General features: G+C 44.1%; 1 protein-coding gene across 2 annotated transcripts; it reads left to right on the top strand.

Annotated features, from left to right (window-relative positions):
- Window positions 1-50882: 50882 nt before the first annotated feature.
- On the top strand, window positions 50883-143521 carry DHX36 (DEAH-box helicase 36). Of its 2 annotated transcripts, XM_044291037.1 has the most exons (26): window positions 50883-51188; window positions 52004-52137; window positions 54921-54971; window positions 55767-55986; window positions 58983-59021; window positions 60459-60629; window positions 61077-61156; window positions 62643-62717; window positions 62813-62979; window positions 69720-69801; window positions 71590-71730; window positions 72752-72854; window positions 74167-74254; window positions 74365-74420; window positions 75360-75424; window positions 78337-78480; window positions 79196-79313; window positions 86815-86913; window positions 88507-88680; window positions 93908-93994; window positions 112781-112864; window positions 112958-113057; window positions 113189-113279; window positions 114934-115054; window positions 115476-115628; window positions 142046-143521. In XM_044291037.1, the coding sequence occupies exons 1-26, from the start codon at window positions 50982-50984 to the stop codon at window positions 142226-142228; spliced, it is 3033 nt and encodes a 1010-aa protein (XP_044146972.1). In that variant the 5' UTR covers window positions 50883-50981; the 3' UTR covers window positions 142229-143521. The 2 variants fall into 2 exon arrangements, with proteins under 2 accessions (XP_044146972.1, XP_044146973.1); XM_044291038.1 differs by lacking the exon at window positions 54921-54971.
- The last annotated feature ends 658 nt before the right edge of the window (window positions 143522-144179 follow it).

The raw sequence follows: 144179 nt of genomic DNA, 5'->3' as shown, positions 1-144179 counted from the left end.
GATTGGTGCACTAAGTATTTTTGTGACATCACAGCACTATGTCTATAGCATGAAGCATTAAAGATGAAAGACAAAGACACTAATCCCTATCACAGCACAGTAATTCCTATCACAGCACAATAATCCCTAGCACAGCACAGTAATCCCTATCACAGCACAGTATAACAGACAGAAAATTACTTTTTTTTTTTCAAAGACGAAAGACAAAGACACTAATCCCTATCACAGCAGAGTAATTCCTATCACACTACCTAACACACTGCACTGGAACCTATCAGCTCCACTATATCAGGATCTAACCTACACTGACGATCTCCCACTAACTATCTGTATTATATATATATGAGCTAACTAACTATCTAATGTAATTGAATAATGATCCAGATGACTGAGCAAAGCACAGCAATGACACTGCTCTCTCTTTCTCAGAACTGCAAAAAACAGCAGAAAATGGCTGCTGGGGAGTTTCTTATATATTAAGGGGTAGGCAACTTTCCTATTGGTTGCTAGGGATGTTGCTAAGCTCAGACTAAAATATTGCAGCCTTTTCATTGGCCCACAAGCAAGAAGCACAGAGGGTACTGTTAAAAAAAAAATATAATCTAGAATATTCACGATTATAAAGATATAGCACTATATTCTAGATCTTAGCAAATTTTCAAAGTGCCGATATTTGCAATAAAAATTTGCGATCACCACTAAAAACAACCCCTATCACATTACAGGAATCTGATTGGACAGACTGTCGTAAAGAAGTCTGGAGGATATCTGAGTAAGGGGTAGAATTGTGAGTTTCTGTGGGTGTGAAAGTGGTTTCATTTCAGTTACATACAGGGCCAATTGTAATGTGCAAATGTAGATAAGATATATACTGTAAGTTCAAAAGGAATATATGTTGTAATATATTTATAATGTAGTTTGCTTTGTATTTTTCCCCAAGTATATAACATTGAGGGAATATTTGCTATCTGTCTTTCTGTCTTGTTATTGAAATACTTTGTTAATTTTTATTTTTGTTCTTTTTGCCCTTTTTCTTTTAAATGTAACAATGACAAATGTAAAGTTGTGCACATGGGAAGGAATAATGCAAGTCACCCGTACATACTAAATGGTAAAACACTCGGTAACACTGACATGGAAAAGGATCTAGGAATTTTAATAAACAGCAAACTAAGCTGCAAAAACCAGTGTCAGGCAGCTGCTGTCAAGGCCAATAAGATAATGGGTTGCATCAAAAGGGGCATAGATGCCTGTGATGAGAACATAGTCCTACCACTTTACAAATCATTAGTCAGACCACACATGGAGTACTGTGTACAGTTCTGGGCTCCTGTGAACAAGGCAGACATAGCAGAGCTGGAGAGGGTCCAGAGGAGGGCAACTAAAGTAATAACTGGAATGGGGCAAATTACAGTACCCTGAAAGATTATCAGAATTAGGGTTATTCACTTTAGAAAAAAGACGACTGAGGGGAGATCTAATTACTATGTATAAATATATCAGGGGTCAGTACAGAGATCTCTCCCATCAGCTATTTATCCCCAGGACTGTGACTGTGACAAGGAGACATCCTCTGCGTCTGGAGGAAAGAAGGTTTCTACACAAACATAGAAAAGGATTCTTTACGGTAAGAGCAGTGAGACTATGGAACTCTCTGCCTGAGGAGGTGGTGATGGTGAGTACAATGAAGGAAATGAAGGAGGGGCCTGGATGTATTTCTGGAGCGTAATAATATTACAGGCTAAAGCTACTAGAGAGGGGTCGTTGATCCAGGGAGTTATTCTGATTGCTTGATTGGAGTCGGGAACGAATTTTTTATTCCCCTAAAGTGGGGAAAATTGGCTTCTACCTCACAGTTTTTTTTTTGCCTTCCTCTGGATCAACGTGCAGGATAACAGGCTGAACTAGATGGCCAAATGTCTTTTTTCAGCCTTATGTACTATGTTACTAATTTGGACTTTGCTTTATTTGAAGATTATTCCAGTATAAGGTAGTTAGCGGAATCCCATTCTACAAACGTCGCTGAGAAAGGTGCTCATTGGACCCAAACATCAAGTAGAACTACTAAGTGGCTACTCTTACCTTATTAAGTGTTTACTAATCTGGACTTAACCTGGATTTTTGCGTTTTTCTTTTCCGGTACTGAGTTCCATCAAAAGGGCTCAATGCCGGAAAATAAATGATCAGGATTATCCCCATGCATTCTGAATGGAGAGCAATCTGTTCAGGATGCATCAGGATGTCTTCAGTTCAGTCTTTTTGACTGATCAGGCAAAAGATAAAACCGCAGCATGCTACGGTTTTATCTCCGGCCAAAAAAGCTGAACACTTGCCTATTTTTCCATAGGATCCGGCATTCAAAATACCGGAATGCCGGATACAGAAAAAAAAGGTGAAAAAAATAAATGCCGGATCCGTTTTGCCGGATGACAACGGAAACACAGATCCGGCATTTCAATGCATTTTTCTGACTGATCAGGCATTTTTAAGACTAATCAGGATCCTGATCAGTCTTACAAATGCCATCAGTTGACATAAGCTTTGCCGGTTCCGGCAGGCAGTTCCGGCGACGGAACTGCTTGCCGGATCACTCTGCCGCAAGTGTGAAAGTAGCCTAAAGTAGAACTGGCTTGGCCCAAAGCAACCAATTAGATTCTACCAATCATTTCTGACAGCTCCTTTGGAAAATGAAAGGTAGAATCTGATTGGTTGGTATGAGCAACTAAGGGTACTTTCAGACTAGCCTTTTTCTTTTCCGGCACTGAGTTCCGTCCTAGGGGCTCAATACCGGAAAATAACTGATCAGTTTTATCCTAATGCATTCTGAATGGAGAACAATCTGTTCAGGATGCATCAGGATGTCTTCAGTTCAGTCTTTTTGACACTTGCCGGATTTTTTTTTACATAGGAATGTATTAGTGCCAGATCTGGCATTCAAAATACCGGAATGCCGGATCCATCCTTACGACATAATGCCGACCCAAAAAAATTTGAAGAAAGTAAATGCCAGATCCGTTTTTCCAGATGACACCGGAAAGACGGATCTGGCATTTCAAAGCATTTGTAAGACGGATCAGTATCCTGATCAGTCTTAAAATGCCATCAGTTGGCATACATTTTGACGGATCTGGCAGACAGTTCCGGCTATGGAACTGCCTGCTGGATTCCTCTGCCGCAAGTGTGAAAGTATCCTAAACCAGTTCTACTTTACACCAGTTTGATAAATGATCCCATTAGCATTTCTAGCTAGATCTATACGATTGACGATCCCTCTACTAGCACCATACACCAATACCAGAGTGCAGGGGTCACTGCTGAGTTTACTCAAGAACCTGGACACATTGGCTCACATTTATTAATCCTAAAGACAGCCTAAGCTTACCTGGATAATAATTAAGCCAGCATCTCATCTGCAGACAGCTGTCTCAGGGCATTAGAGGCAGGGCTTGCCTCTTTAGCCGTTTTAGCCATTTCCGTCTGAGATCTATTATGTTAGTCAGAGGAAAAAGTACTTTGTGAAGGACATTTTCTCCTATCTAAAATAACTGATCTCAGATGGAAATGGCTAAAATGGATGCAAAGTGAGCCTAACAGATAGTCAAAATAATGGATCCATTATTTTTTTTTGTTTCTGTTCTTTTGACGGATAACAAGAATGGAAAACGAAACTGTGATGTGAACCTACCCTAAGGGGCTTTCCATAAGAAGGTATAGTATCCCACGAATCACATACATAGAGGTCAATGGCCCCTAGTCCCCAAGCCTCTGCACAAGTGGCACAGTAGACTGACTGCACTACATACAGATAGGCAGCGTACGGCATCTCAACCACCCTATGCATCCAAATATTTATCAAACTACCCAGTTAATTATTATAGGTGCATCAGGGGGATAAGATGACCTCTAGGTACAGAAGCAGACCAGGCTGTATCCTCTTTCATCAGGGACCTGCCTTCTCGAAGTCTCTGCAGGAATCCTCATCTAGTAGCGCCTTGCTACTGAAAAACAGTGCACTCCCAGAACTGCTCTACACTTTGTGAATGGTACAGTGACAAGCCCATACTACTTGAATAACATCATTAATCCAGTCATAGTGCCTCTGCACGTCACATCATTATGAAATAGCTGCTGGAGACTGGGAAACCTCAAATGGAGTGGCCTGCCCTTTTTCCAGACCTGAATCTCATTGAAAACCTATGGGATCAGCTGAGTCCCCGTGCAGAGGCTCGTAACTCTGTACCCTAGAATCTCAATGACCTGAGGGCTGCCCTTCAAGAAGAGTGGGATGTCATGCCTTAGCAGACAATAAGTCGACTTGTGAACAGCAGGAGATGTCATTGTCAAGCTGTAATTGATGCTCAAGGCCACATGACGAGTTATTTTGACATTGATATTTTTTAGGGCTATACCTACCACTGGCTTATGTTTCAATACATTGTTTGAGATGAGGAAATCACCATTGCTTGATTCAACTTAAATGCCCTACTTTCATGATATAATATCACTGGAGAGGGAACTTTTTAAGTTTTACATAAATTTCACCTAAAAGACAAATATCCCTAACTTTTTGTTAGTAGTGTATATTGACATACTGAAGGACTGAAAACCCACATTGCAGTTCAATTTCCACACAACCTCCAGGTGGACTTTTTCTGCATCTAGTGGATGAAATTTTGATAAAATCAAATTCACTTTGCTGCTACTGTAGTACTACATTTTTCATCACAAAAATCTGGATGGAATATCTGCAGCATATCAGCCCTTTGTGAACATATCCTATAATGGTGTTTTCTAATCACAAAAAGACATGTCATATCACTAGAATACACCATCACATTGTGATCGGCAAGGGCCCACATTAACTTGGGCAAAAATGATAACAGACAAGTTTGCTTTAGTGTATAGTATAATACAGTAGTGTACTGACGTGTGAAGTACGAGGTATAATAGATAGAATGGGTATATATAGTATATAGATAAGTGTACTGATATGTGAGGTACAAGGTATAATAGATGCTGTGTGTACAGATATATAATATATAGATAAGTGTACTGATATGTGAGGTATGAGGTATAATAGATGCAGTGTGTACAGATATATAGTATATACAGCAATGTACAGTTATGTGAGGTACAGGGTATAATATATGCAGTGTGTACAGGTATATAGTATATACAGCAGTGTACTAATGTGTGAGGTACGGGGTATAATAGATGCTGTGTGTACAGATATATAGTATATACAGCAGTGCACTGATATGTGAGGTATAATAGATACAGTGTGTACAGATATATAGTATATACAGCAGTGTACTGATATGTGAGGTACAAGGTATAATAGATGCTGTGTGTACAGATATATAGTATATACAGCAGTGTACTGACATGTGAGGTACAATGTATAATAGATGCAGTGTGTACAGATATATAGTATATACAGTAGTGTACTGACATGTGAGGTACAATGTATAATAGATGCAGTGTGTACAGATATATAGTATATACAGTAGTGTACTGACATGTGAGGTACAAGGTATAATAGATGCAGTGTGTACAGATATATAGTATATACAGCAGTGCACTGATATGTTAGGTATGAGGTATAATAGATGCAGTGTGTACAGATATATAGTATATACAGCAGTGTACTGACATGTGAGGTACAATGTATAATAGATGCAGTGTGTACAGATATATAGTATATACAGTAGTGTACTGACATGGGAGGTACAAGGTATAATAGATGCAGTGTGTACAGATATATAGTATATACAGCAGTGTACTGATATGTGAGGTATGAGGTATAATAGATGCAGTGTGTACAGATATATAGTATATACAGCAGTGTACTGATATGTGAGGTATGAGGTATAATAGATGCAGTGTGTACAGGTATATAGTATATACAGCAGTGTACTGACATGTGAGGTACAAGGTATAATAGATGCAGTGTGTACAGATATATAGTATATACAGCAGTGTACTGACATGTGAGGTACAAGGTATAATAGATGCAGTGTGTACAGATATATAGTATATACAGCAGTGTACTGATATGTTAGGTATGAAGTATAATAGATGCAGTGTGTACAGGTATATAGTATATACAGCAGTGTACTAATGTGTGAGGTACGGGGTATAATATATGCAGTGTGTACAGATATATAGTATATACAGCAGTGTACTGACATGTAAGGTATGAGGTATAATAGATGCTGTGTGTACAGATATATACAGACGTGGACAAAATTGTTGGTACCCTTTGGTCAATGAAAGAAAAAGTCACAATGGTCACAGAAATAACTTTAATCTGACAAAAGTAATAATAAATTAAAATTCTATAAATGTTAACCAATGAAAGTCAGACATTGTTTTTCAACCATGCTTCAACAGAATTATGTAAAAAAATAAACTCATGAAACAGGCATGGACAAAAATGATGGTACCCCTAGAAAACACAGAACATAATGTGACCAAAGGGACATGTTAATTCAAGGTGTGTCCACTAATTAGCATCACAGGTGTCTACAACCTTGTAATCAGCCATTGGGCCTATATATATGGCTCCAGGTAATCACTGTGTTGTTTGGTGATATGGTGTGTACCACACTCGACATGGACCAGAGGAAGCAAAGGAAAGAGCTGTCTCAAGAGATCAGAAAGAAAATTATAGACAAGCATGTTAAAGGTAAAGGCTATAAGACCATCTCCAAGCAACTAGATGTTCCTGTGAGTACAGTTGCACATATTATTCATAAGTTTAAGATCCATGGGACTGTAGCCAACCTCCCTGGACGTGGCCGCAGGAGGAAAATTGATGACAAATCTAAGAGACGGATAATCCGAATGGTAACAAAAGAGCCTAGAAAGACTTCTAAAGAGATTCAAGGTGAACTTCATGCTCAAGGAACATCAGTGTCAGATCGCACCATCCGTCGTTGTTTGAGCCAAAGTGGACTACATGGGAGACGACCAAGGAGGACACCATTGTTGAAAACGAATCATAAAAAAGCAAGACTGGAATATGCCAAACTACATGTTGACAAGCCACAAAGCTTCTGGGAGAATGTCCTGTGGACAGATGAGACAAAAATCGAAGTTTTTGCCAAGGCACATCAGCTGTATGTTCACAGACGAAAAAATGAAGCATATCAAGAAAAGAACACTGTCCCTACTGTGAAACATGGAGGAGGCTCTGTTATGTTCTGGGGCTGCTTTGCTGCGTCTGGCACAGGGTGTCTTGAATCTGTGCAGGGTACAATGAAATCTCAAGACTATCAAGGAATTCTAGAGAGAAATGTACTAGCCAGTGTCAGAAAGCTTGGTCTCAGTCGCAGGTCATGGGTCTTGCAACAGGACAATGACCCAAAACACACCGCTAAAAACACCCAAGAATGGCTAAGAGGAAAAAATTGGACTATTCTAAAGTGGCCTTCTATGAGCCCTGACCTCAATCCTATTGAGCATCTTTGGAAGGAGCTGAAACATGCAGTCTGGAAAAGGCACCCTTCAAACCGGACACAACTGGAGCAGTTTGCTCATGAGGAGTGGGCCAAAATACCTGCTGAGAGGTGCAGATGTCTCATTGACAGTTACAGGAAGCGTTTGATTGCAGTGATTGCCTCAAAAGGTTGCGCAACAAAATATTAAGTTAGGGGTACCATCATTTTTGTCCATGCCTGTTTCATGAGTTTATTTTTTTACATAATTCTGTTGAAGCATGGTTGAAAAACAATGTCTGACTTTCATTGGTTAACATTTATAGAATTTTAATTTATTATTACTTTTGTCAGATTAAAGTTATTTCTGTGACCATTGTGACTTTTTCTTTCATTGACCAAAGGGTACCAACAATTTTGTCCACGTCTGTAGTATATACAGCAGTGTACTGACATGTGAGGTACAAGGTATAATAGATGCAGTGTGTACAGATATATAGTGCAGATGCAGCAGAGTTAACAGTCACAGTCATAATGTGTTAACTACACATGATAACTCACTAAGATTGTGTGTTAACTCTGCTATATTCATATATACAGCAGTGTATTGTGAGTCCCACAACAGCCGCTACCCCTGCTACCATGGTAATTCCGCCTCTGATACAAGAGTGTAATTTCCCTTTAACAGCTATATTGGGGGACACTTATCATTGTTTCTACGGCATAAAAAAGTCGCAAATTAAGGTGCACGGCATTTGTGCACCATAATTTGCGACTTTTTGCAGTTCTCGACACTTTTCCGAAATGCCAGGAAAATGGGCGTGGCTAAGTTGAAGGGGGCATGGATATGCGCAGCCCGCCGCATTTACTGTAACTTTCGCCAGAAAGTGGCGGAAGTTATAGATGACGTCTACACCAGCCTGTAGCTGGCGTCGACTTTACTTTCTGGCGCACAGCAGGGCAGAGGTGCACTTGATTTGTTAAGAGGCACTGCCTCTTAACAAATCAGGCGAATCTCACATCAGTGCAGGGAGAACAAGGCAGGCGGAAGGATCCACCAGCCTTGATATATCTCCCCCATTGTGTTTTTACAGGGTCCTTGTTCAGGGTGGAACTTCTGTTGCATCACATTTTATTGACGTAGATTTCTTTCAAAGATTGTCATGCTCTGTGCAGTCCAATCCTGAAGTCCAGGACGCTGGTAAACAACTTTGGCCTTTAGGACATCTTTCGGATGTAGACATGATTGGTCTACAATCATGTGATTGCTTTGATGGCCAATGGCTCCCCCAACAAAGCATCATCCATCCATGTCTATCTGACTCACACTTGTTACATTGAGAAGAGATAGTTTGTATGGATCAGAAATGTGTTAATATTTCCTTAAAGAGATTGTGTCACTTCAGCAAATGGCATGTATCACGTAGAGAAAGTTAATATAAGGCACTTACTAATGTATAATAAATGAAGTGTAATGTCATAGACACAGACGAAGAAAGTCTTGCGTTATTTGCAGCAAGATTTGCCAGGCCTCAGTGGAGCCCGTACAATTTAGCGCGCTACGGAGGAGATACTGTAAATGAAGTTTTCAAACAAATTGGGTTCGGATAGAGCAATCCAAAATCGATTCGCTCAAGCTTATTTAAAACCATCCAGCGGCAGTGGTCATGCTTGTCGTCAGGAATAAGGACCGTCTTATCCTTAGGTATTGCAGCGATATTATATTTTATGGTTATATGTTGTAGTGTAACATATTCCGGTGTGATTTACATATATATACAGTGTGTATTTATATCTTCTGTATTACAAGACCAGCAGCCCTGTTGGGGGTAATTTATTTAAGGCTGCATAGAAAGAGTCAAGCTGTCTGCCTGGTACCTAGGAAACAGCCAAACTGCTCCCCGGGAGATAGTTAGCACAGAGATGCTAACGAGGATGGGCCCATTTGCTGGTCACACTTCAGGACAGGAGACTGCAGAATCTCTGGGCCCTTTTGCAGGAGGGGGGTTCCTAACTAGAGAATGAACAATAATTTGTAGTCTTTCATAACTTGTTCAGGAGGGGGCGGCTGTCTTCCAGCTCATCGCCTCTTGTATGATGGGGGCATCGCATGGACACCAGACCACGTGTATCAACTCGCCTTCATCTTCCTAAAAGAAGGCTCTTACCTTCCGAGTGTCCTGGACGTGTCTCGTTTCATATTCAAGACTCCTAACGGTGAGATATGAATTATGAAAAAGGGCTGGGGCCTGTATCTTCACCAGGTCAACTGGGAAATATCCTTTGGATATTTTCACACCTGTTCCCTAGTTGGCCAGGGGGCCGGCTGCATGGGTAATGTAGCTTGGCCCAGAGGGGCTGAGTCGGAGGTGTGACGGAGAATCCCCCTCAGGCTTGCCCCTGGAGGAGAAGATATTTGGGTGTCACAAAGTGGGAGATCCAATCAAATTGGTTTGTGCACCATTACTCTGCCCAAATCTCCTGGGAGGAAAGGACTTTTACCACACAACTGCTAAGTATCAGAACTTTCTATGTTTTCTCCTTTTTATTTTACAGCTGTTTGCCATTTATGTATGTCTCTTGTTAATCAATGCTGTCAAGTGCTGTCCATTTTTCATACATTAAACCTAAAAATTTGATGATTTGTCTTGTAACCCTAAGAACCTGCTAGCTCCATGAAGAGTGTGTGTGCGGTCTGAGGCTGTATGTTGTTTTTCCGTGAGGCTTACTATCGTGTGTGTGTGTCTGCTTGTGAGTGGAACACTCAGGGATGTCCTGTCGACCTTATAACGGACGGCTGGTGGCGGCAAAAGTTTTGTGTTATTGAGTGGGTGTGCTTGCAGGCTTCTGGTGGTGATTTATGCTCGAGTTACGGCTCGGCACAGGGTGTAACATAATGTGATGAAAAATGAATCAAGCCAACAAAGGTGACAATATGGGCAATCACAATACATTAGTAAGTGCCTTGTATTAACTTTCTCTACATGATAAATGCCATTTGCTGAAGTGAGACAACCTCTTTAACCTCTAACTTTCCTCTAACTAATGTACATAAAATGCATACAAATTTATTAAAAAGTAAAAACTTAAATTTCGCATAGACATAGGCAGTTAGACCCCTTACTATGACGCTTGAAATTTAGCTCTGGCTGCCTCCTACTTCTATTGATCATCTTTGAGATGTTTCTACACCTTCACTGGAGTTCACCAGGGCCGTCTTTACCAAGGGGCAAAAGGGGCAGCTGCCCCGGGTCCAGTTGCTACTGGAGGGCCCAAGGCAGCTGCCTCTTGAGCCCTGCTAGCCACTGCCCTGGGTATCAGGCGGTCAGCTACACAGGGGGTGCTGCCATGCCTGCCGGCACTGAGTCCAGGCATCGTACTGTTTTAGAGCTGTGATCTAGGACCTTAGATGACATCATCACCTTGTAACCAGTAACCTAGCAATATTACTGGTCACATGGCCACTGTATAGTGGGTTGCTGTATACTGTGTGGGGGGCCTGTATACCGTGTGGGGGCCTGTATACCGTGTGGGGGCCTGTATACTGTGGAGTGCTATACTGCTGTACTGTATACTGTGGGGGTCTGTATACTGTGGGTGCTGTATAGGGTGGAGTGCTATACTGCTGTACTGTATAGTTTGGGGTGCTGTATACGGTGAGGTGCTATACTGTGAGGTGTTGTATACTGTGGGCTGCTATACTGCTCTACTATATACTGTGGGGTACTGTATAGTGTGGGGTGCTATACTGCATACTGTGTGGTGCTGTATACTATAGGGTGCTATACTGCATAGTGTGGGGTGCTGGGATGCACTGTAACACTAGGGTGAGCAGAGCCCTGGTCTCCTTCCTGCAGAGCGGTGCCCACTTCCAGCCTGAGCCCAGCTGCCCAGAGCACTGGTCCTGAGCCGCTGGAGTCTTCAGAACTGGAAGTATTTACAGTCATTCACTGTACTCTACCAGATGTGTGGATTTTTTGTGTGTGTGTTGTGGTGGAGGGCGTGATTGCCTGCTAAGGTGTGGGAAGGCGGGATCCAGGGGGCCCAAGTAAATTTTTGCCCAGGGTCCAATCAATATTAAAGACGGCCCTGGAGTTCACCTGTGGTAAATTGAGTTGATTGGACATGCTTTGGAAAGACACATCCCTGTCTTTATAAGGTCTCATAGCTGACTAAAAACATATAGAAAACCAAGCCATGAGGAGGAAAGAACTGCCTGTAGAGCTCAGAGACAGAATTCTGTGGAGGCACAGATCTGGAGAACGGTACAAAAAATTTCCTGCTGCAGTGATATTTCCCAAGTGCACATACCTGCAATGTGTCTTCATCATCTGGTGTAGCACCTTAAGGCACAGCTGTAGCTGTTTGAGGTCTCCTACGATGATAGTTTAAGGCTGTTCTTTGGGATTTTAACCCTTTTATGACCAAGGGTCATTGATGCCCCAGTGTCCAGGTCAAAATTTACAAATCTGACATGCGTCACTTTATGTGGTAATAGCTTTGGAACACTTTTACTTTTCCACGCCATTCTGAGATTGTTTTCTCGTGACACATTGTACTTCATGATAGTCATATATTTGAGTCAATATATTTCATTTTTATTTATGAAAAAATCCCAAATTTACCAAAAATTTGGAAAAATTCACAATTTTCCAAATTTAAAGTTCTCTGCTTCTAAAACAGAAAGTCATACCTAATAAAATATTTATTACTTAACATTCCCCATATGTCTACTTTATGTTGGCATTATTTTGGAAATGTAATTTTATTTTTTTAGGACGTTAGAAGGCTTAGAAGTTTAGAAGCAATTCTTACAATTTTTAAGAAAATTTCCAAAACCCACTTTTTAAGGACCAGTTCAGGTCTGAAGTCACTTTGTGGGGCTTACATAGTGGAAACCCCCATAAATGACCCCATTGTAGAAACTACACCCCTCAAGTTACTCAAAACTGATTTTACAAACTTTGTTAACCCTTTAGGCGTTCCACAAGAATTAAAGGAAAATGGAGATGAAATTTAAAAATTTCACTTTTTGGGCAGATTTTCCATTTTTAACACATTGAGAGTTAACAGCCAAACAAAACTCAATATTTATTACCCTGATTCCGCGGTTTACATAAACACCCCACATGTGGTCGTAAACTGCTGTACGGGCACACGGCAGGGCGCAGAAGGAAAGGAATGCCATACGGTTTTTGGAAGGCAGATTGTGCTGAATTGGTTTTCTGAACGCCATATGTTTTTTATTTTTCTGCCGATCGTCTTGTGCAGAGGCTCTTTTTTTGCAAAAAGTGTTGAGGTTTTTATTGGTACAATTTTTGGGTACATAGGATTTTTTGATCATTCATTATTACACTTTATGGGGCAAAGTGACCCAAAAATTGGCTGTTTTGGAACAGTTTTCATTTATTTATTTTTACAGCGTTCATCTGAGGAGTTAGGTCATGTGATAGTTTTATAGAGAAGATCGTTATGGACGTGGCAATACCTAATATGTATACTTTTTTATTTAATTAAGTTTTACACAATAATAGCATTTCTGAAACCAAAAAAATAATGTTTTAGTGTCTCTATAGTCTGAGAGCCATAGCTTTTTTATTTTTTGGGCGATTGTCTTAAATAGGGTATCATTTTTTGCGGGACAATGTGACGGTTTGATTGGTACTATTTTGGGGGTCATAAGCCTTTTTGATCGCTTGCTGTTGCACTTTTTGTGATGTAAGGTGACAAAAATAGCTTTTTTGGCACTATTTTTATTTTTTTATTTTTATGGTGTTTATCGGACGGGGTCTATCATGTGATATATTTATAGAGACGGTCGTTACGGACGCGGTGACACCTAATATGTGTATTTTATTTTATTTTTTCACTTTTTTATAGGAAAAGGCAATTTGTTTTTTTAATTTACATTTTTATTTATTTATTTATTTTTACTTTTATTATTTATATTATATTTTTTTTTATCAGTTCCCTCTTGGATCTTGAAGATCCAGTGGGGCTGATAGTTGTACTATACTTTGCAATGCTCTTGCATTCCAAAGTATAATACTTCCAGATTGCCTGTAGGTGGCAGCACTGGACACCTTTGCCATGGCAACTGGACGCTTTTGCAAAGAGTACGGTTGACATGGCAACCATCGTGTGCTGCAATCACAGCGCTGCAGACCCGATGGTGGAGAGAGGGAGCTCCCTCCCTCTGTTAACCCCATGGATGCCGCAACCGCGGCATCTATGGGTTTACAGGAGAGTGTCAGCATAGAGCTGACACTCTCTGCTGATGGCGGCGGCTCAGTAATGGAGCCGCTGCCATCACACACAGAAGGGGGATCGGGGGCAGCGCTGGAAAAGGGGGGGGGGGGGTCGGGGGGGGTACTGCCGACAATATTGAGGGAGGCTGGGGCAGGAGGGGCGGCTAGAAAATGAATGCATAGGGCGGGGAGGGGGTGGACCGCATCAGTGCAGGAGATGAGCGCAGGAGGCAGGAGAGGGGCACAGATCGGGGGGGGGCACAGAGGGGCACCAAGGGCTTGGAGGGGCACAGATCGGGGGGCATGAGGAACACTCTCTGCTTTCAGGCTCTGATCTGCAGAGCGCAGATCAGAGCCTGAAACCGGCATTTTTTCACTGCCGCAATCCGATTGGTTAGTCTGCACAGACTAACCAATCGGATCGATTGCCGGCAAGGGGCCACTCTGATTGGTCCCTTGCTGGCATTACTGCACTGTATGCTGTCAGCATACAGGGCAGGGGCAGAAGCTTTAATCCAAGCGTTTTGCAGCGCTTGGATTAAAGAGCTGCCAGAAAGTTTATATACGTAGTAGCTGCACGGGGTATGTGCAGCTATCACGTATATATACAGATTGCGGTCAGGAAGGGGTTAAGGAATCTGGGCTCTCTTCTGTCCTGTGGAAAAAAGACAATTTAGTACTTACCTCTCCTTCGCGATTCTAATTCTGTTGCACTCACACAGGCGGCTGACTGTTCCACTTGGGGCCCAACCGACAGGATGCATGCCCTTTTCTTTCTGATCGGCTGCATTTACAAAATGGCCGGGAGAAAAAAGAATCAGTTTGCGTGGTCCCTCTCTCTTTTGAGAACATCCATAAGGGCAGGGCTGATGCAAGGATTTTTGCCACCCTATCGCAAAAGCTAATTTTGACGCCCCCTTGACTCCACCCATTGACCACACCCCTTTACCCGCCCCCTTTTCAGCCACCTATTGCATGTAACATTTAACTATGGTCGTGTACCCTGTGCCAGTCTATGGTCATGTACCCTGTGCCAGTCTGACTATGGTCGCGTACCCTGTGCCAGTCTGACTATGGTCATGTATATATAATATCCAGCCATTGTCTGACACCTAGTACCATCCCAGTGATGCCAATCACTCTGCGCTGTTCAGCAGGTTGGCACACCAAACACGAGCAGTGACACCTATTCACTGCCAGGCGCCATTCACCCACTGTCTGAAATCCTGTGCCACCAGGGCAACATAAAACAGTATGCTGCCTTGTGCCCTCTGCCAGTCTGGCACTGTCCTGCACCCTGTACCATTCATAGCCCTTTAGACAATCTGTGCCACCTATTAGGCTCCATGTGGGACTGCTAGGCACCCTGTGCCAGTCAGAATCTATGGCCCCTAGTCAAGCAGCAGGTGTGCCCTGTACACAAGTGTGTGCCACCCTGCTGCCAGTCACTGTCCTGCAGCCTCTGACACCCTAGTGCAGGTTGTCAGAGTGCGGTTGCCAGGGGTGCTCACCAGGTTCTGCTCCTCGCTGTGCTCCAGGTCCACATTGCCTTGGCTCTTGCCAAGATCATGTGTCTTCGGCGCTTGATCCCGCAAAACCCACCTCTGGAGGTCACTGGTCTCGCGGGATTTACATTTTGGCCCCCCTCCCATCATTTCACATTTCTGCCCCTCATGATTCATGTCCATTTTCTGCCCCTCATGATTCATGTCCATTTCTTGCCCCCCATCATTTCAAATTTCTGCCCCTCATGATTCATGTCCATTTCTTGCCCCCCCATGTGCTAATATCATAGTGCCATCCTCTCCCCCTGCCCCCTAATGTGCCAGGCTCAAGTGCCTCTCTCCTCCCCCCTCCATGTGCCAGTATCATGGCGCCAATAGCCCCCCTTCCCCGTGGCAGTAAAGTAACAGTCCAGTATTTTAGCAAGACAGCTTTCATAGCTGTGAGGGTAAATGCCTTGCCTCTGATGTGTAGAGGTTGTGAGTTCAAATCCCAGTACAAACTTTTCTGAAAGGCAGTCTAAATGAGATTTAAATACACCAGTGTCTTGTAGTTTGTGTGACTGAACAAACTCATACTCGCAGCGCATCTGGCCGGCAAGCTGGGATTCGGACTCCTGCCGGCGCCCCCAGGCATAGTGCGCTCTACGTGGTGGCCTACTCTGCTTATGGGTGGAGCTGGCCCTGCATAAGGGACAAATCAGGTAGCTCCCCATACACATTGGATTGTTGGCTGGTCCCTCCAAAGATGGTAGCTTCAGCCAACACAGTAATGTGTATGAGGGCTTTAGGGTCTGTTTCCACATTTTATAATTGCTGCAGATTTACTGTGGCAAATCCACAGCATTGCACAGTGCAAACAAAGCGCATGAGATTTTCAGAATTCTCATCCTGAACACTGCAGAAAAACATATAAAACATATAAAGTAGATTTGGCTAGCACTGCTGGTTATCAATCTTCACCGTGTAAACTTAAGCTGCATGCCCTCGGCTTTCAACCACTGCAATGCAAAAGTTAGAAGCAGAAGACCTGCATGGGCATGGCTGAGCTGTGTGGCGGCTTAATTTACTACAAACCGGATTCCAAAAAAGTTGGGACACTAAACAAATTGTGAATAAAAACAAAATGCAATGATGTGGACATGGCAAATGTCAATATTTTATTTGTAATAGAACGTTTATGACAGATCAAACGTTTAAGCCGAGTAAATGTATCATTTTAAAGGAAAAATACGTTGATTCAAAATTTCACGGTGTCAACAAATCCCCAAAAAGTTGGGACAAGTAGCAATAAGAGGCTGGAAAAAGTAAATTTGAGCATAACAAAGAGCTGGAAGACCAATTAACACTAATTAGGTCAATTGGCAACATGATTGGGTATAAAAAGAGCTTCTCAGAGTGGCAGTGTCTCTCAGAAGCCAAGATGGGTAGAGGATCACCAATTCCCACAATGTTGCGCAGAAAGATAGTGGAGCAATATCAGAAAGGTGTTACCCAGCGAAAAATTGCAAAGACTTTGCATCTATCATCATCAACTGTGCATAACATCATCCGAAGATTCAGAGAATCTGGAACAATCTCTGTGCGTAAGGGTCAAGGCCGTAAAACCATACTGGATGCCCGTGATCTCCGGGCCCTTAAACGACACTGCACCACAAACAGGAATGCTACTGTAAAGGAAATCACAGAATGGGCTCAGGAATACTTCCAGAAACCATTGTCAGTGAACACAATCCACCGTGCCATCCGCCGTTGCCAGCTGAAACTCTACAGTGCAAAGAAGAAGCCATTTCTAAGCAAGATCCACAAGCTCAGTCGTTTTCACTGGGCTAGTGATCATTTAAAATGGAGTGTGGCAAAATGGAAGACTGTTCTGTGGTCAGACGAGTCACGATTCAAAGTTCTTTTTGGAAATCTGGGACGCCATGTCATCCGGACCAAAGAGGACAAGGACAACCCAAGTTGTTATCAACGCTCAGTTCAGAAGCCTGCATCTCTGATGGTATGGGGTTGCATGAGTGCGTGTTGCATGGGCAGCTTGCATGTCTGGAAAGGCACCATCAATGCATAAAAATATATTCAGGTTCTAGAACAACATATGCTCCCATCCAGACGTCATCTCTTTCAGGGAAGACCCTGCATTTTTCAACAAGATAATGCCAGACCACATTCTGCATCAATCACAACATCGTGGCTGCGTAGGAGAAGGATCCGGGTACTGAAATGGCCAGATCTTTCACCTATAGAGAACATTTGGCGCATCATAAAGAGGAAGATGCAACAAAGACGATTGAACAGTTAGAGGCCTGTATTAGACAAGAATTGGAGAGCATTCCTATTTCTAAACTTGAGAAACTGGTCTCCTCGGTCCCCAGACGTCTGTTGAGTGTTGTAAGAAGAAGGGGAGATGCCACACAGTGGTGAAAATGGCCTTGTCCCAACTTTTTGGGGATTTGTTGACACCATGAAATTCTGATTCAACATATTTTTCCCTTAAAATGGTACATTTTCTCAGTTTAAACTTTTGTTCCGTGATTTATGTTCTATTCTGAATAAAATATTAGAAGTTGGCACCTCCACATCATTGCATTCAGTTTTTATTCACGATTTGTATAGTGTTCCAACTTTTTTGGAATCTGGTTTGTATCTCTGCACCTACCGAGGTGCAAACAGCGACTTCCACCTCACCCAAAACCCACTGAGACCTACACTGGGAAACACGCCCAGAAGAAAGACTTCAGGTCGCTAAACCAGGCAAAGTGCTTAACTTCTACTTTCCCCAGGGACCGGGCATGGCGCATGATGGTGCCAAGACGATATCACAAGCTGACTCCACTGCCTCAGATCCGTCCTGCACAACAATGAGGCATGGCAGCAGCTCTCCTATACACAGACAGAGTGCCTTCAAACCACCAAAGAAGACACAGCACTGACCTCCTCCCCATCTTCTTTGCCGACATCATAAAACCCTGAGCGAGACTCTCAGCTACGACACCATTGCGCACATGGATCAGGGGACGCTACGCCTTCCTCCTCTGCTTGAAGCAGCCCGGTTAAGCAAAGGCCTAGACTCCAATCATACCCAGACTATATATCTGAGGTGGGTGATGCATTGCCTACTCTATGCCAGAAACTTTTGATGATTTGCCAGCCTCTGAGGCTACAGTTACTGAAAGCTCACTTAAGAACATGCTCTAGGCCCTATGCCAGTCTTTGAATATAGGCTTTGCTCATCTCATAAACCCTGTCAACACCTCTATTTAAGAACTAGAGGGTCGTGCATAACATTTGCAAACAAAGATGGGGGAAGTGATGTTGTCCCATGATGATCTTAAACATACCTCCCAAATTTTTGAAAGGTCAAAGAGTAACAATTTTGGTTCACTGTGTGAAAGATCCATTTTCCAAGCATATTTATACACTTCAATATTTTCTTTTACATAATAGCACAAGAAATTTCTAAAATTTAGCAAATTGCATCTAATAATAAATGTATATACAAGGCGATCTCTAACATACAGAGAGGAAGCATTTTTTGGATCTTTAGTGTAAATATAATGATGCAAATATATACCTTCGATCAAAAAGAGGGACATTTAAAGAGCAAAGAAGAACTTGGGTCAAAAATAGGGACTGTCCTTCTAAAAGAAGGACACTTGAGAGTTCTGCTTATAGATGCCCACTACTGATGTTCAAAAACTATAAGCCAAGATGGCAGATATGGAAGACAGATCCCGCAGAAACAACAACAGGTTCGGAGAGATCCCTGAATATGTCCCTACTCAAGAATTAACTACCTTTTGAAGAACTTCTTAAAGCCCATGCTTAATGATTGTTCCCCCAAGATTTGGAAATAGACAGGGCTCATAGGGTACCTAAGCTCAAACACCTTGCTGAGCATGTACCCAGAGATGTGTTTGCACGCATCTATTTTTTCAAGTTAGGGCTCTTTCAAACTTGCGTTCTTGTCTTCCGGCATAGAGTTCCGTCGTCGGGGCTCTATGCCGGAAGAATCCTGATCAGGATTATCCCAATGTATTCTGAATGGAGTGAAATCCGTTCAGGATGCATCAGGATGTCTTCAGTTCCGGAACGGAACGTTTTTTGGCCGGAGAAAATACCGCAGCATGCTGCGCTTTTTGCTCCGGCCAAAAATCCTGATTCTTGATGCAAGGCCGGATCCGGAATTAATGCCCATTGAAAGGCATTGATCCGTATCCGGCCTTAAGCTAAACGTCGTTTCGGCGCATTGCCGGATCCGACGTTTAGCTTTTTTAGAGTGGTTACCATGGCTGCCGGGACGCTAAAGTCCTGGCAGCCATGGTAAAGTATAGCGGGGGAGCAGCATACTTACCGTCCGTGCGGCTCCCGGGGCGCTCCAGAGTGACGTCAGGGTGCCCCACGCACATGGATGACGTGATCGCATGGCACGTCATCCATGCGCATAAGGCGCTCTGACGTCATTCTGGAGCGCCCCGGGAGCCGCGCGGACTGTAAGTATACTGCTCCCCCGCTCCTACTATGGCAACCAGGACTTTAATAGCGTCCTGGGTGCCATAGTAACACTGAAAGCATTTTGAAGACGGATCCGTCTTCAAATGCTTTCAGTACACTTGCGTTTTTCTGGATCCGGTGTGTAATTCCGGCAAGTGGAGTACACGCCGGATCCGGACAACGCAAGTGTGAAAGAGGCTTTAAAGAAAGACTGTTGATGGTGACTAAAGCTTATATTACACCTGCAGATCTTAAAGGGAACCTGTCACCGGGATTTTGGGTATAGAGCTGAGGACATGGGTTGCTAGATGGCCGCTATCACATCCGCAATACCTATAACCCATAGCTCTGTGTGCTTTTATTGTGTAAAAAAACTATTTGATACATATGAAAATTAACATAAAAGAGTCATATCTTACTTGTGTGACCAGAGAAGAGTCATATTTTCAAGCTCTGGCTCATCTCAGGTTTATTTGCATATGTATCAAATCTGTTTTTTTACACAATAAAAGCACACAGAGCTATGGGGACTGGATATTGCAGATGTGCTAGTGGTCATCTAGGAACACATGTCCTCAGCTCTATACCCAAAATCCTGGTGACAGGTTCCCTTTAAAGGTGATTGTGGGGAAGGAAGTGTTACTTCCTGGTAATTGCCTGCTCATTGGTGGAGGAGACCGCTGCTGTTACATGCAGCAATCTCATCCAGAGTACGGGGAGTAGTGATCGCTAATGCCATCATTTTTCCCCATACTGAAATCACTATTTGCCGGCAGCAGATCGTGATTACACAGCACAATCTTCCGCTGGTAAATGAGGATTTTTTAATCTGCTTAAAGATTCCAAGCGTTTGCCCGTTCATCGGGTAATTGGCGGCAGTTTTACACTGCCAGATCATCACTAACGAGTGTTCATATGAACGTTTGATATAAGCTTAAGGAAGTCAACCAACTTCCTGTCACGGATGTAGTAGGGGAGAACACCAAAAGACAATCAAGAAGGAAGGGGAACGACACTAGGCCTCACCGCTAGGGAAGGAAAAGGGTCACCACCGATAAAACCCTGCTCCTGGCCCTAACTCCTATCCGTATGGGCACCTTTCAATGGTAGGGATACCCATACACGGGAACCTAGACAACCCTGGTGACCCTCAGATTCCCTAAAGATAATGACAGGGCAGAGACCACCTGTTCCTTCCCTGGTGAAGGAACTAGCGTCTCACTGAGGCCTAGTAAACAACCACATCATAATTCCTTTCAGCAGTAGAGTTTTTTCGAGAAAAATGCACATGGGCGCCATTTACTAGGGGAAGGACCTTGCGACAAGATTGCTCCTACCCCTACCTCGGACGCGTCAACCTCAACAATAAATGGCTGAGTCACGTCCGGTTGCATCAGAATAGGGACCGAAGCAAAACATTCTTTCACAGCAGAAAAGGCCTGTAATGCCGCATCAGACCAGACAGAAATATCCGCACCCTTCCTAGTCATGTCTGTTAAAGGTTTAACCACTGATGAATAGTTCAAGATAAATTTACGGTAGTAGTTGGTAAACCCCAAAAACCGCATAAGCGCTTTCAGAATTTTGGGTCGATCCCAGTCCAACACGGCACGGACCTTCTCGGGATCCATACGAAAACCTGTGGATGAGAGCAGGTAACCCAGAAATTGCACTTCCTGTACAGCAAATACACACTTTTTCATCTTAGCATACAACTTATTTTCTCTTAGGATCTGTAACACCTGTCTCACATGATCCTGATGAGTCTCCATATCAGGCGAATACATTAGTATGTCATCAAGGTATAGAACGACAAACCTCCCCACCAGATGATGAAAGATGTCATTGACAAAGTGTTGAAAAACCACAGGAGCATTGGTTAACCCAAAGGGCATGACCAGGTTTTCAAAATTACCCTCAGGGGTATTAAATGCGGTCTTCTACTAATCCCCCTCCTTGATCCTTACCAGATTATATGCCCCCCTCAGATCCAACTTAGAGAACACCTTTGCACCAACAATCTGACTAAACAAATCCGGAATCAAAGGAAGGGGGTAAGGATCACGGGCAGTAATACGATTGATCTCACGGAAGTCCAGGCATGGTCTCAGGGTACCATCTTTTTTTCTTTACAAAGAAAAACCCAGCAGCCACTGGGGACTTGGATGGTCTAATATGTCCCTTTGCCAAACTCTCGGTAATATACTCTCGCATGGCCTTCCTTTTGGGTTCCAAAAGGTTATACAACCGAGATTTGAGCAATTTAGCTCCGGGAATAAGATTGACGGGACAGTCATACTCCCGGTGCGGAGGCAACTCCTGATTACCACTCTCAGAGAAAACATCAGAAAATTCTGAAATGAACGAGGGTACAGTGTTAGTGGTCACCATAGAGAATGATGCATTAAGACAGTTGTCCATGCAAAAATCACTCCAATCGAGAATCTGTCTCGCTTGCCAGTCAATGTTAGGGTTATGTTTGCTTAACCATGGTAAGCCCAACACCAACGGAGCAGGCAGACCCTCCAATACATAACAGGAGATAGATTCCTGATGCAAATCACCCACTCTTAAATGAATGCCATTCACTACCTGCGACAGGCATTTTTGGGTAAGAGGTGCTGAGTCAATTGCAAAGACAGAAATACTTTTCTCGAATGCATTAGTAGTCAACCCATGAATGCGTACAAACTCTCCATCAATTAAGTTAACTCCTGCCCCACTGTCGATAAATACTTCGATTTTCACAGTTTTGGACTCTAGCGCCACCTCGGCAGACAGGAGAAAACGGGTACTACCAGTAAAAGACAAATGTAGGTTTTCTTGCTCCCCATCCACATTACTAATAGTAATTTGAGGATGAAAAGGTTTTTCCTTTTTGTTTACACCTTGATGCTGCAAGTACGGACAAATGTTCACAAAATGTCCCTTCTTGCCACAATAAAAGCAGACTCCTTTCACATGACCCAAGTTCTTGCCAGGAGTAGCTCCTCCTAACTGCATAGGCTCATCAAAAGGCGCAACTACCAGTTTCTCTCCACCATAAGTGTCAAAGGAAGCAGTACCCTTATTGGACAGTACGTCCTGAAGGTGAGGACCCCTAGATCTCTCCCTCAGGCGTCTATCTAGACGTACAGAAAGGGACATAGCTGCCTCCAATAACACAGGATTTTCATGAAAGGCCAACGCGTCCTGCAGTCTCTCAGAGAGACCCTGACAGAATTAGCTGCAGAGAGTAGGATTGTTCCACTCAGTATTGGTAGCCCATCTCCTAAATTCAGAGCAATAGGTCTCCGCGGAACGATCTTCCTGCCGCAAACTCCGTAACTTGGTCTCGGCCTGAGAGATACGATCCGGGTCATTGTAGATGAGACCCAAGGCTCTGAAGAATTTATCTACTTACCGGAGGGACAGTGATCCGGTCAGCAGAGAAAAAGCCCAAGATTGGGCGTCCTCTTTAAGCAATGAAATAATCATACCCACACGTTGACACTCATCCCTAGAAGAGTATGGACGCAGCTTAAAGTATAATTTACATGACTCCCTGAACCGGATGAAATTGTCACTACCCCCGGAAAACCTGTCCGGGAGAGCCACCTTCGGTTCAGGACAGGCCCGGGACCCAACACCGGAACCAGCAGTATGTGGACTCTGAATCTGCAAGACAGTTGCGCGGAGGTCTGCTACCTCCAAAGTCAGATTCTGCATCTGTTCAACCAGTGCAGACATAGTATCCATAGCTGCACAGATCAGAACAAAAATGGCGGTATTGGCTTAGGGTAATGTCACGGATGTAGTAGGGGAGAACACCAAAAGACAATCAAGAAGGAAGGGGAAAGACACTAGGCCTTACCGCTAGGGAGGGAAAAGGGTCACCACCTATTAAACCCTGCTCCTAGCCCTAACTCCTATCCGTATGGGCACCTCTCGATGGTAGAGATACCCATACACGGGAACCTAGAAAACCCTGGTGACCCTCAGATGACCTAAAGATAATGACAGGGCAGAGACCACCTGTTCCTACCCTGGTGAAGGAACTAGCGTCTCACTGAGGCCTAGTAAACAACCGGGGGAAGGGGGATACAAAACACGACAAGTGGAACATTTAACTTCAGAGGATGAACAGGACTTCAACATGAACCACACTCCAGCTCTTCCTAGACCAAATTAAGCTATCTCAAGCAAGGAGTAATGGGGAAAGTCAGACTAAATAGGGCGAGGTAAAGGTCACATGATCCACACCTGAACAGGAGGTGTGGACATACCAGCAACACACAGACAAAGTGAAACCAAAAGAGGCTGTCAGATCACTAATGCATAGATAATCTTTCAGACCTTCTGGGACCTGTCACAGATGTGACACTTCCATCTTCTTATTAATCAATATCATTGTTCTCAGATTTATCTGCAGTGTTTTCCCCCTCTTTACTGTATGTTTTGTTTTAACAGTTCTCTCAGGTTATGATTATTGTGCTCCTAGTGCAAATGGGTGTATCTGCTTCTATATGCACACTGTTAGGAGAGATCCCGAGGGCTGTAACCGGAAATTTGGTCCTGTAGCAGTATATTATTTAGCATCCTTATACCTTAATAGTCATGGAACTTAAACTAGGATTTGTAAATGTGAAAGGACTTAACAGCCCCCAATAGAGGGCACACCTAAGGATGGATGCAAGGCTTCTTCAGTGTGACATAATGTGTGCCCAGGAAACACATATTACGCAAAAGGATGCCTTTGTATAAAACATTTATACAACAATTTTCCGGACATATTTCACTTACATCACTTTTATTAAGGCCTCATGCACACGACCGTTCAGTTTTTTGCGGTCCACAGTCAAACCGCCCTTGACTGTGCACAAGGATATTGGATGATTAAAGTGGACGAAAAGGATCAGTACAAACTGGCCTTCACATTTGGAAAACAACAATATGCATGGACCCGACTACCCTTAGGGTACATAAATGCGGGCCATGAATTTGCTGTGTTCATGCATAAGGCAATGCCTGATGCCGCTGAATGAGGTACCTTATCCTATGTGGATGACATCCTAATCAAAAGCACGACATTTGAGGAACACATTGCAGAAGTGAGGCATGTACTAATCCAGCTGAGAAAAGCTGGTGTGAAACTTTCTTTGCAGAAGGCTCAATGGTTTTGTGCAAAGGTTAATTTCCTAGGTCCCAAAATCACAGCTGATGGAATCAAACCACAGAAGAAGTAGGTGGAGGCAGTGATCAACACCAAGTCACCTACAAATCTCAAGGAGTTGAGATCTTTCTTGGGCATGATGAACTATTCCCGTAAGTTCATAGATAATTATGCCGAAATTACAAAACCTCTTTTGCAGTTGCTGAAGAAAAGAGTGAAATGGGAATGGAGTGAACATCATGAGCAAGCTGTGAAGGAACTCAAGGCCAAGCTTGTCCAGGCCCCATGCTTGCCTATCCAGAGGGTGGAAAACCTTTCTTCGTGGAAACAGGTTTCACTGACAAAAGCGTGAGTGTAGTCCTTTTGCAGAAAAAGGAAAACCTGAACAAGATTATCGCCTATACTAGCAAATCCTTTTCACCGGTTAAGGTAAAATTAAATAATTGTGAGAAAGCATTATTGTCAACAGTATCGGCTTTGCAATATTTCAGGAGCTTTATTCAAGGCGAAAAGATCATTGTGGAAACTGGACATCAACCACTACAATACTTGCAAAGTGATAGGATCAAGGATGGAAATCTGCCAAACAGCAGGATAACCGCCTGGACGATGTCTTTAATGGGATGGCCATTAGAGATCAGGTATAAACAAAATAATAGGAACATAGTTGCTCAAGGATTAGCTGAACTTCATGATTGTTCCAATGCGGAACATAAAGATAAGTCACCAGAAAATGAGTTCCTGGAAGAGCAATCTTCATCTCCATATAAATCTTATGAAGAGGAGTACTGCAAATCATTACCATGTGTATATGTAGACGGCTGTTCTTCCATACGGATTTAGGAACTGAGCGTACACTGGTTGCAGGTGTCGGAATTGTATGGAATAATATATTCCCAGATATGTCCGTCGGATACAAAATCGGTCCCAAAAGTAGCCAGGTCGCAGAACATACAGCTGTGTACAAAGCCGTACAAATGGCTATCGAATATGATATTAAAGAGTTTGCCATAATCACAGATTCTGATTATATTCGTAATAGCTTTGTGGAGTATTTCCCCGGATGGAAAAGATCCAACATGGTGAGAAGCAATAACAAGCCAGTCAAGCATGGTAAGATGTTTTGTAAAATCGACAAGATGGTTATTACCCAAAGTCTTACCATTTACTGGAAAAAGGTAAGGGGTCATTCCAAATATTTAGGTATGGATAAAGAAGGAAATGATCTAGCAGACTCCCTTGCTAAAAAAGCAGCCATCAATGGAGAAGTTTTGGACGTGGATGACCTCATGGGAATTGTCCAAGTGGATGCAACAAGAAGTCAGGCCCAAAAGGGAACTGAAGCCAATGTGTTGCAATAGAGCTATGATTCCTCTAGTGAGGATCTCATTGCAAGCCAAAAGGAGGATCCAGTTATTGGTATCTTTGATAAACACATTGATCCACAGAATTGTCCCATAAATACGGAAGACTGCGATAGCAAAGAGGAGTTACGGATTTTGATGAAGGGTAAGTGGCAATTATCGTTACAGGATGGGTTGTTGATTAGGACCTTGAAGAATGGTGTCACGCAATGGGTAGTACCCGCAACATACCGAGGTTTGATGTTACAACATGCCCATGAGGCACCAACAGCTGGGCATCAAGGTGAAAAGTTGACGTACGAATTGTTACGGGACTGCGCTTATTGGCCACATATGTTGCAAGACGTTTGCACGTATTGTCAAGGATGTCTAATCTGCCCTCAATTCCAGCCACAGGCACCCACTCATCGGGTGCCACTTATGAAAAGGGGGATGTCCATGCTATGGTCGGGATCCAAATTGACTTCATCGGACCAGTAACAACCTCATCAAAAGGCAACGGATACATGCTAAAGTGGACCTTTCTCGGTCCAAACATTGTGAACTAAGTGTCATGATTTGTACAGTGGCGCCCCGGGATCTCACTGCACTTACTATTATCCCTGGGCGCCGCTCCGTTCTCCTAATATGCCCTCCGGTATGTTCGGTCACTGGCGTGAAACACAGTTAAGAATTATGCACAAGGCCCCATATGCATTTGATCTTTCCTTAAAGGATGCACCCGCTCACTAACTTAGACAGTGTCCTAAATGTGCTCCTCCAAAGGCAGATCTTATAAATGGAACTGTCCTAAATTGAAACCACTCTGGGAACAAGTGGTACAATATATAAAAGTAATATGGGAGGTAGAGATATCCCCCACTCCACAATGTATATTCCAAGAAACCAAGACAAGGACACCGGAATGGCGGTATCAGAGAGAGGTATCCACGTGCGACACTGGCTGTTGGCATCAGTTCCAACTTGGGAAGAAGTTGAAGGTTTAGTAAAACAGGTGTTATATATGGAGAGGTGAGATGTAGAAATAAAGAAAAGACAACAAACTAATTCATTAAAAAAATGGAGGAAGTTTATTGAGTTCGCTCTGTCAGTTGCTGAGATTCGAGAATTAATCTCCCCCTTCACACAAACCAAATGGTATTTGGAGGCCCAAGTGAGTTGGAGACTGGGTAAATTAGAAATGTAAATATTTCTACGCTGTATTAACATTCTGAGGTAAACTTAAAGGGGTTGTCCGGGATCAAACTCATTTTTTTTTAAAACATCTTACTCACCTTTAGTAGCCGAGTCTATGTTCCCAAGGTGGTTTGAAGTAGCTTTTACACTGGATCATAGCTCCTACAGTCCTGGACACATTGTTTACTTCCTGCCAAACTGCACTGTGGTTCCCAGGGCAGAGCGGCATCTCCTGGTTTCTCCTGTGTAAAATCGCGTCCCTGCACCCGCCCCCCCCCCATACATATTCATGCATCCAGGAAGAAGGTCCACTCCTCCTTTGATCCACCCCCTCATATTCATCCTTCAGCCTCATATTCCTCCCCCCATATGTACGCCAATAAACTTCTCCTTGCTCTATCTCTGGCATCTGTCATGTGCTCAGTGTTTGCAGAGCAGAGAGGCAACGGAGGCAGACAGTGAACTACCATACTGGGAGCGGCTGCATCTGTAATCCTGTGGTGAAAGTAATTCCTCCTTTCTAAAGCCTTCTGTCCCATTAGCAAGTAATTCACATGGGAGGAGTTTTCTATGCTAACAAGCATAGTAATCTGCCTCTATTCGGGGCTTAGCGCAATGTCAAGTTACCGACTCTCCGTCCTCTCTGCATAATTACCTTGGCTGCCAGTGAAGTCACCGAACTCCCTGAGAAGCGGAAGAGGAGGCTTTGCTCGCCTGCCAGGGACCCAGTACGTCACTGAAGAAAAGAAAATACTCACAAGAAGTGGCTTGAGAATTATGTTCTAAAGATACTACATGCATGTTTGTAATGTTTATGTTATTTGTCATATATCTTCTATATAAAAAGAATCTTTATATAAAAGAGAGGATAAAAAAAAAACATAAAAATTATATTATCCTTCGGGCGGACATAAACACGCCTCTAATTTCTTTTTATCAAGTATCTTAATTTGATTTGTGCAAGCAGTGAAACAAAGGGACAATTGTATATGCAAAAATATATAATCGTTTATTATAAAAACAAAGAATATAAAAATCAATACAATTGCAAAACAAATGATGAAGTTACAAAATAATACCCAAAATGTACCACACGGTGGTGCTAACACACCCCTATCTGATCAGCACAGTGTCATACTTTTAACAAACAGACTCATATACTGTACCAAGAGAAACTTAGGATCTTCTGTTTATCAAACAGGCTATAACAATAAAACACGGATTATGCAGGAAAATAACTGTTATCCCTTGACTCTGTTTTCCTATGACCAATCAAAAATATATGATATTAATATGATAAAATATTCAACTCGGCAATCAGACTAAGGAAAATAACTTTCCATGGGTTTTAGTCCTCTTTTCAAATAATGTCAGATCTTCCATTAACAATATGCATCTTTGCTAAGAGAATAATCAGCATTATGGAGGCGCCTAACACTATATATTCCCACAGTATGGGAACTCTTGGCTATATACCGAGAGAAATATCTTATTAATATCACAAGTAGTAAACACAAATATACGTTACCGGGTCAAAGGTAGACAGAGTTCAGATGGGACCAGTTCTCAAGAACTTTCCTAGTAATCCCCAAAAAATTATCCAAGTTTCTTCTGGTAAAGTTTTCTTTTTGATTGAATGAATGGATGGATGGATCAATGGATCTATTATGGATCTCCCTTGCTACTCTGTACACAAATAATTACCCCCCCCCCCCCTTATCTAAGAATCATACTCTTTAGATTAGGGATTCCCAATCAGGTAAGGTGGGTGTATTTGCATGCTAATAAAACAATGATGTCATGTTAACTCCTAATATGGCATAGAACAAATAATGAAATAATATAATATTGTCCATCTGCTTCCAGATGGCACTGTGGTACTGAAGATGAACATCACAACTTTTAAGCATTTAAAACGAAATATCTAATAATACGTTCACATGACCCTTTTGACCTTTTAATATACATAATTGAGGAAGGTCTTTTCCTGACACTTTTAATTACCTATATCCTGGACTTGTTGGAGTTGGCTGTCTTCTCCTATCTTTTTGAAATATAGGTTGACTTGATGAAAATTTTATATAACGGCTTGGATGCTTGGCATCGGAACTTGTACATTTCACTTATCTACATCCATGAATAACTATTGTTTTGAAAAAACATTTACTCTTCTCAGAAATCCAATTAACATAAACTTACTTCATTGTTTCTGTACCTTCTACAATACCTTCTAAATGATAAATACATGGTATAACATATATATAAATTGATACATTGTTACACATAGATAACACATATGAATTATTGATTAAAATATGTTGTAAACTAAATATACCATACAGAGATATATATATATAATATAATTATGAATATATAAATTTAACCTCATGCAGCAGGTGTGCCTCAAGGATATGAATCCTTATCACGTCATGGCTTATCCATGAAAAAACCTTGTTCCCTTCAGACAGACATGTCTGAGGAAGTTAGTTCACTCCCCATAGATAATCCCATATCTTTAGTAATTACTTTTAAATACAATGTCCGTTCATGTTCACAATTATTTTTATATAAACTGAACTTGCCATGAACTCATCTTGGCCTCTTCAGCCACATAATAGAACTTTGGTTCAGGCTGATTTTATTCTTAAAGGCAATGAGATGAGCATTCATTTTGGGTATAATGTCATTAGATAATATTGTATACGTATGAAAATTCACAACATATTAGATTACTATTAGACAAATATCCCCAATCCCGGACAACCCCTTTAACCATAGACAACCAGTAAGGAGCAATAGTTTTTTGGGGTGAGTTGGGTTAGGGTAAGGGAGGGAGATAAGGCTTTTAGGAATATGATTCAAAATTTAACATAAAAAATAATTAAGATCAATGTGTATATCCTGCTGAATTCATGATGTATAGAAACTGTTAATGTTACAAGAAATTATATTATGCACTTTCTTTTCTTGAATTTTCTAATAAAGAGAGTTTATAAAAAGAAAAAAAAAAAGAAGATCTATCACTCTTTGAGATATAGCTAACCAATTTAAATCTTACTATGAAGCCCTCGTGCTGTCTAAATAAGCGCTCTGCTGCCCAGAAACAATGTAGCTGTATGAGGCCAAGTGATAGCAATAGTGATCCCTCGTACTCATACTGTGGAGGTGATCGCTGCATGTAAATGCAGAGCTTCACCTCCACTGAACAAGCAGCTGACTGTCAGGAAGGACACATCCTTACTGGGAATCTGCTGTTCCTCAGCACATGTACCCTTAGGCAAGGCTCCAGGCACGATGGCCTCTCGAATGATTACTTTAAAACATTTATTACTCTCCTATCGTCTTATATGCTCTCTACTTATCAAAAGGCTATTGACAATGGGTCCTTGCCTAAGGAAAACCAATCAGCATTAAAAAAAAAATTCCCCAAACCTGGTAAATCCAATGATGCACCCCAAAATTTCCACCCCATAACCCTTTTAAATACTGGTCTTAAAGATCTTATCCCATGACTAATGTAAAAAATGAAAATCAAACATCATATAGTACATGACAACCTTTTTCTAACAAAGCTAGAACCAGCCCTGTACCTCAAATGGATCCAGAGATCTCCCCATTCGTTGCTCTGCTAGTTTTATATCAAGCTGACAGCTCAGGGGGAGTGTCTTCTATGCTGCAGCTAAGGAGGCATGTCCATGCTCTCCCTATCACAGCTCAGGAGACAGATGAAAGATAAAACTGAGCATGTGTGGCTGTCACGGACGGTGTACGGGAAACAAGACAATGCAACATGCATATATGACTCACTGGATCCAAAGCTAAGGAACCAAGGGGAGACCCCTGCACAAGACCTAGCACTTTCCCTGGCTGCTCAGCCTATGCAAAGATCCCAGAGGTGGATGGTTGCATAGCCACGTACCTCGACTATATAACCCCTGAACACCCTACAATAGTGAGGGGACACGACCACCGGCTCCCTACACCAGACACGGAGGGAGTCAGGGTCACCTGGGATCCAGCAAACAGAAAATAACAGATAAATGTACAGCACTTAACTTTGTAGCAGACAGGAAAACAGGATAAGCATGCACACACACTCCAGGAAGAAGTATAAGCCGCCCAGTAATGCATTATGGGGCGGAATTTAAAGGGATGCAATCAGTCCAACTACATGACAGCTGAGAGAGGCTAACGAGATGAGGAACTGAATACCACAACAAAGAGAACTCAAGGAGGAGGTTTTGAAAAGCTTCTGTCAGAGCTTCTCAGCTGTCTGGTTGTGACAGTACCCCTCCCTCTACGAGTGGACTCCGGACACTCAGAGCCCACCTTCTCAGGATGGGACCTATGGAAAGCCCTGATGAGACGAGAGGCCTTAATGTCCGTCACTGGGATCCACATCCTCTCCTCAGGACCATAACCCTCCCAATGAACAAGGTACTGGAGAGAACCGCGGACAAGACGAGAATCCACAATCCTAGAGACCTGAAATTCAAGATTCCCATCAACCATAATCGGAGAAGGAGGCAAAGGCGAGGGTACAATGGGTTAAACATAAGGTTTCAATAAGGACTTATGAAAAACATTATGGATCTTCCAAGTCTGAGGAAGATCAAGAAGGTAGGCAACAGGATTGATGACAGACAGGATTTTGTAAGGCCCAATAAACCTAGGACCCAACTTCCAGGAGGGAACCTTCAATTTGATATTCTTAGTAGACAACCATACCAGATCACCAACATTCAGGTCCGGACCAAGCACACGTCTCTTATCTGCCACACGCTTATATCTCTCACTCATGCTCTTTAGATTATCCTGAATCTTTTGCCAAATAGATGACAAAGACGAGGAGAATCTGTCCTCATCAGGTAAACCAGAAGACCCCTCTCCCGAGAAAGTCCCAAACTGCGGATGAAACCCATATGCACCAAAAAATGGTGACTTATCAGAAGACTCCTGACGACGGTTATTTAAAGCAAACTCAACAAGGGAAAAAAAAGAACACCAATCCTCTTGATTCTCCGCCACAAAACAGCGCAGATATGTCTCCAGATTCTGATTGACGAGCTCTGTCTGGCCATTCCACTGCGGGTGGAAAGCAGAAGAGAATGACAACCGAACCCCCAAGCAAGAACAGAAAGCCTTCCAGAATCTGGAAACAAACTGCGTGCCCCTATCAGAGACTATGTCTGAAGGAATACCGTGCAATTTGACAATGTGATCAATAAATGCCTGCGCCAGCGTCTTAGCATTGGGCAAACCAGGAAAAGGGATGAAATGTACCATTTTGCTAAAACGGTCCACCACCACCAGAATCACAGTCCTCCCCGAGGAACGAGGCAGGTCCGTTATGAAGTCCATGGACAGATGTGTCCAAGGACGGGAAGGAATGGGTAAGGGAAGGAGAGGACCTGATGGCCGTGAATGAGGGACTTTGGCACGAGCGCAAGTCTCGCAGGCTGCCTCAAAACCCTCAACCGACTTACGAAGCGCAGGCCACCAGAATCTCCGAGCGATGAGATCCACTGTGGCTCTTGCCTCCGGGTGCCCAGCAAGGACCGTATCGTGGTGTCCCTTAAAAATCTTGGGTCTTAAAGCGAGAGGCACAAACAACCTCCCAGGAGGACAAAGATCAGGAGCCTCTGACTGGGCTGCCTGCACCTCTGCCTCCAATTCAGAAAAAAAAACAGATACCACCACCCCTTTGGCCAAAATGGGACCCGGGTCTTCAAAATTCCCGCCTCCCGGAAAACAACGTGACAGGGCATCTGCCTTCACATTCTTAACCCCAGGGCGGAACGTGACAACAAAATTAAATCTTGAAAAGAACAAAGACCATCTGGCCTGTCTCGGGTTCAGACGCTTGGCTGACTCCAAGTAGGCCAGATTTTTAGGGTCAGTAAACACGGTAATAGGGTGTCTGGCTCCCTCTAGCCAATGGCGCCATTCCTCAAAAGCCAACTTGATGGCCAACAATTCCCTATCTCCCACATCGTAATTTCTCTCTGCGGAGGAGAGTTTTTTCGAGAAAAAGGCACACGGTCGCCATTTGGCAGGAGAGGAACCCTGAGACAAGACCGCACCCACACCCACCTCAGAAGCATCAACCTCAACTATGAAGGGTAAAGAAATATCAGGTTGCACCAAGATGGGAGCGGAAGCAAAACTCTCCTTGATATTAGAAAAAGCCTTACGCGCCTCTACCGACCAAGAAGAAAAATCTACCCCCTTTCTGGTCATATCAGTGAGTGGTTTAACAATAGAGGAATAATTCAAAATAAACTTCCTGTAATAATTGGCAAAGCCCAAAAAACGCATCAGCGCCTTCTGATTCTCAGGAAGCTCCCACTCAAGCACAGCGCAGGCCTTCTCGGGGTCCATGCGAAAACCAGAAGCGGAGAGAAGAAACCCCAGAAATTGAATTTCTGGAACCGCAAAGACACATTTTTCCAGTTTCGCATATAATTTATTCTCCCGCAGGATGAGCAAGACCTGACGTAAATGTTCCTTATGAGTTTTGAAATCAGGAGAAAAAAATCAAAATGTCATCCAAATACACTAATACAAATTTTCCCATCAAATGATAAAAAATGCTGTTCACGAAATGCTGAAAAACGGCTGGGGCATTCATCAAACCAAAAGGCATAACCAAATTTTCAAAATGGCCCTCAGGGGTATTAAAGGCCGTCTTCCATTCGTCTCCTTCTCTGACCCTGACCAGGCTGTATGCCCCTCTTAGATCTAATTTGGAAAAGACTTTAGCCCCAACAACCTGGTTAAACAGGTCCGGGATCAGAGGAAGCGGATAAGGGTCACGAATAGTGATACTGTTCAGCTCCCTGAAATCCAGACAAGGTCTTAAAGAACCATCTTTTTTCTTAACAAAGAAAAAACCAGTGGCAACAGGTGACTTCGAGGGTCGTATGTGTCCTTTTTTCAGACTCTCAGAGATATAAGCACGCATAGCGATCCTTTCAGGTTGGGAAAGATTGTATAAACGAGATTTAGGCAGCTTGGCGCCTGGGATGAGATTAATAGGGCAATCATACTCCCTGTGCGGAGGCAAATCCTGAACTCCACTCTCAGAGAAGACATCCGAAAATTCAGAGAGAAAAGATAGTACAGTCTTAGTAGCAACCTCAGAAACAGATGTCGTGAGGCAATTCTCTCTGCAAAAGTCACTCCAACCATTTATTTGCCTCGCTTGCCAATCAATGGTGGGGTTATGTTTAGTGAGCCAGGGTAGCCCCAACACTAGAGGAGTAGGCAAACCGCTAAGGACGAAACATGACACAACCTCTACATGAGCATCACTCACAATTAAACGGATATTGTGAACTATGCCCTTTAATGATTTCTGAGAAAGAGCGGAATCAATAGCAAAAACAGGTATATCCTTTCCCAAAGTGCACACCTGGAAACCATGAGTTATCGCAAATTGATTATTAATGAGATTGACAGCTGCTCCACTATCCACAAAAATCTCACAAAAAATGCAGGACAAAACGGGAACTACAAGCAAACGGAAAACCTTCAATTTCCGCCTCAACCCTGCCAATAGTAACAGACGGAACATTTTTAAAAGATTTTTTCCTGTTTGTTTCTTTATTACTCCCAGAGAACTGCCTGAATCTCCTAGAGGGACAAATATTTGCCAAATGATTTATACCTCCACAACAAAAACAAACCCTCCCATGCGAGCTGAATCTTCTATTGTCAGAAGCAATTAACCCCAGCTGCATGGGCTCTTGCTCAGAAGGGGCTGACAGCGACTGAGACCCCTGCGCACAGAATGGGACCGCTGCACTGTCCTGGGACTGAGTATGACAGGAAGGAGAGATCTCTCCTCTCTCTCTAAGACGCCTGTCAATACGAACGGCCTGAGACATAGTACAGTCCAAGGAAATACGCCTTTCATGAAAGGCAAATGCATCTTTCAATCCCTCTGAAAGACCATGGCAAAATTGACTTCGGAGCGCAGCATCATTCCAACCAGTATCAGCTGCCCATCTCCGAAATTCTGAGCAGTATATCTCTGCGGATTGTTTACCCTGGCATAATAGACGTAGTCTAGACTCAGCCAGAGCAATACGATCCGGATCATCATATATCTGACCCAGGGCTAAAAAGAATTCATCCACTGAACGGAGGGGCCATGCCCCCTCCCGCAGCGAAAAGGCCCAGGACTGAGCGTTACCCCTGAGCAGCGATATAATGATCCCCACCCTCCGTTCCTCATCACCAGAGGAATGGGGAAGAAGGCGAAAATGGAGTTTGCAAGCCTCTCTAAAACGCACAAAATTCTCACTACCCCCGGAAAACGTATCCGGGAGCGAGATCTTAGGCTCAGAACAAACTCCATGAACGCCAGCTGAACCGGTCACTTGAAGCGGGAAAAAGTCCTGCGGAGATCAGCTACCTCCAATGAAAGACCCTGAAGGCGTTCAGCCAAAAGTGAAACCGGATCCATGCTTGAGACGGTTTTGGCGGCTTATAATGTCATGGACGGTGTACGGGAAACAAGACAATGCAACATGCATATATGACTCACTGGATCCAAAGCTAAGGAACCAAGGGGAGACCCCTGCACAAGACCTAGCACTTTCCCTGGCTGCTCAGCCTATGCAAAGATCCCAGAGGTGGATGGTTGCATAGCCACATACCTCGACTATATAACCCCTGAACACCCTACAATAGTGAGGGGACACGACCACCGGCTCCCTACACCAGACACGGAGGGAGTCAGGGTCACCTGGGATCCAGCAAACAGAAAATAACAGATAAATGTACAGCACTTAACTTTGTAGCAGACAGGAAAACAGGATAAGCATGCACACACACTCCAGGAAGAAGTATAAGCCGCCCAGTAATGCATTATGGGGCGGAATTTAAAGGGATGCAATCAGTCCAACTACATGACAGCTTAGAGAGGCTAACGAGATGAGGAACTGAATACCACAACAAAGAGAACTCAAGGAGGAGGTTCTGAAAGGCTTCTGTCAGAGCTTCTCAGCTGTCTGGTTGTGACAGCGGCCTTCTCAGTGAGCAGGTCAAAGAAATAAAAAATTAAGTGGCGCTATACAGATAGATTTTATTGAATAACTCAAGTGTCTATACAACATTTTTAATGACATGCAATTACAAAAGTATTCAGATCCAGGGGCTGGTTTAAAAACTGTAGAATATTTTTAGTGGAACAACCCCTTTAAGGTCTATGCTAATTGATAGCAAACAGACTTGCCCACGTGTTAGCTTTATTAATCAATGCAGATCAAGTCGGTTTAGTACAAGGTCGCGAAGCCCAACACCAAGCGTGTCCTTAACATTTTACATTACAAAGAATCTCGAAAAATTCCTCCATATACTAATAGGTAAGGCTGTTACCAGCCTGCATTTGTGGGAGGGGCGTCTGGCCACATATACCCCTCGCTACCTTTCAGCCAGGCGCCCGAGCTTCACGCATTACTGCGGCATCGCGCTCCCTCCTCCGGTCAGTATCGTCACTTCCGGTGATATCTTGGTCACGTGCCGCCGACGTCAGCTTCGCCCCGGAGCATATTAAAAAGGATATCCTGGCGGGCAAGGACGTGAATCTGGCGTCCATTCTTATTGCCTCCCAGGATATTTCAGAGAATCGGGTCATTAACTGCGGTGAGGTTTCCGTAGTGTTGAAGGCTAAGGATGCTCGGCTTAATAGGAAGCTATCTATTTCCGAGTTTGTCCTGGCCTTCAGCCTCTACAGGGACGTGGTGTGTTCCGCTCAGCCAGATCGCAGGGAAGAGCTGGACACTTACTTGTACCGGATTACGGACTTAGGGCACAAATACGGCGGCACGGCTTTCTACCATTACCATCGTTCTTTTTCGGCTAAAGCCGCGGCCGCTCTGAATCAATTCCAGTTCGTGTCTAGCTGGGCGGATTTGGATATGGAATTGTTTTGCCCGCATTTTGCGGGTCTCAAGGCCCCCCTCTGTGCTACCTGCCAGTCTATTTTTCATTCCACTGAGTGGTGTCCTAATCCGGTGCAAGCCCCTCAGTCAGCCCCCTCGGCAGGTCCTTCCGGGTCCTCCAGGTCTTCCCCGTCTTTAGATAAGCTGGGCAGACCGATCGTGTACCTCGGTAGCAGCCAGGTATGCAATAATTTTAATGCCAAGGGATGTGCCTTTAATTCTTGCCGTGCGCTCCATATTTGTTCTCTTTGTTTTTGGGCCCATCCCCGTTCCTCCTGTCCCAGGAGGGCAGCCAAGGATTCCTGACTAGCCGACATTAATTTGGGGTTATTGGCTGCTCTTCTGCGGGACCACCCTGATCGGCCTTTTGTCTCCTTCTTGTTGGATGGGTTCAGAGAAGGTTTTCATACTGGCCTCATTACACTCCCCCAGGGCTGCTGGACGGGCCCTAATCTGTTATCTGCGGCCAGCGATCCCGAGGCAGTCACCTCTCTCATCCAACTGGAGGTCGACAAAGGGTTTGTCATTGGTCCTTTTTTGGAAATTCCTTTCTAATCATGGCGCATCAGTCCCATTGGACTTGTTACAAAGCAGTCGTCTAATAAAAAGCGTCTCATTTACGACCTCTCTGCGCCTCATATGTCGCCCATCCCTAGTCTCAATTCACTCATTCCTTCCGAGGAATATTCAATGCAATATTCTTCGGTCGATGAGGCCATTCAGTATATTCTGCAAGCAGGGGCCGGGGCTTGGTTGGCTAAGGTAGATATAGCTGATGCTTTCAAGCAGCTCCCTATCCACCCACAGCTTTGGAAGTATTATGGCTTCAAGTGGGCGGATAGTTACTACTTCGCCAACCGGCTCACCTTCGGGTCTAAAAGTAGCCCGTGGCTTTTCGATCAACTGGCCAAAGCCCTACACTGGATCCTCATCCATCATGGCGGGTTATCCATGGTCGTCCACTACCTGGACGACTTCCTTATGGTAGAAAGTCCTAGACAGGTCCCATCCATTCCCCACACTCTTTTGCATATTTTTGCCCGTCTTCAGGTCCCTGTCGCTGCCGCCAATACGGAGGGTCCGGCCACCAAGGTCACCTTCCTGGGCATCATTCTAGATACAGTCAAGATGGAGGCCAGCCTCCCCAGCGAGAAATTGCACAGGATTCGCTCAGCCATCACTCAAGCAGTCCGGTCCCACTCTTTGACCAGGGTCGAGTTGCAATCCTTGCTGGGGATGCTTAATTTCGCCACCAGAATCATGCCTCAAGGCAGGACCTTTCTTGCCAGATTGTTATGTCTGTTGCCCTCCGCTCCAGAGCAGGATTCTGTTGTCCATCTCGACGGTCAGGCCATCGCGGACCTGTGCATGTGGGACAGTTTCCTATGCAATTGGTATGGCATTTCGCTGTTCGTGCCACAGTGGGGTTCCTCCTCTCCCCTCGTCTTCTCTGATGCTGCGGGGTCCTTCGGGTTCGCTGCCATTTTTAGGTCCCATTGGCTGGCCGCCAGAATTGGCCTCAGATCCAGCTGCTCTCAAATCCTCTCCCCTTTTGGAACTGTATCCCGTCGTGGCGGCAGCTCAGGTTTGGGGCCACCATTGGTCTAATTCTTCTGTGTCCTTTGTTACGGATAGTCAGACCTTGGTGGACATCGTCAACAAAGGCAGGGCCCAGTCATTCAAGATCATGGCATTGTTGCGCAAGCTAGTCTGGCTGTCCCTCCGCCACAATTTTCATTTTCGGTGTATTCACATACCAGGCGAGCAGAATAGGGCCGCGGACGCTCTTTCCCGCTTTAATTTTCCGTTTTTTTTCCAGGAAGTGCCCGACGCGGATCGGTCAGGAGCGCCCGTGCCCCATTTCAGCACCCTCACCCTGGGCTAGATTTCCTCATAGACTAAGCCAAGGGTCTGGTCAGAAAGTCTCTGTCGCGTAATACGGCGAGGAATTATCAGGCCGGCTTGAGAGCGTTTGATAAATTCTCCAGGACTCACCCAAGGGATCATCATTCCGAAACTTCCCACATCATGGCCTTTCTAGCCCATTGTCATTACCAACTGTCTTTGTCACACAATACCATCAAACTCTATTTAGCCGGACTTCAACACCACTTCATGCTGGATGATCCTCACCGCGGGTCCTTTTTCTCTGTTCAGGCCATTAAGGCCACCCTTCGGGGTATTCAAAAGGAGGGTAAGGGGTCCCATAGCCGTAGGCAACCTGTGTCTAGCGAATTGTTTAGGGCTCTCTCCTCGTCGTTGGACGGTTATCCTTTTGGGCCCTCCACTAGCTTGATCCTGAAAGCGGCCATGTACCTCATTTTTTATGGGTTTCTTAGGCCTGGGGAAGTCTTAGCCGGGCCGAACCGTCAGGGTCACCCGTTGAAACAGCATCTGTCTTGGGGCCGAGGTTGCTACACTCTCCTCCTACCCTCCACCAAAACCAGTCAGACGGGTCCCCCCACTGCAATCAGATTTTATCCGACTACCAACATGTGGTGCCCAGTTCAGGTGCTGCACCAATTATTATTACACATCCAGGTCTCTTCTCCAGACAGTCCACTCCTGCCGCACGCAGGCAAACCCCTCACTGCCACACGGTTCATATCCTGCATCCGTGCTCTCGCCCAAGGCCTAGGATACGACCCCAAAGTAATATCAGGGCATTCTTTCCGCATAGGGGCGGCTTCAGCCGCATCACGGCATCAGGTGCCAGCTCACGTCATTCGGAGCATGGGGCGGTGGCGGTCCTCTTGCTACACTAGATATATCCCTGATCCTCAAGTAGAGATATCCCGTGCCTTTTGTTCTTTGGCTTTGTAATCCACGTAATAAAGTATTGTTCCTAATGGTTGCTTTTGCCCCCTTTCTTGGTGTACCCTCGCCGTGGCTCCCGTCATAATCCAGCCACCTTGCTCAGGGCGGGAGTCTCCGCGTACGCCGACGTTTCCTAGCCCTGACCATAAATAGGTAAGGCTGTTACCAGCCTGCATTTGTGGGAGGGGCGTCTGGCCACATATTCCCCTCGCTACCTTTCAGCCAGGCGCCCGAGCTTCACGCCCCTCCCCCCCGCCCCTTTTTTCAGGTTTCACTGGGTATGCCCCCTTTCTTGGTGTACCCTCGCCGTGGCTCCCGGCATAATCCAGCCACCTTGCTCAGGGCGGGAGTCTCCGCGTACGCCGACGTTTCCTAGCCCTGACCATAACTATCCTTAGATGCCAAAAAGGTGTTTGATCTCAAGTACTCTATTAGACGAATTTTCAATAACTAATGGTATTTGCCAAGGTTGCTACAGTTCTCCCCCTTATTCATGGTATACAGATAGAAAACAGAACCCATACTATATCTCTTTACGTAATTCTCCCATTATCTAACCTTGAACAGTCACCACCACGTGCCTTACAGTTATTACAGTCTTTTGGTACGGTCTCCTTTTATAAGATGAACACACAAAAATCCCAGATAATTCCTTTTTTTTTATCACAGCAACTGGTTTCTTCATTGAAACAAGCATACCACTTACATTGGTGTACAACTAGCATCTCCTATTTAGGGATTAAATTCACTCCCTTACATGCTCCGTTATATAAATGCAATTATGAATCCCTTTTTCGTTACGTACAGGAAGAGGCCAGTTGCTTGTCTAAGGCTACTTTCACACTAGCGGCAAGGAACTCCGTCAGGCTGTTCCGGCAGGTGAACAGCCTGTCGGATCCGTACTGCCATTAGTGCATGCACGACATGTCGTAGTTTTATTCCGGCCGCCTCTCAGCATGTTTGCCGTGCTGCCGCCGGAACTCCGGCCCGCCCTGATTATAGTCAATGGGCACTAGAGGCAGCACGGATCCCCCCCAGAACAGCCTGCCGGAGTTCCTTACCGCTAGTGTGAAACTAGCCTCAGTAATCTTCTGGATTGATCAGATTACTACATTTAAGATGTTGTTACTTCCTAAAGCATTAGATGTTTTCCACACTTTACCCAATTCCATTTTTTTCATTTCCATGTGCTCTTTAGTATCTAAGTTTATTTGAGTGAACAAGAAACCCTTTTTGACTTATAATCTTTTGCCTAAAGGATAAACATGTCGAGGGACTTAACATCCCTCATATATATAAAACTGCTATATAGCCACTCAAATTTCCCAGTTAGTTGTTTGGTGGAGAATGGAAACCAATGGCGTACCTGCAATAGAGGCAGACCACACAACTGCTATGGGACCCCTAAGGAACTTGCTTTTCTCTTCCCCGTGTGAAAATACTGCATTTTTACACAGCCGCCACTAAGGGGAGCTCAATGCAAAGAGATTATCACAGCTTACATGGGAATTGTAATAATTCCTATTCACTGAGCTCCCCCTAGTGGTGGCTCCAGAAAGCCAGCTCTCTATTTGATACAAGACAAGCAGATTTATCAATGTATTTCCCCTGTTCTCTGGAGTAAATACAATACATTTTTTCTGACATAAAAGTCGGATAAAGTAGGTGAGGCCAAAGGCAACTTTTTTAAATTACTATTTTATTTAAAAAATTTTCCACTTGATTATAAGAAAACATAAATTAGACAGAAATCTGGGGTGTTGCGTATATTCTAAATTGCCTGGGAGTGATTGATGCACGAAAACTGGGAAACTAGGTGCAGGGGCCTATACTAAGTTTTGCTATGGGGCCCTATGAGATCTTCATACACCCATGATTGAGTTTTGGTGGCTCTCCAATGCATACGCATTCCTGCTGGTGTTTCTTCTTTATCAATGGCAGCCATCTCGAGTTGACAAGTCTTCCATAACCTGGAAACTAATAACCATAAACTATTATCATACAGCTACAGTACATTCCTTTAGACTTCTTTTCACAAGACGGTATTACCAGAGCGAGGAACTTATTCAAAGACAATATACTATTACAGGTCTCTGAACTTAGAGATTCATATAAGTTTTCTAATAGGGACTTCTATAAATATTTACAGATAAGAACCTGTTTGGTAGAGATATATTAATAGAGATCAAATGTAAAAAAGATATATTTGGTATTTTCATACAAAACCTTAAAGGCCTCTGCAGAATTTACAGTTTAACGCGCTCACATTCTGATTTCTATAAATCCCATCCTTTAAAGGGCTTCTGTCACCCCACTAAACAGTTTTTATTTGCGTACTTATAATCCCTACACTGCGATTTATCCATACATAATGTGATTAATCATTTTGGTTCAGTAGATTTTGCTAAAAACGTACTTTTATAATATGTAATTTACCTGTCTACCAGCAAGTAGGGCGGCTACTTGCTGGTAGCAGCCGCATCCTCCGATCCTAAAGACGCCCCCTCCGCATGTTGATTGACAGGGCAGGGAACGGGATCGTTCTCTGCTGGCCCTGTTTGCATTCAAAATCTCGCGCCTGCGTCGTACCTGTCTTCAATCGGCTCGGCCGCGCCATCCTCAATGCGCCTACGCCAGGTGTAGATGTGACGTCATCGGCGCATTGAGGATGGAGCGGCCGAGCGAGTGTCCGCCTCTCAGTACACCTGCGCCGATTGAAGACAGGTACGGCGCGGGCGCCAGATTTTGAATGCATACAGGGCCAGCAGAGAACGAGAGCGTTCGCTGGCCCTGTCAATCGACATGCGGAGGGGGCGTCCTTATGATAGGAGGATGCGGCTGCTACCAGCAAGTAGCCGCCCTACTTGCTGGTAGACAGGTAATTTACATATTATAAAAGTACATTTTTAGCTAAATCTACTGAACCAAAATGATTAATCACATTATGTATGGATAAATCGCAGTATAAGGATTATAAGTACGCAAAAAAAAAAAACAATTTAGTGGGGTGACAGAAGCCCTTTAAGACTATGGGAGAGAGAAATAGCAATGTCCTTTACAGCTGAAGAATGGGAGTGTGCATTTGTTTTAACTCACCTAGCTTTTAAAGGCTATGTACACCTTCGAGGACAATTCTGTTTTATGTTTGCATTTTACTCATTTTGGGCTAAAAATCAATTTTTCAATTGGTCTTTATTAAAAATATTGAGCCGTTCTGTCACAAAGGGTTACCTGTTTTTCTAGCTGTGTGACTGGTACTTTCACTTTGTGGTGGTCATCTAATAACCCTCATCTCTAAATTACTAAAAGATCATAAATACTTATTTAAGCAACGTTCTAATCAGTAAAGCTGCATTTACACAAGCCAATATTCATCCAAATTATCGGGAATGGTGTCCTGTGAACACTCATTCCCGACAATCTGCCCATGTAAATGTGCCGCCGATCACCTGATGAACGAACCGTTGGAGAAACGCGTTAGGTAGTGGGGGACCTTCATGCATACAGTGTGTACTTTTTTCATTATTTCACTATTTTGTGGCTTGTGGTACGGGGTTCATATGCGTCACATGGTGGAGCCCCTGTATGTACTTATGTACTCTGATGTCAGACATAATCCATTTGGATCTGATGAAACTTTAATATTCTTTTTCCTTGTATTTATTATATATTGTATACGTTTGTTACTGTCTGCATGTGAGCTGGTCCCTCACTAGTTAGTTTATTTTAACCTTTTTTCCCTACAATCATGTGGATTTCTCAAATTTTAACTTGCTTGTATTTTAATTGAGCTTAATAAAGGAAATATAATTTTATTTCTTTGGTGGATTATTCTTGTTATGACCTCTAACACCAATATAGTGTGTAGGTTCAGATGACATTTCTGGGCGTGCCTGAAAATAGGACTGGTTGGTACAGGATTAATTATATCAGCACATTGTACATGATATATATATATATATTTGTACGACATAGAATTTTTTTTTTAAACGAGTAAAGCAGAAGACCTGCAGTTTAGCTCAAAGAAACCCACCATTGAATTTTCATGATGGACATTTAGTAGCAGACAGACCACAAGCAACATATCAAAGGTTTCGAGACCCCACCAACTGCTAGAATGAGGTGAGAGAAGCGCTCGCGCAGTGCATCGCCTCTCCTCAGTGCAGGAAACCGGCTCAAGAAAAAGGGGGAGATTTAGCATCTCCCTTGTGCCTGAAAAGTGGTGTTAAAAACTTAGTGGGCAGAGGTCGCACTACATTTTTTACGGAAGAGTAAAAATACTCCTCTGACCATTTTTGGTAGGACTTTGATAAAAAGACAAGATCCTGAACAGACTCCATTATAGTCAGTGGAGTCTGCTCAGCTCTGTTCCTGTCAGTTACGTGCCCGATCCAGCACCTCCGTTATTTTCGTTGGTCTGTTCATTTAACAGAGCGAACCAACAGAAATTCTATAGGTGCGGTGTGAATGTGCCCTCCCATCAGCTTCTCCAACATACAGTCCCATGTAAATAACCACCCCCTCCCATTAGCTACTCCAACATACAGTCCGATATAAATAACCACCCCCTCCCATCAGCTTCTCCAACATACAGGTGTATTATCTGTAACATAGCCCATACGGATCCGTCTTGAACAGCAATGAAAGTTAATGGAGGATGGATCCGTTTTCTATTGTGCCAGAGAAAACGGATCCGTCCTGACACACAATGTAAGTCAATGGGGACGGATCCGTTTTCTCTGACACAATCTGGCACAATAGAGAATGTGCTCATGTGCACAGACCCATTGAAATAAATGGGTCAGGATTCAGTCCAATTGCAATGTGTTCGCTACACATATACCGTATTTTTTGCCCTATAAGTTTGGCTCAGTTTCATCAGACGGACACCAAAACGACCAATAACAAAGCTCCGTACATCAGGGAGCTTTGTTATTGGTCGGTTTGAACGGGCTGCCAACCATTGAGCACGCTGCTCTGTAGTTAGGGGGAAGAGTCCGGCAGCGGCACACGATCCATACCGGATCACTTCATTGGGTCCGCAATCCGGAAGGTCCGGTGTGTAACGGAGGCACAGAAGCACTGCGGAGTGCTTCCATGGGGTTTCTCTCCGCACCGCAGGGTTTAATGGGTCTGAACGTACAGAATCCAAAAGAAGTCCTTGCACATATATATAGGTGGCTTATTACCACTCCATGCAAAAAAACGCTGCCGTCTCTAAAGCGGAATGGAGACTGAACTGATGCAAACGGAGGCATTCTGAGCGGGTCCTTTTCCATTCAGAACGCATTAGGGCAAAACGGACCTGTTTTGGACCGCTCATGAGAGCCCTGAACGGATCTCACAAACGGAAAGCCAAAACGCGATTGTGAAAGTAGACTTAAAGGGAACCTGTCACTAGTTTTATGGTGTCCTAACTAAGGGCAACATAAATAAGTGACTGATTCTCTTAGCAAAATGCTGGGTCACTTTCTTTAATTGGCCCAGTCAATCTGCCAACATCTTGTATTGAAAAGCTCCAGCTGATAATGATGAGTCATGAATATTCATGAGCTCCTGACTCTCCCCGCCTACCTGCTGCTGATTGACAGTTATTTTCCATGTGAATCAGCAGCAGGTGGGCAGGGGAGTGGCTATAGCTCTGAATTAAAAAAAACGCTGGACTCAATGACATCACGCTGGACTCAAATCAGCTCATTAGCATGCGGCATCTTTGTGTGTATATTATGAAGTAACCATCTGTCACACCAGTAAGTGAATACATCTAAGGCACTTTTTAGTAGTTAATGATTGTATATAATTAGTTACATTATAATAAAATATCCACATGACAGGTTCCCTTTAAAGGGAGTCTGTTAGCAGATTTACCCCTTTTTAACAGTTGCCATACCGCTGTAGCCGCAATACAGATGATTAACACAGTACCTTTATATGCTTTGGTGGACTTTTAAATATGCCAAAAACGAACTTTGATGAGGGCTCGCAAGTGCCCAGGGCGGAGTCCACCGTGTTGGAGCCCAGGCAGCTCTGCCTCTTCGGCTCTTATCCCCGCCCAGCCTCCTCCTCTGCCCGCCTATCTGTTGTCTCTCCCCCTCAGCGAGATCCCGCGCCGACGCGATGACTTCCTTGGTCGGGGCATGCGCATAAGCTACTGCGATGCCGTGTCAGCAATGGGCATGGCAGTGCGTATGCCCCGGCCAAGGAAGTTATCACATCGGCGCGGGATCTCGCTGAGGGGGAGAGACAACAGATTGGCGAGCAGAGGAGGAGGCTGGGCGGGGATAAGAGCCGAAGAGGCAGAGCTGCCTGGGCTCCAACACGGTGGACTCCGCCCTGGGCACTTGCGAGCCCTCATTTACATATGCATCAAAGTTTGTTTTTGGCATATTTAAAAGTCCACCAAAGCATATAAAGGTACTGTGTTAATCATCTGTTTTGCGGCTACAGCGGTATGGCAACTGTTAAAAAGGGGTAAATCTGCTGACAGACTCCCTTTAAAGAGGTATTTCGTTTTTAAAAAGGAAATTACTGAATATGCTGCTTCAACATAAAAAAAAATGTAGTTCTCCTCATAGATCCCCAGATTCTGTACCGACACTGCCCTTTCCCCCCTCGCTTCCTGGTCCAGCGCTGACATTCCAATGGCCCCTGTGCGGAAACATCATACTGGACCAGGAAGCAAAGAGCGTAGGGGACTTATGAGGTGAGTATTTAAATTTTTTGTTATGATTCAACTGCACACTGAGCACATTAGAAGGTTATTTTTTTTAACTGAATATCCCTTTAAGGACACAACCTATTTTGGACTTCTGGATACCGTTATTTATTTTTTCCATCAACATAGCTACATGAGGGCTGGCTTCTCTTTTACAGGACAAGTTGTATTTATTTAATACCATTTATTTATTTATTTTTGGGGGGGGGGGAGGGGGTGGTTGCGTTCACCATGTGGTATAATTGACAAAATAACTACCGTACTTTGCCGGTCAGTTTGATTATGGCAATACCAAATTTATATCATGTTTATGTTTTTGTACATTTGCACAATGAAACCTTTATTTTTTTATTAATTTATTTTTTAAATTATGTTTTGTGTCGCTGCATTCAAAGATCCAGAACATTTTGCTTTTCTTGATGACGGAGCTGTTTGGGGGCTCAGTTTGTGCAGAATAAGTTGTAGATTTCATTGCACACATCCGTTTAAACACATTACATTTTTTTGGAAGGCGAAATGAACAAAAAACAAACAAACACTATTTTGGATTTTTTTTTTATGCTTACCACTATAATTACGCATGCCCCTGTGCACAACTATCTGACAGCTATCTATGTATACACAGAGAATGCTATTATGGATAATCCTGTGTACAGCCATAAGTGACCGACAGCTATCTGTGTATACACACTTACACAGAGAATGGTATCAATCATTGATAACACCTCCTCTGTGTACAACTATCAGTGACTGACAGATATATCTGTATACACACTTACACAGAGAATGTTATCAATCACCGATAACACCTCCTCTGTGTACAACTATCAGTGACTGACAGCTGTCTCTGTATACACACTTACACAGAGAATGCTATCAATCACTGATAACACCTCCCTGTGTACAACTATCAGTGACTGACAGCTGTCTCTGTATACACACTTACACAGAGAATGCTATCAATCACTGATAACACCTCCCTGTGTACAACTATCAGTGACTGACAGCTGTCTCTGTATACACACTTACACAGAGAATGGTATCAATCATTGATAACACCTCCTCTGTGTACAGCTATCAGTGACTGACAGCTATCTATGTATACACACTTACACAGAGAATGTTATCAATCACCGATAACACCTCCTCTGTGTACAACTATCAGTGACTGACAGCTGTCTCTGTATACACACTGACACAGAGAATGCTATCAATCACTGATAACACCTCCCTGTGTACAACTATCAGTGACTGACAGCTATCTGTGTATACACACTTACACAGAGAATGGTATCAATCATTGATAACACCTCCTCTGTGTACAACTATCAGTGACTGACAGCTATCTATGTATACACACTTACACGGAGAATGCTATCAATCACTGATAACACCTCTCCTGTGTAGGCTGACTATGCATACACACTTACACAGAGAATGCTATCAATCACTGATAACACCTCCCCTGTGTACAACTATCAGTGACTAACAGCTATGTATACACACTTACACAGAGAATGCTATCAATCACTGATAACACCTCTCCTGTGTACAGCTATCAGTGACTGGCTGCTATCTCTGAATACACCCTTACACAGAGAATGCTATCAGTCACTGCTAACACCTCCTCTGTGTACAACTATTAGTGACTGACAGTTGCCTCTGTATACACACGCACACAGATAATACTATCAATCACTGATAACACCTCCCCTATGTACAACTATCAGTAACTGACTGCTATCTCTGAATACACACTTACACAGAGAATACTATCAGTCTCTGCTAACACCTCCTCTGTGTACAGCTATCAGTGACTGACAGCTATCTATGTATACACACTTACACAGAGAATGTTATCAATCACCGATAACACCTCCTCTGTGTACAACTATCAGTGACTGACAGCTGTCTCTGTATACACACTGACACAGAGAATGCTATCAATCACTGATAACACCTCCCTGTGTACAACTATCAGTGACTGACAGCTATCTGTGTATACACACTTACACAGAGAATGGTATCAATCATTGATAACACCTCCTCTGTGTACAACTATCAGTGACTGACAGCTATCTATGTATACACACTTACACGGAGAATGCTATCAATCACTGATAACACCTCTCCTGTGTAGGCTGACTATGCATACACACTTACACAGAGAATGCTATCAATCACTGATAACACCTCCCCTGTGTACAACTATCAGTGACTAACAGCTATGTATACACACTTACACAGAGAATGCTATCAATCACTGATAACACCTCTCCTGTGTACAGCTATCAGTGACTGGCTGCTATCTCTGAATACACCCTTACACAGAGAATGCTATCAGTCACTGCTAACACCTCCTCTGTGTACAACTATTAGTGACTGACAGTTGCCTCTGTATACACACGCACACAGATAATACTATCAATCACTGATAACACCTCCCCTATGTACAACTATCAGTAACTGACTGCTATCTCTGAATACACACTTACACAGAGAATACTATCAGTCTCTGCTAACACCTCCTCTGTGTACAACTATCAGTGACTGACAGCTATCTATGCATACACACTTACACGGAGAATGCTATCAATCACTGATAACACCTCTCCTGTGTAGGCTATGTATACACACTTATATAGTAAATGCTGTAAATCACTGATAACACGTCCCCTGTGTATAACTATCAGTGACGGACAGCTATAGCCGTATACAAGCTTACACAGAGAATGCCATCAGTCACTGATAACACCTCCCCTATGTACAGTTATCAGTGATTGAAAGCTATCTATGTATACACACTTAGGGCTCATTCACATGACCGTAAGAATGGTTATGCATCCGTTACGCAATTTTGCGGAACAGGTGCACACCCATTCATTTCAATGGGGCTGTCCGCATCCGTTGTTTCGTTCTGCGGTCCCGCAAAAAATATATAGACTGTGGACAAAAATAGGCATTTCTATAATAGGTTGCCTGTTCCGGGAAAGCATACTGCCAGCATCCGTGTTTTGCAGATCTGTAATTTTCAGACTGCAAAACACATTGCGGTCATGTGAAAGCGCCATAACACAGAGAATGCTATCATCCCCACCATGTGCAAGTAAGGGTACTTTCCCAATTGCGTTTTTCTTTTCCAGCATAGAGTTCTGTCCTAGGGGCTCTATACCGGAAAAGAACTGATCAGTTTTATCCCCATGCATTCTGAATGGAGAGCAATCCGTTCAGGATGCATCGGGATGTCTTCAGTTCAGTCTTTTTGAATGTTCAGGACGGAGATAATACCGCAGCATGCTACGGTTTTATCTCCGGCCCCAAAAAATGAACACTTGCCGGCATTTTTTCCACAAGAATGTATTATTGCCGGATCTGGCATTCATAATACCGGAATGCCGAATCCGTCCTTCCGGTCTGTGCATGCGCAGACTGAAAAAAAGGTGAAAAAAAATAAATGCTGGATCAGTTTTTCCGGATGACACAGGAAAGACGGATCCGGCATTTCAATGCATTTTGATCAGGATCCTGATCAGTTTTGCCGGATTACTCTGCCGCAAGTGTGAAAGTAGCCTTACAAATGCCATCAGTTTGCATACATTTTGACGGATCCGGCAGGCAGTTCCGGCGATGGAACTGCTTGCCGGATCACTCTGCTGCAAGTGTGAAACTTGCAGCAGAGTGACACCCCAGCATACTACATTCTACGACCACCCACGGTCTCCCGTCTGCTTTCCCTCCCTTCACTTCTTGCACCCCAAAAGAAAACATTTCTCCCCAAATGATGCTCATTGTTCCCGCACCATCCCTACCCCCGAACTCCCTTTCTCGCACAGTCCTATCAGCTGAACCAACCGTGACCAGCCCAAGAACCGGGCACAAACTCCCACTGTTCTGCTGGAAGAAGGCGATCTTCCTATATAACATTGAGTCACGTGACCCCTGACGTCACATCTCCTTCTAGCAACTCCATGCTCGCATCAACCCTGTGGGCGCACGCGCGTTTCCACTCCGTACGGTGGCCTGACTGGACCAATTTTCGGCTGGTTCGAGTCTCGTGCAGCTGTGCCGGTTTGGCTAAGGTGGTCCCGGTAGTTTTTTTTTCTTCTGCGCCATCATCCAGAGGCATGAGTTACGAGCATCGGAAAGGATGGGGCCGGGGTCGTGGGGGAAGAGGGCGAGGATCCTCCTCATCCTCCCACGATGGGGGCTCTTCCATGGAGGCAGGCGAAGTTGTGAGAGAAAGACCACCGCCGCACCTGAGAGGCCGGGAAATAGGAATGTGGTATGCACGGAGGCAGGGCCCGAAGAGGAAAGATAGGGAAAGGTTGGAGGTAAGCCTGTCATGTGCCCTGTGTTCAGCATCTGTCACACCTGTCCTCGTCACCCCCCCCCCCATGGGACACCTGTCCTGGTCACACCCCCCCCATGGGACACCTGTCCTCGTCATCCCCCCCCCTCCCCGTGGGACACCTGTCCTCGTCATCCCCCCCCTCCCCGTGGGACACCTGTCCTCGTCACCCCCCCCCCCATGGGACACCTGTCCTCGTCACCCCCCCCCCCATGGGACACCTGTCCTCGTCACCCCCCCCATGGGACACCTGTCCTCGTCACCCCCCCCCTCCCCATGGGACACCTGTCACAGGCTGAGGAAGAGACGATTGCATTCAGCTTAGTGCTGTAACCTCTTCAAATAGCTAATGTATAGCTTATAGATGCTCCCACCCAGAAGTCAGAATTGCTCCCACCACGAGCAACAGATGTTCTTTGTCTTAGAATTCCATATCGCTCACATCACCGCCATCCATCTTCAGTTGGACAAGTTAACTCTAGGAAAATGCCATGGTTTTGTGACTTCTAGGACACCCACTGATCCTGAAGCAAGCAGCGCTCCCTCACACCCGCCGTGCAGTAAATGGCACCACAACTTCCTTCAGGTGAATGTGGCTCAGTTCCCTGCGCAGCAGATGGGAAGGAGTGGTAGAGATATGAGAAGGACTTTACTTGTGTTATAAAAGGGTTACTACAGGATAAGAATATGGGGTCCAGTGGTGGTGCCATTTTTACATTCAAGGCAAAGTCAATTCTCCTTGACTGAAATTGTGGAATATTTGATGCATGAATCTCTGGGTCTTTCTGTTATCTGTAGAGAGCTGTGGTCCAGATGGATGAATCCAGAGAACAGCATATCGCGCATCTTCTGAACTGTGTGCAAGCGCAAAGCAAAGATGTCAAGCAGGAGCCGTCTTCGGAGGAGTCGTGGTGGGCAACCGAAAATGAAAGGTACTCTTGTTATTAATGGCACCTGTGTCCCTCATATGGCTGTGCGCCTCCGCTCGTCCCGTCATCATGATGGAGCTCTGCTCATGAATAATACCCTGCAGTATTTGGAGGGTCTGTTACATCCAGGCATGGGGTTTCTCTCCATGCTCCAAATACTGTGCATATATTTCATATGGTCATCAAGACATGTCAGACATTTTTATTGGTTGGATTCTGTGGCTTTCAGTTTTAGGTACAGAAATCTGATGCCCCCTGTCTGACTGGAGTGGACAAGGATGTGCCCTGCCCTCCATTCAAAGTCAGCATCCGTTTGATAACAAGTTGTCAATTCATTTGTGCGTTTCTTGTTAATTCCCAGAGAATACAAGTACAGACTTTTCAGGAGCGGATCTGTCATCGGACCGTGCAGTATGTGGACAGGTCTGCTCTCCTGATGGCACAAGAAGATATTGTGTCATTTGGGTTTCTAGGAGTGATCGTTATGAGTCTGATGTTCTCCTGCCTCCGCTGATTAGTCTTTTCCGGCTGGCTGCTATATATTTGCATACACGGCAGTCACTATTGGGCAGACGGGGAGAACACTTTCCTCAGGATCATACCAGACTCCTAAACTACAGTTGCAAGAAAAAGTATGTGAACCCTTTGGAATTATATGGATTTCTGCACAAATTGGTCATAACATGTGATCTTATCTTCATCTAAGTCACAACAATAGACAATCACAGTCTGCCTAAACTAATAACACACACAGAATTAAATGTTACCATGTTTTTATTGAACACACCATGTAAACATTCACAGTGCAGGTGGAAAAGTATGTGAACCCCTGGATTTAATAACTGGTTGAACCTTCTTTGGCAGCAATAACTTCAACCAAACGTTTCCTGTAGTTGCAGATCAGACGTGCACAACGGTCAGGAGTAATTCTTGACCATTCCTCTTTACAGAACTGTTTCAGTTCAGCAATATTCTTGGGATGTCTGCTGTGAATCGCTTTCTTGAGGTCATGCCACAGCATCTCAATCGGGTTGAGGTCAGGACTCTGACTGGGCCACTCCAGAAGGCGTATTGTCTTCTGTTTAAGCCATTCTCTTGTCGATTTACTTGTCCTGTTGCAACACCCATCTTCTGTTGAGCTTCAGCTGGTGGACAGATGGCCTTAAGTTCTCCTGCAAAATGTCTTGATAAACTTGGGAATTCACTTTTCCTTCGATAGCAATCCATCCAGGCCCTGACGCAGCAAAGCAGCCCCAAACCATGATGCCCCCAACACCATACTTCACAGTTGGGATGAGGTTTTGATGTTGGTGTGCTGTGCCTCTTTTTCTCCACACATAGTTTTGTGTGTTTCTTCCAAACAACTCAACTTTGGTTTCATCTGTCCACAGAATATTTTGCCAGTACTGCTGTGGAACATCCAGGTGCTCTTGTGCAAACTGTAAATGTGCAGCAATGTTTTTTTTGGACAGCAGTGGCTTCCTCTGTGGTATCCTCCCATGAAATCCATTCTTGTTTAGTGTTTTACGTATCGTAGATTCGCTAACAGGGATGTTAGCATATGCCAGAGACTTTTGTAAGTCTTTAGCTGACACTCTAGGATTCTTCTTCACCTCATTGTGCAGTCTGCGCTGTGCTCTTGCAGTCATCTTTATAGGACGGCCACTCCTAGGGAGAGTAGCAGCAGTGCTGAACTTTCTCCATTTATAGAGAATTTGTCTTACCGTGGACTGATGAACCGCAAGGCTTTTGGAGATACTTTTATAACCCTTTCCAGCTTTATGCAAGTCAACAATTCTTAATCGTAGGTCTTCTGAGAGCTCTTTGTGCGAGGCATCATTCACATCAGGCAATGTTTCTAGTGAAAAGCAAACCCAGAACTGGTGTGTGTTTTTTATATTGCAGGGCAGCTGTAACCAACACCTCCAATCTCATCTCATTGATTGGACTCCAGTTGGCTGACACCTCACTCCAATTAGCTCTTGGAGATGTCATTAGTCTAGGGGTTCACATACATTTTCCACCTGCACTGTGAATGTTTACATGGTGTGTTCAATAAAAACATGGTAACATTTAATTCTTTGTGTGTTATTAGTTTAAGCAGACTGTGATTGTCTATTGTTGTGACTTAGATGAAGATCAGATCACATTTTATGACCAATTTGTGCAGAAATCCATATCATTCCAAAGGGTTCACATACTTTTTCTTTAAAACTGTACGTGTCCAGTGCATTGTTTGAATGCTGCTTTAAGACATTGGCAATGGCATTATTGAACAATGGCCCTGCCCCTGTATGATATCACAGAACAGAGGACAGATCCGCTTGTCTCAGTATTGACATTGGTAGCCATCAATGATGGAGTAAACTGGCTTCCGTAGTGGTGCTCTTACCTCGGCAGGCCTCTTTACTTGTTAGGCCTCTTTACACGGGCGTCGCGTGTGAGAGCTGGATAGGATGCGGGTGCGTCACGGGAAAATGCGTGATTTTTCTGTGCGAGTGCAAAGCATTTTAATGCATGTTTGGTACCCAGACCCGATTTTATTATTTCCCCTTATACCATGGTTATAAGGGAAAATAATAGCATTCTTAATACAGAATGCAAAATAAATTTAAACTCACCTTATCCACTTGTTCGTGCTGCCCGGCTTCTCTTCTCTTCTTCTTTTGAGGACCTAGGAGGAAAACGACCTTTGGTGACGTCACTGTGCTCATCACATGGTCCGCCACATAGCACATTAACATGGTGATTGATCATGACGTCACCAAATGTCCTTTTCCTCCTAGGTCCTCGAAGAAGAAACAAGAGAAGCCGGGCAGAGCGAACAAGTGGGTGAGGTGAGTTTAATTATTTCTTTATTTAATTTTTTTAACCTCTCTATCCCTAATTTACTTAGCATTCTGCATTAAGAATGCTATTATTTTCCCTTATAACCATGTTATAAGGGAAATTAATAAAGATCGGGTCCGCATCCGGATCGTCTCCTAGTAACCATGCGTGAAAATCGCACCACATCCGCACTTGCTTGAGGATGCTTGCGATTTTCCCGCAGCCCCATTCACTTCTATGGGCCTGCGTTGCGCGAAAAATGCACAATATAGAGCATGCTGCGATTTTTCACGCAACGCACAAGTGATGCGTGAAAATCACCGCTTATGTGCACAGCCCCATAGAAGTGAATGGGTCCGGATTCAGTGCGGTTGCAATGTGTTCACCTCACGCGTTCCACCCGCGTGGAAAACTCGTCCGTGTGAAAGAGGCCTTAGTGGTCAGATTCTTGTGAATAAGACATCCGGCCATATTCTAGAGATATGCCACCAGTGTCTATGCTGAGACAACCCCTAAGAAGCTTTGGTTATATGCAATATTAAGCTTTTGATGGATATGAAACTGATGTGAGGCTGTCAAGCAGCATTTGTAGATCTTGTTGGGTCAAAACGTGCAACTCAATGTTGTAATGATCCCTCAGATCAGTTACAGGCAAAAGACAGTATGGTCAGGGGATGCTGCCAGCCTGAGCCTGTTCAGAATGCAGTTCACATGTATCATGTAAGCTGTAATGCCATGTGTAGATGTACATGTATATGTGCTAGCGGACATCCTGTTTTTCATTGGGTAATTGTTCACAACAGAAATAGTGCCGCCCCTGACATCGCATTTGCAGAAGATGACGTGAAAGATACCTGGGATGATGAGGAGGAGGAGGAGGAGAAGGAGCAGGAGCAGGAGAAGGAGCAGGAGAAACTTGCTGCGTCCTGTTATGGAGAGAACAGAGTTAATGCAGCCTTGGATCGAAGCCTTAAAGAAGATCTACAGTATAAAATGGCCGATAGTAGATACCGTGAAATGCAGGTGCCGGTTTGGTTTTGATCTGTTAAAGGGATTTTCTTAGAACTTATTTATCACCGGGGTGGTCCCACTGATCACAAAATTAATTGCACCCTCTCTCCAGTTATGATTAGGAGGCGAGCATGCTCACTGAGTTGTGGACTCTGTCCTGTAGTGAGGAGGAACAGGGAACACAGGACTCCTGTTCTCATGATCAGTGAGGTCCCCAGCGACTGTCTCACTTCAGCAAAGGACATTTATCATGTAGGTAAAGTTAATACAAGCCACTTACTAATGTATTGTGATTGCCCATATTGATTCCTTTTCTGGCTGGATTCATTTTTCCCATCACATTATACACTGCTCGTTTCCATGGATACGACCACCCTGCAATCCATTAGCGGTGGCCGATCTTGCACACTATAGGAAAAATTGCCAGCCTCTCTTGTGGCCAGGACTGTGGGAGTGCACATAGGCCGGTGCTTTTTCCTATAGTGTGCAAGCACGACCACCGCTGATGGACTGTAGGGTGGTTGTAACTATGGAAACGAGCAATGTGTAATGTGATAAAAAAAAAAAAAGCCAGCAAAGGCGGCAATATGGATAATAACAATGCATTAGTAAGTGTCTTGTCTTGGCATTTATCATGTCGAGAAAGTTATGTGCTGAAGTGATGCATCCTCTTTAATTTTGAGTCTAAGGCCCCTTTCACACAGGCGAGTATTCCGCGCGGATGCAATGCGTGAGTTGAACTGAATACCGACCCATTAATTTCTATGGGGCTTTTCACATGAGCGGTGATTTTCACGCATCACTTGTGCGTTGCGTGAAAATCGCAGCATGCTCTATTTTGTGCGTTTTTCACGTAACGCAGGCCCCATAGAAATGAATGGGGTTGTGTGAAAATCGAAAGCATCCGCAAGCAAGTGCGGATGCGGTGCGATTTTCACGCACGGTTGCTAGGAGACGATCGGGATGGAGACCCGATCATTATTATTTTCCCTTATAACATGGTTATAAGGGAAAATAATAGCATTCTGAATACAGAATGCATAGTAAAATAGCGCTGGAGGGGTTAAAAATTAAATAATTTAACTCGCCTTAATCCACTTGATCGCGTAGCCGGCATTAGGGATCGACCGATTATCGGATTTACCGATATTATCGGCCGATATTCAGGATTTTGAACGCTATCGGTATCGGCATTTATTTTGCCGATATTCCGATAGTGTATGGGGAACACAGATCGCGCTGCTGTCAGCGCTCTCCGTGTTCCCCTTAGCAGCACAGGGGAGAAGGAAGCAGCGTCTCCTCCCCCTGTGCTGCTGCTGCTGCCGCAAATGAAAGGACAGGGGACAAGAGGAGGGGAGGAGCTATGGCCACTGCGCCACCAATGAAGCTTAATCTCTCATTTATTCATATACAGGAGGCGGGAGCTGCAGGATCACATAGCCGGCTCCCGACCTCTATGAGCTGTAGCTGCGATCTGCGGTAGTTAACTCCTCAGGTGCCGCGGATCGCAGCTACTGCTCATAGAGGTCGGGAGCCGGCTATGTGATCCTGCAGCTCCCGCCTCCTGTATATGAATAAATAAGAGATTAAGCTTCATTGGTGGCGCAGTGCGCCCCCCAGTATTAGACATTGGTGGCGCAGTGCCCCCCCCCCCCCAAGCCCCCCAGTATTAGACATTGGTGGCGCAGTGCGCCCCCCCTCCCCCCCAGTATTAAGCATTGGTGGCGCAGTGCGCCTCCCCCCCCCCCCCCCAAGCCCCCCCAGTATTAAGCATTGGTGGCGCAGTGCGCCCCCCCACCCCCCCAGTATTAAGCAGTGGTGGCGCATAGGGCCCCCCCACCCCAGTCGCAGTGCGCCCCCCCCCCCACAGGATCCCCTCTCCCCTGCTCCTCCGATCGGAGCCCCAGCAGTGTAATGCTGGGGCTCCGATCGGTTACCATGGCAGCCAGGACGCTATTGAAGCCCTGGCTGCCATGATAAGCTCCATGCTGCTGTGTGCACAAAGCACACAGCAGCAGGGACAGTGTGAGCTCCTATTCACCCTGACAAGGGTTCTAGTCCCTAAGGGGGCTAAAAGTTAGTTTAAAAAAAAAGTTACAAAAATATAAATAAAAACACCAAAATATTAAATATAAATGAAAAAGAAAGATTTACAACAAAAAAAAATACACATTAACAATAAACATTAATTTTCAGCAGATTTGTGGGAATTTTTATTTTATTTTTCAAAAAAGAAAATTCCCAGAATATCGGTATAAATTATCGGCTATCGGCCTGAAAGTTCACAAATTATCGGTATCGGCCCTAAAAAATCTATATCGGTCGATCCCTAGCCGGCATCTCTTCTGTCTGTCTTCTGTGCTGTGTGCAGCAACAGGACCTGTGGTGACATCACTCTGGTCATCACATGATCTTTTACCATGGTGATGGATCATGTGATGACCGGAGTGACGTCACCACAGGTCCTGTTGCTGCACACAGCACAGAAGACAGACAGAAGAGATGCCGGCTACGCAATCAAGTGGATTAAGGTGAGTTAAATTATTTTTTATTTTTTTCTAACCCCTCCAGCGCTATTGTACTATGCATTCTGTATTCAGAATGCTATTTCCCTATAACCATGTTATAAGGGAAAATGATACAATCTACAGAACACTGATCCCAAGCCTGAACTTCTGTGAAGAAGTTCGGGTTTGGGTACCAAACATGCACGATTTTTCTAACGCATTACAATGTTTTGCACTCGCGCAGAATAAATGCACGTGTTCCCGCAATGCACTCGCACCTTTTTCCACAACACCCGTCTGAAAGAGGCCTAAGTCTAAACTCAGATTTTCCGTTCACTTTCTTTGGCCATTCAATATTGACCGCAGGGATTACCGCCATAGGGGTTGTCACTTTGGAATTAGCTTCTTGTAAACTGACGATCACATCAAAGTTAGTCAGCATGTTCAATCCATGACTTAGTGAAGTTCTCTCAGTTTTGTTTTGTTTTGTTTTTTTACCAGGTATTTCGTCAAAAGTTACCTTCATACAAAATGAAAGAGGTAAGGAAAAAACAATAATGGATCATTGTTACTTTTCCCTAACCGTTAGATAAAATCTTTTACAATCTTCTGACGCATCAGAACCTTTTATCGGTGGTGGTATGTGAGACCCTCAGTGAGTGTGGCAGAAACGCCCAGCTTCTGTTTGGAAAGTGGAGCAAGAGGACTACGGGTTCACAGACGGTCGTGGACTTCTATTAAATCTGACCTCTTCTCCATTTTGGAGAGCCAAGCAGAGCCGAAAATTAAAGGGGTAGCTTACTTTGTTTTAGCGATTGGTGGAGGTTTCAGCACCTTTAGGCCTCATGCACACGACCTTTGTTTGGGTCCGCATCCGAGCCACAAAAGATGCGGACAGCATTCCATGTGCTGTCTGCATCTGTTACTCCGTTCCGTGGTCCACAAAAAAAATATAACCTGTCCTATTCTTGTCCGTTTTGCAGACAAGAATAGGCAGTTATATTAATGGCTGTCTGCACAGTTCTGCAAATTGGCATCCGTGTTTTGTGGATCCGCAATTTGCAGACCGCAAAACACACAACGGTGGTATGCATGAGGCATTACCCCTACTGATGAAAATATTTTCTGGCTAAATTATATTTTAGAAAACTTTAACCAGATTTAGTTGAAATGGAGAGTAGCCTGAGATGTTCACTGTCGGATCATTATACATAATTTAATTCTTGTACCCTATGTGTTCTTAAAAGAATACATTTTTGAAAATAATTACAAGTATCACAAGTCCTTTTTCGCCTTTTTAGGATTTTTTTTTTTTCATTTACATAGGGGGGTTTATATAAAAAAAATCTTGAATTTCAAGTGTTCTTTATTGCATCTTTTTGGTTATGATGCTTGTGTATACCCCCGATGGAAACCTAAAGACAAAGTTTTGTCCTTAAAAACTGGTCATGGTGCACAGAAAGAACAGGGCAGGGTATTCGTGTCGTGTAATGTGTGACAGACATCACTCAGCTTAAGGGTCCATTCACACATCCGCAACGTCTTTTGCGGATCCACAGATCCGCAAAACACTGACAGTGGCAATGTGCGTTCCGCATTTTGTAGACCGCACATTGCCTGCACTAATAGAATATGCCTATTCTTGTCTGCAATTGCGGACAAGAATAGGATATGTTCTATTTTTGTTGTGAACGGAATTGCTCACCGGAAGTGCGAGTCCGCAATTCCGTGTCCGAGCAGCACATCGTGCTGCCCCATAGAAATGAATGTGTCCGATTTTGCGGAACGAAATTGCGGACGTGTGAATGGACCCTAACACTGTGTTGGAGAATGCCACCATTCTGTATGATTCTTGAGGCAACCTGTCAATGGTACGTGGCGGTAAATTATGGGCCAATAACAGTCTACTATGGATCTATCCAGTTCTGTAATACAGGGAGAAGCCTTATACTCATTGTTTTTATAATTATATTTCAGGAGATCATTAAAATAGTACATGCCAATCGAGTGACAGTTATTAGCGGAGAGACCGGATGTGGGAAGACCACGCAAGTAACTCAGTTTATTCTGGACGATTTTATTAACAGAGGAAAAGGCTCTGCTTGTCACATTGTGTGTACACAGCCCCGAAGAATCAGCGCAATTTCGGTAAGATGGAACCGCTGTTGCTACAGAATCCACAGCTTTTTTTTTTTTACCATGCTTGTATATACTCTAGTCATAGTTTTCTGTATGTATATGGTGCTGTTATACATGCATTTGAAAAGAATGTGAAAAACACTGTCGAGTTGTGGTTTTATTTATTTTATTAATATGCAATGAGGGCCTCACCATTGCTCTTGTTGCACCCGAGCTCCACTCCTTTCTGTGGTCACTGCCTGGACCTGAACTGCACATCCATGTGTTATACAATGCTCTGTGTACTGTGGGGTGCGGCACCACATGGAGACTGCCACAACACAGTGCCCACAGGCACAGCACCACAGCAGCTGCCATGCCATGATCACAGAGGCTCACTTCTCCTTGTGAAGAATCTGGTAAGTCCCTTTAATTGTGATTAGTTAATTATAACCCATCATACTTTTTTCCTTCTAGGTAGCAGAACGTGTGGCTGCAGAGCGAGCTGAGCCCTGTGGCAGGGGATGCAGCACTGGCTACCAAATACGTCTTGAATGGTATGTTGCTTTTGTAAACCATAGAACAGGCTAGCCCTGTCATTGTCCTGTAGAGATGCACAGTAATTGAGATCATGATATGGTAGATTCCAGAGTTATAGAAGTAATATTTTATGCCAAAAAAAAGCAAGCTCTCGAGGGTTAATATGTGGATATCAGTTGATGACTTTGCGAAGTCCACGTCCATCAACCAGTACTTAGAGGATTGTGTATTCAGTGAACATGCAACCAAATGATCGTTTCTATCTATGTTGAACATTCAGCTTTTTTTAATACTGATTTTGATTTCCATTCCACATGGATTTCAAATTTCCACCAAGATGTGATTTACCTGCATGCGGATCAGCCCCATCAAAAGGGGTTAATTTGTGTGCACCCCCCATAGCAGTTCAAACTGCAAATTCACTGTGGATAATTTTTGTGCGCACATGCCCTTATTGCTGTCTGGTTGCCGGGGGTCCCACTCATCAGAGTTCAGTTGAGCAGTGGTTGAGGTTGCATGCTGGACACCGCGCTCTCTTTGTAGGGGCTGTGTCATCTCAAGCATTGGTGGCATGTTGCTGGGATATGCCACCAATGTCTGATAGCTACAGGACCCACCTCTGGGAGCTGCACCTATCACTAAAATGGAGACCACACAGTGAAGGAGAGTGGGCCGCGTGTGCATGGCTGCCCTCCGTTCATTTCGGTGGGACTGACGAAAATAGCCGAGTGCAGTCTTCTCTCCTTTACATTGTGGGCTACGTTTTAGAGATAACGGCTATCAGACACTGGTGGCATAACCTAGCGATATGCCACCAGTGCTTGAGAGGACACAACCCCTTTAAGTCCCATAGATTTTGACTAGAGCAGCAGAGCAGCGCGTATGCTTGACAGACATTCCGTTTAAGAGGGTTATTCAATAGTACACGGCCACCTCTGAATCTCCCCCTTGCGTGGATCAAAACATCCGATGACAAGGGGGAAGCACTGAATAGCAGGCCGCGATGGTGACCTGCCTCCCTAGCATTGCGGGTGACGCTAGGGCAGCTGATCACTGCCTCAACCTGTTATTGGCTGCTCCCCCCCCCCCCCTCCATCGCCGGATGTTTTGATCTGCGCAAAGGGGAAATGCAGCGGTGGCCGTGCAGCGAATCTGGAGGGACGCAGGTGCTGAGGACTGGGTAAGTATTGTCTATAGGAAGGACCCGGGCATTGTGGGGGTATTTGTACTATTGGATAACCCCTTTAAGTGAGGGGACAGGGGACTGTACTTGTGATTGGTGGAGTCGGACAGTTATTCCCTCTCGTATGTATAGGGATGAGTTTTGATTCTGGGAAAACCCCTATAATATGGCTTTTATGTGAAGGCTGAGTCACAGCATTGTCCTCTCTAACACTGGCATGTTCTTTTGTACATTGTGTATAGTTATGTTGCTGTATCATTGATTGTGTTTTTCAGATATTTTATAATTCTTTTCTTTTTCTTGAATTATTATTTTTTTAGTCAGTTGCCACGGAAACAAGGATCTATTTTGTACTGTACAACCGGCGTAGTCCTGCAGTGGCTTCAGTCCGATCAGTAAGTGCTCTTTATTGTGTGTGAATGATCTCTGTTCACCTGAGCATTTCTCAGACCTTTTTTTTTCTTTTCTTTTTTTCTTTTATTTCTTTCAGGCGGTTGAACAGCGTCAGCCATGTCGTGTTAGATGAAGTCCACGAGAGGAATTTGCAATCTGACATGCTCATGGCAATAGTAAAAGATCTTTTGAAGATTCGTCCAGATCTGAAGGTCATATTAATGAGCGCCACACTGAATGCTGCAAAGTTTTCTCAGTATTTTGGTTAGTTCTCCCTTGTACTGCCGCTCTTTGAGATCCATCTGCTTAGCATCTAGAGTAGGACCATGGTATTGATTCATTCATTCTTACACTGAGTCTCTAATCTTCTAAACACAAACCACAGCTCATGGAGCTCCATGTTGTACATCTGTGTAAGCTCTGTGTCATACTTGACACTATTTTAGTATGGTCAAAAACTACAGGTGGAACGATGGGAAATATGGGGTGTAAATTCCCCCTTTGTAGGGATCTCATTACATCACATCCACAGAAGGCTTGTTATTTTGTGGAAATACCACAGATTGTCACCATTTCAGTGTATAGGGGAAACTCTGCTTGTAATACATGCAGATTTTGCTGTGGATTTGCAGTGTCTAGACTTACTTTATTACAGTACAGAACATGTGGAACATGATCCTTTATCCTCGTGATAGCGTCTTATTCTATAGACGCCTATACGCTTTTCATGCTCCCCCTAGTTTTGTTTATATTTTTACACTGCTAGGCAGAGAATTCCGCCTAGCAGTGTTCCCAGTTGCTATACCAGCACTAATGGGTGGGCTTTAGTGCTGCCGTAGGCTGTTTTACAGGCTAGGGCAGCGCTAAAGCTCGCCCATTAGTGCCGGTCACGTCATCGGGCTCACTGTTAGGCGGAAACCTCCGCCTAGCATTCCCATGCAGAGACCCGGTACGTATGGGATCTGCTGAAAAAGCCCTTGCCCTGCACTTTGATGCTCCACTCAGAGGGGCTGCCTGGGTGAAGAAGGGGTTATGTTCGGGTTCATCTCTGAACCCGGACAATCCCTTTAGTCCGAGTGTAGTAGGCGCAAGACAAAAAATGGTGCTGATGACGACACATGCATTGATTCGGCCCTGCGCTGTAAGGTGCTTGCTGTCAGAGAGCATGGTATAATCTTTATTAGTTCTCTGCAAACATCGCTGGTCCCAGTCATGTGATCAGCATATCTGGGCCAGTGATGTTTGAAGTCTGCTAATAAAGATTGGCTCTCTGATGGCAAGCGCCTGTCAGGAAGTGCCGCTGCTTGGGTTGAGCGGATGAGCTAACGCTGGGACACTGGGTGGGAGATGGGCTGCTGCGGTGACACACTGCCTAACCTTCAGTTACCTTCTCTGGGATCAGGGGCAGACTGGCCATAGACCCTACAAGGAAACTTCCTGGTGGGCCGATGTCCAGGGGACATCTGAACTCTCCTCGCAGCTTCCAGTATTGGGGTCTGCTGGGGCGGTAGTGTGTGCTGCACTATTGTATTGCTGACCCTGTCTACTTGAGTTGGCCTCGCCTCTCAATTTGGACCAGCTTACAACATGGTACCACTTTTTGTTTCCAATCCGTCCCTGTCTGTAATCTTGCTGCGCACCCACTGCTGACAGTAAGTTACATGTGAGAAGTCTTATAAAGCTGCTATGTAAATTTCTTTTACCGTGTGAGGCCTCGTGCACACAACCGTATTTTAGGTTTGCGTCCAATCCACAATTTCTTTGAGGACTGCACCCAGACCCATTCATTTCTATCGGTCTGCAAGAAATTCAGTCAACATAAAGATGTCCTTTGTGTGCCATCCGCATCCATGTGTAAATTATAGAACATTTCCTATTCTTGTTGATTTTGCTAACTAAATTAGTCAGTTGCGGCATGCACAAGGCCTGAATCTCAGGTAGTACACGGACAGTATGATTTCCTACCCTGGGAAAGCTGTGTAGCATGTTGCCTCATAAAAGGCTTGTACTTCTTGCCAGCTCATTCTGGCTGGGATGATTGGTCTGTGACTGCCTCAGGCAGGGCTGGCTGACAGCACCATTCTACCACTGGTGCTGAATGTTCCCAAATCTTGTGGCTGACTGAATTTGGCAGGAGGACCACAGTTACTCTCTATAGCACAGAGTGGGCTGGGTTTGTCAGACATCCAGTTCATGCTGTGAAAGGAAAGACTGAGTCACACCACACAAAAAAAAAAGTTTTAGATTTTAGAAAAACTGACTTTTCTAAAATTAGATTAGAAGTCCAGTCCATTGGAGTCCAGGAGAAATGGGACTACTTAAAAGTGGCACTATTGAAGGCAACAGAAAACTGCATTAGGCTTGTCAGTAAAAGCAAAAAAAGGAAGAGACCACTGTGGTACTCAGCAGAAGTGGCCAAAATCATTAAAAACAAAAAGATAGCATTTAGGAATTATAAAAAACAACAAAACGAGGATGACAGACAAATTTATAAGATTAGGCAGAGAGAGGCCAAACAAGGTATAAGAGCTTCTAAAGCACAGGCAGAAGAGAAATTGGCTCAGTCAGGGAAAAAAGGCGATAAGGCATTCTTCAGATACATAAATGGAAAAAAGGAAACTAAAACAAGGAATTACCAAATTAAAAACTAAAGAAGGAAGGTATATGGAAGAAGATAAAGAACTAGCTGACTGCCTCAATGAATACTTCTGTTCAGTTTTTACAAAGGAAAATGAAGGAGAAGGACCTCAGTTAGGAAAGAAGACTAATGAATCTTTTGATGCATGTGTCTTTACAGAGGAAGAGGTTCTAAGTCAACTGTCTAAAATTAACACAAATAAGTCACAGGGGCCTGAAGGGATACACCCAAAGCTATTAAAAGAGCTCAGCGGTGAACTAGCAAAACCATTAACAGATTTATTTAACCAGTCACTGGCGACAGGAATCGTCCCAGAAGATTGGAAATTAGCAAATGTTGTGCCCATTCACAAGAAAGGTAGTAGGGAGGAATCGGGCAACTATAGGCCAGTAAGCCTGACATCAGGGTGGATTTGATTTAAATCAAACCGATTTAAATCACTAGTCAGTAAGGCTTGATTTAAATCATAGTTTTTTACATAAAGATTCATATTTGGACAATTTTTCTTTTGTACTTAGGAAGGAGAAAAATAATCATTACCTTAATAATAACAATTTAAATAGGATTTATTCAACTGAAACTAACATTACAGCATGTTATTTGCTTAAACATCCATGTTTGTTGCAGTGTTTGCATTTTGCACGCATGCCTGCCTTACCGATGGGTAAAGGAACTAAATTAAAATATTGCCAAACTGGGTCTCTTTTACGGCCTGCTGCCATTATAGTTTTTTTCCTCCAAGGAAAGAATGTGATAAACCTCAGGTCATGCACACAAAAAGATCCAAAGGCTTGTCTGTCTGTGGCTGTGCCAGTTTCACTTTCATTTTGTAGTACTCCTTGTCTGCTTGCCTTTTCCTCCTCACACTTAGTTTCACTTTCTTCTTGTGCAGATCTATTCCACGCCAAACAATGTTTTTATTCTATTCACTGAACTTTAAACTTAGCACTGAAGGGGTTGAGTCTGTATTTATAGGTTTGTAGAAGTTAGGATTTAGGCTACTTTCACACTAGCGTTCGTCGGTCCGTTTGAAGGAGCTCACGAGCGGACCCGAACGCCTCCGTCCAGCCCTGATGCAGTTTGAATGGAGCGGATCCGCTCAGACTGCATCAGTCTGGCGGCGTTCAGCCTCCGCTCCGCTCGCCTCCGCACGGCCAGGCGGACAGCTGAACGCTGCTTGCAGCGTTCAGCTGTCCGCCTGGCCGTGCGGAGGCGAGCGGATCTGTTCAGACTTACAATGTAAGTCAATGGGAACGGATCCGCTTGAAGATGACACCATATGGCTCAATCTTCAAGCGGATCCGTCCCCCATTGACTTTACATTGAAGGTCTGAACGGATCCGCTCAGGCATCTTGCGCACTTAGAAATTTTTCTAAGTTATTAATGCAGACGGATCCGTACTGAACGGAGCCTCCGTCTGCATTAATATGATCGGATCCGTTCAGAACGGATCCGATCAAGCGCTAGTGTGAAAGTAGCCCAAGATCTTTTTCTCAACTCTTTATGTTATAAATTCAGTTTTGAGAACTCCAAAATTAAACCAAGCATCTGTGATAATATCTTGTAGGCAGAGAAACTGCCCAATAATTTAACAAAAACCTCTGGAAGAGCATGACATTGGGAATGGATTAATGGAATTTAACAAAAAATTAAACATATACAGCCTTATTCTACTTAACTAAAAAAGTAATCTTTATTTCATAATGAAATAACCTTTGGATGGTAATATATTTTCCGCAAAAAGCATTTTTATATTAAAAAAATCGGATTTAAATAAATAAAAAAATCGGATTTAAATAAATAAAAAAATCGGATTTAAATAAATAAAAAAATCGGATTTAAATAAAAAAAATCATTGATTTTTATCCACCCTGTCTGACATCAATAGTGGGGAAATTAATGGAAACCATACTTAAGGAGAGGATTGTGGAACATCTAAAATCCCATGGATTGAAAGATGAAAAACAGCATGGGTTTACTTCAGGGAGATGATGTCAAACTAATCTTATTGATTATTTTTTTTTTTGATTGGGTGACTAAAATAATAGATGGAGGAGGTGCAGTAGACATTGCTTATCTAGACTTTAGTAAGGCTTTTGATACTGTCCCACATAGAAGGCTTATCAATAAAGTGCAGTCATTGGGCTTGGACTCCCATATTGTTGAAGGGATTAGGCAGTGGCTGAGGGAAAGGCAACAGAGGGTTGTAGTCAATGGAGTATATTCAGACCAAGGTCGTGTTACCAGTGGGCTACCTCAGGGATCTGTTCTGGGACCCATATTGTTTAATATCTTTATAAGCGAAATTGTAGAAGGCCTCGATGGTAAGGTGTGTCTTTTTGCTTGCTGATGACACAAAGATTTGTAACAGGTTGATGTTTCTGGAGGGATACACCAAATGGAAAAGGACTTAGGAAAACTAGAGGAATGGTCAAAAATCTGGCAACTAAAATTTAATGTTGATAAGTGCAAAATAATGCACCTGGGACGTAAAAACCCAAGAGCAGAATATACAATCAGTGATACAGTCCTAACCTCAGTATCTGAGGAAAGGGATTTAGGGATCATTATTTCAGAAGACTTAAAGGTAGGCAGACAATGTCATAGAGCAGCAGGAAATGCTAGCAGAATGCTTGGGTGTATAGGGAGAGGCATTACCAGTAGAAAGAGGGAGGTGCTCATACCGCTCTACAGAGCACTAGTGAGACCTCATTTGGAGTATTGTGCTCAGTACTGGAGACCATATCTCGAGAAGGATATTGATACTTGGGAGAGAGTTCAGAGAAGAGCTACTAAACTGGTACATGGATTGCAGGATAAAACTTACCAGGAAAGATTAAAGGACCTTAACATGTATAGCTTGGAAGAAAGACGAGACAGAGGGGATATGATAGAAACTTGTAAATACATAAAGGGAATCAACAAGGTAAAAGAGGAGAGAATATTTAAAAGAAGAAAAACTGCTACAAGAGGACATTGTTTTACATTAGAGGGGCAAAGGTTTAAAAGTAATATCAGGAAGTATTACTTTACTGAGAGAGTAGTGGATGCATGGAATAGCCTTCCTGCAGAAGTGGTAGCTGCAAATACAGTGAAGGAGTTTAAGCATGCATGGGATAGGCATAAGGCCATCCTTCATATAAGATAGGGCCAGGGGCTATCCATAGTATTTAGTATATTGGGCAGAGTAGATGGGCCAAATGGTTCTTATCTGCTGACACATTCTATGAAAGGGTGGGTCTGCAGGGAGGCTATGTACACACCTACAAACACATAACACTAGGTGGCGCTAAAGCAAATGTATTTTTTTGCTCAGCCATTTTACTTACCATTTTTGTGCTGGGTAAATCCTGTCCTGTGTGCAGATGTTCAACTTGCTCATGGGACTTGAGATAATGAGGCAGAATCTCCACCTATGTTTGAAAAGCTGAGAAACAGTGGGCATCACATAGAGTGACTCGTGTAAGCGCGATATTTTTTTTTTTTTTTTTAATAAATTTCCCATTAACTTACACTTGGTATTGTTTATCTATATTAGTATAGTGTTACAGGTTTGTGTAAAATAATACAATCGTTGTCACAAACCACTAAAATTCTAAGGCTGGTTATACACCAGACGATGGTGACTCCAAGGTCCTTGATCACAATGGCAAACAATCTGCTGAATTTGGCTGATCATATCAAACTTGTAGTTTTGCCTGACAACAGCCAGAATCTTCTTGCTTGGTCAATGACATTTCCACCAGGGAGAAGACTGTTGGCAGCCCTTGTGCTAGTTTACTGCCCCCTGCTCTACGCCCTTCTTTGATCTTAGAAAATCCCTTTAATGCAATATGCATATGGTTTGAAACTGCAGATTATTACTTAAATTATACTGTAATAAAGAGATCAGAAACATTCAGCACTCTTGAAACTGCAACTTCCAGCATCTGCACATAATAGCCTGTTCTTGTAACACCCATCAACGTAAAAGGAGAATTCTGGGAGTTGCCGGAGGTTGCTGATCCCTGCTGGAGAGGAAACTAAGGTTTCAGTGTTGGAATACATACAAGGTAATAACTCTAGTAGTTGTCATGATCGTTTAAATACAAACGCTCATATGCGTATAATAATTACATGATCTGTTTAGAGTGTTTTAGGCTTCATAGACATCTGCTTTAGGCCGCATGGCGGAAACTTGATGCACGTCGATATACTCGGTGGTGCCTGACAAGTGTCGTTTGTGTCCACCATCTGACAGATTCATCGTTTCTGTTATTTTCTGGGATTATTCATAAATGATGTCTAATCTAATCCTATGTCGTCTCGCTTTTTACATAATCTATGCATGGCTTGTAAAATTAATTATGACCTTTCTCCCTGTAGGCAACTGTCCCATGTTGCATATCCCAGGATTAACATTCCCTGTGAAGGAGTATCTCTTGGAGGATGTATATGAAATATTAAAGTAAGTATGAGTTGACAATGTTTTTTGTATAATGGTTAATTTGAAGGCAGGTTTTAGCCCCTAAACTACCACCAACCTGATATTTAAGATAATGAAAGGTTCACACTGACGTCCTTTATTCAGGGAAATTCGTCATAATGTACACTGAACAAAAATATAAACGCAGCACTTTCGGTTCTGCTGTCCATGGAGGGCCCCCCCCCATAAACCATTCCCGGTCTCTTTGCTACAGGACTAGCAGCCATCCCACAGCCAAAGCTGGAAGAGTCTTACTCTGGCTTCCACCTGGCTGCCACCCCAGGTTTTGGCCAAGAGCCAAAAGTCTAAGTCTGGCCTCTACCCGGAGGGAAAGGCCAAGTGGTTTGCAGAGGGGCGAGGAACTAGATTGCCACCCCCCCCCCCCCCCCAGACCACAGAAAGGGGTACCCATAAGGGCACTGCCACCCTGAACAGCCCTGGCTCTCCCTAAAGAGACCAGGTGGTATGAAGACCTTTTTAGCAGTGCTGCATGGTATGGAGACTTATTGGCAATCCATGGGAGAATAATATGCAAAGAGGTATCTCCCTATCTCCCAGGGAAAGAGAACCATGGCTAGCGCCATCTTGTGGAAGTGGCTCCCTGTGAGTTGAAATCCATCTTTCTAACAAGCTTTAGAATATGACAGGGAAAAAGGCCAAGACAGATAGCCAACTGTAGACAGTTGTTTTGGGATACTTGCCCCTCATCAGTACAGAGTAGGATTCTGGCTGGCTGGGTGTGATGCCTTGAACAGCTTAGGCAGAATGTTGGCTCTCCTGTGTGGAGCCTTATTGGCAATGCCCCATGATTGGTGTTTTCCCTTATCAGATTCCAAAGCTTGTTAAAGGGTTTCTGTCACCAGATTTAACCCTATTAAGCTAGCTGGCATTAGCGATGTGCCAATGTCAGCTAAACCTAACTAGCCTATTCCTACTTTTATCTATGCCCCCGTTACGCCAGAAATCTAACTTTTATAATATGCTAATTAGCCTCTAGGAGTGTGTGTGTGTGGGGGGGGGGGGGGATGTTGTTCCTGCTCCTGGAAGCTCCGTTCTCCCACCTTTGTCGCCTCCCTCCAAGTCCTGATTGACAGGGCCAGGCAGCGCTCTCATCTGTCTGCCAGCCCTGTGCTCTGGTGAAATTCGGCGCAGGCATAGTGAAGAAGCTGGCAGCCTTCAAGTGTCTTTCCCTCAACGCGCCTGCGGAGAACGGAGCCTCCAGGAGCAGGAACAATGCACCAACCCCCCCCCCCCCCACACCCCCCGCTCCTAGAGGCTAATTAGCATATTATAAAAGTTAGATTTCTGGAGTAACAGGGGCATAGATAAAAGTAGGAATAGGCTAGTTAGGTTTAGCTGACATTAGCACATCGCCAATGTCAGCTAGCTTAATAGGGTTAAATCTGGTGACAGAAACCCTTTAAACAAAATCGGACTTTGACACATAGGGAACCACTTCCACAAGGTTGCGCTAGCAAGATGGTTCCCTTTTCTTGGGAGATACCTCTTTGTAGAGACACACCTGCTGTGTGGAGTGGGCCTTATTAAGCCTGAGCTAGTGGGTACAATGACAAATGTGATTAAGTCACCGAGATGGTTGAACTTGAAAATAAATAGTACTGACTTGTAATGAGTGTTAGGGTATTTTCACGCTGCATTTTTCTGCGAATATTTCAGCTGTGAAGCTGCTGCACTGGCACAGATAATTCGTCTGAGTAATTCAGTATTTAATCTTCCCCTTTTTTTTTAATTTTCTTATGCTTTTATTAGATTCCGTCCAAAGGAAAGTGATTGCCGACCACGCGCAAATAGACGTTTTATGCAGGGACTTAACACTCGTCCGGAGAAAGCTGAAAAAGAAGAAATCTACAGGGAGCGCTTCCCAAAATATTTACAGCAACTTCGAGCAACGTGAGTGAGCATCTTTTTGATAAAACTGCTTTAGTCATGTCTGCTTCATGTGCAGTTGTCTGATCAGTGACAAGTCTGCAGGCAACTCGTGTGGATTGTACAACTGCAATTTATTTCCAGTTAACAGAAGGCTTAGTGTACAGACAGCCCTTGGGTCCTTTTTTAGATCCTCACAGCTGAGTGCAAAGAGGTTCCCCAGTGCCCAATTGAATCACAGGTAAATCCAATTGAAAAGCGGAAAACTTCTTTAATGTCCAACAGGCATTAAAGGGAACCTTTCACTAGGATTTTTTTTGTATAGAGCTGAGGACATGTTGAGGAGTTGCTAGATGGCCGCTAGCACATCCGCAATACCCAGTCCCCATAGCTCTGTGTGCTTTTATTGTGTATAAAAACTGATTTGATACATATGCAAATTAACCTGAGCTGAGTCCTGTCCCTGACTCATCTCAGCTTAATTTGCATATGTATCAAATCGTTTTTTTTACACAATAAAAGCACACAGAGCTATGGTGACTGGGTATTGCGGATGTGCTAGCGGCCATCTAGCAACCCATGTGCTCAGCTCTATACACAAAATCCCGGTGACAGGTTCCCTTTAAGGGTTTGAAGCACGTTTTACAACCCCCTTCTCTCCCCATTTTTTTCCTTGCCTCTCCAGCAACTAGTTGTTCATAGGGAACCCTCCCGACCCAGGGCATCTTTTACTGATTGAGACATCCAGCATCGGGTCCCATTGAACTCAATAGATGCATTGAGTTCTCCAGAGCTAGAGAAGACCAATGGAATATTTTTGTCCAAACCTTGAACCAAAGAAACAAACGACTTCATGGCTTATTGTACAGCCTGTGAAAGTTATTGTCTGTTTGCTGAGTTATCCTGGGCACGTTCAATGCTCAAAGAACCATTAAATTATAACCCTGTAATATTTATCCTCGTTCAGGAGTTAATGTCCTTTTGTGTTCAAATAAATATGAATTAATTATAGTTGACATTTATTTTTATTCTTTATTTCCGGTAGATATTCTGAAAGTACCGTACATGCTATAGAATATTCAGATGATGAGAAAATTAACCTTGACCTGATTGTAGAGCTCATCAGGCATATTTGTGTGACGGGAGAGGTGAGTTTTTTTTCAGTTCCAAGCACTTAAACTGAATAATCACACTGTGTTCTTAAAATTCTGTATCCGACATTCTTTATTGATTTATTAATTCTTCATATTGTTAGAGACAATTAAATGGGTTGTCCAGCTCCTCTATGCTCTCCTCATGTCTCGCTACAGTATCATGTAGCTCATGCAGGGACTGTGAGAAAGTCTTAGCGAGCGTCTCCTTAATGTTTGGAGCTAGGTACTTGGCCACTTCAATGGCTAGAATTTTGTAATCAATTTTTAGCAGGTCCTCATTCGTCTTACCGCCTACACCAGCCGCTGTGTCAACTTCCTTGTTGTTATTCGGAGACTCAGGGCGGGAGTCCGCCATCTTGCTCAGCGTAGTGATTGCGGTCTGCTTTGCACTGCTCTTAACTCGCTGTCTGCCACTCCGTAATAGATAACGGTCCATGGACTAGAGACCGTTGCTGTGTGGGGACTCCTAGATGGAAACGCTGGAAACAGAGCGCAGGTAGTAATAGAGGGACGGCAAAAAATGCGGCTCGGATGTGGAACCAAACCACGTTCGTGTGCAGGTAGCCTAAAATGGGTTAAAATTGAAAATCTGCACAAAAAAGTGAATTTTTTTTAAATTTAACCTCTATTTTGCTTTAATTCTTTTGGAACATTTAAACTGTTAGCAAAGTTTGTAAAACTTAGCTTTGAATGATTTGAGGGGTGTTTCTCAAACTGGGTAATTTATATAAGCTCCTAGAAGTGACTTTATAACTAAATTGGTCCTTTATAAAAGTGGGTTTTGGAAATGTTCATGGAAATTTGAAAAATTGCTTCTAAAATTCGTTGCTTCTAACGTCCTAAATGATATTTGCAAAATGATGACAACATAATATAGACATATGGTGAACGTTAATGACTATATTTGTTAACGGAAAAGAAATTGAAAATGTATTCAAAATTTTCCGTAAAAATTTTTAATTTTTTTTTTTTTTTTTTTTTAATAAAGCTAACATATATCGACTCAAATTTACCACTAGCATGAAGTACAATGTGTCACAAGAAAACAGTCTCAGAATGGCTTGGATAAATAAGTGTTCCAAAGTTACCACGTAAAGTGACGTGTCAGATCTGCAAAAATAGCCAGGGTCAAAAAAGTGAAAAATGGATGGGTTTCTGAAGGGGATAATTATAGATACATTTCTTGTTATAGTAGGTTTCAGTAAAGTCATTCATCGAAGTTGAAAATTGTAATCTACCAAGTATATATCTTCATTCATGGGATGCTGCAGAGCAATTATCTTTATATTTTATTATTTTGTTCTAGGATGGAGCAATCTTAGTTTTCCTTCCAGGCTGGGCTAATATTAGCACACTGAATGACTTACTGATGTCACAGGTCTTGTTTAAGTCAGGTAAACTTATATTTAGTATGCTTGAGCTGAAAAAAATAAATATATATATATATATATACTGTGTGTGTATATAATACAGATTTTTTATTTTATTTTTTATTTTTTTACAGACTGGTTTCTTATTATCCCTTTGCATTCATTGATGCCAACTGTAAATCAAACACAGGTAGGTCATGGGACCGAGAGCCTATCAAATGACCACTTTTAGTTAGTGTAACCTGTCCGTAGATATAATATTGCATTGTTTTAACAAATCATCCATGCAGTCTAATATATGATGTGCAATGTGCTCACTTTTCTGCATAGTGTTAGATGGACCATAGATTAGTCATAGTGTTCAAATGGTGAGCAGGTTAAAGGGGTATTTCCATCATAGACAATGGGGGCATATCGCTAGGATATGCCCCTATTGTCTGATAGGTGCAGGTCCCACCTTTGGTAGCAGGGAAAGGTGGTGGAGGGTGCCGCTGCGCATGCGCAGCCGCCTTCCATTTATTTTGGCTATTTCCGTCGGCCCCATAGAAAGAATGGTAGCGGTGGCCGCGCAAGCACGGTGCAGTCCTATTCACTTGTACAGGGAGAGTGCTTGGCAGTGGCTGGTCCTCCTGCCACCGCTTCCCTCACTTTGTTCTTGGCGTAGGTGCAGGTCCCAGAGGTGGGACAAGCACCTATCTGACAATGGGGGTATATCTTAGCATTGTCTGTGATGGGAAAACCCCTTTTAAAGATGTGCAAGAAACAAATGCAAAGGCAATTGCAACCTCAGAAGCAGTTTGGATTTGTTTAACCCTTAAAGGGGGCTGTCCCATGACAGAGACATATCCTTAGTTCACAGGACAGGGGATAATTGTCTGATCACTAGGGCTCTTTACTCCTGGACCTCCGGCAATTATAAATAAATCGTATAAATTTCTCGGAAGAATAATAGAGGAATTCTATTCCAGAATTGTTGTTTCATGGGGAATGCAAGTATTTACTAAAACTGACACATCAGTAGAGGTGGCAGGTCCCCTAATAAATCAGTATGCAGTGAATTTGTTGTGAAAAAAATATATTGTAGTATGCAAAAAGCTCAACTAAAAAATAAATAAATAAATGTTATCAGGTTTTCAAGACTCCCCCTCCTGGAGTTCGTAAAATTATCATCGCAACCAACATTGCAGAGACAAGGTAAGCGTGAAATTAAACAGATCTGATATAGACATTTCTCACACCTTCCTAGGTTAGTTTTTTTTTTTTTTTCAATTGTTTTAGACAAAATTGACTCAAACAATAAAGCATCGATAGCTTTCAAGATATACAACATACACATGGTGTACATTAGACACCCCCTCTCCAATCTCAGTATAAGGCCTCTTGAACACGAACGTATTTTCATTCTGTTTTTGTTCAGTTTTTTATTTTTTTTACTGACCTTATACGGAATCATTCATTTCAATGGGTCCACAAAAAAAACGGAAGGTACTCCGTGTGCAATCCGTTTCAGTATTTCCGTTCCGCAAAAAAATAGAACATGTCCTATTATTGTCCGCATTACAATAGCTAGCTAGCTGTTCCATTCAGCAAAATATGGAATGCACACGGACGTCATCCGTATTTTCTGCGGATCCGGTTTTTGTGGACCGCAAAATACATACGGTCTTGTGCAAGAGGCCTAACACTCATTCTGTTAATTAATTCTTGTTTGGTGGGTGGACTAGGTTGAATCCAGTACCCGGCCATCAATTCACAACCTGAAGCAATATTCATTGGGTGCTCAGATTGGATATAGGGGCACTACTTAAAGAGGACCTTTCACCGATTATTACAATGTGAACTAAGTATACAGACATGTAGAGCGGCGCCCGAGGATCTCACTGCACTTACTATTATCCCTGGGCGCCGCTCCGTTCTCCCGCTATGACCTCCGGTATCTTCGGTCACTAAGTTATGGTAGGCGGAGTCTGCCCTTGTTCTGCTGTAGTGCTGGCCAATCGCATTGCAGAGCTCACAGCCTGGGAGAAAATAACCTCCCAGGCTGTGAGCTCTGCGCTGCGATTGGCCAGCGCTAGAGCAGAACAAGGGCAGACTCCGCCTACCATAACTTAGTGACTGAAATCTCCGCCTACTATAACTTAGTGACCGGAGATACCGGAGGGCATAGCAGGAGAACGGAGCGGTGCCCAGGTATAATAGTAAGTGCAGTGAGATCCCCGGGCGCCGCTCTACATGTCTGTATTTTTAGTTCACATTGTAATAATCAGTGAAAGGTCCTCTTTAAAGAGTAGCTAAACTCTTTATTAGTTTTCTATTTTTACCAGACTTTTTCACCCCTAAAGCGCACCATTCACTGGTGCACTAAAACTCACTTCTCCCTACACCGCTGAGCTGTCAGCGGTGTACGGACTACTCATTTTATGAATGGAGCTCCAGCAGCGCACGGAGTACGGGCAGGAGCGCTCATTGCTGCACCTGCCCAGGCTCCCCCGGACAATTACTAACTGCTGGCATAGCGCATGGGTACCCTGTACCCATGTACTATGCCAGGATTAGCAGAGCGCGGAGCGGGCTTCTGCCTACTCCGCTAAGCTAAGAGAACTGCATGACAGTTCTCTTAGCATAGCGGAGCAGGCACAGGCAGGAGCCCGCTCCGCTCCACTTAGTATAAAAGTTTAGTTACTCTTTAAATTCTTTATTGACTTCTATTTTCTTTTATGTAATCTTACAGGCAGAATATGATTCTTTAATTTCTACCACTCCTTGAAGCATATCTTTTAATATATACAGTATATATTTTAAAAAAATCGGTAGTAGATATGAATACATTTAAACTTTCATTCATTTTATTAAAGGGGTTCTTCCAGATCGGAAACCTCCTGTTGAGGTGGCTGGGCAGTCACAGTTGCCCTGGCTCCAGTGCTGAGCTCCCAGCAGTGATGTGTTTAGCATGGCATGTGACTGCTACCTCTGCTGAAGCCATGGACTGGCTGGTAGCAGTGGCATGCATGTAGTCAGCATATCGCATAATCTAGCAGGAACTGGAGAAAGGAGCTCAGTGCTGGACCTGGAGCACCTGTGACAGGTAACACTTTTTGCACCCTGTTCGCCCATGTTGAGGCGGGGAAGAAGGAATAAGGCCTCATGCACACGACCGTATTTTGTTTCCGTGTCCGATCCGTTTATTTTTTTTTGCGGATAGGATGCGGACCCATTCATTTCAATGGGTCCGCCAAAACAGCACACCGTGTGCTGTCCGCATCAGTATGTCCGTTCCGTTGCTCCGCAAATAAAAATAGTGCATGTCCTATTTTTTTCTAGTTTGCGGACAGGGATAGGCATTATTACAATGACGTTCCGTATGGCATCGTTTTTTTTTTTTTTTTTTTGGCGGATCCGCAATTTGCGGACCGCAAAACACATACGGTCGTGTGCATGTAGCCTAAGGATGTGGATATCATCCTCCCCAATCCCTGTTCATGCCGCAGAGATACTGCTGCAATAGGAGAGGCTTATTGTTCTGCTTCAAAAACACTTACATGTTCGCCCAAGTGTGCATGTGTATGAGTCCTGGGCATCAACAGAATCAACTTTCAGCCAACCTGGTGCCTTTATCTGCCTACAGTACCCTAAACGTTGCATATTTTTGCCCCATATACTTGTTGTTCTTGTCAGCATTTTCCTTCCCCTGTTCTCAGCATCCTGACAGGATGTTTACTTGCAGAACTTCCTGTTTTCATCAGCTTTCTGCCAGGTTTACTAACATTCCCAGAATGCTTTGTTCCGCAATGTTTCACCAGAGGTATAGGGGGTGTGACCACTGCAAAGGAGACAGTGTGGCTGATGGAGCAAGCCCTTGGAAACATTACAGAGCAAAGCATGCTGGGTTTGGTTAGCTGACTTATGTGTATGGCCAGCCTAGACTGTGTGTGTGTATTTAAGGGGGGCTCATCTTACAGTCTCTGCTTAAGATTTGTGTGGGAGCCTGCATGAAGAGGAAGGGGGCGCAGCAGGGGGAAACATCTGATTGGTCAGAACACACAAGGAAGGAATAGCCTTTCTTTGCAGTGATCTTAGCTTTGTGATAATATTATGTCCCATTTCAGTATTACCATAGATGATGTGGTACATGTCATAGATGGAGGCAAATTAAAGGAGACCAACTATGACACGCAAAATAATATCCGCACCATGACCGCAGAGTGGGTCAGTCATGCCAATGCCAAGCAGAGGAAAGGACGTGCTGGCAGGTAAGGCTTTTGTGCACTGTGCATTGTCATTTTCTGCTCTCATAGGCAAAAGTGACCATCACTTCTTTCATATCCTAGTGTGGTGCCAAAGACTGAGAACGTGCAGTGTACAGAGGGATGGCCACACATGTGCATCTCTATTCACTTCTGTAAGAGTTCCAAGGATAGCCAAGCGCAGTTGCTCGGCTGTCCTCAGAACCCCCATGTGACCGAATGGAGAGAGCCGCGCATGTTCAGCTAACGGGGCCCCCCCTCTCAGAGCTGAGACCCACATCTGATGGACTTGTATGGCATATTGTGTGGATATGCCATAAAAGTCTGGGATGGGAATATGCTTTTAAAACCTGCACAGTGTGTAATACACACTTTACCTCATCTGCCCCCTAGTTAGAAGTATGAAAGAAAAGACTGTTTCCAGGAGAATTCAATAGGAAACGGATCAGATTCTTTTGAGTGACTTATGGGGTCATTTATCAAACTGGTGTAAAGTAGAACTGGCTTTGTTGCCTATATCAACCAATCCGATGCCACCTTTCATTTTCCAAAGGAGCTGTCTAAAATGAAAGGCGGAATCTGATTGGTTGGTACGGGTGACTAAGCCAGTTCTACTTTACACCGGTTTGATAAATGACCCCATTAGTGTATTTGATGACCTTAATTAAATACTGTATTTGTGAAGCCTTTTTTTAGTACATTTTACCTTGTTTTCTTGCAGAGTAAAACCAGGATACTGCTATCATCTATATAACAGGCTGAGGGAAAGTCTGCTGGACGATTACCAGCTGCCAGAAATTGTAAGGACACCGCTGGAAGAACTCTGCCTTCAAGTCAAGGTATATGTAACAATAAAGAAAATATATTTCCAATATGTATGGCAATGGTGTGTCGCAGCGATTCCCAAATGTGAAGTGGGTACAGATCACAGTTCAGACCATGCGTTTTTTAGAGTTCCTACACCATCTCCTGATACTGTATCCAATATCCCTGGCAGGCTCTATTGTGTTCCGTGCGGCACTATTTCTCGTGCATGGCATTGGGGGACACAGCACCATGGGTATATGCCCAGCTGCCACTAGGAGGCTGACACTAGTAACAAAAAAAGTGTTGGCTCCACCCAGGTGGGCTATACCCCTCTGCCAGAGCCAAAATAACTCAGTCTAGTTCTATTGTCCGTAGGAGGCAGATATGACCTGCTATTCTTTTTTCGCAGGTCATCCTGCTAATTTTGTTTTCTCTGTCCCTAAAATTCTGGCCTTCCTTCAGGCTGGTTTTGAGAAGGGTCTTCGCCTGGCTTCCCTCAGGGGGCAGATTTCAGCCCTCTCGGTCCTCTTCCAGCGTCCTGTGGCCTCGCGGGCTCAGGTTGGGACCTTCCTACAGGGTGTCGCTCGCCGAGCCCTTCAGTCTTCTCCTTTTGAGCCTTTGGCAGAGATCTCTCTGTCGTTTGTCTTGTTTAAGGTGGCCTTCCTTGTGGCGGTCACCTCCATCCGCCGGGTCTCCGAACTGGCGGCACTTTCTTGCCGGTCGCCTTTCCTGGTGTTCCATCAGGACAAGGTAGTGTTGCGTCCCGTTCCTTCTTTTCTTCCTAAGGTGGTTTCCTCGTTTCACATCAATGAGGAGATTGTCCTTCCTTCCTTCTGCCCTAATCCTTCTCACCCTAGGGAGAAATCCCTCCATTGCCTTGATGTTGTTCGGGCTCTCCGCTGGTACCTTCGCCTCACGGAACCTTTCCGTCGTTCGGACTCTCTTTTCGTGGTCCCGGCGGGCCCTCGTAAGGGTTTGCCTGCCTCTAAGGCCACCATCTCTTGATGGGTTCGATCGGCTGTCAAGGCGGCCTATGTCGCTAAGGGCCGTGCTCCCCCTTCCAGGTTGACCGCTCATTCGACTAGGGCAGTTGGGGCTTCCTGGGCGGTGCGTCATCAGGCTTCTGCTGCCCAGGTTTGCCGGGCCAGCACCTGGTCGTCAGTTCAAACTTTTTCTAAGTTTTACCATATTCATTCCCTGGCCTCTGCTGACGCCAGCCTGGGGCGTAAGGTTCTACAGGCAGCTGTGCTTTAGGTTGGCAACATGGCGTTCTTCTTCCCTCCCTCAGGGACTGCTTTGCGACTTCCCATGGTGCTGTGTCCCCCAATGCCATGCACGAGAAAAATGGATTTTTTTGTACTCACCGTAAAATCCTTTTCTCGTAGTAGGCATTGGGGGACACAGATCCCACCCTTTCTGAGCTTATTGTTTGTGGTCCCGGCGTTTTGTTGTGGTTGTCGGGCTCCCCAGTTCGAGACATGTTGGCGTTCAGTTTCCTTTTTAGTTCAGGTGTGGCGTTCCTACTGCTTTTGTACCGAATGAGTTCTTTTGGCTCTGGCAGAGGGGTGGAGCCAACACTTTTTTGTTTCTAGTGTCAGCCGGGCATATACCCATGGTGCGGTGTCCCCCAATGCCTACTACGAGAAAAGGATTTTACGGTGAGTACAAAAAATCAATTTTTCTCCCTTCCGGGCTAGATATAGAGGCCACTCAATTGCTGTAGCAATTGCCTCTGTTTGGTTCTAGTGGGCACCAAGCTGCCACCTTGCTCCCTTCATAGGTAGAGTACCTTCACTATCTTCTATCTGGCCTTATGGTGTACCTTGCGGCACTATTTCTCCCTTACCGGGCGAGATATTGAGGCCACCTTGTATTGCCGTGGCCACTGCACCTACCTCATCGTAGTGTGCACCAAACAGCCATCTTACTCCCTTCTTAGGTAGATTCCTGCACTGCCTCTGATGCTGCAGCCGTTACACCTGTCTGGCTGTATGGTGTACTATGCGGCCCTGTTTCCCTCAGGGGAAATAGTGGGCCTCCTTCAGTTGCTATTGCACTTACTTAATTATGGTGTGCACCTGTCGTTCTTTGTGGTACCGTTCGGCCCTATTTTCCCCCTCCCGAGCGGAATATAAGTAGCATTGCTTCCATCTCCAGATGCTGTACCCATTGCACCTGTCTGGTCGTATCGCTACACTACACAGCCGTATTTCTGCTTTAACAGGTTGAGGACCTGTACCCTCCAAATGCGGTCGCATTCCCGGATGCTGTGGCTTTGTTTCCACTCTCCTTAGTGTGCAACATGCAGCCACTTTACCTCGGTTTTAGGCGTGTATTTTTAGTACCCACGTGCTGGGCCCTATAGTGCAATCTGTTGTCCATACAGTTTCTGTATTACTGGGTGCTTCCTTCCCCGGGCTCTAATCTGTGCTGCGGATGTTGGTTACTTCCCTTTTTGGTTCTTCCATACATCTGCCACTCCGTCGTGCTCTATGGTCTCCTTGTACTTTCTCAAGGCACTGTCCACAACAGGCCATCCTGGTTCAGCATGTACATGGTAACCATATCTGGCAGGGGTGGGCCAGCCCAACCCCCACCTCCACCTTGTCGATCTAGTGCTACTTCTGGTGTACCCAGTATATGGCTGATCTGATCTGGTGGGTGGTCCACATACAATCACGCTCCCTACACCATGGCCAGGTGGTTGTTTGCTTTTGTGCTAGGGTTGCTATTGCCATTCCTATAAAATACTACTGTCTGCTGCACTCCGCGTTCCCCATGTTATAAAAGAGTACCCGCGTTGTTTTCTATTACAGGGAGCACCATTCCTGGTTGAGTACAGTGATCTCCACTGGATCTTCTCCTTGTCAGGGACAGAACCACTGATTGCTCTGGCATCGGACAGGGTTCCATAGTTCCTTTTGGGTCCGGGTGTTCCATTATATTCTCTGCTCAGTTGTGCTATCTGACAGAGGGCAGTCCCGTTGGACTTTGCTATTGTCTGCGCCTGTCAGGTACTTTCTCCCCCTGGGAGTCTTCTGTATGTCGGTCGCAGCTGGTTTCTTCATTTCGTGAAGTCATACCCCGTTTCTTTCATAGCGACTTCGCCATTCCTTATACATATGGGTGTCTGTCGTTTTAGTGGTACAACCTAAGCTGCTGTACTCCCCCCTCCCCCCGGCACAATGTATGCAGATTGCTAGTCACTATTCTTAGAATGGCTAGTTGTCCATGGCCAATTCCTTCCCCTATGGTGGTCTTTTCATTTTTTCTTGGATATTCTGGTTTTTGTTGTCCTGTGGTTCAGTTCCTGGTTCCTAGTGAGCCCATACCGGGTACTCCTTTCTGGATTCCTTGTCCCCGTTCTTTTGACCACACAGAATCTGTATGATAATAGTTGTTTGGGAGGGGCCTGAGTTGATTGTTCCCCTTGTGGGTTCCAATAGCCTTGTGGACCTCTTGGGATTCGTGTCTATCTTCCCATCCTCCCACGTCAAGTACGTGGTGTTGAGTGGTTTAGTGCTACGGTCTGCATTTCCACCTTATAGTCTCCTTCGGGAGGGACGACCTCCTGTTTGTAGAACCTTCCTCCTTAGACTGTTGGCAGTACTCCCCTTCTCCTCCCATGTCTCTCAGTCCAGTGTGTCCCTGCTGAGATGTCCTGGGTCTGCATTTCCCTGATACTTCATTTAGCCGGAGTTTCTCCGGTCTTGCACTTCTCAGCTATATTTTGTTTTCAGAGGCTCGTTCCTCGTCTCCTGGTTTTGGGATGCAGGTCTTATCTTATCTTTTTTCCTGGCCTTTACTTACATCCCCCTCCCTTTCCAAGGGTTGGCGGTTTCCCTTAGAGCCTTTGGGGTTTTCACCTTTTTAATAGGGTGCTTAACTTTATCACCTGCTTTGCGGTGAGGGGATACCTGCTCCCTTCATATGTGAGCCTTGCTATGGCTTCCCTCACTCCAGTGTGTCCCTGCTGATATTTCCTGGGCCTGCATCTGGTCCCCTTTTTTCCCTGATACTTCGTTTGGCCAGAGTTTCTCCGGTCTTGTGCTTCTCATGGATATTTGGTTTTCAGAGGCTCGTTCCTCGTATCCTGGCTTTGGGATGCAGGTCTTATCTTTTAGCCTTTGGGATTTTCTCCTTTCAATAGGGCGCTTAAATTCTTCACCTGCTTTGCGGTGAGGGGAGACCTGCTCCCTTCACATGTGAGCCCTCATGGCTTCCCTCACTTGTTTGACCTTAGGGTGTTTGTGCTTTCACCTAAGACAATTAGAATGTTAGGTAGCTCCAATACGCGGTGCTGTCCTAATTTCTCTCCAGCTTTCGGCTAAGCTGGATGTTCCCCTTTGCCTTCTTCTTGAATTTGGGACTTTCTCCCAGGCATTTGTCTTGGGGTGCTGGCAGTCTTCACTGTGGCTTCATTGGGGTTTCTCCCTTGTTATGAGGCTTCTTGCCTATTCCGTGCTTTTCTCCTGTTGGGTCTCGCGGTTCTCCCGCACCTGTATGCCCAACCGATGGCATGGCTGTTCTTTTCCCACCCTCAGGGACTGCTTTGGGACGTCCCATTGTGCTGTGTCCCCCAATGCCATGCACGAGAAAATTTGATTTTTTGTAGTCACCGTAAAATCCTTTTCTCGTAGTAGGCATTGGGGGACACAGATCCCACCCTATGTTTTTTACTTATGCTTCTCCGGGCTGGTCTCTTGATCTTTCCCGGTACGGGAGTTGTTGGTTCCTTGCCTTTCTTCTCTCTCCTACTGCTATTGGTACAAACTGATCTGTCTATGGAGAGGGTATAGTCCAACGGGGAGGAGCCAACACTTATGTCTAGTGTCGCCTCCTAGTGGTAGTTGGACATATACCCATGGTGCTGTGTCCCCCAATGCCTACTACGAGAAAAGGATTTTACGGTGAGTACAAAAAATCACATTTTTCTGACATCCCATAGGAAACTTGGTTTGGTGACAGTGGGACCTGATTTACTTGCTTGTTTCTTAAATATTGGATGTTTCGAGATTAACCGCCACAGGACCTCCTGGACGCGCCGGCGCGTCCTCTCGCGAGCCGCGAGATTTCCTGTGAATGCGCGCACACAGGAACCGGAGGTAAACGAGTGTATCTACAGCCGGCCAGCGGCGATCATTCGTTGGCAGGCTGTAGATGCGATTTTTTTTATTTATTTATTTTTATTAATTTTTTTTACCCCAAAAAGGTATATTAGACGCTGTTTTGATAACAGCGTCTAATATACCTGCTACCTGATCCTCTGGTGGTCCCTTTTGCTTGGATCGACCACCAGAGGACACAGGCAGCTCTGTAAGTAGCACCAAACACCACTACACTACATTCCCCCCTGTCACTTATTAACCCCTGATCACCCCATATAGACTCCCTGATCACCCCCCTGTCATTGATCACCCCCCTGTAAGGCTCCATTCAGAAGTCGGTATGTGTTTAGTGGATCCACGGATCCGCAAAACACGGACACCGGCAATGTGCTTTCCGCATTTTTCGGATCCGCACATTGCCAGAACTATATAGAAAATGCCTTTACAGCCTTGATCTTGTGCGCACACTTGCGTTCAGTCCGCCCCACCGCATTGACAAATGTTTTTTTTCTGATCACTGCAAAAACACCGTAAAATCGCTGCAGCGCCATAAAAAGTTCACTTTTGAGGGGCATGGCGAGTTCATAGAAGATTTTTTTTTTTCTTTTTGGCACAAGTTAGCGGTAATTGATTTTAAATTTTTTTTATTTTTATTTTATTTTCTTCCAAAATATCATATTCCACAAACTTGTGACAAAAAAATTAAAATCTTACATGAACTCACCATACACCTCACGGAATCCAAATGCGTAAAATGTTTTAGACATTTATATTGCAGACTTCTTCTCACGCTTTAGGGCCCCTAAAATGCCAGGGCAGTACAAACACCCCACAAATGACCCCATTTCGGAAAGAAGACACCCCAAGGTATTCCCCTGAGGGGCATATTGAGTCCATGAAAGATTGAACTTTTTGTTACAAGTTAGCGGAAAGGGAGACTTTGTGAGAAAAACCCCAAAAATTAATTTCCGCTAACTAAAAAAAAAAAACTGCAATGCCCCTCACGGAATTCCTTGGGGTGTCTTCTTTCCAAAATGGGGTCACATGTGGTGTATTTATACTGCCCTGGCATTTTAGGGGCCCTAAAGCGTGAGAAGAAGTCTGGAATCCAAATGTCTAAAAATGCCCTCCTAAAAGGAATTTGGGCCCCTTTGTGCACCTAGGCTGCAAAAAAGTGTCACACATGTGGTATCGCCGTACTCGGAAGAAGTTGGGCAATGTGTTTTGGGGTGTATTTTTACATATACCCGTGCTGGGTGAGATAAATATCTCTCTAAAATGACAACTTTGTATAAAAAAATGGGAAAAGTTGACTTTTACAGAGAGATTTATCTCACCCAGCATGGGTATATGTAAAAATACACCCCAAAACACATTGCCCTACTTCATCTGAGTACGGCGATACCACATGTGTGACACTTTTTTGCAGCCTAGGTGCCCTAAGGGGCCCAAATTCCAATGAGTACCTTTATGATTTCACAGGGCATTTTTTTTACGCATTTGGATTCCAAACTACTTCTCACGCTTTAGGGTCCCTAAAATGCCAGGGCAGTATAAATACCCCACATGTGACCCCATTTTGGAAAGAAGACACCCCAAGGTATTTCGTGATGGGCATAGTGAGTTCATGCAAGTTTGTATTTTTTGTCACAAGTTAGTGGAATATGAGACTTTGTAAGAAAAAAATAAAAAATCATCATTTTCCGCTAACTTGTGACAAAAATAAAAACGTCTATGAACTCACTATGCCCATCAGCGAATACCTTAGGGTGTCTACTTTCCGAAATGGGGTCATTTGTGGGGTGTTTCTACTGTCTGGGCATTGTAGAACCTCGGGAAACATGACAGGTGCTCAAAGTTACAGCTGCTTCAAAATGCGGAAATTCACATTTTTGTACCATAGTTTGTAAATGCTATAACTTTTACCCAAACCAATAAATATACACTTATTGCATTTTTTTTTTTTATCAAAGACATGTAGAACAATACATTTAGAGAAAAATGTATATAGAAAATGTAGTTTTATTTGAAAAATGTTACAACTGAAAGTGAAAAATGTAACTTTTTGCAAAAAAAATCGGTAAATTTCGATTAATAACAAAAAAGTTAAAATGTCAGCAGCAATGAAATACCACCAAATGAAGGCTCTATTAGTGAGAAGTAAAGGAGGTAAAATTCATTTGGGTGGTAAGTTGTATGACCAAGTAATAAACCGTGAAAGTAGTGTAGTGCAGAAGCGTAAAAAGTGGTCTGGTCATTAAGGGGGTTTAAGCTAGGGGGGGGCTGAAGTGGTTAAAGAGGTGAAACCTTCTGGATAGGGAACAAGCCGCCCCTCACAAACGCACAGTATATGTAACAATGACTTACTGCTCTTTCTGTTCCGTATCTGGCATCTACCTTTTATTTAATGACCTATGTTTTTTAGATCCTGAAACTAGGAGGTATTGACTCTTTCCTTCAAAAAGTAATGGATCCACCATCAAGTGAAGCAATACTACTAGCAATAACGCATCTTATCGAGCTGGTACGTACTGAGACTGAGTGAAGCAATCATAAATCATTTTATATACAGTCATTTTGGGACTGAAAAACGCACCTGACTATAGCACTATAGGTTTTGTCAACTAACACTAGTGGTCTAAGGAAGTAGAGAGTTTAATGGCTGGGGGGTGGCTGATGTTAGTCATGTATCTCCCCATGTCTGCCATATTCCATGATTGTGTATCTACACACCCGGGATCAGACTCTGCAGCACTAATGATACACATATACTCCTGATATTAACCCATGTTTTAAACCTTATCCATGTATCGCCTTGGCCAGTACCTGGGAAGACATCAGGCTGAGGTGTCAATGGCCCAGTAAAGAACAGCTGTTATATTTTGTGTATAAACTGAAAAAACTGGTTTGGCAGGAAAATGGTAATTGCCTTGGCCAAAAGTGTACTTCACTCCAGTACAGTTTCATCACAATGTGTCTGTATTGCACCACTAGGCAAATACTTAAATTTTGATGACTGCCATTTTCTTAGAGATATTATGCTGATTAAAACAATATGTTTCTTTTGTATGCTAATCAATTGCAGAAATATCAGCATTTTTATTAATCTGCAAATGGTCAAGTTCGAGCACCAGGGATCGGGGCAGAATTCTTGGAACACTGCTTTCTAGCAGCCCCTGTGCTCCGTATACTCGTCTCCCCTTGATTGCCAGGGCTAGACATCAGCATGGTGAGGGCAGAGTTATGTCCTAGCATTTACATACAATATACATTACTTATTGTAGCATTACCACATTTCTATGATTAGAAAGCTAATATCCATTTTACTGCATTATTCGCTGGCACAACATATGATTATAAAGACACCAATGATTATGTGTTAGCTTTCTAAGTATAGAAAAAACCTTCTTCTCTATGTGGTAATCCTATAGCTTCGTTGTAAGTGCTCAGCTTTGGATGTTATGATTTCGAAGTTCAAGTCCCAGAAAAGACATATATGTTTTTTCAGTTTATTTGCTCTCTCATTTAACTGATAATAAAAGGATATACTATAATAAATACATAATAATATATTAAAAGGCCTTACTATATTGTGAATAGTTTTTTATGATTAGAAAACCTAAAACTTGTTACTAGTTTATTCACAGGCACAATATATGATTATAAAGATAGCAGTAAGGCTGGGTTCACATCACCATTTAGTTTTCTGTTCTTCTGACCCTTCAGAAGAACAGAAAAAAAAAATAAAAAAAAATAAGGATCTTGTATTTTAAGAATTTATTATGCTCAATAATGCACTTGTTGCATCCGTTTTAGCCGTTTCTGTCTGAGAGCCATTATTTTAGATGGCGAGTAGCAACCTGAACAGCTAGAATTAATTTGGCCTTATACTTTAATGTAAAGTTTACTGAGCTTGATGATTTTGGAAGGTTAGGCTGATGAGCCAATGTGAATCGAGGACTACGGAGTCTCCCCCAAAAAAGGGAGAGTTTGGGAGGTGTATTTCACTGTTCTTTTGTTCCTGCAGGTGTATACCCTACTTTCATATAACTTATAGTTTTACTTCTGTGACCTTTCTGAATTCTCATTTAATCCTGCATATAATGTTCCCTGCCAGAATGCCCTAGATAGGCGTGAGGAACTTACACCACTTGGCTTCCATTTGGCACGCTTGCCTGTTGAGCCACATATTGGCAAGATGATTCTCTTTGGTGCTTTGTTCTGCTGTGTGGATCCAGTCTTAACAATTGCAGCAAGTCTCAGCTTTAAAGACCCATTTGTTATTCCTCTGGTAAGTTCTCATAGTTATCTTAACAGGCTGTATAACATGCGCCCCGACGGATTAGCAGAATGTAATGTTCAGCAGCACTCTGCTCCATGCTTTGTGTCTTCTGCTGCGGCATGGCACTGTTCATGGGAACAAACAAAAAGAGATGGTAGGACAGCACCACTTACTTGAATGCATTCAAGGGGCTTTGCGGCGGTGCTCGTGACGTCAGGTCCCGGCCTCACAGACCCCACAAATACCAGAAAAAATGAAGAAGGTCACGGCACTCCAAAGGCTATTCAGTGTTTTTAATACACCACAAAATCAGCAGCAACGTTTCGACAACAGTCTTTTTCAAGCTACAAACATGTTCACAAATGACAATATATAAGGGTACTAATTCATACAAATTATCCAGTGGATGTGCTTCAACACAAAACCCACCCCTTCTCAGGTATATACAATCATGTAATTAGTTAATCCTATCAACCATCGTGCATATTAATATAAGGCTTACCAGGCGTTCACATGTGGGACTGTTACTACATATTGCGTCCATGGTGAGCGGCGTCTTCCGCATACAGCTGCGGCTGCGCGAACATTCAAACGGGATTCCTATGTATCACATCGTCATCTAGGTAGTCACATGACCATTGACGCTGTTCTCGGTCATCTGACTAGTGACGTATCCAGACGTTTGATCGTTGTCAAGGTGACCAAAGGTCCTACAAGGGAAAACTATCCTACCGTATAGACTCTTTCTTTTGATATTACTTCTGATACATATTGTGAATTGTAAAGACGCCGATCACCATGGGCACAACACCAGAGAGATAAAATCATTTAACAACAATAAAGAATTAACAGTAACAGCGACAAGAGAACCGATCTCAGCAGGCCATCTACAAGACCTCAGTCATAGCTATATTGCGGTTCAATGCCCCAACTGTAATTATGTGAAGCGGAGATGCATGATCCCATACACAAATACAATCAAATGAAAAAATATATAAAAGGATCCCACTGAAAAAACTCGGGGCTGTACAGACAGTGCGGTCCTCCTAATGTTCATTTAAGTGGAAAAATAATATTCAAAAGTGGCAGGTGTAACATAAAGGCTGAAATCCCGTGCTATGCACGGTATAGAGTATTCAGACCCACCCAGAGGCTTATAACCAAGGGTGTTGCGGTACAATATACTCAGAATCATACTGTCCACTGTTATTGGACAAGGAGTACTGGGGCCACAACCATCGTCCCCCTCTGTCAAAAGAGAGACCACCGATGTGTACCCCCGCCTGGTCTGGGCCCCACCGTCAGGTGGACCCCTACCACGCTTACCCCCATGGTCTCCTATATAGATCTGAAAAATTATTTCAATTCCAGTAAGAAACAACCTATGTCACCGACCATCTAAAATAATCTACCTGCACAGATCAGCTCCCGAGATAGATAGTATAGGATCTATTCAAGTTGTCCATCAAATAAGTGATGCTCATCCGCCACACATAACCAGTCAGTGGAACCTAATGCACAACCGTGCAATAACATAATAACCTGCTGGACGGCTCCCAAGTCACTGTTCCCATCTCTCGCCCACATCCCGCATGGATGCCTTATCTATTAGTGAAAAACACAAAAATACAACAAGAAGAATAAAATTTATAATCTCGATTATATATCGGGTACTGTTACTTATTACATATAAAAAACCTTACTTTTCACATCCTGTATGACGACTCAGAAAAGGGAACCCACCTTGAACTCCCGGTTGAGTCCCTTAGGCTCAATGGTGTCCAACTCAAAGATCCATCTGAGTTCCAGACGTTTTAATAGTCGTTCCCGATCACCACCTCTCCGAGGTGCGGGAACGCCATCAATGACCCTGAACCTCAACTGTGCAACGGTGTGTTTAAATCTATAAAAATGTTCCGGGACCGGGAGTTCACTCTCCAAATTTCCAGACGTGTTCTCCATCTTCGTAAACCATTTCCGAATAGAGTACCTATGTTGGTTAATTCTCAATTTGCAGGCCTGTGTGGTCTCACCCACATAAATGAGACCAACACGGGCACTGTAATGTATAAATCACAAATTCAGAAGAACACCTGTAGAAACCCTTTATATCATACCTCTTCCCACTATGTGGATGGAAAAAGGTTTGTCCCTTCTGTACATTGTTGCAATTGCAACAGTTGAGGCAGGGGTAACACCCCTTTCTGGAGATGCGTGACTTGTCAGGCCTCTGCAGAAAGGAATGTACCAACTGATCTCCAAGATTTTTAGACCTTCTGTAGGACATAAGCGGTGGTGTCTGAAACTCGACAATGTCTGGGAAAGAGCGTGTCAGGATTGGCCAATTTCGTCTGAGCGAATCCGTTATTTGTTTGCTCAAAACCGAATGTGTGGACACAAAGGGTAATCTCTTATTCTCAGTTTTGATTTTAGTCGTGGTCAACAAATGGGTCCTTGTGTGTTGTCTGACTTTGTCAAGATGTCTCTGAACAAACTTTTTGGGATATCGTCTGGCTATGAACTTAGAGCTCATTGCCTGCAATCCCTCATCCACTTTTTTATCTCAGATGATAAAAAAGTGGATGAGGGATTGCAGGCAATGAGCTCTAAGTTCATAGTCCACCTGGTCTCTCTTTTGACAGAGGGGGACGATGGTTGTGGCCCCAGTACTCCTTGTCCAATAACAGTGGACAGTATGATTCTGAGTATATTGTACCGCAACACCCTTGGTTATAAGCCTCTAGGTGGGTCTGAATACTCTATACCGTGCATAGCACGGGATTTCAGCCTTTATGTTACACCTGCCACTTTTGAATAATAATTTTCCACTTAAATGAACATTAGGAGGACCGCACTGTCTGTACAGCCCCGAGTTTTTTTCAGTGGGATCCTTTTTGATCTTTTTTGATTTGATTGTATTTGTGTATGGGATCATGCATCTCCGCTTCACATAATTACAGTTGGGGCATTGAACCGCAATATAGCTATGACTGAGGTCTTGTAGATGGCCTGCTGAGATCGGTTCTCTTGTCGCTGTTACTGTTAATTCTTTATTGTTGTTAAATGATGTTATCTCTCTGGTGTTGTGCCCATGGTGATCGGCGTCTTTACAATTCACAATATGTATCAGAAGTAATATCAAAAGAAAGAGTCTATACGGTAGGATAGTTTTCCCTTGTAGGACCTTTGGTCACCTTGACAACGATCAAACGTCTGGATACGTCACTAGTCAGATGACCGAGAACAGCGTCAATGGTCATGTGACTACCTAGATGACGATGTGATACATGGGAATCCCGTTTGAATGTTCGCGCAGCCGCAGCTGTATGCGGAAGACGCCGCTCACCATGGACGCAATATGTAGTAACAGTCCCACATGTGAACGCCTGGTAAGCCTTATATTAATATGCACGATGGTTGATAGGATTAACTAATTACATGATTGTATATACCTGAGAAGGGGTGGGTTTTGTGTTGAAGCACATCCACTGGATAATTGGTATGAATTAGTACCCTTATATATTGTCATTTGTGAACATGTTTGTAGCTTGAAAAAGACTGTTGTCGAAACGTTGCTGCTGATTTTGTGGTGTATTAAAAACACTGAATAGCCTTTGGAGTGCCGTGACCTTCTTCATTTTTTCTACTGTTCATGGGAAGTGATTACGCTGCAGTACCAGACACTGCCATTCGCTTATGGACTGCTGTACTATAGTACTCTAGGAAGAAGCCGCAATGCTTGCCGGCAGTTGGACCCTTTCCTATTAGATATTGATGACCTATTTTGAGACTAGGTTATCAATATTTAAATGGTTCTTCCGAGATATTTTTATTGATGACCTATCCTCAGGATAGGTAAAAATCAAACAGCGGTGGCAGCATCTCCCATCATTTGATCACTTCACAGCATACACAAAATTAGCAACGTTTCGGCTGTGCAACAGCCTTTGTCAAGCATAAAAACGGTATGACCCAAATGCATATAAATACTCAAACCCAGGTCCACCCAACTATTGTCAGTACCAATCAAGGCTCACCATAAACCAACCCACATATCTCACTACCTATCTTTGCAGACTTCCACACTGCTCTCTTAACATACTTTAATTAGTCATTACCTGTAGTTTTCCCTCGCATTGTCGGCAACACGTTTTTCATTGTGGTCCGCGTCCTCTATTCCGTACTGCGCATGTCCCTGCATCGACCGGCCCTGCTCCACGTCCCACACGAACGTCAGAAGCGAGATCCCGCCATAGCTGACGTCAGCGAGCAGCAGATCCCAAAGAGTCAGTATATCAGAACCGCGTATGGATCAAACCATGATTCCAGGCCACATCTGAAGAACATTATTGTCGCGTGTATAATCTACATCTATATCATAACATAGTGAATATTGACTGGATCGTACATAAAGTTCAAGTCCACTGGCATATTGTCCTATCAGAAGTTAGACTGTGCACCATACAGAACATATTGTATTGCACCAGGCAACCATGTAAACCAGTATAGCATACATGTGTATGGAGATGTTAAATGGTGACACATGATATACCCAAATCTGACCATTTGTAGTTAATCACGTAGGTAGGACCTCAACCCCCTATGGAATATCCTAAAAACAATTACTATGCAAAACACTGATGTGGACCATACACCGACCCTAATCTATATTTCAATAAAGATGAAATGATGGGAGATGCTGCCATCGCTGATTTATTTATTTATTTTTTGACGTATTTTCTGGCTGATTGGATCCGCGGCTGGTGCGGGGCTGCTGCATCTTCCTGTAAGAAGTCCGGACCATTGAGTGCTATTCCTGCACACTTGATTCTACTATCCTCAGGATAGGTCATCAGTATCAGATCGGTGGATAGGTCATTAATAAAAATATCTTGGAAACCCCCTTTTAATAAAATCAAATTACCCTTTTATAGTTTTGTAATCACTTGTACGTGATTGCAGCGCATTTCCTAGAAGCAAAGATTGATTCTCCATTTCCTTTCAGTCCTCTCTGTGGGTGAAGCTGAGTGAGATCCACCATTGGCTGTTGCCATAGATGTCGCCCATCTTTCCACAAAGCCTGAAGAGTTTTCTTTTCCCAGTCCACTCTTACGTTGCCTATGTGCCATTACTAGTTCTTGAATTCTTGAACACACATCACATTTTGTAACTGATATTCAAACTTTGAGCTTGATTCTTGTATATGTATTATATGTGTTTTTCCTTTTTCTAAAAGGGAAAGGATAAATTGGCAGATGCGAAAAGAAGGGAGATGTCACAGAATACTAAAAGTGACCATTTGACTATCCTGAATGCATTCCGGGTGAGTGTGTTTGTTAGAAAGAACCTCCAGCATTATGCAGCATTTACCAACAGGCACAACTTCATCTTTTGTCTCTTTTGCCCACTTTGTCAGTCTGGGCTGCACACAGCTCACATAACGGCTTTGGAGGATCACAGGCATCATAATGCTTGCCCTCTAAGGGTATGTTAACACAATGGATCCAAATTCTGACCTGTTCACACAGCAGAAATCTGTCTGATACTGGATTTGTGCCGTGGACTTGGGAAAAATAATTCTCTGTGACATGTGAATAGGGTTGGAGGAGCCACAGTCACATGCAGAGATTTGACGCAGATTTCAGCACAGAATCTGAAACTTGTGAATATTCCCCAATCGTATGAGCACTTGGTATGTTTTTTTTCACATGAATTCTGATGTGGATTCGCCAGAGTACTCAATGTCCTGTGGATTGCAGTGGGAACACCTGCCGTAGTCCATACAATGCTGATTTAAAATCTGTACTGCATAAAGAAATAGAACACACACGTCAGTTCATGCTGCACATTCCACGTGGTCCATTTAAATGGGGCCAAGTCGTATGCAGCTCCGCAGCTTACCAGACTGCAATTCTGTAGCAGAAATCCGAGGGTAAGTCTTCTGCAGATTCTGTTGGGGAGCAGTAAAGCGCGGGATATTTATACAAACAGCAGCACATATAAACCAATTTAAAAACCAAGAAATTGCATGTATCGCTCAAGAATTAACAAATCTTGAAAATAAAAATAAACAAAAACTAAACCAAATTGATTCCAAAAACATAAAAAAAAACTCAGGCTAGAACTACAACAGACTCTTACCAATCAATATAGAAAAATATTACAAAAATATAAAATGAATTTTTATGCCAATAATAATAAACCTGGAAAATTCCTTGCAAGACGAGCTAAAACCAAAGAGGCAAACAAAGGATAGCTTACCTACTAACGAAAAACAATTAAAAAAAATTATTAATCCACAACAGATAGTCGAAAAATTTAAAGAATATTACTCCTCTCTATACAACTTTGAAATATTACTCAACGAACAATTTCCTATATTACCAATTTTCTCAAATCTATCAATTTACCAAAAATAAACTCTAATCAACTCCATTCTATCAACAGATCATTTAACAAAACAGAAATCCTACATGCTTTAAAACATTTAAAATTGGACAAATCTCCAGGACCAGACAGCCTCACCAATAGATACTACAAAATATTTGTAGAAGAACACCTATTTTAGAAATAATATTTCTCGCTCGTATCATTGGGAGACACAGGACCGTGGGTATAGTTCGCTGCTGCCACTAGGAGGTGACACTAGGCTGAAAAGACTTAGCTCCTCCCCTGCAGGCTATACCCCATCCAGCCTGGAGCGAGCATGTCAGTTTTTAGTTTAGTGTCGTAGGAGGCAGACCTCCCTGCTTATGCAGGGCGACTTACTTTATTATTTTTTTTTTCTCTCAAAATCAAGGAAATCACATTGTATGATTTTTAAAGAATGTATTTGTCTTGCACTGCTGAACATAAGTATTTGAACGCCTGAGAAAATCAGTGTTAATATTTGGTACAGAAGCCTTTGTTTGCAATTACAGAGGTCAAACGTTTCCTGTAGTTCTTGACCAGGTTTGCACACACTGCAACAGGGATTTTGGCCCATTCCTCCACACAGATCTCCTCTAGATCTGTCAGGTTTCGGGGCTGTCGCTGAGCAACACAGAGTTTCAGCTCCCTCCAAAGATGTTCTATTGGATTTAGGTCTGGAGACTGGCTAGGCCACTCCAGAACCTTAATATGCTTCTTACGGAGCCACTCCATGGCTATCCTGGCTGTGTGCTTCGGGTCGTTGTCATGTTGGAAGACCCAGCCACGACCCATCTTCAATGCTCTGACTGAAGGAAGGAGGTTGTTGCTCAAAATCTCACTATAAATGGCCACATTCATCCTCTCCTTAATTTAGTATGAAGTTTAGACCACCCCCCCCTGCACCCCTGCATGAGTTGATGGCGGCGGGTGGTGCAGGGGGGGTGTCGCAGGCGGTGGGGGGCGTTGCGGGAGGCGGGCGGTGCGGCAGGCGGGATCGCGATCCCCCGCCCGCCTCCTATTGCGTAATCGTTGGTGTACAGTGGGTATACCAGGGTGCCAGCACATTGCTGGCACCCTGGTATAAACGGCTGACATCGTTGATGCGATGTCAGCCGTTTAACCCTTTCCATACAGCGGTCCGTACGGACCGCTGTATGGAAAAGGTTAACAGTAAGAGGGAGCTCCCTCCCTCTCCCATCGGGGGGCTGCTGTGCCTTTGCAGCCCCCCGATGGAGAGGGAGAGAGCCCCCAGAGAGCCCCCCGAAGCCCCGTCCTCACCCTTCCCCGTCTGCGAAGTTCTGACCATAACTGAGCAGACGGGGAAGGTTCCCATGGCAACAGGACGCCTGCTCAGGCGTCCTGCTGTCCATGGTGCTGAACAGATCTGTGCTGAAAGCATAGATCTGTTCAGTGTAAGTAAAATACAGTGCAGTACCCTATATAGAGTACAGTACTGTATTTTACAGACATCAGACCCACTGGATCTTCAAGAACCAAGTGGGTCTGGGTCAAAAAATAAAAAGAATAAGTGAAAAAAGTTAAGATAAAAAAAAAAAACATTTATCACTGAATAAAAATTAAAAAAATAAAATAAACTACACATATTAGGTATCGCCGCGTCCGTAACGACCTGATCTATAAAACGGCCATGTTACTTTCCCCGCACAGTGAACGCCATAAAAATAAAAAAATAAAAACTATGAGAAAATTGAAATTTTGCCCACCTTACTTCCCAAAAAAGGTAATAAAAGTGATCAAAAAAGTCGCATGTACGCCAAAATAGTACCAATCAAACCGTCATCTCATCCCGCAAAAAATGAGACCCTACTCAAGATAATCGCCCAAAAACTAAAAAAAAAATATGGCTCTTAGACTATGGAAACACTAAAACATCATTTTTTTTGTTTCAAAAATAAAATCATTGTGTAAAACCTACATAAATAAAAATAAAGTATACATATTAGGTATTGCCGCGTCCGTATCGACCGGCTCTATATAAATATCACATGACCTAACCCCTCAGATGACCACCGTAAAACAAAAAAAAAAAACGGTGTAAAAAAAGCTATTTTTTGCCATCTTACGTCACAAAAAGTGTAATAGCAAGCGATCAAAAAGTCATATGCACCCCAAAATAGTGCCAATCAAACTGTCATCTCATCCCGCAAAAAATTAGACCCTACTCAAGATAATCGCCCAAAAACTGAAAAAACTATGGCTCTCAGACTATGGAGACACTAAACAATTTTTTGGTTTTAAAAATGAAGTTATTGTATAAAACTTACATAAATAAAAAAAAATTGTATACATATTCGGTATCGCCGCGTCCGTGACAACCTGCTCTATAAAATTACCACGTGATCTAACCTGTCAGATGAATGTTGTAAATAACAAAAAAAAAAAAGTGCCAAAAAAGCTATTTCTCGCCCAATTCCTTGGGGGACACAGGAACTCTTGGGTATAGCTTATCTCCATAGGAGGCGTGACACTAAGTAAAAGACTGTTAAGCCCCTCCTCCAGCAGCTATACCCTCAGCCTGGAGAGAGAGACTTCCAGTTTTTTGCTTAGTGTCAAGGAGGCAAGACACTCTCTGCACTGCAGAGTTGTCTTGTGAAGATTTATAGTTTTTAATTTTTTTGATTTTACTTTTTTTTTCACTTGGATTTTTCCACAGGGACAACAGAGTCGCAGTAGACTTCTCTGTTTTCCCGGGGTTGAGCTGCACCAGGGCCGGTTATCCGCCCTGCTGCCTCCCCCACAGAAGAAAAGGAGGACCAGGGCAGCTCATGCTCCCCTGTATCCCGCCAGCACTGGGTCGCCCACCTGCAAGCCCCTCTCCAGCTACTGTCACTCTGTGCCAGTGGCTGAAGGGGCGTCCCAGCTGGATGGACTAGAGGGTGAAGACGTCGCAGGTGAGGTGGCTAGTGCAGCCATTCCGCTCCCCCCCCTCCCTCCCTCCCTCCCTCCCTCCCCTCTCCGGAGGGTTCGGTGCTCCTCTCTGACTCCCCTTTACTGATGGCCTCGTTGCAGGCGCGATTCGGCGGCTGGGAGCGGCGCGGCGGCGATGACTCATGGGGGAGACTTGTTTGAGGGCGGCCGGGTATGCGACCGCTGTGCCGTTGCATGGCAGGACGCCGACACCCGGTCCTCCTCTTTGGGCTCCTACCTTGCTTCCGCTGCGGCGGGGGCCATTGGGGAGTCCTGTGATGGTGGAGCGCGGGATTTGAATCGCGCGCGATAATGTTTTCGGTGGGGGGCGGAGTTTCGGACCGGCCAGCGCTGGCTTGGTCTTCATTCAGAGGCCGGACGACTTTCTTCCCGCGCCTCTTTAGTCCCGCCCACTCTCGTGCCTGCGTGCTTCTGGGAGCTCACTGCAGGACGGACCATTGCTCTGATTGCACACCGCCGTTCTTCTGCTGCTGCCGCTGCCGTTCAGCTTCCTTCTGTGACCTGGTAGGACTGTTGACCCTTCCTCACTGTAGCCTCCTGGCCTGGACTCGGGTTTTTTTCTTTGCTCCTACCAACATGTCTGACCCCTTAGTGCCGGTGGGACCTTGGTATCATACCTGCACCGCATGTAAGGCGCCCTTTCCTCAAGGGCAGTCTGACCCGCATTGCTCTCTTTGCAAAGACCCATCGCAGGGTCCGCCATCTGTTGTGTCACCCCCTGGCCTCTTGGATCCCCCTGACTGGGCTAGATCCCTCTCCCAGGCTGTGGTTAGTCTCACTAGCGTTGTGGGCCGACTTGCAGATGTGTTGCCCTTGTCGCAGCCGGATGATTCCCCTGCTGGGCCCTCCGGGTCCGCTGTCCTGGCCGACCCGTCTGAGTCTCTCTCTGCAGGCGATTCCTCTAGAGCCCGCCAATCCCAGAAGCGGCCTAGGGCGGATCACCGGTCATCCTCGGATGCTTCGGTATCCCCCCCAAGGGTGCGTTCTCAGTCGGGCCCTTCCTCCTTGCAGGATTTGCCCTCTGAAGGGGAGCTGGTTGATTCAGATTGGGATATGGATTCGGCGCTGCCTTCAAAGCTGGCTTCCGCTGTGGGCCACCTTATAAACAGTATCCGTGATACCTTTAAAATTCGCGATGTTCCTCCTGATCCTGAGAAAACCAGTGTTTCCTTTTTTCGCCAGAAGCAGGCTTCGGCGGTTTTTCTCCTCCATGCTGACTTTTCGTCAGTGGTTTCTAAGGCCTGGGCCCGTCCTGATGCACGGTTTACCCCGCCAAAAAAGTTAGATGTTTGTTATCGTTTCCGGCGGATTGCATCACAAACTGGGCGTCTCCTCCCAAGGTCGACCCCCCTGTGGCCCGTTTGGCCAAGAGCACGGCTATTCCCGTCGCAGATGGTTCTTCCTTACAATCCACTGAAGATCGCCGTGTAGAGGCCCTTACAAAGGGTATCTTTTCGGCCTCCGGATCCGCGCTTCGGCCAGTCTTTGCTTCCGCTTGCGGGTAAAGCGGTTTCAGAATGGGCATCTCAGCTGGATCTGGAGCTTGAATCTGACGTCCCTATTCAAGACCTCCGTGCCCTGACTCAACTTATCGTTCAGGCTGGAAAATTTGTATGTGAAGCATCCCTGGATGCAGGGGCTCTTATTGCCCGTTCGTCTGCTCTGGCCGTGTCGGCTAGGAGAGAGCTTTGGTTAAAGGTTTGGTCGGCGGACGCCGCGTCAAAGCGGTCTCTTACTAGCCTTCCTTTCTCTGGTGCTCGTTTGTTCGGAACCCGTTTGGATGAAATCATCTCGGAAGCCACGGGGGGGAAGAGTACTCATCTTCCCCAATCCAAAGCTAGGAGCTCCACTCGTGGTCGTCCCACCTTCTCCCGTTTCAGGTCTTCTCGTAGGGCTTCCGCTCCTCGCTCCGCTTCTGGTCCGTCCACTAACCCTGTCCAGGACAGGCGTAAGAAACCCTTTTTTCGGACCCAGCCCTCCTGGCGCAAATCTCAACCTGCTCGCGCTCCCGCGACCAAGCAGCCCCCCGCCTGAAGGTGCGCCCCCACCCACCCGGGTGGGGGGACGTCTCCTCCTGTTCAGGGACTTCTGGCAGGCGCACGTCTCCGACGCCTGGGCTCTCGAGGTTGTGTCTTCCGGATACAAACTCGAGCTTGCGTCCCTTCCCCCAGTTCGGTTCTTTCGCTCTCGGGTTCCCCGGGATTCCCGAGGGGCGGCCGATTTCTTTGCTGCCGTTCAGACTCTTCTAGACAAAGGGGTCATCATCCCGGTTCCTATGGGGGACAGGTTCAAGGGATTCTATTCGAACCTTTTTGTGGTCCCCAAGAAGGAGGGTTCGGTGCGACCCATTCTGGATCTGAAACGGCTGAACCGCTTCCTTCGTCTTCAGCGGTTCCGGATGGAGTCTCTCAGGTCGGTGGTGGCCTCTCTGGAACAGGGGGAGTTCCTGGCCTCCATCGACATCCAGGACGCCTACCTTCACATTCCAATCGCACGGTGTCATCAGTGCTTTCTGCGTTTTGCAGTGGGGTCCGAACACTACCAGTTCGTTGCCCTTCCCTTCGGGCTGGCGACGGCCCCTCGTGTTTTCACGAAGATCCTGGCCCCGGTCCTCGCCTTACTTCGTTCCAGGGGAGTTTTTCTGCTTCCATATCTGGACGATCTCCTGATCAAGGCGCCTTCTCTGTCACTGACTTCAGCCAGCGTGGATCTCTCGCTGCAGACCTTGCGCCAGTTTGGTTGGGTTATCAACCTACCCAAATCCTCTCTTGTTCCTTCCCGGCAATTGGTCTTTCTGGGGATGCTGCTGGATACCGATTCAGCGGTGGTTCGTCTTCCGTTGGAGAAGCGCCTGCTCCTCCATCGGTCGGTTCGGAGCCTTCTGTCCCACCGCCGTCCTTCTTTCCGGTTCAGCATGCGGGTCCTGGGTCAGATGGTGTCCTGCTTCGAGGTGATTCCTTACGCGCAGTACCACTCCCGCACCTTTCAGACGGCCATTCTGTCCGCTTGGGACAAGTCCCAGGAGAGTCTGGATCGGCATTTTCCCCTTTCCCCCCAGGTTCGTTCCTCTCTCCTCTGGTGGCTGCGGACCCCTCTTCAGGGGAAGTCTTTCCTGCCAATGTCTTGGCTGGTGATTACCACCGATGCCAGTCTGCGGGGTTGGGGGGGAGTGTTTCCTCCCCGGTCCGTCCAGGGCACTTGGTCTCCGTCGGAGTCCAGACTGCCGATCAATGTTCTGGAGCTGAGAGCCATTCTTTTCTCGCTCCGACACTGGACTTCGTTGCTGCAGGGTCGCCCTGTTCGGGTCCAGTCGGACAATGCCACGGCTGTGGCGTACATAAATCACCAGGGGGGCACTCGCAGCGCGGCGGCGATGAGGGAGGTGTCTCTGATCCTTCGCTGGGCGGAGGTTCATGTTCCGGCCCTTTCGGCCATTTACATTCCGGGGGTGGACAATTGGGCGGCGGATTTCCTCAGTCGGACGACGATCGACCCGGGGGAGTGGTCTCTGCACCCCGACGTCTTCGAGTCTCTTTGTCTCCGTTGGGGTCGTCCGGACGTGGATCTCATGGCCTCCAGATTCAACTACAAACTTCCCATCTACGTGGCCAGGGCCAAAGATCCGGACGCTTACGGCGCGGACGCGCTCGTCCTCCCCTGGACGGAGTTTTCGCTCCTCTACGTGTTTCCGCCCCTGCCTCTTCTTCCGCGGGTCCTTCGGAAGATTGCGGCGGAGGTCACGCCAGCAATCCTAATCGCCCCGGACTGGCCGCGTCGTCCGTGGTACGCCGACCTTATGTTGCTTCTGGCAGACGCTCCCTTGCCTCTGCCTCTCAGAGAAGACCTCCTCTCTCAGGGGCCGATCTTCCACCAGCATTTAGGGTCGCTACGTTTGACGGCGTGGCTATTGAAACCGCGGTCCTGACGCGGCGGGGGTTTTCGGCTGACGTGGTCCGTACCATGATTCGTGCACGAAAACCGGCCTCGGCCAGGATTTATTATCGTACCTGGCGGGCCTATTTGGCTTTCTGTGAGGCCTTGGGGACTCCCCCTCTGAGGTTTTCCCTTCCTACGGTTTTGTCCTTTTTGCAATCTGGTCTGGTTCTGGGCTTGGGTCTCAGTACCCTGAAGGGTCAGATTTCGGCTCTTTCGGTCCTTTTTCAGCGTCCGCTGGCTCCGCTCGGTCCGGTTAAGACCTTTCTTCAGGGGGTTGCTCACTGTGCTCCCCCCTATCGCCCTCCTGTTCCTGCTTGGGATCTCAACATTGTGTTGGCGGCTCTCCAATCTTCCCCTTTCGAGCCTCTGCGCAGGGTTTCCCCTCGCTTGTTGTCTTGCAAAGTTTTCTTTCTCGTCGCTATCACGTCTCTTCGGCGTGTGTCTGAGTTGGCGGCTCTTTCTTGCGTGGAGCCCTTCTTGGTTTTTCACCAGGACAAGGTGGTTCTCCGTCCTGTTCCGGAATTTCTTCCGAAGGTGGTGTCCGCCTTTCACCTGAATGAGGATATTGTCCTTCCTTCTCTGTGTCCGGCCCCGTCGCATCCCCGGGAGCGGGAGCTTCACCGTCTGGATGTTGTTCGGGCTCTCAGGATCTACCTGGATGTGACCAGACCCTTTCGGCGTACGGATTCTCTGTTTGTGATTCCGGAGGGTCCGCGCAGGGGGCTGGCGGCGTCTAAGGTGGTTGTTGCCCGCTTTCTCAAGATGGCTATCGTTGAGGCTTACCGTGCTCGGGGCAGGGATCCGCCCTTTGGTGTTACCGCTCATTCTACCAGAGCGGTCGGGGCTTCCTGGGCTCAGCGTAATCGTGCCTCGGCTGAACAACTGTGCAAGGCGGCCACCTGGTCTTCTTTGCACACGTTCACCAAGTTTTACAGGGTGAACACTTATGCCTCGGCGGATGCTGCTTTGGGCCGCTTGGTTTTGCAGGCGGCGGTGCCTTAATGTTTACGGTGCCTGGTTCGCTTTTGATTGTGGTCCCTCCCTGTTTGTGGACTGCTTTTGAACGTCCCAAGAGTTCCTGTGTCCCCCAAGGAATTGGGCGAGAAAACGAGATTTTTGTATAACTTACCAGTAAAATCTCTTTCTCGCTCTTCCTTGGGGGACACAGCGCCCGCCCATTGTTTTTTTGTTGGCCTTCGGGTGTTTTTTTCTGGCTTGTTGGTATTGGTTTGGTTACTCCTTGCCTTTGTCTTGCACTACTTGGGCACATAACTGGAAGTCTCTCTCTCCAGGCTGAGGGTATAGCTGCTGGAGGAGGGGCTTAACAGTCTTTTACTTAGTGTCACGCCTCCTATGGAGATAAGCTATACCCAAGAGTTCCTGTGTCCCCCAAGGAAGAGCGAGAAAGAGATTTTACTGGTAAGTTATACAAAAATCTCGTTTTCTTGTTACCTTGCCGCACAAAAAGTGTAATATAGAGCAACCAAAAATCATATCTACCCTGAACTAGTACCAACAATACTGCCATCCTATCCCGTACTTTCTAAAATGGGGTCACTTTTTTGGAGTTTCTACTCTAGGGGTGCATCAGGGGGGCTTCAAATGGGACATGGTGTCAAAAAACCAGTCCAGCAAAACCTGCCTTCCAAAAACCATGTGGCATTCCTTTCCTTCTGCGCCCTGCCGTTTGCCCGTACAGCGGTCTACAACCACATATGAGGTGTTTCTGTAAACTACAGAATCAGGGCCATAAATAATGAGTTTTGTTTGGCTGTTAACCCTTGCTTTGTAACTGGAAAAAAAATATAAAAATGGAAAATCTGCCAAAAAAGTGAAATTTTGAAATTGTATCTCTATTTTCCATTAAATCTTGTGCAACACCTAAAGGGTTAACAAAGTTTGTAAAATCAGTTTTGAATACCTTGAGGGGTGTAGTTTCTTAGATGGGGTCACTTTTATGGAGTTTCTACTCTAGGGGTGCATCAGGGGGCTTCAAATGGGACATGGTGTCAAAAAAAACTGTCCAGCAAAATCTGGCTTCCAAAAACCAAACGGCGCACCTTTCCCTCTACGCCCCGCTGTGTGGCCGTACAGTAGTTTACGGCCACATATGGGGTGTTTCTGTAAACGGCAGAATCAGGGCAATAAAGATACAGTCTTGTTTGGCTGTTAACCCTTGCTTTGTTAGTGGAAAAAATGGGTTAAAATTGAAAATTAGGCAAAAAAATGAAATTCTCAAATTTCATCCCCATTTGCCAATAACTCTTGTGCAACACCTAAAGGGTTAACGAAGTTTGTAAAATCAGTTTTGAATACCTTGAGGGGTGTAGTTTCTTAGATGGGGTCACTTTTATGGAGTTTCTACTCTAGGGGTGCATCAGGGGGCTTCAAATGGGACATGGTGTCAAAAAAACTGTCCAGCAAAATCTGGCTTCCAAAAACCAAACGGCGCACCTTTCCCTCTACGCCCCGCTGTGTGGCCGTACAGTAGTTTACGGCCACATATGGGGTGTTTCTGTAAACGGCAGAGTCAGGGCAATAAAGATACAGTCTTGTTTGGCTGTTAACCCTTGCTTTGTTAGTGGAAAAAATGGGTTAAAATGGAAAATTAGGCAAAAAAATGAAATTCTCAAATTTCATCCCCATTTGCCAATAACTCTTGTGCAACACCTAAAGGGTTAACGGAGTTTGTAAAATCAGTTTTGAATACCTTGAGGGGTGTAGTTTATAGAATGGGGTCATTTTTGGGCGGTTTCTATTATGTAAGCCTCGCAAAGTGACTTCAGAGCTGTAGTGGTCCCTAAAAATTGGGTTTTTGTAAATTTCTGAAAAATTTCAAGATTTGCTTCTAAACTTCTAAGCCTTGTAACATCCCCAAAAAATAAAATATCATTCCCAAAATAATTCAAACATGAAGTAGACATATGGGGAATGTTAAGTCATCACATTTTTTGGGGGTATTACTATGTATTACAGAAGTAGAGAAACTGAAACTTTGAAATTTGCTAATTTTTCCAAATTTTTGGTAAATTAGGTATTTTATTATGCAAAAAAATTAATTTTTTTGACTTTATTTTACCAGTGTCATGAAGTACAATATGTGACGAAAAAACAATCTCAGAATGGCCTGTATAAGTAAAAGCGTTTTAAAGTTATCAGCACTTAAAGTGACACTGGTCAGATTTGCAAAAAATGGCCTGGTCCTTAAGGTGAAAATGAGCCTGGTCCTTAAGGGGTTAAAAAAAAAACTAACGACCCAAGGGTCCATGGCTAAACTCCTTCTCCCTAAGACCGATAATGCTGACACCTGCACTTTCAGTGTACTTTTTGCCAACCCGAGGGACAACCCTCTCTGTAAAAAATCTAACAATTGAACCACCGAAAATTCTAACGGCCAAGAAACCCTTTCTACGCCTATATAGGACAGGAACTTTCTCCCGACTTGCGCATAGATAACGTTCGTCACCTCTTTCCTTCTTTTCATTTGAGTGGAAATGACCTCCTTTGAGAATCCCTGACTGGCTAAAAATGACCTTTGAAATTCCACGCCGAAAGGTGTAGAGACTCTACTTCCGGGTGGAACACTGCCCCCTGCGACAACAGGTCCGGAATCCCTGGCAGGATCCATGGGTCTGAAACTGACATGGCTCTCAAAAGGGAAAACCATGCCCTCTTCGGCCAGAAGGGTGCTATCAGGATCACTCTTGCTTCCTCGTACCTGATCTTCCTTATCACTAGCGGAATCAACTGTAGAGGGGGAAAGGCATAACCTAGAGGGAAGTCCCATCTCTGGAGGAAGGCATGCACTCCTTTGGACTGAGGGAAAATAATTTCTCTACCTTTCTGTTTTCCCTTGTGGCGAACATGTCTACCGATGGAAGACCCCATAAATCCACTAGCTGGGAGAAAATCTCTGGATTCAGCGACCATTCCCCCTGACGTAACTTGTGGCGACTCAAGAAGTCTGCTCGAGAATTCTTGACTCCTCTTATGTGAATGGCTGAGAGATGTAGCACTCTCCCTTCTATCTCCTCGAAAATCCATTCCGTCTCTTTCCGTAAGGAATCTGACATGGTTCCTCCCTGATGATTGAGATATGAGACGACCGCCCGAATGTCGGACATTACTCTCACATGCTTGTTCTGGATTCTGGATCATTGGAAGAGCTGCTCTCAAGGCCAGTAAAACAGCTCGTAGCTCTTTCCGATTTGAAGAGAAAAGTCTCTGACCCTGGGACCATTCTCCCGGAAAAATCTGATCCTCCACGTGATTTCCCCCCCCCCCATATAGCTTTCCTTATGGATAAGGCTTCTCCTGACTGATCCCTCTGAACTACTTCCTGAACCCCAGCCACTTTCTCCTCGGTGAGGAAAGTTTTCTCCTGTCTGGAATCCAAAACCAGACCCAAGAAAACCTGGCTTGTTGATGGCTGCATCCTGGACTTCTGGAAGTTTAATAGCCACCCTAGGGACTGAAGTACCTCCATCACCCGATTCAACGCCCTGACACACTCCTCCCGAGACTGGGCCACCACCAGAAAATCGTCCAGGTAAGGCATAAATGTGATGTTCTCCTTTCTGATGAAGGAAGCCATCTCCGCCACTTGGTAAAGATCCGAGGCGCCATAGAAAGGCCAAAGGGAAGTGCCTGGAACTGAAAGTGAAGAACACCGGACTCAATTCTTACAGCCACACGGCGGAATCTCTGGTGATCTGGATGTATCGGAATATGATGGTAGGCATCTTTTAAATCCAGAACCGCCATATGGCAGCCTGGAGATAAAAGATATATTGCTGACCTGATGGTTTCCATTTAGAATTTTCTGGCCCTCATGAAATTTGTTCAGGTATTTGAGATTTATTATAGTCTGGCATGACCCATCTGGTTTCTTCACTAGGAACAGGGTAGAATAGAAACCTTTCCCTAGCTCTGACTCTGGGACAGGAATTAACACCTTTTTGTTTGTTAATTTTTTTTATTTCTTGCAGAATTACGAGAGAAGATCTTGAGATCACAAATCTTTCCGCTGGATATCTCAAGAATTCCAATCTTAGACCCTCCCGCAGAAGTCCTACCAGCCATTTTCCTGCCATCTTCTCCCAAGCAGGAAGGAAGAATTTTAATCTTCCTCCTACTGGGATCATGGCGTCATTGCATTCCCTGTTTTTCTGTATGGGCTGTATTCCCAGATCCAAGCCTTGCTCCCTGCTCTCTATCTCCCGTCTGCTTTTTATTCTGAAATCTTGACGGGTTCCGAGAGGGCCATTTATACTGCTTGAACTGAGTAAAGGACTCCTGGGGAATTTTTTTCTTTCTATCTGCAGCTTTTTCAACAAAGAGTCCAGTTCGGACCCGAAAAGAAATTGGCCGTCACAGGGAATGCTACATAGCCTCAGCTTGGACGGCATACCCCCCCCCCCCTCCAATTTTTAAGCCACAAATCCCGGCGTGCAGAATTGGTAAGGGATGCGGCTCTTGCTTCCAGTCTCACCGCGTCCACCGAGGCATCCGCAATAAAGTCTGCGGCTTTTTGGAAAGTGGGTATGGAGGCCAAAAACTGCTCTCCGCAGAAGACTCCCAAGCATTCTTAAGAGAAGAATCTATCCTCTTATCTAAAGGGTCCCTTAAAAATCCCATATCCTCAAAAGGCAAGGAGGATCTCTTAGAAAATTTTGAAATGGTTACATTCAGTCTTGGGGCCTTATCCCGGGATGTAGAAGCCTCCTCCTCAAAGGGGTACTTCCGTTTAAAGGTTTTAGAAATGAACGGCTTCTTATCTGGCTTCTTCCACTCTCTCTATCACCGCTAAAATAGATCTATGAACAGGAAAACATCTATGCTTCCTTTCCCTAAGCCCCTCAAACACTGCATCTTCCACAGATTTATCCTCCCTGGTATCCTCTAACTCCAGGGTAGATCGGATAACTTTTAATAATTTGTCCGTCTCCTCCGCTGGAAATAGGAACTTCCTTTCTCTTGTATCATCCTCAGAAGAGGAGGAATCATTAGAGTCCTCATCCACGGAGTGAGATTCACTATCTTCTGATTCCACGTCTGATTCCTACCTCACCGCTCTTCTTTTCCTACCGGCTTTCAGGGACACTTTAACTTCAGACATAAGAGATTTTAAATATTTAGAAGACTCTGAGTCTCTTCAGCCACCGTCTTCTCAATACCCTGCTGACAGAGCTTCTTAGTGTATGAAGAAGTCAACGAGCATTTGCAGATAGGGCATTCTTTGTTGTTTTTCTTGGCCACCACCTTCTTAGGCAAAGTCTAAGAAAAAGAAACATACCCATATCTAAGGAAACAGCCTTAACCCTTTAAGGACCAACATCAGAACTCACAATACCGGCGGCAGGATCTCAATGTCTGCGCTTTCAGACCTTCTTTCTTCATCCATAATAGTAGGTAATCCTGCATGTGATTAAACATTGCAATAGTTACCATCTGCCACCGAGTGCCCCTCTCATCTGAGAGATATATTGCATACTGCAGACCCACCATGCCACGGACACCACTGGGACAGTACTTGCTCAAAACCTTCCTTCTGACACCCGAATTCAGTAACAGGGGATCCGAACAAACCGGGACACTGTCATACCTGAAAAACGTTTAAACATGATGAGATGCCGAACTTCCGGTCACCTGACCGGAAGCGCACGGCCGTGGAACACATGGAACGCAAGCACTTCCTGTCTGATGCCATCACACCGCGTCTGCATCCGGTGGCGTCCTGGCTGGTCTGCACTCTGTGCTGGGGCCTTATGGCCACACTCAACACGACAATGCGGTCCTCCTCGCCTGAGGGACCGGCACCTTCTGCCTACTGTGGACTCCGATCTTCGTCACCTCCTTCCTACTACCCTACACGTGTGGGCGAGGAATGACTTAAGGCAGGTAATTAACTGCGCTGCCGCTGACCCTCCGGCATCTACCAGGGCTTCCAGGTCAGGACAACCGAACTGCAGGCTCCCGCACCAGGACCGGAAACCTCACTGAGGTGGGAGAGTGGCTCCACTTTTTTATGCTGCAGGTTTCCTGTCCTAGGGGCGGAGCCATCTCTCTAAGGTGCTGTCGTGGGGAGGGGAAAAGTTCTACTTTGGTCTCATCTGACCACATGACTTTCTCCCATGCCTCCTCTGGATCATCCAGATGGTTATTTGCAAACTTTAGACATGTGATGACTTGAGCAGGGGAACCTTCCGTGCAATGCTTGATTTAAAACCATGGCGTAGTGTTCTACCGACAATGACCCTTGAAACTGTGGTCCCAGTCTTCATGTAATTGACCAGCTCCTCCCTTGTAGTTCTGGGCTGATTCCTCACCTTTCTTATCAGTGATACCCCACGAGGTGAGATCTTGCATGGAGCCCCAGTCCGAGGGAAACTGACAGTCTTTAGCTTCTTCCATTTTCTAACAATTGCTCCAACAGTTGATCTATTTTCACCAAGCTGCTTGGCAATTGCCCCATAGCCCTTTCCAGCCTTGTGGAGGTCCACAATTTTGTCTCTGGTGTCTTTTGACAGCTCTTTGGTCTTTCCCATGGTAGTAGTTGGCGTCTGACTTACTGTGGGGTGGACAGGTGTCTTTAAAGAGCCAATTAATTAAATCACAAAAAAGGAACACAAATCTATATTAAGTATAAAAGCCACACAACGCATCTGGGAAAATTTTATCAATAAATAACATATATCCAACAAAATCAATTTACACCAATTGCCCATAACATACATTAAAACAATTTTGTTCAGATATCAATCTCTCCAACTCGGGGAAAAAAAGGAATCAGAAAAATCAAAGACCTACAGTAACTGACCCAAATAACCAATAGAAATTACATTCATTCATCCATTTAGCTTCCTAAAAGCATTTACCTAAAACAGACTTCTATAAATATGTAAGAATTAGACATTCTTTCTCTAAAATCTCTATTAATGATCCAATATTTCCCAAATCTGCATTTACATTCTTTTCTATTCAAAATCCTATAACGAAAGGTATTTCTAGTTTCTATGCTGATATTAATAACAACAAAAAAGAATAAATATATACTACAATGGGGGAAAAAGACCTAGGAACAACCTGTTCTTCTGAAAATTTGCGATCCGTGTTCATCTGGACTAATCAAATATGTAAAGGAATGCATCACTGCGAACGCTCACGAAAAATACTTCTAAGGCTACTTTCACACTGGCATTTTGGTTTCAGTTTGTGAGATCCGGTCCGGGATCTCGCAAGCGGTCCAAAACGGATCACTTTTGTCCTTAATGCATTCTGAATGGATAAGGATCCGCTCAGAATGCATCAGTTTGGCTTTGTTCCACCTGCATTCCGCTTTGGAGGTGGACACCAAAACGCTGCTTGCACAATGTAAGTCAATGGGGACGGATCCGTTTTCACTGACACAATCTGGCAAAATAGAAAACTGATCCGTCCTCCATTTGACTTTCAGTGGTGTTCAAGACGGATCCGTTTTGACTATGTGAAAGATGATACAAACGGATCAGTTCTGAACGGATGCATGTGGTTGTATTATCTGAACAGATGCGTTTGTGCAGATCCATGACGGATCCACACCAAATGCGAGTGTGAAAGTAGCCTAACATGGCATCTAACACCGGTAAAACTAAACCATATCAACCCCAATTACTCAGACTTGTGCTGGAAAAACTGTGGAGCTCAAGGAAGCTCTATTTGAAAAACTAAACAAGATGCTTCATACAAACATTCAACCATCTCCGGATTTTGCCTTATGTTTTCTTCCAAACCAGCATATCTCACAACAAACCAAAACTGTGGGATCTCGCATAATATTGGCCTCAAGAAGCCTCATAGCAAAAAATTGGAAAAGTCCAGAAATCCCCACCATCTCAAAAGTATGGACATCGGTCTCACACGCATGTAACATGGAAATTAAATTTGCTACAAAATACTGGCCCTTATGGAATCCAAACTTTCTAAATACTATACCAAACTGAACTTTCCCTTAATTATAGATATTCTCCAAAGTAACAACGATATCAATTGATTATCTTATATAAATTATATATTTATATGATAACTAACCCATTATTATTAAGGATGAATGTATGTATATTTTCACATAAATGTATAAATGCATGTATATGTATTTATGCGTATATGCATGTGTTTATGTATTTATTTATATATAATATTTACCGGTGTATATATATTTATGTAAGCTAAATACTATTTGAATAGTTAATGACATATAATAATATAGAGGGGGAAAAAGAGACAATGCAGCAGCACCCTGCAAATCAGATAAAGTACAATAATGCCAAAAATTAAGGTGCTAATGCTACGCTTATTTATAAAGTGAGATGCTTGGACAATGCATTTTGTACAAAACCATCTGAACCATCTGCCGAATGCCAAGGCGATCTCTGTTAGACGGGTCCTAACACTAAATACTACCTGTTATGGGCCATAATGGCCGACATAAAGTTTAGGGAGTGTTGGATCCACATGCATGCTGCACTCCTGATTAGCCTGTCTGCCCCATAGGTTGATTTTAATTAGTTTCAGTATAAAACTGTGGCCTGCTCTCACTACATTCATTGGAAGGTGTCTGGCACAAGGAAAGATATAGCGTGGGCTCTGCATGCATGTTGGTACCTGCATCCCTTATAATGAAGGCCATTATGGCACCAAAAATAGTAAAAAGCAGAGTGGATCCAGCATGCATGTGGATCCAACACTCCCTGAACTTTATGGCGGCCATTATGCCGCATAACGGGTAGTATTTAGTGTTGGGACCCGTCTTACAGAGATCGCCTTGACGTCCGGCAGACATGCTCAGATGGTTTTGTACAAAATGCATTGTCCAAGCATCTCGCTTTATAAATAAGCGTAGCATTAGCACCTTAATTTTTGGCATTATTGTACTTTATCTGATTTGCAGGGTGCTGCTGCATTGTCTCTTTTTTTTTTCCCTCTAGGCCTTTGCCATGGTAGCGTGCACCTGCGCAGTGTGAGGTGCTGACTAACCCCCTTTTTTTTGCAGTTATATAATATGTCGTTAATTATATATAAATAGTATATACACACACAAATTATTTACGATTCAAAACCAGATATGTTGTAATAATGACAAATTATTCTTCATACATACATTATTCACTAATTAATACTCTGCAACTTCTAACTACTCAAATTTACAAATAACAACAATACCAAGAAACTGTTATGTAACTTTGTTTATTGATCTACCTTAAAATATATTTATAAGCCAATACAAATTTACTGATGGAAAAAAAATATAAAGATTCTGTTTGGGGGGAAAAAAAGACTGATATGTGAATTCTTGCTTCAAATTCTTATGCCTTGAACATTTATGCTGCAGCCACTTTTCCCACCCCATTAACAGCTGATTGTTGCTGCTCATGGCAGCAAGACTCCCTAAATGAGCTTATTGTGAGGGTACCCACAACATGGAAAGTGGTTGTGTTGGTGTACTTTTTTCCAGCTGTAGTAAAAAGTGTCATTCAGTGGCATACAAGCTACATGTTCAGTGCCAATGTCAGGAGATTTCCCCAGTGTATATGCTGAGCGTCTATGTGAAGATACAGTAGTGTATACCTAATATCGTGTAACCTCCCCCTTTCTCGAACAGTCAAGGATTACGAGGAGATGGACCCGCTTTCTGGAAGACTGACCCAAGAGCTTGCAGAAAGTTGTGCAGACTTTTTTTTTAAATATAATTTCTCACTGTCCTTGTCATTTTCTCTTATGGCACATCTTTTCATAGTTCTTATATGCTTTTAACTGCCTATTTCTTTTGTTTTAGGGCTGGGAAGCGGCAAAACAGTGGGGTCCGAGAGCAGAAAGGGAGTACTGCTGGGATTTCTTCTTGTCTACCAATACCCTCAAGGTAATGGCAGTCATTTGTGCACAGCCTCTTGTTCATGGGGACTTATGGCTACCATGGTTTGTGCATTGCATTAATAATCCCTTTGTTCCACAGATGTTGGGAGACATGAAAGGACAGTTTGCTGAACATCTGCTCGGAGCTGGCTTTGTGAGCAGCAGGAACCCAAAAGATCCTAAATCTAACATCAATTCAGGTAGAGCATGAATATAAGGTGGCCTCTTGTTCTTGAGGTTCGGTTACTTTGCTAACACTGAAAGAAAAAGGAAAAAGTCTGGTACCGCTTTAGCCACTTACACTGTTTGCTTGCACTGTTCCCTTTTTTAGATAATGAGAAGCTCATTAAGGCTGTGATATGTGCTGGGTTGTACCCAAAAGTGGGTAAGATTCGTGTCGGCCGCAAGATGAAAAGATCCTCGTGAGTAGTGCATATTATCTAACAGTACATAAACATCATCAGCTGATTGAGCGCCACTGTTCCTGCTTCCGAAAACCCATTGATCTGCTGTTATAAACAGGGGCAATGTGGCTGCCCCCACAGCTGTTGCTACAGGGAAAATGTGGTATAACTTGCCTGCCATCAACTGCTTCACTGGGAATGTTTCAATGTTACATGACGACAATACAGCAAATCCATCATAACAATCCAGCATAAGAAAACTCCCAGAAGGTTTCACCTTATTGCTAATATTAAAGGGGTTGTCTGGTTTTAAGAAGAATCTGGACAACACAGGAGATCAACCTTTAACCCTTAGGATACCGGAGGTTTTAAATTTTTGCACTTACATTTTTATTCCCTATCTTCCTGTAGCCGTACCTTTTTTTTATTTTTCCGTTCACAGATCCATACAAGGGCTTGTTTTTTGCAGGACAAGTTGTACTTTCTAATAGGGTGGAATTGGAAAATAAAAAACACAATTCCTCCACAGTTTTATGGGTTTTGTCCCTACGGCGTTCCCTTTGCAGCAAAACTGTGCCCTTCATTCTCTGGTTCAGTATGATTACAATGATACTACATATGTATAGGTTTTATATGTCTGTAAAAATAAATTAAACAATGAAAAAAATAATTTACATCTCCATATTCTGACCTCCATAACTTTTTTATAGTTAAAATGGGGGCAAATAGGCCATTTTGATACTTTTTCCATTCCGGCGTATTGGAAATTTTTTATATTTTAATAGTACGGGTGTTTTCGGACACGTAATTGCCCATAATGTTTATTTTTTTAATGTATTTATTTTTTTATTCTAAAGGAGGTGATTTAAATTTTTATATTTTTTTTTATATATATATATATATATATATATATATATATATATATATATATATATATATCTATCTCTATTATAAATTAATTAATATATTATATAAAAATAATGTTTTTGTTACCAGTCTAGAAGGCTACAATGTTTCAGTACTTTGGTTTTTATAGATTATTTCTATACACCTAGTTTCCTATGTTGGCCTGCCACCTGCTGGCCAATATAAGAGCTGCACTTATTATGCACTGGGTCTCTTCAATGAGACCCAGCCTATTAAAAGCAGACATCAAAATAGACTTTACATGTGAACAATGAGCGGATGTGGTAAGATACATATGATATACATTCATCTTACTGCTAATTTTAATTTATTACTAATTTGCATCAGAAGCATGAATGGTACTAGAAAAAAAAAGCTTTTCCTTCCCAACAAGTAGGAGTGATTATAGCATTGAAAAAAATGGCTATTTAGACTCTGGCCTCTGGATAGATCATCTATATCTGATTGGCAGGGGTCCGACACACACCCTGCCGATCAGCTGTTTGAAGAGTAGGCGGCGCTCCATGCGAGCTCTACTTTCTCTTCATGACACTGCCCATCGTCTTGGAGGTCTTGTACTCACTCTATTCGCTTGAATGGAGCGAATACCCACATGGGGCACTGCCTCTGTTTTAAGCAGGTGAGTGACGGGGGTGCCAGGTGTTGGACCTCCACTGATCAGATATACAGCTGCACGGCCCCTTTAACCCCTTTTAGTCGCATGGTGAAATCTCACTTTCTTAATATAATTTTTTTCTTCCTATAGGGTAAATGTCTATACAAAATCAGATGGCAAGGTCTGCATTCACCCCAAATCTGTGAACGTAGAGGAGACAGAATTTAACCATAAATGGCTGGTTTATCACCTGAAAATGAAAACGAGCAGTGTAAGTTCCTTCATTTGGCATTTTGGCAATGCTGTGCAATATGTTGGTGCTATATAAAAAAAGATTATTATTATTATTACAGTTGTCAGGTTGCTACAGACTGTGGCTCTGAATGCATGATTGGAGTTGTAGTTTCCAAGAACTAGAGACCACTAGTCTACAGTAAACTGAAATGGACTTACTAGGGCTGTGCTGCGTGACAACTACATTGAAAAGACTGATTTGAATACCGGCTGTCCTCTAACAGCTGAAAGTTCTGTTCAGAGGTAGATTTGCAACAGAAAAGAAGTAACATGTGGATCTTTAATACTTGCAATATTATATCTTCAGGAATTCAATATGAACACACAGAAAATGCAGTAATTTTACACCGTAATAACAAGAACCAAGATGATAACATGACACTTCTGTTTCTGTCCAGATTTACCTGTATGACTGCACCGAGGTCTCTCCGTACTCGCTGCTTTTCTTTGGAGGAGATATTTCCATTCAGAAGGACCAGGATCAGGACACCATTGCAGTAGATGAGTGGATTGTCTTCCAGTCTCCTGCTCGCATTGCTCATTTAGTTAAGGTAAGTGACATTCTATCGTTGGTAATAATTGTGTTTTGTTCAAAGTTTCCATGTACAAATGTCTGGAAAAAATACATATATAAGAATATTGCTGAACTTTTTATTAATTTATTTTAAAGTATAACTCCAGGCCTAGGTGTGTCTCTCCAATATTCTCTCCATTGCATGAAGCATGCAATGACAACATACTGTCGTTGAGCACGACCGCGTACAGATGGTTGACAGTTCTAATATTCCCTGTGCTGCCTGCCATATGGCTAATAATGGCGCTGCACATTTGTAATGTTGTCTTGGCAAGCATAGGCTGTAGGAGGGAATAGTGGGGGATCTCTGGAATGACCCCATTCAGGTAAGATTTTCTGGCAATGCTGCAGTCCATGAGTGTGATTCACTTAAATATGATAATCTTGTAGACGTACTACTCAGAAACTGTTTACTGCCTCGCAAAAGTACGTTAAAAAACACTTTATTAAGTAATATTAAAAATGCAACTCCACACAAATAGGCTAGCAGGGTGAACTGGAATTTTCACTGACTAATTATACGCTGATTCCTAGTAACACCGTACTACAGAGACTCCTTTATATTTAGGAGTAATTCCTCTTGTGACCCTAGAAAAACATATTGCACTCAATACACAGGGTTGTAGATCCCTTAGTAAGTGCTATCTATGATCTCCCACTCAGAGGATTTTTCCCTAGCAGGCTCAATATGAAAGTGAGTCAGTCTGCATGTATGTCTTGTACTGCAGTTTAACCACCTCCCGACCGCTGTACGCAGATATGCGTCCGGGAGGTGGTTGCTTTACTCCTCCTGGACGCATATACGCGTCATCTCGCGAGACGCGAGATTTCCTGTGAACGCGCGCACACAGGCGCGCGCGCTCACAGGAACAGAAGGTAAGCGAGTGGATCTCCAGCCTGCCAGCGGCGATCGCTCGCTGGCAGGCTGGAGATCCGAATTTTTTAACCCCTAACAGGTATATTAGACGCTGTTTTCATAACAGCGTCTAATATACCTCCTACCTGGTCCTCTGGTGGTCCCTTTTATTAGGATCGACCACCAGAGGACTCAGGTAGGTCAGTACAGTCCCACCAAACACTACACTACACTACACTACACCCCCCCCCCCCCCCCCCCCCCCCCGGTCACTTATTAACCCCTTATAAACCCCTGATCACCCCATATAAACTCCCTGATCACCCCCCTGTCAGGCTCCGTTCAGACGTCCGCATGATTTTTACGGATCCGATCCATGTATCCATGGATCCGTAAAAATCATGCGGACGTCTGAATGGAGCCTTACAGGGGGGTGATCAATGACAGGCGGGTGATCACCCATATACACTCCCTGATCACCCCCTGTCATTGATCACCGCCCTGTCAGGCTCCATTCAGACGTCCGCATGATTTTTACGGATCCGATCCATGGATCCGTAAAAATCATGCGGACGTCTGAATGGAGCCTTACAGGGGGGTGATCAATGACAGGCGGGTGATCACCCATATACACTCCCTGATCACCCCCTGTCATTGATAACCCCCCTGTAAGGCTCCATTCAGACGTCCGCATGCGTTCTGTGGATCCGATCCATGTATCCATGGATCCGTAAAAAATCATGCGGATGTCTGAATGGAGCCTTACAGGGGGGGTGATCAGTGACAGGGGGGTGATCACCCTGATCACCCCCTGTCATTGATAACCCCCCTGTAAGGCTCCATTCAGACGTCCGCATGCGTTCTGTGGATCCGATCCATGTATCCATGGATCCGTAAAAAATCATGCGGATGTCTGAATGGAGCCTTACAGGGGGGGTGATCAGTGACAGGGGGGTGATCACCCTGATTACCCCGATCACCCCCTGTCATTGATAACCCCCCTGTAAGGCTCCATTCAGACGTCCGCATGCGTTCTGTGGATCCGATCCATGGATCCGTAAAAAATCATGCGGATGTCTGAATGGAGCCTTACAGGGGGGGTGATCAGTGACAGGGGGGTGATCACCCTGATTACCCTGATCACCCCCTGTCATTGATAACCCCCCTGTAAGGCTCCATTCAGACGTCCGCATGCGTTCTGTGGATCCGATCCATGTATCCATGGATCCGTAAAAAATCATGCGGATGTCTGAATGGAGCCTTACAGGGGGGGTGATCAGTGACAGGGGGGTGATCACCCTGATTACCCTGATCACCCCCTGTCATTGATAACCCCCCTGTAAGGCTCCATTCAGACGTCCGCATGCGTTCTGTGGATCCGATCCATGTATCCATGGATCCGTAAAAAATCATGCGGATGTCTGAATGGAGCCTTACAGGGGGGGTGATCAGTGACAGGGGGGTGATCACCCTGATTACCCTGATAACCCCCTGTCATTGATAACCCCCCTATAAGGCTCCATTCAGACGTCCGCATGCGTTCTGTGGATCCGATCCATGTATCCATGGATCCGTAACAATCATGCGGACGTCTGAATGGAGCCTTACAGGGGGGGTGATCAATGACAGGGGGGTGATCAGGGAGTCTATATGGGTGATCACCCCCCTGTCATTGATCACCCCCCTGTCATTGATCACTCCCCCCCTGGTAAGGCTCCATTCAGCCATTTTTTTTGGCACAAGTTAGCGGAAATTTTTTGTTTGTTTTTGTTTTTGTTTTTTCTTACTAAGTCTCATATTCCACTAACTTGTGTCAAAAAATAAAATCTCCCATGAACTCGCCGTACCCCTCACGGAATCCAAATGCGTAAACATTTTTAGACATTTATATTCCAGACTTCTCACGCTTTAGGGCCCCTAAAAAGCCAGGGCAGTATAAATACCCCACATGTGACCCCATTTCGGAAAGAAGACACCCCAAGGTATTCCGTGAGGGGCATATTGAGTCCATGAAAGATTGAAATTTTTGTCCTAAGTTAGCGGAAAGTGAGACTTTGTGAGAAAAAAAACAAAAAAAATCAATATCCGCTAACTTATGCAAAAAAAAAAAAAATTCTAGGAACTCGCCAGGCCCCTCATTGAATACCTTGGGGTGTCTTCTTTCCAAAGTGGGGTCACATGTGGGGTATTTATACTGCCCTGGCTTTTTAGGGGCCCGAAAGTGTGAGAAGAAGTCTGGGATCCAAATGTCTAAAAATGCCCTCCTAAAAGGAATTTGGGCCCCTTTGCGCATCTAGGCTGCAAAAAAGTGTCACACATGTGGTATCGCCGTACTCAGGAGAAGTTGGGGAATGTGTTTTGGGGTGTCATTTTACATATACCCATGCTGGGTGAGAAAAATATCTTGGTCAAATGCCAACTTTGTATAAAAAAAATGGGAAAAGTTGTCTTTTGCCAAGATATTTCTCTCACCCAGCATGGGTATATGTAAAATGACCCCCCAAAACACATTGCCCAACTTCTCCTGAGTACGGCGATACCACATGTGTGACACTTTTTTGCAGCCAAGGTGGGCAAAGGGGCACCTTTCGGATTTCGCAGGCCATTTTTTACACATTTTGATTTCAAGGTACTTCTTACACATTTGGGCCCCTAAATTGCCAGGGCAGTATAACTACGCCACAAGTGACCCCATTTTGGAAAGAAGACACCCCAAGGTATTCCGTGAGGGGCATGGCGAGTTCCTACAATTTTTTATTTTTTGTCGCAAGTTAGTGGAATATGAGACTTTGTAAGGAAAAAAGAGAAAAAAAAAAAATCATCATTTTCCGCTAACTTGTGACAAAAAATAAAAAATTCTAGGAACTCGCAGTGCCCCTCACGGAATACCTTGGGGTGTCTTCTTTCCAAAATGGGGTCACTTGTGGCGTAGTTATACTGCCCTGGCAATTTAGGGGCCCAAATGTGTGAGAAGAACTTTGCAATCAAAATGTGTAAAAAATGCCCTGCAAAATCCGAAAGGTGCACTTTGGAATATGTGCCCCTTTGCCCACCTTGGCAGCAAAAAAGTGTGACACATCTGGTATCGCCGTACTCAGGAGAAGTTGGGGAATGTGTTTTGGGGTGTCATTTTACATATACCCATGCTGGGTGAGAAAAATATCTTGGTCAAATGCCAACTTTGTATAAAAAAATGGGAAAAGTTGTCTTTTGCCAAGATATTTCTCTCACCCAGCATGGGTATATGTAAAATGACACCCCAAAACACATTCCCCAACTTCTCCTGAGTACGGCGATACCACATGTGTGACACTTTTTTGCTGCCAAGGTGGGCAAAGGGGCGCATATTACAAAGTGCACCTTTCGGATTTCACCGGTCATTTCTTACACATTTTGATTGCAAAGTTCTTCTCACACATTTGGGCCCCTAAATTGCCAGGGCAGTATAACTACCCCACAAGTGACCCCATTTTGGAAAGAAGACACCCCAAGGTATTCCGTGAGGGGCATGGCGAGTTCCTAGAATTTTTTATTTTTTGTCGCAAGTTAGTGGAATATGAGACTTTGTAAGGAAAAAAGAGAAAAAAAAAAAAATCATCATTTTCCGCTAACTTGTGACAAAAAATAAAAAATTCTAGGAACTCGCAGTGCCCCTCACGGAATACCTTGGGGTGTCTTCTTTCCAAAATGGGGTCACTTGTGGCGTAGTTATACTGCCCTGGCAATTTAGGGGCCCAAATGTGTGAGAAGAACTTTGCAATCAAAATGTGTAAAAAATGCCCTGCAAAATCCGAAAGGTGCACTTTGGAATATGTGCCCCTTTGCCCACCTTGGCAGCAAAAAAGTGTGACACATCTGGTATCGCCGTACTCAGGAGAAGTTGGGGAATGTGTTTTGGGGTGTCATTTTACATATACCCATGCTGGGTGAGAAAAATATCTTGGTCAAATGCCAACTTTGTATAAAAAAATGGGAAAAGTTGTCTTTTGCCAAGATATTTCTCTCACCCAGCATGGGTATATGTAAAATGACACCCCAAAACACATTCCCCAACTTCTCCTGAGTACGGCGATACCACATGTGTGACACTTTTTTGCTGCCAAGGTGGGCAAAGGGGCGCATATTACAAAGTGCACCTTTCGGATTTCACCGGTCATTTCTTACACATTTTGATTGCAAAGTTCTTCTCACACATTTGGGCCCCTAAATTGCCAGGGCAGTATAACTACCCCACAAGTGACCCCATTTTGGAAAGAAGACACCCCAAGGTATTCCGTGAGGGGCATGGCGAGTTCCTAGAATTTTTTATTTTTTGTCGCAAGTTAGTGGAATATGAGACTTTGTAAGGAAAAAAGAGAAAAAAAAAAAATCATCATTTTCCGCTAACTTGTGACAAAAAATAAAAAATTCTAGGAACTCGCAGTGCCCCTCACGGAATACCTTGGGGTGTCTTCTTTCCAAAATGGGGTCACTTGTGGCGTAGTTATACTGCCCTGGCAATTTAGGGGCCCAAATGTGTGAGAAGAACTTTGCAATCAAAATGTGTAAAAAATGCCCTGCAAAATCCGAAAGGTGCACTTTGGAATATGTGCCCCTTTGCCCACCTTGGCAGCAAAAAAGTGTAACACATCTGGTATCGCCGTACTCAGGAGAAGTTGGGGAATGTGTTTTGGGGTGTCATTTTACATATACCCATGCTGGGTGAGAAAAATATCTTGGTCAAATGCCAACTTTGTATAAAAAAATGGGAAAAGTTGTCTTTTGCCAAGATATTTCTCTCACCCAGCATGGGTATATGTAAAATGACACCCCAAAACACATTCCCCAACTTCTCCTGAGTACGGCGATACCACATGTGTGACACTTTTTTGCTGCCAAGGTGGGCAAAGGGGCACATATTACAAAGTGCACCTTTCGGATTTCACCGGTCATTTCTTACACATTTTGATTGCAAAGTTCTTCTCACACATTTGGGCCCCTAAATTGCCAGGGCAGTATAACTACCCCACAAGTGACCCCATTTTGGAAAGAAGACACCCCAAGGTATTCTGTGAGGGGCATGGTGAGTTCCTAGAATTTTTTATTTTTTGTCGCAAGTTAGTGGAATATGAGACTTTGTAAGAAAAAAATAAAAAAATAAAAATCATCATCATTTTCCGCTAACTTGTGACAAAAAATAAAAAGTTCTATGAACTCACTATGCCCATCAGCGAATACCTTAGGGTGTCTACTTTCCGAAATGGGGTCATTTGTGGGGGTTTTCTACTGTTTGGGCATTGTAGAACCTCAGGAAACATGACAGGTGCTCAGAAAATCAGAGCCGTTTCAAAAAGCGGAAATTCACATTTTTGTACCATAGTTTGTAAATGCTATAACTTTTACCCAAACCATTTTTTTTTTTGCCCAAACATTTTTATTTTTATCAAAGACATGTAGAACTATAAATTTAGCGAAAAATTTATATATGGATGTCGTTTTTTTTGCAAAATTTCACAGCTGAAAGTGAAAAATGTCATTTTTTTGCAAAAAAATCGTTACATTTTGATTAATAACAAAAAAAGTAAAAATGTCAGCAGCAATAAAATACCACCAAATGAAAGCTCCATTAGTGAGAAGAAAAGGAGGTAAAATTCATTTGGGTGGTAAGTTGCATGACCGAGCGATAAACGGTGAAAGGAGTGTAGTGCCGAAGTGTAAAAAGTGGCCTGGTCATGAAGGGGGTTTCACCTAGCGGGGCTGAAGTGGTTAATGCTCGACGCGTTTCCCTTCTGACTCTTGTCGGTAATTCATCAGGAGTAGTGTTGAGCGAACTTGTGTTTTAAGTTCGGCGTCTAAAGTTCGGGTTATCGAAGAATCGCATTATGGATTCCGCTACCACGGACCAAGTTATGGTCCGGCGCTGTAGTGGCCGTAGCACGCGCAAGGCGTGCAGTGTTTAAATGGAGATATCCCCTCCCCTTCTGTTGCCAAGCCTCTAACAGGCATCCAATAGGCGTACGATCGCTAGCTGGCCGCACCCATTGCTGTCGTCATCACCAGTGGACAGGCAGCCCATTGCATAGCCATACGCGTCGGCTCCGCCTGCTCCTGTCCTCATTCGTCGCTATGGCAAGGGGGGAGTCAATTGATCGTGACGTTTGCTTGAGTCATCAACTGGGCTGGGACATATAATCCATCGGCTCAATTCATGTTCAGGTAACCCCGGTGTATATACAATCGGAACAAGGAAAAAGAGAAATGTCTGTCATAAGTGGTTACCAGAATAAATAATGTAAAAAGATGGATACAGAATTCACTCCTACTTGAGACGCAAAGTGTCCCATTTTGTACAGTACCCTGAAAGTCCCTATAGGTTGCAGAAGCGTCAGACATTGACACTCATACTAGAACATCAGGGACATATATACAGTACAGACCAAAAGTTTAAACACACCTTCTCATTCATAGAGTTTTCTTTATTTTCATGACTATGAAACTTGTAGATTCACACTGAAGGAATCAAAACTATGAATTAACACATGTGGAATTATATACATAACAAAAAAGTGTGAAACAACTGAAAATATGTCATATTCTAGGTTCTTCAAAGTAGCCACCTTTTGCTTTGATTACTGCTTTGCACACTCTTGGCATTCTCTTGATGAGCTTCAAGAGGTAGTCACCTGAAATGGTCTTCCAACAGTCTTGAAGGAGTTCCCAGAGATGCTTAGCACTTGTTGGCCCTTTTGCCTTCACTCTGCGGTCCAGCTCACCCCAAACCATCTTGATTGGGTTCAGGTCCGGTGACTGTGGAGGCCAGGTCATCTGGCGCAGCACCCCATCACTCTCCTTCATGGTCAAATAGCCCTTACACAGCCTGGAGGTGTGTTTGGGGTCATTGTCCTGTTGAAAAATAAATGATGGTCCAACTAAACGCAAACCGGATGGAATAGCATGCCGCTGCAAGATGCTGTGGTAGCCATGCTGGTTCAGTATGCCTTCAATTTTGAATAAATCCCCAACAGTGTCACCAGCAAAGCACCCCCACACCATCACACCTCCTCCTCCATGCTTCACGGTGGGAACGAGGCATGTAGAGTGCATCCGTTCACCTTTTCTGCGTCGCACAAAGACACGGTGGTTGGAACCAAAGATCTCAAATTTGGATTCGTCAGACCAAAGCACAGATTTCCACTGGTCTAATGTCCATTCCTTGTGTTCTTTAGCCCAAACAAGTCTCTTCTGCTTGTTGCCTGTCCTTAGCAGTGGTTTCCTAGCAGATATTCTACCATGAAGGCCTGATTCACACAGTCTCCTCTTAACAGTTGTTCTAGAGATGTGTCTGCTGCTAGAACTCTGTGTGGCATTGACCTGGTCTCTAATCTGAGCTGCTGTTAACCTGCGATTTCTGAGGCTGGTGACTCGGAGGAACTTATCCTCCGCAGCAGAGGTGACTCTTGGTCTTCCTTTCCTGGGGCAGTCCGCATGTGAGCCAGTTTCTTTGTAGCCCTTGATGGTTTTTGTGACTGCACTTGGGGACACTTTCAAAGTTTTCCCAATTTTTCGGACTGACTGACCTTCATTTCTTAAAGTAATGATGGCCACTCGTTTTTCTTTACTTAGCTGCTTTTTTCTTGCCATAATACAAATTCTAACAGTCTATTCAGTAGGACTATCAGCTGTGTATCCACCTGACTTGTCCACTAGGCAACTGATGTTCCCAGCCCCATTTATAAGGCAAGAAATCCCACTTATTAAACCTGACAGGGCACACCTGTGAAGTGAAAACCATTTCAGGTGACTACCTCATGAAGCTCATCAAGAGAATCCCAAGAGTGTGCAAAGCAGTAATCAAAGCAAAAGGTGGCTACTTTGAAGAACCTAGAATAGGACATATTTTCAGTTGTTTCACACTTTTTTGTTATGTATATAATTCCACATGTGCTAATTCATATTTTGATGCCTTTAGTGTGAATCTACAATTTTCATAGTCATGAAAATAAAGAAAACTCTTTGAATGAGAAGGTGTGTCCAAACTTTTGGTCTGTACTGTAGGTCTTACTTATGAACATACTTGGAACAGAAGGGACATATTAGGGTCCCAATCAAAGGATGATCTTAGTATATAATCAAAATGGAGAGATCATCGTGGAGAAGATAAATTCCACTTTTTGCACCTTTTTGGACGTGCTGTCTCCGTTTTTTATTTTTCTGGATATCTACAAGTTGTTCTACTAGGGGCTTTTTACCACCCCTCCTGGAGACGAGCACCCGATACATCATTACCAAGGAGTGCTGTCCACCCATATTTTTTCGGCATCGTGGAGGAGAGTCATCAGAGGGAGCAAATTACTATTAAGGCTGGAGGCCCAAAAATGATCTCTTCCACTGGCCAATAGGAGTATAGAGAATTGCTCTCATTCGATAAAGCATACGAATGAAATTGCATCGTTCAAACCTTTTGGCTTGACCGTATTTAGTGTGAAGATCCACTGCGCCTCCTTTCTGAGAAGCAGTGTGTCAATGTCACCTCCCCTGAGTGGTGGTCTCACATGTTCGATGCCCTGAAATTTGAAGCACTCAGTTGTTCTTGGGTGGCAAGTTGTTACATGTTGCACAATAGGTGTACCACCAGAGTTTCTGATCTTCAATAGGTGTTCCCCTATGCGCCTCCTAAACTCACGCTTGGTTTTCCCTACATACTGTGATCCACAGATGCAGGTCGCAAGGTATACCACCCCTACTGTCTTGCAGTTAATAAAGGATTTGATGTTATACTCATGTCCTGTGGTTGTGCTTGTGAAACATGCACCCTTTAAGATCACTTTGCAGGCAATACAATTCCCACATTTATATGTGCCATTTGGTATATTTGCCCCTAACCAGGTCTCATTTGTTGGAAAATTAAAGGCACTGTGGACCACCTTATCCTTAATGTTATGCGTGGGGATACCCACCCACTAGGTGCCCAACATATGGGTCAGTTTCAAGAATCTCCCAGTGTTCAGTCAGCAGTGCACGCATCTCCTTATGTTAATAGGCCTCCTTTAGAACGGGTTTAGGGTATCCCTTCTCAACAAACCGTTTTTCAAGGTCGTCTGCTGAACAGCTGCCTTAAAATCAGACCACTGGGAACAGTTTCGTCTCATTCTAAGATACTGCCCCTTGGGAATAACCCTCTTGAGTGGGTATGGATGTCCACTTTCCCACCTCAAGAGGGCATTGGTGGCTGTGGGTTTACGAAACACTTTCGTTTTGAGATATCCAGAGCGGTCAATCTCGATCGCAAGGTCCAAAAAAGTGATATGTTTATCATCAATTACTGATGTGAAGTAGAGGCCCAAGGAATTTATATTCAGCCTAGATACAAAATCCATGAACTTCTTCTTTGTACCTTTCCATAGGATGAATATATCATCAATGAACCTCATCCATAATAATATGGATGAGGTCCATTCTTCCATCTCATCATTAAAAAACGTCTCTCTTTCCCACCAGCCCAGGTAGAGGTTGGCGAAGGTAGGGGCACAGGGACTGCCCATCGCCACCCCCATGAGCTGGCGGTAGAGAGAACAGTCAAACATAAAGATGTTATGGTACAGAATGAAATTGAGCAATGTGATGACAAGTTCATTATGTTCCTGAAGATGAGAACCTCTCTCCAGTAAGAATGTCTGTACTGCCTCACAGCCACGTTGGTGTGGGATGGAGCTATACAAAGCTTCTACATCCAAGCTGGCAAGTGAGGTGTCACTGTCACATCTAATATCATTTAGTCTCCTCAACACGTCCATAGAATCCCTGACAAAGAACGGACGGCAGGCTGAACACAAAAGGCCTAAGTATTTTATCAACATAAATGCTGATTCTTTCAGTGAGACTACCAATTCCCAACACTATCGGCCTTCCCTTTAAGGGATCAGTCCCCTTGTGTATTTTGGGTAGCCTGTAGAAGGCCGGTAGTGTCGGGTATATGGGTAGCAGATATGCAAGTTCGCTTGCACTTATCAGCTTGCGCCATTTTGCTCTACTGAGAATCTGATTAAGTTCATTTTTATAGGCCTGAAGGGGGTTGTGATCTAGCTTGATATAGCATGTCCTATCATCAAGAATTCTCTTACACATCTGTATATATGTGTTGACATCAAGGACTACTGTGTTTCCCCCCTTGTCCGAAGGTTTTATCACAATACTTGAGTCGCGTTGTAATTGTGATAATGCTAGTTGCTCCTGCTCTGTTATGTTTCTAGGGTAAGGACATGTAGGGATCGTATTTTTTCCGTGACAACAGTGAGAAAGACATAGAGGCAAGTAGTTTCCCACTGGAGGATATTTTTTAGACGCTGGTTTTAGGTCTGTGAATGAGACCTGGTTAGGGGCAAATATACCAAATGGCACATATAAATGTGGGAATTGTATAGCCTGCAAAGTGATCTTAAAGGGTGCATGTTTCACAAGCTCAACCACAGGACATGAGTATAACATCAAATCCTTTATTAACTGCAAGACAGTAGGGGTGGTATACCTTGCGACCTGCATCTGTGGATCACAGTATGTAGGGAAAACTAAGCGTGAATTTAGGAGGCGCATAGGGGAACACCTATTGAAGATCAGAAACTCTGGTGATGCACCTATTGCGCAACATGTAACAACTTGCCACCCAAGAACAACTGATTGCTTCAAATTTCAGGGCATCGAACATGTTAGACCACCACCCAGGGAAGGTGACATTGACACACTGCTTCTCAGAAAGGAGGCGCAGTGGATCTACACACTAAATACGGTCAAGTCAAATGGTTTGAACGATGCGATTTCATTCGCATGCTTTATCGAATGAGAGCAATTCTCTATACTCCTATTGGCCAGTGGAAGAGATGCTTTTTTGGCCTCCAACCTTAATAGTAATTTGCTCCCTCTGATGACTCTCCTCCACTGTGATCTCTCCATTTTGATTATATACTAAGATCATCCTTTGATTGGGACCCTAATATGTCCCTTCTGTTCCAAGTATGTTCATAAGTGAGACCTAGATATGTCCCTGATGTTCTAGTATGAGTGTCAATGTCTGACGCTTCTGCAACCTATGGGGACTTTTAGGGTACTGTACAAAATAGGACACTTTGCGTCTCAAGTAGGAGTGAATTCTGTATCCATCTTTTTACATTATTTACTCTCTGGTAACCACTTATGACAGACATTTCTCTTTTTCCTTGTTCTGATTGTATATACACCGGGGTTACCTGAACATGAATTAATCCGATGGATTATATGTCCCAGCCCAGTTGATGACTCAAGCAAACGTCACAATCAATTGACTCCCCCTTTGCCATAGCGACGAATGAGGACAGAAGCAGGCGGAGCCGACGCGTATGGCTATGCAATGGGCTGCCTGTCCACTGGTGATGACGACAGCAATTGGTGTGGCCAGCTAGCGATCGTATGCCTACTGGGTGCCTGTTAGAGGCTTAGCAACAGTAGGGGAGGGGATATCTCCATTTAAACACTGCACGCCTCACACGCCATGGCCACAACAGTGCCGGAAGGCTCGCTGCTGCATGTACAGTATCAGAAGCGTGCAGCGTCTCTTAAGTCAGCAGACCTAAAAGTGTTTGGCAAAGCCATTGCATACCCACCATCAGGGTCGTAATATATGACGTCTGCCAAAACACTAGGGTCTAATGCTCCTGATTAGTGTTGAGCGAACTTGTATTTTAAGTTCGGCGTCTAAAGTTCGGGTTATCGAAGAATCGCGTTATGGATTCCGCTACCACGGACGGACCATAATTTGATCCGTGGTAGTGGAATCCATAATGCGATTCTTCGATAACCCGAACTTTAGACGCCGAACTTAAAATACAAGTTTGCTCAACACTACTCCTGATGAATTTGGTAAAAAGTGGTTTTGCTAAGCAGGAGAGAGAGTTGGGAGATAGAATAAAAGAAATAGAAGCAGAACTTTTGATCAAGAAACTTCCAGAATTGACGGGACAGTTATATGAGGCCAAACCTGTATTAATAAATTACTTGACGGATAAGGCACAACAAAAAGTGTTTTTTGAGGGGGCACGGTATTTTAGGGAATCCGGAAAGTCGGGGAGATTACTGTCCACTCTTGTACAGAATCAAAGGGGAGGTAATAGGATAAGGAGTGTTGAGGGGAGAGATGGGGGGGATGGCAACCAGCCAGGGAGAAATAGAGCAGGAATTTATTAAATACTACAGGGACCTCTACTCCGTGGGGGGGGGATGTTAGACTCTTTTTGGAGGGAGTGCCGATCCCCAGACTCTCTGAGGAGGAGAGGGACTTATTGAACGGCCCTATTAAAGTGCAGGAATTATGGGACACATTGAAAACTATTCAGGGCAATTCTAGTCTCGGGCTGGATGGCCTCCCCTTTGAGATATATAGGGTGAATTGGACAAAATCGGTGCTGCTCCCAATTGGCCACGAAATAGGGCAGGAGGATAGTAATGTGAAAATACTGAAACCCACGGAGTCTTTTGAATAGTTATTGGGCATAAATTATTCTTTAAGGTTCACTCCAATTTGGGGAAATTTGAATTTAAGGGAGTTTTGGAAGTTAGAAGATTATGTATTCTGGGAGAGAAAAGGTATTAGGTACGTGTCGCAGATAGTGGTGGAAGGACAGGTGAAGACACTAGAGGAAATGGGGCTTAGTACAGATTTAGATAGCCTCTCATGGTTTAGATATGCCAGATTAAAACACGCATTTGATTCAACTGAGAATAGAGAATATTTAAATACGAAACACTCAGAATTTGGGGAATTCTGTTATCAGAGAATTGGAAGTAAAGTATCAATTTCACAGATTTACAAAAAAATAAAGAAGGGGTTAGGAGGGGTGACTAGATTTAATAGTGAAAATAAATGGGCACTAGAGGTGGAACCTGGTACTTTGGATTGGAGAAGTATTTATAAAAGTATAAAGAGGAGCACCATCTCCAGTAGTTTCCGATTGACGCCGTTTTTTTATCCTCCACCGGACTTGTATAACCCCGTGGGCATTGAGTAAGATGTACAAAACAAGGGACGCAAAATGTTGGAAGTGTAGAGAGGAGAATGCAGATTTTATTCATCTGATCTGGTACTGCCCCATTGTGCAGGATTACTGGACCCAAGTTTTCCAGGACCTCACCAGAGTAACGGGGTGTTACGCCCCATTGGCGATTACTATAGCAGTATTGGGAGATATTAGGAAAATCGGGGTGGACAAAGAAAGTGAAAGGAAATGGGAAAACGGATTAAAGCTCGCGCTCGCCAGAGGGTGGGGAGCGGACAGACCACCAAGTGTCGCAGAGTGGAAAAATGTATGCGAGAGGGTGCAGAGAGATTAGTATGCCTGTCAGGTGGAAAGAGGTGTAAGAATGAGTGCAAAAAATTAAGCAGGAGGGAAAGGGGACGATACAAAGTCCTGAAAAGAGATTACTGGAAATAAATCGCCTTATGGACACTCCCAAGACAACCGAGGGTGGAGGGGAGGGGGTATATGGTTTATTTTTTGTTGTATTTTCCTTTTTCTTTTTGTGAAATGAAAGCAATTTAGATAAGGTTAGAACTGTCATTGCCTATTGCAATTATGTATTACATGTTGGTGTATAATTTTATATTTGCAATGTCTAGTCCTTGTGTTTCTTGGGCTTTCTTGCCTCTTCTGTTTCTGTGTTTTATATGAAGAAAACGATAAATAAACATACATAAAAAATAAATAAATAAATTTGGGTTTAGGTTATTGAAGAATGGCGTTATGGATTCCGCTAACTTGGTCCGTGGTAGTGGAATCCATTACGCGATTCTTGGGTATTTGACACTGGACTTCAGGCATTTTGGCATTTCCCTCTCCCCAGTCTTCCTCCAGACTCTGGCACCTTGATTTCCGAATGACATGCAAAATTTGCTTTCATCCGAAAAAAGTACTTTGGACCACTGAGCAACAGTCCAGTGCTGCTTCTCTGTAGCCCAGGTCAGGCGCTTCTGCCGCTGTTTCTGGTTCAAAAGTGGCTTGACCTGGGGAATGCGGCACCTGTAGCCCATTTCCTGCACACGCCTGTACACAGTGGCTCTGGATGTTTCTACTCCAGACTCAGTCCACTGCTTCCGCAGGTCCCCCAAGGTCTGGAATCGGTCCTTCTCCACAATCTTCCTCAGGGTCCGGTCACCTCTTCTCGTTGTGCAGCGTTTTCTGTCACACTTTTTCCTTCCCACAGACTTCCCACTGAGGTGCCTTGATACAGCACTCTGGGAACAGCCTATTCGTTCAGAAATTTCTTTCTGTGTCTTACCCTCTTGAGGGTGTCAATGATGGCCTTCTGGACAATAGTCAGGTCGGCAGTCTTATCCATGATTGCGGTTTTGAGTAATGAACCAGGCTGGGAGTTTTTAAAAGCCTCAGGAATCTTTTGCAGGTGTTTAGAGTTAATTAGTTGATTCAGATGATTAGGTTAATAGCTCGTTTAGAGAACCTTTTCATGATATGCTAATTATTTTTAGATAGAAATTTTGGGTTTTCATGAGCTGTATGCCAAAATCATCAATATTAAAACAATAAAAGGCTTGAACTACTTCAGTTGTGTGTAATGAATCTAAAATATATGAAAGTCTAATGTTTATCAGTACATTACAGAAAATAATGAACTTTATCACAATATGCTAATTTTTTTAGAAGGACCTGTATATACTCCTAAATATAAAGGAGTCTTTGTAGTAGGGTGTTACTAGGAATCAGCGTATAATTAGTCTGTGAAAATTCCAGTTCACCCTGCTAGCCTATTTGTGTGGAGTTTCATTTTTAATATTACTTAATAAAGTGTTTTTTAACGTACTTTGGCTAGGCAGTAAACAGTCCATAAGTGTGACCTAAACCTGTTAAGTCATCCTTTAAAGAATAAGGCTACATGCAAAAAACATTTTTTTCACTGATGCCTTCCTGAGAAACAGACGTTAAAAATGGACACATTCAATTGTATGGTCAGTCAGCCAGTCAGTGAAAAATGGACAAGATAAAACATGTTCTATTTGTTGACGTCCGTTATTCGCTGTCTGTCAAAAACACTGCCGTGTGAATAACCCCATAGACTATCATTGGTGTCAAAACAGACGTGTGATGGCCGTTTTGTGGAGAGCTCTTAAGGAGGGGCTCTGCCCCTATACCATCAGTTCCTGTTTCCTGTCCTATGGATAGGACTTCTATGTGGAGAGCTAGGATCGGGCTGCAGGAGCCCCTGAGGTGCAACAATTATAGGGGTCACCTGGCGCGGCGTAAGACTTCAGTAGGAGATGCCTTCTAAGTCTGGGGCCAATCCTTCTCTGTCCTGGATGTGTTTTGTCGGGCCGGTGTTCCTGGGCAGTCCCAGCATAACCCGGAGGTGATACTGGCCCGCTGGATCCTCCTGGCAGTGTTCAGGAGGTCTGGGGCCTTTTCTATGCCTTCCTCCCGTCCTAGAGTAACTTACAGGGGGTGGGTTTAGAGTTTTCTCGGCCCGCAACTTCCGGTATTTGGAACGCAGGTAGATACGAATGAGGAGCGTTCTGAAAGAAAGGGGAGGGACATCCTCTTCAGCATTGGCTGTATGGAAGCGCCAGCAGGGACCTGACCTAGGGTATTTAAACCCTTCAGCTTGCAGTCCCTGCCTACAAGCATCTGTGGATCCACTTATGGAAAACTCTATCCCTGTCTGGAATCATGGAGAAGGAGAGTAGTCAGTACGCTGATGTCCAGGAAGGTCATGACCTCAGACCATTTGTTATTCCTGGTGGGGTAAGGGGGTCAATCCTCATATTTTTTTTCTTTCTTCAAGTATTAATAGGGGCTTATTCTCCTATTTTATTTTAGAATACCAAAGAGGGCTGACGCTAATATAATATCTGATTCGAATTCTTCAGACGAGAATGAGCAAGGAGAAATCCTTGAAGATTCAAGCTCTTCCTCGAATGAAGAAACCACGGGTAGACCTTTATTTTCCCCTGAGGATACGGATTCTCTGCTCAAGGCTATTAGAGCCACTATGAAGGTGGATTAATGTAGGGAACAAAAATCTATTCAAGATATAATGTTTGTTGACCTGGGGCACAAATGAGCGAGAGTTTTTCCGTTAAACGAAAATATAAAATATTTAATTAAGAAAGAGTGGAAGAAGCCTTACAAGAAGTTTTTTATCCCTAGAAGCGTTAAAAGAAAATATCCTTTTGATGAGGGCGAGTCCTCCTGCTGGGATAAGGCTCTTAAATTGGACGCCCCAATCGTCAAGATTTCTAAAAGGTCTGCCTTGCCTTTTGAGGACCTCGGCACTTTGAAAGATCTGATGGATAGGGCCGAAGTATACCTTTAAAAAAGTATGGTACTGCCAGATATTTAAAGTTATGGCTACAATAATTAGAATCCCATATCCAGAATAAAACCTCCCAGAGACCAGTTGTTTCCTACTATCTTTAAAGCGGTGGACTTTATTTCGGATGCCTCTGCTGACGTGTAAAGGTTAAATGCCAGGTCAGCAGCTCTATCTAATCCTGCTAGAATGGCCATTTGGCTTAAGGGGTGGTCTGGTGACACTGGTTCAAAAAACAAGCTTTGCTCTATCCCGTGCCAGGGAGACTTCCTCTTTGGGTCAGTTTTGAATGACCTTTTAGAAAAGGCATCTAACATAGTACATAAGGTTGAAAAAAGACATTTGTCCATCCAGTTCGGCCTGTTATCCTGCAAGTTGATCCAGAGGAAGGCAAAAAAAAAACTGAGGTACAAGCCAATTTTCCCCACTTTAGGGGAATAAAAAATTCCTTCCCGACTCCAATCAAGCAATCAGAATAACTCCATGGATCAACAACCCCTCTCTAGTAGCTATAGCCTGTAATATTATTACGCTCCAGAAATACATCCAGGCCCCTCTTGAATTCTTTTATTGTACTCGCCATCACCACCTCCTCAGGCAGAGAGTTCCATAGTCTCACTGCTCTTACCGTAAAGAATCCTTTTCTATGTTTGTGTACAACCTTCTTTCCTCCAGACGCACAGGATGTCCCCTCGTCACAGTCACAGTCCTGGGGATAAACAGATGATGGGATAGATCTCTGTACTGACCCCTGATATATTTATACAGTCAGTCGTCTTTTGACAACAAAAAGGGGTTTCCGATTTCCAGACCCCCTAGGAGACAACTTTTTTTTTTACAGAAACATTTTCAACAGAACAGACAAAAGGAAGATTAATTGGAAAGAAAACAGAGGTAGAAAGGATAAGGGATTCCTCTTTAGTACCCAGTCCACTTCAGGGCCCAAGGCTGGTCAACAATGACTGTTACTGTCCCGTGGAGGGGGGGGGGGGAGACTCTCTATTTTTTTCTCGGGCTTGGGGAAAAAATCACAGCAAACCCCTCGATTATTGGTATCATAAAGGACGGTTTTCGTCTAGAGTTCATCTCTCCCCCACCGGAAACACTAAAAGTTACAAATCTAGTTCAAAACTCTGTAAGACACTTAGCACTAAAACTATAATTTTTTTCTCTTGTAAGGAAAAAGGTCCTTTTTCCCGTTCCAGATTTAGAGAAGGGGAGTGGGTTTTATTCATCCATTTTTCTCTTACCCAAGCTAGACAGATCATTCAGAATGATTTTAAACCTGAGAGACTTAAATCAGTACCTCAAATACAAGAAAGTCAGAATGGAGTCTGTACAGTCTGCAATAAAATATCTCTTCCAAGACAAGGTCAGAAAATCTTATGTCCTTAACCGCAAAAATGTTTTCTCTAATCAATCCTTATGTTTGTTTTATTAAGGCAGTGCACTTAAAGGGAACGTAAAACATGGTGGCAGATTATCTAAGCAGAAACAGTTTGGATCAGGGAGAATGGTGTTTAAATCAAGAGGTCTTCAGTCAGATAGTTCAGCTGTGGGGCCATCCTAAGGTAGACCTTTTTGCAACCAGACAGAACAAAAAAATGCAGCCTATTCTTTTCTCTAAATCCAAGAGATTGTCCATCAGGGATAGGCACCTTCTCCCTTCCATGGCCGAATCAGCTTCTGTATGCCTTTCCTCCTCTAAGACTTCTTCCGAGGGTATTACAGAAGCTTAGGCAGGAACAGACAAGGTTCATTCTAGTTGCCCCTTTCTGGCCAAGAAGAACCTGGTTCACGTGACTGAGGAAGCAATCCCTTGCGGATTCTCCCGGACAGACATGATCTGTTGTTTCAGGGTCCTCTAAGTCTGGTATTTGAAGGGGAAATCGTAGAGCGTAAGGGTTTATCTAAGGAAGTTATATTTACCCTTTTATCATGTAGGAAAGAAGTAACCTCTACTATTTACCTCAGAGTATGAAAGACCTTCTTAAACTTTTCTAAGGTCCCGATAGATTCTTTGAGTTTCCGTCCTATGTCAAAAATTCTGGATCTTTTACAGAACTTGTTAGGAACCTAAGACTTAGCACCCTTAAGGTTTAATTTTCTGCCCTTAGTGCTTTCTTTGATTTCCCTATTGCCAATCATCCTTGGATTAGAAGGTTCTTTAAAGGGAACCTGTCACCTGGATTTTGGGAATAGAGCTGAGGATATGAGCTGCTAGATTGCCGCTAGCACATCCGCTTTACCCGGTCCTCATAGCTCTGTGTGCTTTTATTGTGTCAAATACTGTGAGATTACAGCGCTCTAGCTTTGTGACGTCGGGGAGCAGGGAGGAGATTCGGAGGATGCAGGACAGTTCTGGGCTCCTTCACGCTGGACTCCTTTCAGGAACAGGACTCGTCTAAGGTTAATTTGCAGATCTATCAAATTTTTTATTTTTTTTTGACACAATAAAAGCACACAGAGCTATGGGGACTGGATATTGCGGATGTGCTAGCGGCGATCTAGCAGCCCCATATCCTCAGCTCCATTCCCAAAATCCAGGTGACAGGTTCCCTTTAAAGTGGTTAGTAGGATTAAGCCTGTGATTAGATCTTCTGTTCCCCCGTGGGATCTTAATCTAGTTTTGTCTAGAATGATGGAGCCTCCTTTCGAACCTCTGCAGGATTTATTTATTAAAACATTGTCTTTCAAAACTGCTTTTCTGGTGGCCGTCACCTCAGCCATACGAGTGGGTGAGATTTCTGCCTTTTAAACCTCTCCTCCTTATACTAACATCCTGGAGAAATAGGGTGCTCATTAAACCAGATCCATCTTTTTTACCTAAAGTGGTCTCCCTGTTTCATAGATCCCAAGCCATTGTTCTTCCTTCCTTGTGTCAATCCCCAAAGAACGAGAAAGAGAGGAGATTCCATTGTCTAGATGTTAAGATGCCTGTCTTAATATCTAAAAGTCACTGGTCAGTGGAGGAAATCCTTTAGACTGTTTGTACAGTTTGGTGGAAGGAACAAAGGTAATAAAGTTTCTTCTAGATGATATAGACAGATGGATAGTGGGGGCTATTGCTTTAGCATATTCCTCAGTGGGTGAACCTCCACCTTTGGGATTTGGTACTCACTCAATCAGATCCATTTCTACTGCTTGGGCAGAGGGTTGATGCATCATAAGAACAAATTTGCAGGGCTGCTACCTGGAAGAGTCTGTGTACTTTTTTTCAACACTACAAGTTAGATTTAGATCCTAAGGACCGTCTATCTTTTGGCAGAAAGGTCTTGCAGGCAGTAGTCCCCGTCCCCCCCCCCCCCCCTTTCCTCCTAAGCTAGTTACTATTCTAGTCTTCTCTCAAGGGTGCTGTCATGGGCGTAAGGGAAATTTAGAAATACACTTACCGGTAATTGTTTTTCCATGAGCCCATGACAGCACCCGGGATTTATTCCCACCCTATGTTTCAGTTTGTATATAATACATATGTAAAAAAATAAATTAAAAAAAATGTATGCACCTAAATCGATAACTGAGCCCGCAAGGTGGTGGCTGGAGGAGTCCGGTCTGGCCACCACCAAGCCGGCTCCCTATAGAAGTGAATGGGAGCCATGCTCGGCCCCCACTCCTATTCATTTTTATGGGGCAGATGGAAATAGCAGAGCCAGCGCTCACCTTTCTTCGCCAACCCCATAGAAAATGAATGGAGGGTGGCTCCGCATGCGCAGTGCGCCCCTCCTTCACTTATGGGGCACCGTTCTCTATATAGGTGCGGGTCACAGGGGTGGGACCCGCACCTATAAGACAATGAGGGCATATCCTAGCGATATGCCCCCATTGTCCATGATGAGACAACCCCTTTAAGAGCTCTCCACAAGTTCCTGTCCTGGATGGAGGCGGTCTCTCAAGGGTGCTGTTATGGGCTCATGGACAAACTATTACCGGTAAGTGTAATCCTGAATTTTATTTTTATTTTTTAAAGATTACTTAAATGAAGGGGTAGAAGCATGCAGCTCAGCACTGCCCTCTCTGAAGATGGGCTCATAGAAAGTATTGACAGTTACTCTTTAAGGGGGTTTCCAGCTAAACAATGTTGGCGGCGAAGTTAGTCTTAAAAACATAAAATCGGCTAACTTTATCTCCACCAATCCCCCTACTGCTAACATTTTGAGGCTGTCTACTGCTTCTACCCTCTACTTAAAGGGGTTATCTCTTCAGCAAATAACATTTATCATGTAGAGAAAGTTAATACATCACATTATACATTGCTGGTATCCAGGGTTACAAACACCCTGCTATCTAGCAGCGGATATAGGAAAAAGCGCCTTTTTGGTGGCTTATACCTATGGTGTGCTAGCATGACCACCACTGCTGGATTGCAGGGTGGTCGTAACCATGGAAACGAGAACTGTATTAATGTGATGGAAAAATTTATCAAGCAAAGGAGGCAACATGGACAATCACAATATATTAGTAAGTGCCTTGTATTAACTGTATCTACATGATAAATGCCACTTGAGACAACCCCTTTAAGGCTCTACACGCAGGAAATACCTTGACTGGGTAGGGGATTGGCTTCTTTTATGGTTTCAAGCCACTTTGACTCCTCTGCCAAGTATTTGGGGTTGTCCACCTTTTTAACATTTTTCTGTTATTAACCCCTTAAGGACCGGGCTCATTTTCACCTTAAGGACCAGGCCATTTTTTGCAAATCTGACCAGTGTCACTTTAAGTGGTGATAACTTTAAAACGCTTTGACTTATCCAGGCCATTCTGAGATTGTTTTTTCATCACATATTGTACTTCATGATACTAGTAAAAAAAAGTCAAAAAAATTAATTTTTTTGCATAATAAAATACCTAATTTACCAAAAATTTGGAAAAATTAGCAAATTTCAAAGTTTCAGTTTCTCTACTTCTGTAATACATAGTAATACCCCAAAAAATTGTGATGACTTAACATTCCCCATATGTCTACTTCATGTTTGAATTATTTTGGGAATGATATTTTATTTTTTGGGGATGTTACAAGGCTTAGAAGTTTAGAAGCAAATCTTGAAATTTTTCAGAAATTTACAAAAACCCAATTTTTAGGGACCAGTACAGCTCTGAAGTCACTTTGCGAGGCTTACATAATAGAAACCGCCCAAAAATGACCCCATTCTATAAACTACACCCCTCAAGGTATTCAAAACTGATTTTACAAACTCCGTTAACCCTTTAGGTGTTGCACAAGAGTTATTGGCAAATGGGGATGAAATTTGAGAATTTCATTTTTTTGCCTAATTTTCCATTTTAACCCATTTTTTCCCACTAACAAAGCAAGGGTTAACAGCCAAACAAGACTGTATCTTTATTGCCCTGACTCTGCTGTTTACAGAAACACCCCATATGTGGCCATAAACTACTGTACGGCCACACAGCGGGGCGTAGAGTGAAAGGTGCGCCGTATGGTTTTTGGAAGCCAGATTTTGCTGGACAGTTTTTTTGACACCATGTCCCATTTGAAGCCCCCTGATGCACCCCTAGAGTAGAAACTCCATAAAAGTGACCCCATCTAAGAAACTACACCCCTCAAGGTATTCAAAACTGATTTTACAAACTCCGTTAACCCTTTAGGTGTTGCACAAGAGTTATTGGCAAATGGGGATGAAATTTGAGAATTTCATTTTTTTGCCTAATTTTCCATTTTAACCCATTTTTTTCCACTAACAAAGCAAGGGTTAACAGCCAAACAAGACTGTATCTTTATTGCCCTGACTCTACTGTTTACAGAAACACCCCATATGTGGCCATAAACTACTGTACGGCCACACAGCGGGGCGTAGAGTGAAAGGTGCGCCGTATGGTTTTTGGAAGCCAGATTGTGCTGGACAGTTTTTTTGACACCATGTCCCATTTGAAGCCCCCCTGATGCCCCCCTAGAGTAGAAACTCCATAAAAGTGACCCCATCTAAGAAACTACACCCCTCAAGGTATTCAAAACTGATTTTACAAACTTTGTTAACCCTTTAGGTGTTGCACAAGATTCAATGGAAAATAGAGATATAATTTCAAAATTTCACTTTTTTGGCAGATTTTCCATTTTAATATTTTTTTTCCAGTAACAAAGCAAGGGTTAACAGCCAAACAAAACTCATTATTTATGGCCCTGATTCTGTAGTTTACAGAAACACCCCATATGTGGTCGTAAACTACTGTACGGGCACACGGCAGGGCGCAGAAGGAAAGGAATGCCATACGGTTTTTGGAAGGCAGATTTTGCTGGACTGGTTTTTTGACACCATGTCCCATTTGGAGCCCCCCTGATGCCCCCCTAGAGTAGAAACTCCATAAAAGTGACCCCATCTAAGAAACTACACCCCTCAAGGTATTCAAAACTGATTTTACAAACTTTGTTAACCCTTTAGGTGTTGCACAAGATTCAATGGAAAATAGAGATACAATTTCAAAATTTCACTTTTTTGGCAGATTTTCCATTTTAATATTTTTTTTCCTGTAACAAAGCAAGGGTTAACAGCTAAACAAAACTCATTATTTATGGCCCTGATTCTGTAGTTTACAGAAACACCCCATATGTGGTCCTAAACTACTGTACGGGCACACGGCAGGGTGCAGAAGAAAAGGAATGCCATACGGTTTTTGGAAGGCAGATTTTGCTGGACTGGTTTTTTGACACCATGTCCCATTTGAAGCCCCCCTGATGCCCCCCTAGAGTAGAAACTCCAAAAAAAGTGACCCCATTTTAGAAAGTACGGAATAGGGTGGCAGTATTGTTGGTACTAGTTTAGGGTACATATGATTTTTGGTTGCTCTATATTACACTTTTTGTGCGGCAAGGTAACAAGAAATAGCTTTTTTGGCATGTTTTTTTTTTTGTTATTTACAACATTCATCTGACAGGTTAGATCACGTGGTAATTTTATAGAGCAGGTTGTCACGGACGCGGCGATACCTAATATGTATACAATTTTTTTTATTTATGTAAGTTTTATACAATAACTTCATTTTGAAAACCAAAAAATTGTTTAGTGTCTCCATAGTCTAAGAGCCATAGTTTTTTCAGTTTTTGGGTGATTATCTTGAGTAGGGTCTAATTTTTTGCGGGGTGAGATGACAGTTTGATTGGCACTATTTTGGGGTGCATATGACTTTTTGATCGCTTGCTATTACACTTTTTGTGACGTAAGATGGCAAAAAATTGCTTTTTTTACAGTTTTTTTTTTTTTTTTTTTATGGTGGTCATCTGAGGGGTTAGGTCATGTGATATTTATATAGAGCCGGTCGATACGGACGCGGCGATACCTAATATGTATACTTTATTTTTATTTATGTACATTTTACACAATGATTTTATTTTTGAAACCAAAAAAAATCATGTTTTAGTGTTTCCATAGTCTAAGAGCCATAGTTTTTTCAGTTTTTGGGCGATTATCTTGAGTAGGGTCTCATTTTTTGCGGGATGAGATGACGGTTTGATTGGTACTATTTTGGCGTACATGCGACTTTTTTGATCACTTTTATTACCTTTTTTGGGAAGTAAGGTGGGCAAAATTTCAATTTTCTCATAGTTTTTATTTTTTTATTTTTATGGCGTTCACTGTGCGGGGAAAGTAACATGACCATTTTATAGATCAAGTCGTTACGGACGCGGCGATACCTAATATGTGTAGTGTATTTTATTTTTTTAATTTTTATTCAGTGATAAATGTTTTTTTTTTTTTATCTTAACTTTTTTCACTTTTTATTTGATTTTTTTGACCCAGACCCACTTGGTTCTTGAAGATCCAGTGGGTCTGATGTCTGTAAAATACAGAACAGAACCTATATAGGGTTCTGCACTGTATTTTACTTACACTGAACAGATCTATGCTTTCAGCACAGATCTGTTCAGCACCATGGACAGCAGGACGCCTGATCAGGCGTCCTGTTGCCATGGGAACCTTCCCCGTCTGCTCAGTTATGGCCAGAACTTCGCAGACGGGGAAGGGTAAGGACGGGGTTCTGGGGGGGCTGTCTGGGGGCTCTCTCCTTCTCCCATCGGGGGGCTGCAAAGGCACAGCAGCCCCCCGATCGGAGAGGGAGGGAGCTCCCTCTTACTGTTAACCTTTTCCATACAGCGGTCCGTACGGACCGCTGTATGGAAAGGGTTAAACGGCTGACATCGCATCAACGATGTCAGCCGTTTATACCAGGGTGCCAGCAATGTGCTGGCACCCTGGTATACCCACTGTACACCAACGATTATGCAATGGGAGGCGGGCGGGGGATCGCGATCCCGCCTGCCGCACCGCCCGCCTCCCGCAACGCCCCCACTGCATGCGACACCCCCCCTGCACCTCCCGCCGCCATCAAATCATACAGGGGTGCAGGGGGGGGTTAACAATATTGATTTCGGGCACTCTGAAGTTTCTGATCCCCGCGGTCAGGGACCGCGGGGATCAGAAACGGCAAAAAGCGCAGCAAACCGCAGGTCTGAATTGACCTGCGGTTTTCTGCGATCGCCGATACGGGGGGGTCAAATGACCCCCCCCTGCGTTGTTACGGGATGCCGGCTGAATGATTTCAGCCGAAATCCCGTTCCGATTAACCCCAGCGGCGCCGGAATTAAGATTTTAAGTTAGGACGTACCGGTACGCCCTTGGTCCTTAAGGACTCGGGAAATAGGGCGTACCGGTACGCCCTATGTCCTTAAGGGGTTAAAGGGGTTGTCCAGGTTCAGAGCTGAACCTGGACATATCCCCATTTTCACCCCGGCAGCCCCCCTGACATGAGCATCGGAGCAGTTCATGCTCCGATGCTCTCCTTTGCCCTGCGCTAAATCGCGCAGGGCAAAGGCATTTTTCTGAGTTCCGGTGACCAGTAAAACGGCTAGGGCAGAGCTAAAGCCCGCCCCTCAGAGCCGGTGACGTCACCGAACACACTGCTGGGTGGAAGTTACCGCCCGGCAGTGTGTTATTGAAAACACAAGAGCCTGTGCCCTGCGCGATCTAGCGCAGGGCACGGGAGCGCATCGGAGCATGAGATGCTCCGATGCCAGGCTCAGGAGGGCTGCCGGGGTGAAAATAAGAGTGTGTCCGGGTTCAGCTCTGAACCCGGACAACCCCTTTAATTATAGCTACTGAGTTATTCAATGAAATCTATCTGTACAGCGCCACCTGCTGTTTGCTCTTTTTCTAATTTTTCTGTCCTGCTCACTGAGACTAATTCCTATTTTTTGTCTATTGAAGGATTTAAAGACCGAGTTAAATTCACTTTTAAAAGAGAAGATTGAAAGTCCTCAGCCTGTGGATTGGGATGATACCAGATCTAGAGACTGTGCGGTTCTTTTAGCTATCATTGATCTGATAACCACACAGGAGAGTGGACAACCCAAGAACTTTGATCCTTCATTTCCAGAGCGCCTATACTAGGTGATTTGGTGCCATCTCTAACTGGTGTACAGATGGATTTGCCGTGTATACCTTCTTTTCACTTTATGAACCAATAAGTGTATATCGAGACCCCTGTTGAGCTTTTCATCGCTACATTTACAGGTTTGACCATTATTCATTTTTGTGCGCTTTCCATTTTTATTTTTTATTTCACTGTAGAAAAGTTCAGACAGTGAAAGTTCGAGCAGGAATTCAGCTGTTGTTAAAATTCCTGTGCTACATAGATTAGTTTTTTTGTTGTTTTTACTGTTATTTTTTTATAGGTCGTGATGCTTTTATAAGCATTGTTCTAATGGCACTGATCCTTAATGTTTGCAAGTTCAGGTTTCTGAGCCAGTATACTATTTATGTTCACCTGAAATGTTTTGCCTGTTCTGATGCCTTGCAAGTCTTCTATATCAGTAAAGAAGTTGTTATATTAGGCCATTATTTCCCAGGATTTTAATATTGATGGCCTGTCCTCAGGACAGTCCATCACCCCGAACCCCCATCAATCAGCTGTACCCAAGTAGCTCCGGCACAGACTTGTGGGCCATTGAAGTGAAGGAGAGCAGTGCTGCAGTAACCAGCTCCATCCACTACACAGCGGACAGAGAAGTGTAGTTCCAGAGCTACTCATGAACGGCTAATCTGTGGCGGTGGCGAGTGCTGGACCCCCCGCTGATCAGATATTAATATTAAAATACTGGATTATCCCTTTAATTCACAAAACCTATCAGAAGATTAATTTTGTACGTCCTAGACAAATGAAAAGATCTGTTTGGTGACGTTGTAAACTACAGAACACTTCTGATTTCTTGAACAAAGAACTATATAGAGAACTGAGCCCCATTGGCACCGCACATTTCTTGGAAATCTGACATCTGTTCATTGATTTAAAAGGGTAGTCTCATCTTCGATATCGGTGGAATATCGCTAGGACATCTGGGACCCAGACCTATCTGCAGAATGTATCGCCTGAAGTGAGTGGAGAGCAGCCACCCTTCAATCATTTATTTAGGACTGTTGCTTTGCTATCTCTGGCAGCTCTATAGAAATTAATGGAATTGTTGCCTTGCTAGCGCGGTGAGATTTCCATTAATTTCTAGAGGACTTCTGAAAATAGCTGGATCGCTTGCATTTTCAGAACTCACATTAAAGGAGTTGCCCTGGTTCAGAGCTGAACGCAGACATACCCATAATTTCACCCAGGCAGCCCCCGTGATGTTGGCGTCAGAGCATTTTATGCTCCGATGCTCTCCTTTGCCCTGGGCTGGATTGCGCAGGGCAAGGGCTCTTTTATTTACAATAACACACTGCCGGGCAGAGGCTTCCGCCCGGCAGTGTGTTCGGTGACTTCACCAGCTCTGATGGGCGGGCTTTAGCGCTGCCCTAGCCGATTTACAGGCTAGGGCAGCGCTAAAGCCTGCCCATCAGTGCCAGTGATGTCATCGGGCTCACTGCTGGGCGGAAGCCTCCGTCTGACAGCCCTATGGAGAGCCGGGTCAGGGCAAAGGAGAGAATCGGAGCATGAACTGCTCTGATGCTCAAGTCAGGGCGGCTGTCTGGGTGAAAATGGGGATATGTCCGGGTTCAGCTCAGAACCCAGACAACCCCTTTAAAATGAATGGCGAGCACGCTGCACATGCACTTTTCTCTCTCCTTCACTTTTAAGGGCCTGTACTGGAGATAGGTGCAGGTCTCAGAGGTGGTTTACCCTAGTGATATGCCATCAAAGTCTAGGGTTTAACAATCCCTTTAAGTGGTCCTGTGTTTAGATTGTTGGGTCAGACTTTGTGACAAAAAACCTTAAGCAGTACTTGAAGGTTCTGAGCATCCTGTAGAGAACTGAAATTAGACTGCAATGTGACATATCAGAAGAAGATTGACTGGATGAACCACCTTAAGAAAAATGCATGAGTATATTATTTTACAGACCTGAACAAGACAT

This window comes from Bufo gargarizans, chromosome 4, assembly GCF_014858855.1.
Source record: "Bufo gargarizans isolate SCDJY-AF-19 chromosome 4, ASM1485885v1, whole genome shotgun sequence".
Lineage (NCBI taxonomy): Eukaryota > Metazoa > Chordata > Amphibia > Anura > Bufonidae > Bufo > Bufo gargarizans.
Note: the sequence above shows the minus strand (reverse complement) of the source record. Positions and strands in the feature narration are given on the sequence as shown.

Coding starts and splice junctions, on each gene's coding strand:
- DHX36 (XM_044291037.1), top strand. CDS start 50,982: ATGAGTTACGAGCATCGGAAAGGATGGGGCCGGGGTCGTGGGGGAAGA. Junction 54,972..55,766: donor AGAGCGAACAAGTGGGTGAG/GTGAGTTTAATT, acceptor TGTTCACAACAG/AAATAGTGCCGCCCCTGACA. Junction 71,731..72,751: donor TTACAGCAACTTCGAGCAAC/GTGAGTGAGCAT, acceptor TATTTCCGGTAG/ATATTCTGAAAGTACCGTAC.